This window comes from Balaenoptera ricei, chromosome 2 (genome assembly GCF_028023285.1).
Source record: "Balaenoptera ricei isolate mBalRic1 chromosome 2, mBalRic1.hap2, whole genome shotgun sequence".
In the NCBI taxonomy this organism is placed as follows: Eukaryota; Metazoa; Chordata; class Mammalia; order Artiodactyla; family Balaenopteridae; genus Balaenoptera; species Balaenoptera ricei.
The window spans coordinates 184,951,499-185,092,483 of record NC_082640.1 but is presented as its reverse complement, the minus strand read 5'-3'; the positions used below and the strand labels follow the sequence as shown (position 1 = coordinate 185,092,483).

Sequence of the window (140,985 nt, the reverse complement as noted above, 5' to 3'; positions counted from 1 at the left end):
TGAAATGTACTTGTGCATGGGCATTTGGGATTGCTCTCTTACACTCTGGTATTCTGCCATGAAAAGAGCTTCCCTGTTATAATTTCAGCCCAGATCCCAGAATGAGACACGTGAAACAGAGCTGCCCTAGCTAACTCTCACATGTGTAGGCAAGAAATAAATGCTTGTTGTTTATACTGCCGAGCTTCTGTGGTTGTTTGTTACACAGCATTATTGTGTCAATATCTGACTAATACATACTCCAAGTTAACCTTTCATGTGATCTTCCTAATACATGGCACACAGCTGAAAACTGAGACTGTATTTTGTCTCAAATAGTGTTACAGGTTGGGTTCTCCAAGAAGCAGATGCTAAGATGGAGTTAGGAGTACAGATTTACTGAAGAATAACACCTGTGAGGGTTTCTTCCCTGGTGGTGCAGTGGTTAAGACTCAGCTCCCAATGCAGGGCACTGGGGTTCAATCCCTGGTCAGGGACTAGATCCCACATGCATGCCGCAACTCAGAGTTCACATGCCACAACTAAGGAGCCCGCTGGCCTCAACTAAGACCTGGCACAACCAAATAAATAAATACATAAATAAAATATTTTTTAAAAAGAAAAAAAAGAATAACACATGTGGGGGGGAGCCATCAGACAACAGGGCAGAAGTGCAGACCTGGCAAAATATCTGCTGGCCCAGCAGGGAGCTCCAGAGCAAAGACTGCTTCATAAAGAAGTCCTGCGCCAGGGGAAATGGCTAGGCCCTCGTGCTGCCCCCTGGCCCAGTCATTGACTAGGGACTGCCCAGGAAAGAGAGTGTCCTGGTCAGTCATTGGCTGGGAGATGCCCTGAAGAGAGCATGACCTCAGCTGGAAAGCTGAGATGGACCCTGAAGGAGAAAAAGCTGGAGCTGGTCAGCTAAGCACACTCCTTGCATCTGGGCAGCTAGTCCTTTCTTGAAGGGGGATCTGAGCTGCACATGGCCTTCCAGAAGTAGCTTTAAGACAGGAGGAGCATTGGACTTGCCTGGTGGTCCAGTGGTTAAGACTCCGTGCTTCCACTGCAGTGGGTACTTGTTCGATCCCTGGTCAGGGAACTAAAGATCCCGTGTGGCGTGACCCAAAAGGAAAAAGAAAAAAAAAAAAAAAAGACAGGAGGAGCATAAAAGATCATGAAAGCCACAGAAAGCTAGTGCGCTAGTTGACAACCTAGTAGTGGATGAATGACCTATAATTCAATAGTGCTACCTATTCCTTTTCCAGATGTCGAACAATACAGAACTCTTGATTTTACCCCTAAATTTACTCTTCCCCAGTCTTTTGTATCTCCATAAACAGCAGCACAACCACCCACAAAATGGCTCAGGTCAAAAACCTAGGTGGAACGAAAAGACAACCCTCAGAATGGGAGAAAATATTTGCAAACAAATCAGCAGAAAAAGGATTAATCTCCAAAATATATAAACAGCTCATGCAGCTCAGTATTTAAAAAAGCCCAATCAAAAAATGGGCAGAAGACCTAAGTAGACATTACTCCAAAGAATGGTACAGATGAACCCGTCTGCAGGGCAGATAGAGACACAGATGTAGAGAACAAACGTATGGACACCAAGGGGGGAGAGCAGGGCAGGGGTGGTGGTGGGATGAATTGGGAGATTGGGATTGACATATATACACTAATATGTATAAAATAACTAGTAAGAACCTGCTGTATAAAAAATAATAAAATAAAATTTAAAAAAACACTAGGTGTAAAAAAAGAGCTTTTGAAAATTAAGAAGTATAATTGCCAAATTAAAAAGTATGGTTGCTCATTGTAATAGACCATAATGAAAGATTATGTTACTTATTGAAGTCAACAAATTCATCTAAAGAAAGCTGCTGCTGATCTTCAATCGAACGTACAAACGTTTTCTTTATTAGTCCATCTTCCTTCTGCTTTTTTATTTCCTATCTGGGAATGTCCTGATTCTCATAATCTTCCTCATCTCTACTGCTTTAAGGTTCATTATCTAATTTTCTTGGCTGTCATGATTCTTCTCCTTATCTTCATGATTTTGACCATAAGAATTTTTAGTTGTTGTGATATAATGACACTTTTTAATGTTTCAAACTTTCTGTTCATCTTCTTTCATTTTGTGTTTCACGTCCACTAGGTTACCTCTTTCTCGTCATATCTGAATTTTGGTGTGATCAATAATTCAGAAAGAATATACAAAATTCATCTGACATTAACACATACGAATAACAGTTCAAATGGGCTTCCATTTCTGTGTTGTATGGCCCCCCATTGTCATAATCAAAGGTTCTTATATTTCATACGTTGACTTATTGATGAAAATGTGTGGGAGACTTGTCACAGGGACACTTGTTTCTGTGCTGTGTTGCTGCTTCTGGTACAGTTTCGCATGCCAAACTTCACTGGGATAAGATGCATCAGATACGCCAGTTTGCATTCCAATTGACTGGGATGTAGAAAACACATGACGTCACACATGGGTGTAGTTGGCTATTTGAGGTATTGCTACTGGTTCTTGGAGAGGACACAGGATTTTGGATCAAGTCTATTTCGTGTATTTCTTATCACAACAGAAAAAAAAATGTGTGATGTGTTTATCTGCACATCATGTGTTTATCGTGTCCACTGCATTCCAGAGTATATCCCTAATCAGTGCCTGGTCTCTTCTGACCAGGCACTGATGAGAACTGAATCCTCCTTTTACATCTCACACCTCTGGTAACTGGAAGAATTTTCACCAGTTAACTCCTGGCTTCATGTATTTCAAACCTTGCTTCTCTCCCACTTTGCATGCACTTCCGTTGCCAGGCACCATAGGATACCTTCCCATCTCCTTGAAACCGCTGGTCCTGCACCCTTGACTCGCTGGGCAAGCTAGTGACAGCTGACTGCACAGAGAAGAGACCCAGTCACATCCGCCCCGCCCAGGAACCCAAACCAAGTGTAGCTCTCCGGCAGGGGGAGGAGGGTGTCAGTGGAAATGGAGCAGGAAGAGTGGTCTGAACCATTTGCGGGGAAGTAGCTTAATTTTTCAAGACTTACAAAAATGTGAGCACATTGCTAGGCCCGTCCAAGGGGGCCCGTGCAAGCGAGGGACCCTTCGTGGTAGGTCCACCTCCCCTGTTAATGGTAACTGTTCCCCAAAACACGCCAAACCCCCCATTCGACTCCCAATCAAGAACGCACTCCCACATCTAGACCAGGGGACTTCTCTTTTTTTTTTTTTTCTAATTTATTTTATTTTATTTATTTTTGGTTTTGGCTGCGTTGGGACTTCGTTGCTGCGCGCGGGCTCTCTCTAGTTGCAGCAAGCAGGGGCTACTCCTGGCTGTGGTACGTGGGGCTTTTCATTATGGTGGCCTCTCCTGTTGTGGAGCACAGGCTCAGTAGTTGTGGTGTGTGGGCTCAGTAGTTGTGGCTCACGGGTTCTAGAGCGCAGGCTCAGTAGTTGTGGCACATGGGCTTAGTTGCTCCGCGGCATGTGGGATCTTCCCGGACCAGGGCTCGAACCCGTGTCCCCTGCATTGGCAGGCGGATTCTTAACCACTGAGCCACCAGGGAAGCCCGGGACTTCTCTTTCGACTGCCTCCCCTTCTTTCCTCTCTGTTCCTTCTTCTTTCCCACGGGTACCGCTAGGTCCTTCCCCAGGCAGCCCTTGCTTCCCCAGGATGGAGCCTCTGCGTCGCCCTGATCGGGCCTCCAGGATCCAAGCTGGGCATGCAGCAGCAGCAGCGAAGGCTCTGAATATTTATCCTTTCATAATTTTTGTCACCATCACATTATTTTGCTTCTCTTTAACTTCTGCTCATCGTCCTGTCTTCCAGCTTCAGATGAGAGCCCTTCAAATAGTTCCCACCTGTCCCATCGGGCAATCTGGGTTCAGCCATCCCGGCTTTGCCAGTGGTTGGTTACATCGGTGCTGGTCAAGGTGCTGGTCTACGAGAAGAGCTTGCACCAGAATGCAAACCATCTTCATTCCTGCGCACACGGCTGAGTTCAGCTGACTTCCTTTTGTAGCCAGCTTTATCAAGGGAGCAGCGTGCTGAGTCCGTCCTGGGGCGAGCAGTCAGGGAAGAGCTTGTGGTCTGGTGGCCAGTCCACAGACCACACTTGGAGCAGCCCTGTCTTTTAGGGGGTGAGTTACAGTCTCAGGAGCTTTGTGAAGAACCTCTCACTTCCCTGCCTGAGTTCAGAACTACTTGAGAGACACAAGAGTTGGACAGGTGGCGATTAAGCTATTAGCTTTATTACTGAAAAGCTGATTAGAAAGAAGGGTTATACATCTGTGGCCAAAGACACTTCCCTTTGAGTTCAAATTGCTTTTGAATTCATTTTACCCACCCTGCCCCAGTCTGGTGGGACCGTGGCAGACCCCTCCCTGGGGCATAGAGCCGGCCAGGATACGTGCAATCTGCAGATAGGTGATCAGAAGAGGATTGATTTGAGAGTGTTCAGTTCTCCTCCAAAACATCACCAGTCATGTCCTCTAAGAGAGGAGGAAAATGTGCGGGGTGGGATGAGAGACCAGAAGTGTTAGGTGAGCAGTCAGGGGTCCTAAACCTGCAGGCCATGGCTTCTGAGGATCTGTGAAGTCCCTGAAATGGAACAGGGTGTGTGTGTGTGTGTGTGTGTGATATTTTTCTAGAGAGTCTATAGTAGTTGTTGTGGGTACTTTGACCAGATCCCTTTAACCCACGACCCGGGGCTGCTATAAGTATTGGCTGTTAGTCACAGCTTCCCCCTTCTTTGACGAATGTTCCTTGACCAAAAGGGAGCCCCAAGCCAGAGGGGCTATACCTGCCCCCACCAGGGGAAACTGACTGACTTGGGGGGTCAAAGGCCACCCCCTGGCCTCAAGGTGGGAACACCTGTGTAGTGCAGCTCATGCTCCAGGGTGTCTCCTGAGGTCAGGCTGAGCTCATCTGCCGCTGAGACCACCTTCTGGCTTAGCCCTTCTCCCCTGCCCTAGCCTGCGTCCCTCACTCTATTTCTCCTTGGAGCACTCCCTCCAAAAATCACTTGTACAAGAACCCCTGACTCAGGCTCTGCTTCCAGGAACCTGACCCAGTTCAGGGCTCATTAGCTCTCATCAGATTCTGACAGTGGCTTATGATCCTGAAGTGGGTTGTATAGTGACCCCCAAAAGATATATGTCCACAGCCTAATCCCTGAAACCTGTGAATGTCACCTCATTTGGAAAAAAGGTCTCTGTAGATTAAGTTAAGGATTTTAAGATGAGATCATCTGGGATTATCCTAAATCCAATGACAAGTGTCCTTAAGGAGACACACAGAGGAGAGCCACTCAGACGCAGAGGAGAAGCCACTTGCAGTTGGAGGCAGAGATTGGAGTGATGCGGTCACAAGCCAAGGACACCTGGAGCCACCAAAAGCTGGAAGAGGCAGGGGGATCCTCCCCTAGAGCTTTTTTTAAAATTTATTATTATTTTCTTTTTTGGCTGCGTTTGGTATTTGTTGCTGCGCACGGGCTTTCTGTAGTTGCGGTGAGCGGGGGCTACTCTTTGTTGCGGTGCGCGGGCTTCTCATTGCGGTGGCTCCTCTTGTTGCGGAGCACGGGCTCTAGGCGCGAGGGCTTCAGTAGCTGTGGCATGCGGGCTCAGCAGTTGTGGCTCGCGGGCTCTAGAGCTCAGGTTCAGTAGTTGTGGCGCACGGGCTTTGTTGCTCCGTGGCATGTGGGATCTTCCCGGACCAGAGCTCGAACCCGTGTCCCCTGCATTGGCAGGAGGATTCTTTTTTTTTTTTTTTTTTTTCCACACACACTGTATTTTATTTTTACAAGAGATAAATAGACTGACACCAAGCATTGTACATGGATGACCACAACAAAAGCAACAATGATTGCAATTACCAAACATGAAACACACTCATACTATGTCATAATATTGACATTCAGTCCAGTAATCCTGGCAGGAGCATTCTTAACCACTGCGCCACCAGGGAAGCCCCTCCCCTAGAGCTTCAGGAGGGAGTGAGGTCCTGCCAACACCTTGGTATCGGACTCCGGGCCTCCATAAATTTCTGTTCATGCCACCCAGTTGTGATCATTTGTGACAGCAGCCACAAACACCTCCCAAAGGTTAGGAATTCCTTATAGTTCTTGAAGCTGAAGTCCTTCCCCATGGAACTATGAGAGCTCCTGGACTACTGTCCCCACCCCCACCTGCAGCACTAGAGCTGCCAGAGTCCTCACCCCCAGGCCCTCTTAAAGGGCTGAGCTCATCAGGGGAAATGGCCTATGCTTTGCCGAAATCACTGCATAAGGCAGCAGCTTTTCTGTCCCTGAAGCTGTTTCTGCCTTCTCTCAGCATCACTCTACTTGGTATCGTCCCCTCATCAGTGGATCTATCCCTTCTTTGTTCTTCTTGCTCTAAGAATAACCTTAAAGACCTTTTTGTTTTCCTCAGGGTTTCTGGCAAACCGCAGCACTTCCTGACACTGTTTCTGGGGATTGTGTCATTTCCCAGGATCCATCTCTGGTGATGCTCTCCTTCATTTGTATTTTGTCCGTCCTCTCAAAACATGAGCTCAGCAGGGAGCTGGGGCTGGCGCGCTGATCTCCACTACTGCTTCCCTCTCCTCGCCTTGATCATGATTATTCATGATTTATAATCAGGATGTCTTTTTAAAGAAGCTCCCTACTTGATAGTAGGTGACAGAATAAAAGGTTCTTGATTAAATGGTGGCTCTTTTCTGCTCCCTGAAGGTCAAAAGCTAATGAAATACTTTGATCGAAATGAATTTTGCTATTCTTTGCTATAAAAATAGCAAAAATCTTCCAGGAGGGGTTGAACAGTTGTTCGGGTGGAGGCTTTTAGAGGTCAGGAATCATTGATCCGAGGGCTGCTTCTGAGCAGGGAACTGGAGAAGGCAGACTCGGCGCGGCCTGTGCACGGATGTGATGTAATGACTCGCATGCCAGGCGCCTAGTTCACGGAACTCTCCCTTCTCTGCTTGGACCCTTGTTAAAGCTTTCTAATTGTCTCCGTGCGCCCAGGCTTGGGACCCTTGAATCCTAATCCCACCAAGCCACCAAGAACACAAATCTCCAAATGGCCTGCTGTTTCCTGCAGGCTGGAGATCACTTCCCTCCGTTCAGCCCCGGGCCTTCCAGATCTGGGCCTGCCTCTTCCACGGGCCCTCCTCCCCACGTGGCTCCCTGCCTCCCAGCTGCTCTTGCCACACTGCTTCTCCCCTCACGCCTTTGCACACGTGGTCCCCTCCACCTGGCGTGCCCTTCCTCCGCCCTAATCCCTCTCTTCCTTGTGACTCAGCTCAGGTGTCATTAGCCATCGGGAAGCCTCCTCTGGCCCTCACTGTGCTCCCATCACACCCTGAGCCTAGTTTTATCATTACACTTATGTCGGGGCGTACAATTACCTCTTCTCATGTCTGTCTCCCCAACAGTGAGTTCCCAAGACCAGGAAATGAGTCTTGTGCACCCTGGACTCTCCAGATCTAGATCAGTGTGTGTTGAATGAAGGTTGAATGAAATCTCTTGTCTCTTGGAAGGAACATCAGGCATTTAGCAATGCCTATTCTCTATTCATCTACCTTATAAATAAATTATTTTAAAATGTTTGAAATACTTTCTTATCCAGAAAGAAAAAAAAACTAGAAAATTTTATAATAGAAAATCCATTTAGCTTTTTCATTATTTTTATACTTCTGCCAACTGCCAAAAATTATTTGAGGCAACTTATAATGAAAGGGAAAATATCAAGCCATTAAACCACAGCCCTCCACCACCACCCTCACCAGTAACAGACTTCTGCTTACATCTTATTGGCTGGGACCGGGTCACATGACCCCTCTAACTGCTTAGGGGCAGGGAAAGCAAGTACAGCTTTCCAGCCTTCATAGTGAGAGCTGTCAAGGGAGAGGCGGTTGGAAATAACTGATGAGACAACCAAGAGTGTCTGCCAGTGAATGTAAGTAGCATTTAACAGTCATTAATTTAGGTTCTTATGTGACCCAGGAGTCCTGCTCATGAGCAAATATGTTTCCATCTCTTCAATTTGGGAGACACTCTGGGCTCTACCTAAGAAAGGAAATGCACTCTTCTTCTGAGGTCTTCCTTCCTGAGAATGCTGGAAGATGCTTACATGATGTACCAGTCAAACTCTTTGGGTGCAACTAACAGGATCCCGACTCTCAGTGGCCTAAATGAAAAAGCCGAACCATGGGAGGTGCAGGGGGTGGGGAGCTTGATTCCACGCCTGGATCTTGAAATCTTCTCACCATCCTGGTGACATTCACTCCCCATGATGCCAGACTTATGGCCTCAACATCCCAGACTCACATCCATCCGTATAACCTTGAATCTGAATGGAAAATAAGCTTCTTCCCAGCAATTCTAGTTAGAAAGGTCTGATTGGTCCGATTTTAATTGGATCCTGTCCTGAACCAATCAGTGTGTCCAGAGTCACAGGTTAGGATGGGATAGGAGCATGCCCCAAAGGAACAACGGTACTGACACCAGAGGAAGAGGATGGAAAAAACACCCAGGGGACAGAAACAGCATCCACCACGCTGGTGGGTGACCATCTTCCAGGCTGCTGTGCCGCTGGTCTCTAGTTCTAGCGCTGCTGCTGAGACATGATGACAAGTCAAAATCATCTCCCACTTCCTGAGCACTTACTATGTACCAGGCGTTTCCCATGGTTAATAATCTGCCTGCCAATGCAGGGGACAGGAGTTCGAGCCTTGTCTGGGAAGATCCCATATGCCACTGAGCAACTAAGTCCGTGCGCCACAACTACTGAGCCTGCGCTCTAGAGCCAGCGAGCCACAACTCCTGAGCCCACACGCCACAACTCCTGAGCCCACGTGCCAAGAGCCCGTGCTCTGCAACAAGAGAAGCCACCGCAATGAGAAGCCCATGCACTGCAACGAAGAGTAGCCCCCGCTCGCCGCAACTAGAGAAAGCCCGCGCACAGCAACAAAGACCCAACACAGCCAAAAATAAATAAATAAATTTTAAAAAATTATACAAAATAATCACAGGAAGTAGGTATTATCATTCCCATTTGGCTGATGAGGAGAAACCATCACAAGGCAAGTATGTGATAGAGCCTGAATGTGAACCCAGGTTTTTGGTTCCAGGGCCTGTCAATACAGAGGACAGAAGTTTGTGATTTACAGAAGTCATGTCATTCATGCGTTTAGCTTACACACACACACACAGCCATGTAACCAGTGCAGGAATCGTGCCCACCGCTGTGTCCATATGCCCTGGTCACCATTGCCTGTGCCCTCACATGGTTCCAGTGAGCAAACAGCCTTGTTTTTAATACAACTTGGCCCCTAAAATCAAATTAACCACCCCATCTGGTGCTCAAGGAGGAACCATCACCAGTTCCAGGCTGGAGGAAAACCCACTGCACACATCTACAAACAGACACCCTCCCAGGGGGGTTTCCAGGGGGACTGCCCCCCGAGCCACCAACTGTGCAACCCAACCAGAGCTTCAGATGCTCCAGTTCAGCTCGCCTGCATCGTCAGAACAGTGCTGCTCGGTGGAGCCTGGAAAAATAAGCACCAAGTTCCGGTTTTGCTGCAGGCCCTCTAGCCTGTCCAGCACCAACGGCAGACATGCCGCCTTCCTCGGGAACGGGAGTTGGGGATGAGGTGAACGTCCTCGAGGTCACCCAGCTCCCTTTCCTCTCTGACTCTGTCCACCTTTCTGGTCCCCAAGTTGGCTTTCGAAGCAGGACGAGAACATGCCACATATGTCAATCCCCTTGACAGTGACAGGACAAGTCTAAGGAAGCCGGGCGTGTCCTACTGGGGCAGGTCCAAGTTCATCCTGTGCCCCCCTCAGGTCCTGGCAGGTAGCAGGTGCTCGGCACGTGTGTGTTCGAGGTATCTGTCCTCATTCGGGGGTTCCCTCTCGCAGAACCTCTCTCACCGGCTTCGTTGCCCCCCAACCCGTGTCGTGGTGACTTGCTGGCCAATCCCCAGGCCTGCTTCCAGATGTTAATGTTGCGGCTGCTGCTGTTGTGTTGGCTTGAACGCTTCTCCTGACACCTGGCAAAACCCTGGCTCCGCCCCCGCTGGGCTCTGCCTTTACCAGGAGCTGGCTGCTCGTCTCTGCCGTGTTTGGTTTGGAAGTCCGGAAGACGGTGTTTGTGCCGCCCGTGGGGTGCTTGTTCACTCGGACCCAAAAGAGGCCGAAGTGCCCCCTGGGCGTCGGGCGTGTGTCTGGATCCGCCGCCCAGTCTGTCTGTCTCTGGGAGCACACCCCCGTCCCACTCTGGGTCACCAGGCTCCCGCGGGAGAGAGCCCCACCTCAAGGGAGCCAGCCACGTGTACTGTTTGTATTGTTCAGGGAAAGGGGACTAAGGTTTAAAATTCCTGCCCTCAAGACTTCCAGGTAGCTCACCAGCCATCCACGCCACCCTTGGTGAGGGGTGAGGGCCACAGAATGGCAAACGTTGTCGCTATCGTCGCTATTCATTCGCTTGTCTGCCCATTCTCCCTTCGCTGCACTAGCGTCACCTCAGGGCCTGCTAGGGTCCAAGCGGTGCCCAAGAGGGTGCCAGGTCCCTGCCTGAGTGCACCTGACACGCAGTACAGGGCTAGAGTGCACGCGAGAAAAGTACTGGGAAGGAGCAGAAAGGCATCCAATTCCCTGGGCTCCCAGAAGAGGTGGCTCTGGAGCACCTGCCCACGGAGGGAAAGCGCTGGGGCGTGGGGGGTGCGGGGAGAGGAGGTGGTTGGAGTGACGGATCCTGAGACGAGAGTGCTGCTGGCCGGAGGTGGGTGGCGGAATGAAGGCAGGGCCTGGCAGGCTGTGCCGAGGAGTTTGGACTTGACCCCGAGGTCAAAATGAGCCATGGAGCAGGGATTCAAATCCGTGGCTAGTAAAGACATGAAAAGATATGATTACTAATCTAGGAAATGCAAATTAAGATCACAGTGAGAGGCCACTGCACACCCACCAGGTTGGAAAACAATCTTTACTATGTCACAGCAAGTGTTACTGAGGATGCAGAGCAACGGGGACTCTGCTGGGAGTGTCGATTGACATTGTTTTGAAAACAATTTGGCTATATTGACTAAAACTGAAGAGTTCAATACCCAATGAAACATGGAAATGTTACTGGAATATCCACAGCAGCACTGCTTGTAATAGCAAAAATCTGGAAATAGCCCAAATGTTTACCAACAGAACAGATTTACAAACTGTAGTACAGTCGTGCGGTGGAATATTATACAACGGGAAAAACAAATAACTACAGTTATTCGAGTCAATGTGAACAAGCAGTGTTGAGCAAAAAAAAAAGTCACAGAATACATGTGATAACCATTTATTTATGTTCAAACACATCCATCTTTTAAGGACACACACACACGCACACACACATGGTAAAACAGAGCACTTCAACATGATTGGTGGGGAATTCCCTGGTGGTCCAGTGGTTAGGACTTGGCACTCTCACTGCCGAGGGTGTGTGTTCAATCCCCAGTCAGGGAACTAAGATCCCACAAGCTGTGTGGCACAGCCAAAAAAAAATTAAAAAATAAAGCTCATTAAAAAAAATTAAAAACATGATCGGTGATGTCGAATAACATTCAGCAGGGTGGCCCTACATGGCTGCTAATACTATACTCTCTCTAGCTAATATATATATATACACGATAGATCAGCATCCTGAGAGAATTCACTGAGTTTAATGCCCCTCACTGCTGCCATCCTCCCTAAAAAAGGAAAAACGTTGGGAGGCTTGCCAACCCTTCTGGTTTTAAAGGGGGGATTTTTAAATAATAATTTTATTTATAGATTTTTTTAAAAAAAGAGATTAGATGAGATAGCATTAATGACAGGAACACCAAGGCCTCTGAGAACACAGGGGCAGGTTGCTAATCCACGGCGGGGTGGTGGGCACAGCGGTGATCACGACCGGCCGGCTTCCCGCCCCTAAGAACACCCTGGGGTTTCTAGAGCACGAAATTCTTCACCAGCCCCTTCATACACTTGTCAGCTTTAATTCCCTAGTTATTTTAATTTGGATAATGAGATTGAACGTTGACTGAAATGTCGTGTTGGGTGGATTTACTTATCCTGTATTTTTAAATGAAATGCCAAGTTGTTGGAAGGGTTCGGAATTTACAGGCAGCATGTTGTCGGCGTGCTGCTCAGAATACTGCATTGGGACGTAGCTTAGAAATTAAAAGGTTCTTAGTATACATCCAGTAGCAACTTGAACTGTGAACTCAGCACAGTATTTGTCATAACATATTCATTGGGACACAGTTGTTCAGTAACACATTTACACACGCTTGTCTGCCCTAACTTCAGAGAAGGTAGAGGGTGTTTGCAAAGTGTGGAATTTTCCAGTAGCTCATTCACTGCTCGGTTCTATGTAGTAACACACTTGTGCCCCAGTTGATCTGCTTTGAGTGAAAGAATTTAGAACCATATGAGGACAGATGGAACCTGTTCTAACTGTCCCATCCCTGCCCCCCTTTTCCAGATGAGGAAACTGAGACTTAAAGAGACTTGCCCCAAAGTCAGCACAGGAGGAAAAAAGGAGGGACAGAGAGGCAGACACCACCTCTCACTGGGCAGGGAAGAGGTAACGATGAGGAGTGGGCGTTTTCCAGGCAGGACTAGGAGAGAGAGGCAGGAGCAATGGCACAGGTGCAGAGGTGCAGAGGTGCGAACCGGCAGGAGTCTGGGGCGGGGAGGGGAACCCTTCATTGCAGGGTTTTGAGGTGAGTGGGGAGCAGAGGGGAGAAGCAACAGGATCACCTCGTTGTGGAGGGCCTGGTAGGGACCCCCTCATGGGGAGTCAGTGCCAAAAACGACGATCCCATTCATGGCCAGACCAAGCTGCCCACCACCTGGGCCACATGGGCAGAGTCCTAACTGACAGCCAGGTGACCCCGGGCTCAGTGCAGCTGGAAAGGAACTGTCAGCTCTTAGGCCAGCCAGGAACATCACACCTGCTCGTTCCCCCACCCCGTCTCAGCTTCTGACCCACCTCACCTCACCCCGGGGCGTCTGAAGATCATCAGCCCCTCTGGGCACCTGTCAGGGCAGCTGGGTCTGCTCTTCCACCGGCTGAACAAGAGGCTGCCCTTGGGTGGGTCTCAGCCTAAAGGCCTCTGCCCTTGTGTTGGCCGAGACGGAGAAGGGAACGGGGAGGGCAGAGCTGCCCCTGCCGGCCCCGCTTTAGGGCCACCACCCGGGGATCCCAGGAGATGTCAGGGAGGCTGAGAGGCCCAGGGAGGGCTGGACACACCCCTAACTCCATCTTAAGACTCAGAAGATTCGATTTGAAGTTGGCATTTTTCTATCCTCCGGTCTTTCTTCATGTATGGGGTTTTAGTGGTGAAATACATATATACACAAATTATATATAATTTAATACAATATGCGTGTATATATATATATATATAATTTTTTTTAGTTTAAAAAAGTTGCCTCCTCTTTTCTCACAGTTAGTTTCATTCCTACTCAGTGGAAGACTGGAAGCTTTGCCACGAACTCTCCAGGGTGAGACATTAATGATGGTGATCTAGGGAATTCCCTGGTTGTCCAGTGGTTAGGACTCGGCACTTTCACTGCCGAGGGTCCAGGTTCAATCCCTGGTCGGGGAACTAAGATCCCGCAAGACGCGCGGCATGGCCAAAAAAAAAAGAAATGATGGTGATCTAGACTGCAACTCACATAATTCTCTCTTTCCTAACTCTCCAGTTCATGAGAAATAAAGAAAAATGAAATTCCTAAACATCAAATCCATCTCCAGTTGGAGGTCCCAAACACAACCAATCACCTGGCCGGTAGATGGCACCAAAGGCTAATCTGCCTATGGACGGAGGGTTCCTACCCGGTTCCTTGCAACACTCAGTTACCCCTTCTGCACAAAGATGGTAGATGGCCACCTGCTCTGTGCCCGGTTGTGAGCTGGGTTTGGGGGATAAAGAGATGAGAAAGACAGAGTCTAATTTCAGTTCGTCCCCGTGGGCTAGAGCTGTGGAAGAGGCACCCAGACAGAAGGAGGGCTGGAGGAGGTGATTGCCGAGCTGCGCTGAGCTCCTACAAGTGTTGCCTGGAAGAGAGAAGGGTGTCCCGGAGGAGGAACTGCCCTGAGGTTCCAGGTGTGTCTGGGAAACAGCTGACAGTGGACAGCAGGGTCGGGGACAGTAGATCAGCGCCAGACCTTGAAGTCTGTGATAACCTCTGTCCAGCGAATGAACGAAAGGGTGACGGGCCCTGCCATCACCATCACCCACACCAGGGTGTGTTGGATCCCCTGCTCTGGGGTCATTCTGCTGCCCGGGAGGCTGGGAGGGGCCAGAGGAGGGAGGAGGGAGGCTGGAACAAAGCCAGAAACCACCACCACGCTTTCACGTTCTGTCCTGCCTCCCTCTGTATCTGACTCTCTTCCATATTCTTCTTAAATTCCAGCTCACCTGATCAGGGTTGGCGGTGGTGGTGCCCCAGCCTCCGACAGTCGGCGGGGTCTGGGTGACGGGTGCATGTCTGCAGCCAGCGTTGCAGGTCTCAGAGCTGAGAGCACCGAGATCAGGATGTGGGCTGACGTGACAGAGTGAGTGGCTGGAGGAGTGAGGGGCCCAGGAGTAGGATGAGCTGGGCAGCTGCGCCTGGGGTTTGAACACCTAGACAGGACTCTGGCTCAGTGTCTAGGGAGCCCAGGGACATTTCTGCACCGGGAGGTGGGCGGGTGAAACAGGAATGCAGACCAGATAAACCCAGGGAGAGGCAGCTGAAGGTGGCCAGGTGACGAGGAGGTGGGGAAGAGCTCCCACAGACTTGGCAGCTGTCAGAATGTGGGGCTGAGGGATGAGCCAACGATGACTCAGAAGGTTGGAAGGTGAATTCAAGGGAAGGTGGCAGTGCTTCCGGGAAGCAGTCTGCGTTCCTGCCCAGGACCGCTGGTTCCTTTAGGACCCGAGGACAGGCCTGAACTCGTACGGGTGCCTATGGTCCATCTCCCCGCCCCCCACTAGAATGTAAGCTCCTAAGATGCGGCCCGGGATTCTCCAGCTCCATGTGCCTTGCCCGGAGGCGCAGCACACACCTGTCCTCTGCCTGACTCGGGGCGGGGCAGGCTCGGGAGGGAGACCATGAGGGCTGGGCGTGGGACAGGGAGGGAGAGGCCCCCACCCCTCTCCCTCGGCCACACCCCTCTCCCTCGGCCACACCCCTCTCCCTCGGCCACACCCCACACCGTAGGCATGCGCACGCGCACACACACCCACACGCCCCCGCAGGTGCAGCCCCTGACCCCAGACCCCTCTCTCACCCCCTCCCAGCTCCACGGCTGCACTGAGACTGTGGTCTTCAGGAAGTCCTGCTGCTGTCCACACACGTCCACTTCCGTTCCTGCCTGGCCGGCCCTTCCACCGTGTTCTTGCTCACATTCCCAGCGTCCCGTTTACTGGACGCCCATCCTCTTGGATGCCTCATAAATGTTTGCGCCCAACACGGTGACACTGAGCCGGTCACCTACTGCCCCATGCTGACTGCAGCGCCCCCCCACACACACACACAGGACGCCGCGGGGCTCCTTCACGTCACCCCGGCTGTCACCTCGCGCTCCTGGTCTCTCCCACGCCTGCCCCTTCTCCACCCACCAGGTCTGCAGGTGCAGGCCCTCCTTGGGGCTCACTGGTCCAGACCTTCACCTGCACCGTGGTCGGAGTGGACACAGGTCTGACCGGGCCCCTGGGAAGGCCTCTGATACCTGCCATGGTCCTCGGGCCACATTTCGAGTCCCCTGGCTCAGTGCACTGCACGATATGCCATCCCCTGCCTCACGCTGCTGTGTCCCCCTCCCCCCATCACACGGAAGGGCTCTTCCCACCTCCACTTGCTTTTCCGCCTTGCCCTCTCCCTCTTCCCCACTGACTCCTAGTAATCCTTCTAGATTTCGCTTTTGCAAGCACTGTTCCTTCTCCTTCTCCTGGGTGCCCCCCTAGCCCAGGGGCTAACGCCCGCCCTCCTCAGCTTTCAGGGAAGCCTCCGGTGGGGCCCGCGCCCTGCCAGCCCGTGGCAGCTTATAAATCCACGGGTCAACGTGGTGCTGGATGCACGCGTGCCTCCACCACGAGGGCAGCGACCCGACTCCCGCCCCGTGTGTCCCAGGGCCTGCACACGGGCTGTCAGTAAACAGGCATTAAATGAATGGTGCTCATTAAACAAGACACCATTTCCTCTATCGAAATTGGCAGTTTTTTCCGGCCACACTCAGTGCTGACAACGGTGGGACAGCAGGGGGAGGGAGTGTTCGCTGTCCCCTCTTCTGGTGACAGCATGTGGCGAGCTGATCAGGAAGCAACCTGCCCCCTCCCAGACTTCCAGGAGAGGCTGCCCAACGTGGGCTTTGAAGGATGGGTTAAAATTTGCCAGAAGAAATAAAATTTTGGTACCAAAGTATCCCCAATTTTATAGTCAACAGGAAAACCGGTTTGCTCTGTGGAAATCTACCTTAGAGCTGACTCTAAAACACATATGGCCAGAAACAGAGGGCTGGCCCCCTTCCCTTGCTCGCAGCATTCATCACCGCCTTTGGGGCTCTACTCTCAGCCCTCCCTTCCCTCTCAAGCTTGAGCCCAAGCCCAGCAGATGGTCACGAGCGCAGGACACCATCCTGGTGCTTCTGTGGCTGCCAGTACGGTCACCCTGTCTCCCTGCTCTCCGTCAAGGGAACAACAGTGCCCCCATCCTCTGAGCACTCACTGCGTGCCAGGCGCTAAGGTTTTCTGGGGATTAGCTCGGGGCATCCTCCCACATCCCTGTTGTAGAGATGAGACAACCTAAGCACAGAGAGGTTGCATAGCTTGCTCAAAGTCACACAGCCAACTGCAGACTGTGCTATAACAGACATCCTGCTCCCAGTCAACTGTACCTCCTTCCAAAGTATGGATTTTCCAATATAGTTATAATTTGATTGTAAACACTTCTCCAAGGTCATTGCTACACATCAATTTTTTAAAAAACAGCTTTATGAGATATAATTGACATGGAATAAAATGCACATGTTTAAAGTACAATTTGATATGTTTTGAGATAGGCAAACACCTGCGAAATCACTCCTGCAATCGAGATAATGATCAGATTCATCACCTAAAGTTTCCTCATACCAAGGGACTTCCCCGGTGGTCCAGTTGCTAAGACTCCGCGCTCCAGATGCAGGGCACCTGGGTTCGATCCCTGGTCAGGGAACTAGATCCCACATGCCGCAACTAAAAGTTTCCTCGTGCCAAATCCCTCCCTCCTGCTCCTGTCGGCCCCACTCGCCCAGGCAACCACTGATCCGCTGTCACTACAGTTTGCATTTCCTAAAATTTTATGTAAACGACTGGCATCTTTCCCTCAGCATAATTATTTTGCGTAGAGAACATTTACCAAGATAGACCATAATCTGGGCCATAAGCCAATAAATTAAAAGGATTCAAATCATGCAAACTATGTTCTCTGACCACAGTGGAATTAAATATTAGAAATCAATAACAAGGGCTTCCCTGGTGGCGCAGTGGTTAAGAATCCGCCTGCCAATGCAGGGGACACGGGTTCGAGCCCTGGTCTGGGAAGATCCCACATGCCGTGGAGCAACTAAACCCGTGCACCACGACTACTGAGCCTGCGCTCTAGAGCCCACGAGCCACAACTACTGAGCCCGCGTGCCTAGAGCCCGTGTGCCTAGAGCCCATGCTCCACAACAAGGGAAGCCACCACAATGAGCAGCCCTCGCAGCACAACGAAAAGTAGCCCCCGCTTGCCGCAATTAGAGAAAGCCCGTGTGCAGAAACAAAGACCCAACACAGCCAAAAAAAAAAAATCAATAACAGAAAAGATATCTGGAAAACCTCCAAATATTTGGAAACTAACACATTTATAAATTACCCATGGGTCAAAGAAGAAATCAAAAGGAAAATCAGAAAATTTTACTTTAGTAAACATGCATACAGCAGTTACTGTGTGCCAGGCCCTGTCTTGGGCCATTTCCAAAAACAGAATGTGCTAATTTAGGCCTCATAACAACCCTATGAGGAAGACACTTTCATACCCATTTTTCGGACGCTGAACCTAAGGCACAGAGGGAGTAGGTGACTTGCCTGTGTCATGCAGATAGGCAGTGGCAGAGCTGGGATTTGAATCTGGGACACCTGCATCCAGGGTCCGTGCCTTGTGTCCCACTTTATCAATGGAGAGACACTGAAAGGTTTCAAATGGTAGAGAAAAATGGTCAGATTCCTGACAGCAAGATCACTTTGGGATGAGTTCAACAAATATTTAGGAGCTACATCTGCAGGACTTGGAGATGCATTAGAAGAGCGTTGAGGAAGCAGGAGATGGCTGGGTGCAAAAGGAAGAAGTGAGAGTGGAGGGCAGGGTTGGAGGGCTCAGCAGTGCCCACGCCTGGAGGGAAGGGGCCCCACATCCTGAGGACCTATTTACATCAGGGGATGGGCGGGGCCTGGTAGAAAGGTGAGATGGCGGTGCGCAGGGGTCCCTAAGGAAATTCTTGCGGAAGGTCCACTAGAACACTGAGAGGCAACGGTGTTTCAGGTGGAAGGAAGGGTGTATGCACGGCCCTGTGGGGGCAGCTTGTGGAGTGAGGTTTAAAAGGAGAGCGATGGGGAGCACAGTGGGAACTGAGCACCGGTGGGCCGGCAGGGGCACCCTGCAAGGCCCGGCAGGCCTGGGTGAGGAGCTCTCTCTCTGGAGTGACGGGGTGTCAGCCAGTGTCTGGGGAGTGTGTGCAGGAGGGGACTGACGGGGCCGGACCTGGGCTCTCACAGCTCGCCCCAGCTACAGAGTGGAGACACACCAGAGCGGAGGCAGGAAGCAGTCTGGTGGCTACAGAGGGCTTCCAGGTGAGCGGTGGAGACACACCAGAGCGGAGGCAGGAAGCAGTCTGGTGGCTACAGAGGGCTTCCAGGTGAGCGGCTTCCAGGCACTGGGGGAGGGGTGGGGGACGAGGATGGAGGAAAGTGGACGGACTCAAGAGCTATCTAGGAGATAGAAGTGGCAGGGACCACGCCAGGTCCCCTGCGGGGATGCCTGGGGTTCTAGAAGGTGGTGGGATAGTCATCTGGCTAGTGAGCCCTGGAAGAAAGCCAGGTAGGTCGAGGAAGTGAGGTCAGCACCCGGGTCTGGAGCTGGAAGAGGGCCAGCGAAAAGGCCAGGGGCAGGGGACGAGTCTGAAGAGGGGACAGAGGAGCAGCGGGGGAGAGGGAAACCCCAGCGGGCTGCTGGTGTAACCAAGCAGAGGGGTCGGGAGGGCACCGGCGGTTGGTGTGGAACCGGTCCCAGGCGTCAGGAGGGACAAGACCAAAACGAGAGGTCGGCAGGCAGGCAGGCAGGGGAGAGCCGGAGCGCAAGAGGATTTGGAGGAAGGGTGTTAAGGCCGGAGCTTGCTGGGAAACCCTGGCTCCCCAAGCGGCCTCTGGAGGAGGGGAGAAAGCTCCAGAAACCGAGAATTTCACAGCCGGGGCTTTGAACGGCTCATCTACAAGAACGCTTACACCTCCCGGGCAGTGGCCCGAGTGGAGTGGAAAGAAGCCGGCCGGGCCTCCGAGTCAGGAGAACAGGACGGCGGCTGCCGGGCTTCAGGAGGGGAGCCCTTGCGCGGCTGCCAGTGGCAGTGGCGACAACGAAACTTCAGCGCTACCACCCCATCTCCCCTCCCCCGCTCCCTCTCCTCTTCCTCCCCCCCGCCCGCCCCCAGCCCAGGCCGCAGGGAAAACCCGGGCCGCCGGGAGCTTCCACACACAGCTGGGGCCAGAAACACGTTTTACAACGCACCCCAGCGAATGCTAACAACCCCCATCTACCCTCACCACGTGGCTGGTAGTTTCCAGTCTATTTTGCCTGTTTTAACGCTAGTCAGGACGCCCTGCGTCGATTTCAGTGCCTCCTGAAGGGTCTCCAGCCCCAGTGGAGAACCCTGTAGCTGGAAAAGCTGGGTTTCTCTGGAGACTAGGAAGTGGAGGGAGTTGTCAGTCAAGTTTGCTTACAACCTAAGGAGCTTCCAGATTGTTCCGGGGGGGGGGGAGGCAATGGTGGGAGGAGCTAGAGACAAAGGAGTCGGGAGGAGGGGGATGGTTTACCGGGAGAGGCCTGGGCGGGGCAGGGGTGCGCCGCCGGGCGAGCCTCGGTTTCCTCAATGGTGAACAACCCCCCGCCCCCGCTTATTGACCTGGGTGAAGCCCAAAGACGCCACCCCGCCTCCAAAATTCTTCCAGCTGTGATCTGACACTATTCTAAACACGTTTGGAATTCCCATTTAGAAATTGGCTTTTAAAGCAAGTTGATCACCCAAACCATGAATTACATACTTCGTATGGAAACCTCAAACTACACAAAAGAGTAAGTAAAAGAGATGAGCTCCTCTGTCCCCTCTTCAAGATGCCTGTAGCTGGGTCAGCTTGCATGGTCACCACGTCCCGGAATTCTAGACTAGGGCCCGCAACGCGCTGAAGGATACGGTTTTAAAACAAACCCAAAGTAGGTACAAATCCCCAAGGGACTGAGCAAGAGCTGGGAGAATTCCATGTTTTGTGTCCGTTTCAACATTTCCTCCTGGGCACAGCAGGGCCTAAGGACAGGACCAGTCCCCAAATCCGAGCGGTGGCCTGCCTTGAGATGGGGTCTATAGCGATGAGTGGGGAAGCCCTCGTTCCCCATCCCACCTCAGCTTCAGAAACAGCCGCACGGGAGCCCCACGAGGCCCAGGGGTCCCCTTTGCTCCCCATGCACATACACGGGTCACCCCTCGCTCACACAGCTCTGCACCCCACACCCAGGCCGGAGCCCCGGGCCTCTGCATAACGAGGCTCTGGCAAGCACCTGTTGCCAGAATTCCTGTACCCTGAACCCATAATCGCTGCCCCCGGCAAAAAAGTGCGCCCCGTACCTCCCGACCCGGCCCTGGACGCCCAATCGCTGCCCCGGGCCCCCAAACCCCTAACCGTGGCTTTGAGCCTCTGATCAGTACGCCGGGCGTATACATGTGACACGGCACCGGACCCCTCACCCCTGCTTCGATTTCCTACATGCGGCCTCAAGGCCCCAAACCTGGCCCCGGGCCCCCAGTCTCGGGCCCTGACGGTGGAGGACCCGAAGCTTCCACAACCTGGGGACACGTTTTAACCACCTAGAGTTTACTTTTCTGCACTTCACACAGCCGCGAGCACGCGCACTCAATCCCCGGTCGCACTCCCCGCGGCCTGGACAGGGGTGGCGGTTCACCAGGGCGGCCGTTGGGCCGACGCGCGCCGAGCAGGGGTCGTGGGGCCGGCCGACGGCGCGCAGAACGCAGCGGGCGCGGGGGCGGGGCTGGGGGGGGTGACGGCCCCGGAAGGCGCGAGACCTTCCCGACAGTTTCAGGCCGCACAGGCGCGCAGGCGCCCTGCGGTCCGCGCGGGTGCGCGCGGCGCGGCCGTGGGGGGCGGGGCGCGAGGGCGCGGGGTCGCGCGGGCCCGGGGTAGGGGCGGTCGGCGTCCAGGGCGCAGGCGCAGGCGCGCGGCCGCGGCGGCGGTTGGGGAGGGTTCTTCCGGAAGGTTCGGGAGGCTTCTGGAAAAGGCGCCGCGCGCTGGGCGGGCACGCCTCTATATAAGGGAGGCGCGGGGACGGCGCGCCAGTTGCTTCTGCGTCCTGGTGCTGCGTCGCTGTGGAACGTTTGTGGTCCTTTATCCGAGGTGAGGGGGCGGCGGGGCTCCGCCGGGATCCGGGGCCGGGCGGGGGAAGGCGGCGGGTGCACCCCCCTCCCCTCGGGGCCCGTCGGCCGGCGGCGCCGGGGCGGCCGTGGCGTCTCGCAGGCCTCGGGCCTGCAGCGGCCTCTTCTCCCCTCCCCCCCCCCCCGCGGGAGCGGGCGGGCCTGGGGGCTCCGGGGAAGCGGGGGCCGCGGGGGCCGCGGGGGCCTGGGTTCTGCGCCTCGGGAGGAGTCCCCGGGCCCGGTTCCCGGCCGGGGGGGTGGGGGGCTTCATGGCAGAGGCGCGCGGGAGCGGCGCCTGTGCGGCCGGCGTGGGCTGCGGAGGCTCTGGGGCCCCGGAATGAGGTCATCCTTTTGTCAGCCGGCGCCTCGTGCGCGCACCGGCCTCCGAAGCGGGCGCGGGACGTGGCGGGACCCCGTCCGGCGGTCTCACTGGCTCCGTGTTCTCTCCAGATGCCCGAGGAAACCCAGACCCAAGACCAGCCGATGGAGGAGGAGGAGGTGGAGACGTTCGCCTTCCAGGCGGAAATTGCCCAGTTGATGTCGCTGATCATCAACACGTTCTACTCGAATAAAGAGATCTTTTTGAGGGAGCTTATTTCAAATTCGTCCGATGTAAGTCTTTCAATGCAGAATTTGGATTTAGTTTCGGTATAAAATTCACCATTTAGGAGCCTTGTGCGTAATCTTCTGTGTTTTTATAATAGGCTCTGGACAAGATAAGGTATGAGAGCTTGACAGATCCCAGTAAACTAGATTCTGGGAAAGAGCTGCATATTAACCTCATTCCGAACAAGCATGATCGAACGCTCACTATTGTGGACACCGGGATTGGAATGACCAAGGCCGATTTGATCAACAATCTTGGTACCATCGCCAAGTCTGGGACCAAGGCGTTCATGGAGGCTTTACAGGCTGGTGCAGATATTTCTATGATTGGCCAGTTTGGTGTTGGGTTTTATTCGGCCTATTTGGTGGCCGAGAAGGTGACCGTTATCACCAAGCACAACGACGATGAGCAGTACGCCTGGGAGTCTTCTGCAGGAGGATCCTTCACAGTCAGGACTGACACGGGTAGGCATCTGACGGAACACCTTGTGGCGGGTGGGGTGCTGTAGGCAGTGGACCCCTGAAGGTGCTGTGAAGTTTGTGTTTAAAAATAAACAAACTTGTGTTTCCCTGAAGTGTGATAGCCTGCCCTTGTGGTGGTTTATCTTGGCCGTTAACTGCTTTGGGAGTCTTTTCATTTGCAGTAAAGGTAAACCCCTGCTTCATAGGCTGTTAAAATAACTACTAGGAGAGCTAAATTGATAGTATATTTGTTAATCTTGATTAGGCCATTGAGATTGAAATTGAGCTCGTTTCTCCATTTCCTTTTCAGGGGAGCCTATGGGTCGTGGAACAAAAGTTATTCTGCATCTTAAAGAAGACCAAACTGAGTACTTAGAGGAACGGAGAATAAAAGAGATTGTGAAGAAGCACTCTCAGTTTATTGGCTATCCCATCACTCTTTTTGTGAGTTTCTGTATATTTTTCATGTAGGTAACCAAAGCGACTGAATTGAAATCTTTAGTTCTTAGAGTCCTTGATAAAAGAAGAGTTCTGAATTTACAGTATTTATTGGGCTGGTGGGTGGAGCTCTGTCTTACTCTGTCCAGGCACCCAGGGCTATTGAGATATATCAGAAACTGATGAGTAGCTTTCTGGCTACTTAATGTTTTCAATTGGTTTTGGGTGTAAGTGCCTCAGTGCTGTTTAGCTTATTTTTTTATTTCTGGGATGGAGAGGTGACGTGATTTACGTCTTTTGAAGGTGGAGAAGGAACGTGATAAAGAAGTCAGTGACGATGAGGCAGAAGAAAAGGAAGACAAAGAAGAAGAAAAGGAAAAAGAAGAAAAGGAGTCTGAGGACAAACCTGAGATAGAAGACGTTGGCTCTGATGAAGAGGAAGAAGAAAAGAAGGATGGTGACAAGAAGAAAAAGAAAAAGATCAAGGAGAAATACATTGATCAAGAAGAACTGAACAAAACAAAGCCTATTTGGACCAGAAATCCTGATGACATTAGCAACGAAGAGTACGGAGAGTTCTACAAGAGCTTGACCAATGACTGGGAAGATCACTTGGCAGTGAAGGTGAGTGCTGAGAGCTTCAAATCTAGTGTCTCTCCAGGTGGTCTGCCTCAAACCGTTAAATTTGAGGGTGGTTTCTGGCAGCTTTCTCTTGCCCACTGCCCCATCTTTCTCCCAAAGTCTTCAACTTATGTAACTGCAAGTGTTTGGCTGTGGGGTTTAAGAGGTACCTGTTGGTGAAAGTTGATTGCACTATCTTGATCTTGGCTGTGTTTTATTACAGCATTTTTCAGTTGAAGGACAGTTGGAATTCAGAGCTCTTCTTTTTGTCCCAAGACGTGCTCCCTTTGACCTGTTCGAAAACAGAAAGAAAAAGAACAACATTAAGTTGTACGTTCGCAGAGTTTTCATCATGGATAACTGTGAGGAGCTCATCCCTGAGTATCTGAGTAAGTAGAGTTGGGTGTAAAGAACGGTCACTGTCACTGGTCAAAGAAATTCATCCTATCAATTCCCGATCTTTAAAGGGGAAAAAATCGTTCATCTGTGGTATTTCGGGTTTACGTTTCTGTCGGTTTTTGTCTTCGGAGTGACCGTGAGTGCATTTGGTCTGTTTTTTTCAGATTTCATTAGAGGTGTGGTGGACTCTGAGGATCTCCCTCTCAACATTTCCCGTGAGATGTTGCAACAAAGCAAAATTTTGAAAGTTATTAGGAAGAATTTGGTCAAAAAATGCTTAGAACTCTTCACTGAACTGGCGGAAGACAAAGAGAACTACAAGAAGTTTTATGAGCAGTTCTCTAAAAACATCAAGGTTAGTTATAAACACATTGGACCAATAGGACTGGGAATCAAACTGGCTTCTCATTTTAAATGATTTCTTAATGCAGAGAAAGTCGTCCTAAAGCTAACCTGTTTTTCAGCTTGGGATACATGAAGATTCTCAAAATCGGAAGAAACTTTCGGAGCTGTTGCGGTACTACACTTCTGCTTCTGGTGATGAGATGGTCTCTCTCAAGGACTATTGCACAAGGATGAAGGAAAACCAGAAACACATCTATTACATCACAGGTAATGGGCGGTAAATGTTAGTCGTATCTTTGTGCTTGTCATTCCATAGGAACCGTTGGGTGTGCTTTCTACCCATGTGGTGTTACATATAAATTAGTAGGGGTTGATCTAGGCAACATAGTGTGAGCCAGCTTTTGTTTGTGGTTAGATCAAACTACATAGGAAAAAAGAAAAGGAAATGAAACTACTTCCTGTTAAGGATCTAAAACTTTTTCATGTATCAGGTGAGACTAAGGACCAGGTAGCTAACTCTGCCTTTGTGGAACGTCTGCGGAAGCATGGCTTGGAAGTGATCTACATGATTGAGCCTATTGATGAGTATTGTGTGCAACAGCTGAAGGAGTTTGAGGGGAAGACCTTAGTGTCAGTCACCAAAGAGGGCCTGGAACTTCCAGAGGACGAAGAAGAGAAAAAGAAGCAGGAAGAAAAAAAGACGAAGTTTGAGAACCTCTGCAAAATCATGAAGGACATCTTGGAGAAGAAAGTTGAAAAGGTGTGTGAATACAGTCTTCTCACCTACATTTAAAAGGAGTGTCAGGTGTTTTTCAAACTGAAGTTTTCTTAACTTACTAATAGAAAACTTTAGCATTTCCGTTTAGTGATGGATATAGATCTCAAGATCCTTAAAGACTTCAAGTGTAAGAGAACTCACAGGAAGAAAGCGTTAGGTATCTGAGCTTGCAAATAGTATTTCTGATTCGTCAGTGCTGAAGTTCCTTAAATGTTCATAATAAAGCTGACGACAAGTACTTACAAGTTAGAATATGAAATCTTCTTGGGCCTAGTTATCGCTGTGTTTTGATTACAGGTGGTCGTGTCTAACCGATTGGTGACGTCCCCGTGCTGCATCGTCACAAGCACATACGGCTGGACCGCAAACATGGAAAGGATCATGAAGGCGCAGGCGCTGAGGGACAACTCCACAATGGGCTACATGGCCGCCAAGAAGCACCTGGAGATAAACCCTGACCATTCCATCATTGAGACCTTGAGGCAGAAGGCAGAGGCTGACAAGAATGACAAGTCTGTGAAGGACCTGGTCATCCTGCTGTACGAGACGGCTCTCCTGTCTTCTGGCTTCAGTCTGGAGGATCCCCAGACACATGCTAACAGGATCTATAGGATGATCAAACTTGGTCTTGGTAAGCCTTGTGCAAATACCACCTGTCAGTACTATTGGGGGAAAAGCTTAAACACATGACTGTTGAAAAGGGTAACGTAACTTTCAGCAATTTGAACAGAGTTGGGCTGTCCCATTCAGTTTGGGAAACCCTAAGTCACATGAGTTCAAGGGGTGTGAAACAGGCCTTTTGATTGTACAGGATGAAAAATGAAACAGGGTCATATACCCTGTAATTGCTCAGCCTTGGGGAGTGGGTATGAACCGGCAGTGTTGGGATAGTTAGGTGGCTTTAGGAAATCTCATCCACGGTGTTCATTTCCAAAAAGGTATTGATGAAGATGACCCCACTGCTGACGACAGCAGTGCCGCTGTAACCGAGGAGATGCCGCCCCTCGAAGGAGACGACGACACGTCCCGCATGGAAGAAGTAGACTGAGCTCTGCCTGAGGATTACGTGGCCGCGTGTTCAGCACTCTTGTCCTTCATTTCTTCTGATAATATGTTTTCAAGTATTTCTTTATTTTTGTTAACATTTAAAAACCTGTATGGCATGACAACTACTTAAGGGGAAGATAAGATTTCTTTCTACTAAGTGTGATACTGTGATACTTTAGGCACTAAAAGCAGAGCTAGTTTTTTTCTAGTTTGTTTCATGTTGGCTCATTTTAACAGACGGAAGTAGCGTTTGTTGTAAGGTGTATGTAACCTACGGTAACTTCATGGTCTGAAGTGTTTAGCTATCAAGCGGATTCTTTAGTAGACCAAATCTTCTGTCACTGAAGTGTTTTGAAGTATATACCTTGATGTTTAAAAGAAAATATTTCTTAAAGCAACTTTCATCTTCTGGGATTTACTTTTCAAACCTTCCGCCGCCTGTACTGACTGCATGTGCCAGGCCCCTAGCAATTAGTATATGTTCAACTGAACCAACTTGACGGGTGTCACTGTCCGTACAGAGGGCTTGTTTTCCAAAGAAAAGTGTTGTTGAGAGTAGCAAAATTACAAGCCTATCTAGGCATGTTGTAAAGCTGTTTGAGAAGTGACTCTGAGCAAGTTTTGTGAATGGAGACGTAGTGCTCAAGTCACATTCTGCTTTAAAAGTTGTAACAAATACAGATAAATTAAAAAGAAACTTATTTGAAAATGTCTTATTTTGGGGGGGTGGTATAAATGACGGGATGGTCCCAGAATGTAAAATGTTAGGTGTGTACGTCTTGCCTACGAGGAGTCAAGGAAGTAGATGATTGGTGTTGGCTGTCAGAGTCTTACTACTGTGACCTGCCCAGCGTGCCCTCAGGTGGCAGGTGGGGGATGAGCATATGTTCTCGTGATGTGTCTTTTGGGGATTTTTGGTTTTGGTTTTTTTTTGGCTGTGCAGCATGCAGGATCTTAGGTGGTATCTTAGTTCCCTGACCAGGGATTGAACCCACGCCCCCTGCAGTGGAAGCATGGAGTCTTAAATACTGGACGACCAGGGAATTCCCAGAGCATATAGCCTTAAAAGACACAGATGAGAACAGGTGAATCTGACACTGTGTGTTAAATTTCCTAATAACAGCTATTCTCCCGTAGGATTTTCATGTCCAAGCTGCGCTTTGATGGTATTTGTGAAACGTATCTGATGCTCCCTGAACTACCTTGGCCTTATGCATGTTGGAAAGTTCTTTACCACACCTACGTAATGAGTGCTACCTGACACCACCTCTGCTCCTGGGTCTCTGGTTCTTTACTGAGCGTCAGGCAAGGTGGGTGTAGAGAAGGTTGCTGGTAGCTGTGAGCAGCAAGTTCGAGAGGCGGTAAGCTTTGGGAAAGTTGGTGGTAGCAGGTCTATACAGGATTTGGATGCTAAGCCTAAGTCCACATAAAGAGTGACAGTGATTAATAGGGGTCAGGGAGAGGACTTGAGTCTTTATACTGTGGAAGGTCTGTCACCTAGTGGTTATTGGGTACCAAGTGCCTGGTAAAGTAATCGCCTTTAATCCTTATAATCTTCAGCAGAAGTTCTTACCTCCCATTTGTCTAAGGAGAGAATTGAGGTGTCCACACTGTTCTGGAATTAGGAATTGGAAGGCCAGGGCAAAGGGGAAGTTTTCTTCCATGTTTCCCATGTCTAGTAGGAATATAGAGGATTCCACTTAAAAGGAGCATTTCAGGGAAACAAACTGAGAGCCTCTATAAATAGTCTCCCACTTAAAAAATCTCCCACTGAGCATGTTTTCCGAGTTACTGGAAAGCATTTATGGCAGATACGTGTACTTTGGAACTGTACTACCCCCGGAACTCGTACGCCAGTGACTGGACCATGGAGACCGTGGTCTCCCAGCCCCGGGAGGTGGGGTGGTGGTGAGGAGTGGAGCTGAGGGACACACGAACACGACCTGGAGGTGACGCTCCTCAGGCTGGCGGGGTCTCGAGCCAGCTGCTGCCAAGTCCAGGGTTAGGTCCCACCCTGCCTAGGAGAGTAGCAAGTGCTGAAAAGCAGAGATAAAGGTGTGGTGCGAGGTGGAAAAGCATTCCTTATTCACAGATGATGTGGCTGTGAGGACAGTCAGAAAGGGATCTACAAAATTGGTACAAGAATAAATACAGCGAAATCCTAAGAGATGAGATCAAATTGAAATTTTGTTAGCAACAAAAAACAGTCATTAATATTTTAAAATTCATAATACCATATAGGAATAAATTCTTTACAAGAAGTTTTGCCAAGACCTGTATGCTGAGAACTGAGAAAACAAGAGATCTAGGTAAACAAAGTGCAAGAAGCCAGACAGAAAGAGCTACCTACTGTGATTGCATTTTCATAAAATTCTAGAAGAGGCACAACTGTGACAACAAAAAGCAGCTCAGTGGGTTGCCTGGCGCCAGGAGTCCTAGTAGGAACATAACTGCAGAGGGACAAGAGTCCGTGCCCCAAAACTTGAGGCGATGGCTGCCCAGGTGTATATGTTTGTTAAAATTCACACAAAATGGGTGAATTGTAACGGTGTGTCGTACATGAGTGTGCATGACTAGCAAATGAAAAAAGCAACGCAAAGGTACAGAAAGCACTCTACTGGGGTTCAAAAGTGACTGAGCCGGCCATGTCCCTGCACCTCATTACTTGTAAATTGGAGCCAATAATACCTTAAAAGCCTGTCCTGGCACTTACTAGGTAGTGGGCTTAGCAGGTGCCTGGTCAGGTAGGGCCTTTCCTCCTGTTCTGTGAGTCCTGCGAGGTTGCCTTACTTACTTGGGCTCAGGTCCGCAAGTGCCAGCCCCCTCTAGCTTACTGTGCCCTCGCTGTCTCTCGGGCCTCAGAACTTTCAGTAGTTCCTACCAAGCACGGATTTGTCATGTTTTGATTGAATGCCACCGAAGGACCAGCCCTGCACACAGATGAGAGGTGCATCACTGGGGAAGGTGGCCACGGGTGAAGGCCATGGAGCCCCAACTGAGGTGGAAGCCCAGAGCTAGGAGGGGTCAGCTGGTGGGGCAGGGCTGGGGAGGGGGGGTGCTCCAGGAAGGGGGTGGCAGCTGATACAAAGCTGACCCCACTTCAACAAAGAAGTGGGGGGCTTCCCAGCATAATAAGCAAGGCTTGAGAGGCTGGATGTGTGAGATCTGGGGAACACATGGGCGTCCGAGGAGAGAAAGCTGGAGGGTGAAACTGATTAACTGTGTGTGCCTTGAGCGTGAACCATTAGCCTCGGGCCTGGATTGGAGACTGTCCAGCAACTTAGCCAATGGGAAGGCAGTTGCTATGGTCTGCCATGGGGCTGCTTTTTTAGGACAGGGGGCCCCATGCCCACCCCTTGAGAAACATCCTCAATACCAGGAATACTGAGGGGATTTGGTAAGTCAGCTCCACCAACTCTGAAGTTGTTTCATCTTCATGAGGTGCCCCTTATTCCATTTTATCCTACAGGTGGGAAGAATCCCACTCATGGTACCAGGGCGCAAGCACGCCAGCTCCCACTGGGTTCTCTATCCCGCAGCCCCCGAGCTAGGGTCTGACGACCTTGCCTCTAAAGATTGAGGTTTAGGAAGAGCCAACAAGACCAGTCCTGACTTCTAAGAATAGAGATGTTTGTTTTGTTCTCTTATGTATCCCAAATACTTAGTGTTTGGCACATGGCAGGCACTCAAATATTTGTTAACAAATTAGTGTAAGCACTTCACAGTTTACAAACACTTTAACTTACAGTTTCTAATTGTTTTCTTAACTTTTATTTTGGAGATTTCCAAAACACATGCAAAAAGCAGAGAGGGACAAATAAGTGTTGACAAGGACATGGAGAAATTGGAACCCTCAACACACTGCTGATGGGAATGGAAAATGGTGCCCTTTTGGAAAACAGCCTGGCAATTCCTGGAAAAGTGAAACAGAATTACCATATGATCTAGCAATTACACTCTTAGGTATCTACCCAGGAGAAATGGAAAACGTGTCCACAAAAACACATACAGTCCTCCCTGGGTATCTGTCCCTCAGGGGCTTGGTTCCGGGACCCCCGAGGATATCAAAATCTGAGGATGCTGAAGTCCCTTATATAAATGACGTAGTCAGCCCTCCGTATCCTCAGGATATGTGTACACACATTTTCATAGCAGCGTTATTCATAAAAGCCAAACGGTGGAAACAAACCAAATGTCCATCGATGGATGGATGAATGGATAAATAAATGTGGTATAACGGTGCATTGGAATATTGTTGCCGTAGAAAGAATGAGCCTTGAAAACCATGCCAAGTGAAAGAAGCCAGTCACAAAAGGCCACGTATTTACTGTATGATCTTATTCATACGAAATGTCCAGAATAGGCAGATCCATAGAGACAGAACGTAGTAGCTGGATGGTTGGCCAGGGACTTTGGGGAAGAGCCATGGAGAGTGACCACTTAATGAGTATAGAGTTTCTTTTTGGGGTGATCATAGTGTTGAAAAATTGATTGTGATGGCTATGCAATACTGTGAATATAGTAAAAGTCACGGAACTGTGCACTTTAAAGTGGATGAATTATATAGTATGTGAATATCTCAAACTGTTATTGAAAAAATGTAAAAGGAGTTTGGTGGTCCCTCAAAAAATGAACAATCACCATATGATCCAGCAATTCACTTCTGGGTGTATACTCAGAAAGCAGTGACTCAGAAAGGTACTTGTACACCCGTGTTCATAGCAGCGTCGTTCATATTAGCCAAAAGGCAGAAACAATCCAGACACACGCATCAGTGAATCGATGGAGAAACAACATGTGGTACAGACACACAATGAAATATTATTCAGCCTTAAAGAGGAAAGAGATTCTGGCACATGCTGTGACATGGATAAATCTTGAGGACAGTAAGCTACATGAAATAAGCCAGACACGGAAGGACAAATACTGTATTTATGATTCCACTTACTTCTTTAATTTTTTTTTTTTTTTTTTTTTTTTTTGGCTCTGGGGCATGCAGGATCTTAGTTCCCTGACCAGAGATCAAACCTGTGCCCCCTGCAGTGGAAGCTTGGAGTCTTAACCATCGGACTGCCAGGGAAGTCCCCTGTATGATTCCACTTAATATGAGGTCCCTGGAGCAGTCAAATTCATAGAGACACAGTGGAATAGTGGTCGCCAGGGGCTGGGGGAGGGGGAGTTGGTATTTAATGGGGACAGAGTTCCAGTTGGAGATGATGAAAAAGTTCTGGAGATTGATGGTTGCACAACAATGTAATTGTATTTGATTCCACTGACCTATACACTTAAAAAAGGTTAAAATGGTAAATTTTATGTTATGTATGTTTACACACACACACACACAAAGTAGAGAGAACTGTTTTATGAGCCACTACATACCCATCAGCCAGCTTCAACAATTATCATTCTGGGTTCTCACTTGAGTTTGGAATCTTCTAAGTATCATTAGTGATTCCTTTTGATAGATGAGGAAACTGCAGCTCCAAGTGGTCACAGGTAAGAGGTGAGGCCATGAATGGACCGTGTTTTCCACCACTCACTTCCGCAGTGGGTTGTCCACAGACCTCGGCTTTTTCCCACACCAGCTTTTCCATTCAAAGACCCATTCAAAGCGTGTGATTGGTGGAGCCTGTCCTGGGCTGTGTCCTAGATGCCTGGTCTCTCAAGGCCTTCACACACCACATCACAGCTCCTCCACCTGGGACGGTAAAATATACATAACCTAACATTTACCGTTGTAAGTGTACAGTTCAATGGCATTAACTATATTCAAAATGTTGTGCAACCATCAACACTATTTCCCAAACTTTTTCATACCCCAAACAGAAGCTCTGTACCCATGAAGCAATATCTTACCTGGGATGGTCTGCGTGCCCGTCTGTCCCAGGCTAACTCCCCCCACTGCCTGGCCTCAGTTTACCTGTGGCTACACTGCCTGCATCCTCTCCCTTTCTTGGTGGCATTTCTCACAATTGTCCTGCAATTAGTCTACAGTCCGTCTTGCTGCCTGTCAACCACGAAGGTAAGCACGTATATAGTTTGTTAACTGCCAGCCCGGTGCACCTGATATATATTTGTGGATTGAATGAATACCGGGTACACACAACTGATATGTCCCCTCTTCCTGTGGGGATGGCAAATTGTTTAAACAATTTTGTATAATTTGGGAAGATGTCCTTACTTTTTCTAAGACTTCAAGATCTGCTCAAACCTTTGAAAGTGTGATAAGAGATTACGCTTCTATAGGAAGGAACGTCACTTTTCCTCCTAGGAGGAACATTCCAGGAAGCAGGGCTCTTCGTGAGTCATGGTGTATTAATAGCACCATCAAAATCTGAACAAAGATCCTGTGTTGCTGTTGCCTCTCCGAGGAGCTGAGCATATTATCTGCCAAGTGTATCTCTCTGCTCAGAACATACATCATCTTTTTTCTTTTTCATAATGTTTATTTATTTATTTTTGGTGCGTCAGGTCTTAGTTGCGGTGCGCGGGCTCAGTAGCCCTGCGGCATGTGGGATCTTAGTTCCCCGACCAGGGATCAAACCTGCACCCCCTGCATTGGAAGGCAGATTCTTAACCACTGGACCACCAGGGAAGTCCCGAACATACATCATCTTCTCATGAAAGTACTGTGAAGTCCTCAACACTAGACCAATGAAAGTTCTAGAGCTTTAAATGTGGTCCAAAAAGCACTGTGTTTTTTTTTTTTAAATTCCAAGTTAAAAAAAAAAAATCAGAGTGAAAAAAATTGATAAATCAGCTACCCACTTTTCAAAAAGTTTAATGGATGAAGCCAATAAAATATTTAACATTTGAACTCTGTTCATTGTATGTGGAACCTCATGTGCTGTTGTTCCGATTCAGCCAGCTGGTCATGGCCAGTCAGGCCGATCCACACCCCACGCAACCTCCCTCCGTCCCCTCAGCTTTCTGAAGCAATTTCTGAATTTCACCGTATCAATTCATCTGCAAGTACTTCATCTTTTCCTTAACATATCTTTGTAACTCAAACAGACTGAAGGTACTTGGCACTACAATTAAATGCACAATTAAAAACAAGACAGGAGGGCTTCCCTGGTGGCGCAGTGGTTGAGAATCTGCCTGCCAATGCAGGGGACACGGGTTCGAGCCCTGGTCTGGGAAGATCCCACATGCTGTGGAGCAACTAGGCCCGTGAGCCACAATTACTGAGCCTGCGCGTCTGGAGCCTGTGCTCCACAACAAGAGAGGCCGCGATAGTGAGAGACCCGCGCACCACGATGAAGAGTGGCCCCCACTCGCCGCAACTGGAGAAAGCCCTCGCACAGAAACGAAGACCCAACATACCCAAAAATAAATAAATAAGTAAATTAAAAAATTAAAACAAACAAACAAAAAAACAAGACAGAATGTTCGTTTTCACCACTTGAATTCAACACCATACTGGAGGTTCCAGCTAGGGCAGTTAGTCCCGATAAATAAAAGGCACCCTGATCGGACAGGAAGGAGTAAAAATTATCTCTACTTGTAGGTGACATGATCTTGTATACAGAAAACTGTTAGGAAGGGACTTCCCTGGCGGTCCAGTGGTTAAGACTCTGAGCTGTCAATGCAGGGGGCACAGGTTCGATCCCTGGTTGGGGAACTAAGTTCCTGCATGCCACATGGCGTGGCCAAAACAAAAACAAAAACAAAAAACAAACTGTAAGGAATACACACACACACACTTATTAGAACAACAAGTTCATCAAGGTTTCAGGATACAAGATCAATATACAAAAATCAGTGGTATTTTTATACACTAACAATGAACAATTAAAAATAAAATTAAGAAAACAGTTTTATTTACAATAGTAACAAAAAGAATAAAATACTTAAAAATTTTAACAACAAAAAAAATACAAGACTTGCATACTGAAAAAAACTACAAAACATTGTTGAAAAAAGTTAGAGGAGACCTAAGAAATGAAAAGACATCCCATGCTCACATATTGGAAGATGTAGTACTGTTAAGATGGCAGTATTATCCAAACTGATCTACAGACTCAACACAATCCCTCTCAAAATCCCAGCTGGCATTTTTGCAGAAATTGACAAGCCTATCCTAAAATTCATATGGAAATACAAGGGACTCAGAAGAGTCAATTTTTTTTAAATTAATTTTTATTATTTTTGGCTGTGTTGGGTCTTCGTTTCTGTGCGAGGGCTTTCTCTAGTTGCGGCGAGCAGGGGTCACTCTTCATCGTGGTGCGTGGACCTCTCACTGTCGCGGCCTCTCTTGCTGCGGAGCACAAGCTCCAGACGCACAGGCTCAGTAGTTGTGGCTCACGGGCCTAGTTGCTCCGCGGCATGTGGGATCTTCCCAGACCAGGGCTCGAACCCGTGTCCCCTGCACTGGCAGGCAGATTCTCAACCACTGCGCCACCAGGGAAGCCCCGAGCCAAACAATTTTGAAAAGGAAGGACAAAGTTGGGGGTCCACACTTCCTGACTTCAAAAATTACTAAGAAAATTAGTGCAAATCAAAACCACAATGAGGTATCACCTCACACCTGTCAAAATGACTATCATCAAAAAGTCTACAAATAACAAATGCTGGAGAGAATGGTGTAGAGAAAAGGGAACCCTCCTACACTGTTGGTGGGAATGTAAATCAGTGCAGCCACCATGGAAAACAGTATGGAGTTTCCTTAAAAAAATAAAAATAGGGTTACCATATGATCCAGCAATCCCACTCCTGTGCATGTTATCTGGAAAAAACAAAAACACTAATTTGAAAAGATACATGCACCTCAATGCTCACAGCAGTGCTATTGACAATAGCCAAGATATGGAAGCAACCTAAGAGCCCATCAACAGACAACTGGGTTAAGAAGATGTGGTGTATACACACACACACCTACACACACAAACACATACACACACACAATGGAATATTACTCAACCATAAAAAAGAGTGAAATAGTGCCATTTGCAACAATGTGGAATATTATGCTTAATGAAGTGTCAGACAGACAAAGACAAATACTATATGATATCACGTGTGGAATCTAAAAAATAATACAAATGAACGTATATACAAAACAGAAACAGACTCACAGGCATAGAAAACAGACTAGCAGTTACCAAAGGGGAGAGGGAAGGGGGGAAAGACAAATTAGGGGTATAGGATTAACAAACAACTATGTATAAAATTAAGCAACAAGGATTTCCTGTATAGCACAGGTAACTATACCCATTATCTTGTAATAACTTACAATGGAATATAACCTGCAAAAATACTGAATCACTATACACCTGAAACTAACACAATATTGTAAATCACTATAATTCAATTTTAAAAAATTAGTGACTGTGCAGCTAATATGATTTGTGACATATTCATTTGGTAATTCCTTTCACCATTCATTGAAAAAAAATATTTTTGAGCAGTTATTGTGCTGTGCACATGAGGGAGTTTAGGATTGAAAGTTCCTTGGCTCACAGGGTGACAGTCTAGTGAGCCACATAGAAATCAACAGGCAGGGGCTTCCCTGGTGGTTCCAGTGGTTAAGACTCTGCGCTCCCAATGTAGGGGGCCCGGGTGGGTTCGATCCCTGGTTGGGGAACTAGATCCCACATGCCTCAACTAAGAGTTTTCGCATGCCACAACTAAAGATCCTGCATGCCGCAACTAAGACCTGGTGCAGCCAAATAAATAAATAAATAAATAAATTTTAAAAAGAAATCAATAGGCAGCTTCTACACAGGCTGGTCTGGCCTGCTGTGGGAGTGCAGAGGAGCGGCTCTTAACCAAGACTTCGAGGTCAAGGAAGGCTTCCTGGAGGAGGTGCCAAACTAAGCCGCGGAGATTAAGAAAGTCGGGGTGGGGGCGGGGTGAGGGAAGCCTTTCCAGCAGAAGTCAGAGCTGTGGATGGTTGGGAGGGAGGGGGCTTGGTACCTTCTGGAATCGGGAAGGAGACGTGGGAGGGGCTGCAGCCCTGGGGCAGGCGCAGTGCTCCGGTCAGGATGCCGCCGGGGAGGAGCGCGGGGTTAAAGAGTTTGAAGGTCATCCCAGGGCACAGGGGAGTCACTCAAAGTTTTGTGGCAAAATTGTGTCCTTAAAAAGGCCTCTCTGGGGCTTCCCTGGTGGCGCAGTGGTTGAGGGTCTGCCTGCCGGTGCAGGGGACACGGGTTCGAGCCCTGGTCTGGGAGGATCCCACATGCTGCGGAGCAACTGGGCCCGTGAGCCATAATTGCTGAGCCTGCGCGTCTGGAGCCTGTGCTCTGCAACAAGAGAGGCCACTATATATAGTGAGAGGCCCGCGCACCGCGATGAAGAGTGGCCCCCACTTGCCACAGCTGGAGAGAGCCCTCGCACAGAAACGAAGACCCAACACAGCCATAAGTAAATAAATAAATTAAAAAAAAAAAAAAAAAAAAAAGGCCTCTCTGGCCGCGAGTGGAGCACGGACGGGGGGCCTAGCGCGGCGGAAAGGATCAGAGGAGTTTCGCGAAGGGGCAGCAGGGGTCCACCGCCTGAACGTTGGGGCGCGGCGGGCAGGGAGCCCCAAGATTCGTTGCCATGGAGATGCCTGTGACGTCACACAGGTCCGGACCGCAAGACCCTCCTTCTCGACTCGGAGATGGTGACTGTGGGAACAAAATGGACATGCCATTCAGAAGGTAAGTCTGCAGTGACCGTCCTGTGCCCTGCGCACCCGACGTTCGCATTCCCACCCCAGCTGCTCTGCGTTATCATCAACCCCGGCGCCAACTTCACCTGCCCAGGGGTCCCGCCGGCCCCGACTTGAGTAACAGCACGGCCCCCCGGAGTCGCCCTCAGGGGCCAGTTCCTTGCTACGTCTGGAGGCTGCAGGGGGCGCTGCGGGTCTCGGGCAGGTGGGCGCAGGTGCGCCCACCCCGCACGAGGTGCTGCCCCCCGGGGCGCCTTTCCCCGCAGCTGCTGCCGGGCGCGGCGGCGGTTAAAGCCGCGCGGGCGGACCAGGACGCGGGCGGGCCTCCTCCGGCGAGGGGTGGCCCCAGCGTCCGGGAGGGGCCCGAGGCGGCCGAGCCCACACCCTGAGGGGGTCCCCGCCCCGTGGGAGGAGGGCCGCGCAGCCCCGTGGTGGCCTTGCAGGAGTGAAGACCGCGTTCCCCTCGTGGTGCGGGTCGCTGCCCCGCGGGACTGAGGACGTGGCCCCCAGCCCCGGGGCGGGGGGTCACTCGTGGGAGGGAAGAGCCTCCACCGTGCGGGTGGGCCCTGCGGGAGCGAAGCACCCTGGGGCCCCTCTGACGTGAGGAGTGAGGATGGGGCCCCACTCCCTGGGGCTGGGGCTCTTTCCCCCTTAAGGAGGAACACCTGTTGTCCCCTCCCCCCCGCTCCGGGAGGCGGGCCTGCAGGGTGGAGCGTCCCCGGCGCGAGGTGAGGGCTGGCGGGGGAGGGAGGGATTGAGAGGCGGCCCCGCAGCTCCCCTCCGCGGGGCGCCCCGGGCCGGTTCTGACCGGGCTGAGGGCGGGGGGGGCGGCCCTCCGGCTGACCCCGCCCCCTCCTGGGCCGGCCCGCCGCCTGTTCCTGGGAAGTCCGGAAGCTCCCCGCCCCCAGGCCCACGGGAGAGTTCTAGGACGCCCCGGAATTTACCTGGGGTCGATTAACGTCTGCACGCAAAGCTACACAGTATTTTTCCAAACTAAAACATTATTTTAACCTGTGGTTTCCTCTAGACAAACTGACGTAAAATAAGAAATAAAATCCCGGACGGTCTTGTTCTCTAGGTTTTCTGTGGGTTCCTTCAGCCTGAACGGGAATTCTTCTGTTTTGGTTGCAGAACTTTGTGATCTGATGGATTCCGAGGGGAGCCCAGGAGCTTTGGAGAGGCTGACCTACCACACAAGGTAAAATGAGACGTGGCCACCTCTGAAACGGCTTTTCCCTTTAAAGCTTGGTCAACATTGTCTTAAACTGTAGTTGTAAGGTTTTTTAAAAAATTACTTATTTATTTTGGCTGCGCCGGGTGTAAGCTGCAGCATGCGGGATCTTTAGTTGTGTCATGTGGACTTCTTAGTTGTAGCATGCATGCGGGATCTAGTTCCCCGACCAGGGATTGAACCCAGGCCCCCTGCATTGGGAGCTCGGAGTCTTACCCAATGGACCACCAGGGAAGTCCCCAGGAGTTTTAACTTTTGACCTGATTTTCACATGGCATTAAGGGACAGGAGATTGCAAAATGGGAAAAAAATATCCGCTGTCATTCCTTTTTTTTTTTTTTTTAATTTATTTATTTTCCTTATTTTTTTGGCTGCGTCGGGTCTTAGTTGTGGCACGTGGGGTCTTCGTTGAGGCATGCAGGATCTTTAGTTATGGCGTGCAGGCTCTTCATTGCGGTGCGCGGGCTTCTCTCTAGTTGTGGCGTGCAGGCTCCAGGGCGCATGGCCTCTGTAGTTTGCGGCACGTGGGCTCTCTTGTTGAGGCACATGGGCTCAGTAGTTGTGGTGCGCGGGCTAAGTTGCCCTGCGGCATGTGGGATCTTAGTTCCCTGACCAGGGATCAAACCCACATCTCCTGCATTGGAAGGCAGATTCTCTACCACTGGACCACCAGGGAAGTCCCTGTCATTCCTTTTTAATTTATATCTCAGAATAATTGTACCCAAAAGTGTCTGGTCAAAATAATAGCAAGTATGTATGAAGGTGTCCGTCTTAAAAATTAACGCTGGAGAAAAAAAAAGAAGAAAGAAATACCCCCTGTGATTTGTGCACGAAAATACAGACCTAATGTCCCCCGCCCTTCCCAAAAACCTGACCACATACCCGGCAGAACGTATTTATTTGGAGCGTCCATTCTTTTTTTTTTTTTTGGCCAGGGATCGAACCCCGTGCCCCCCGCAGTGAAAGCGCGGAGTCCTAACCACTGGACCACCAGGGATGTCCTGGAGCGTTCCTTCTTGTTCTGTGCGCAGTTAGGAAAGGGGGATAATGTTCAGTCTCCTGACTTCCCTTTAGACTATTACACTTGAATAATATTTGCTGAGAACCTACCCTGGCGAGTTGAGCCGATGAAGGTGTCCTTGGAAGATGTTCACATCCAGGATTGTTTCCTGTTAGAGTGTGTGTTAGTGTGTGTGTGTGTGTGTGTGTGTGTGTGCACACAGGGGTTTATCTTTAGAAATTCGACCTTCAAAGACTTCTTACTCTTCAGGTTCCTGGTCCAGGAAAGGTGCTCAGATATTTGAAGCTTGGCCCAGATCTTAGTTTCACGTGGGTAGAAAAATAAAGACCTAGCATCCTGTGAAACGACAGACTGTTTCCAGGCTGCCTATCTGCACTTGAATAAAGCTAATCGTCTTAGAAACCACTTTTGGGGAAGAGGAGTTTGAGAAATCTTTCAGGACAAATTTTATTGCAAGGAAAGGATGCCCATTTTGCACTGTTGGTTAGTTTTTGAATATTGTTAAGTGAGAACTTTTTGAGTGTGTTTTTCCTTTGAAGTGGAAATGCAAAATTGAGTTAAGCACTGGGGCCAACTTCGAGGTGCCCCATTCGGCATCCTGAATCCCTTCGTCCCCAGCGTGCCTCTTCCATGTGGTCATATGGAGGGTGGGGGCCGGGAGGCTCACGATATTTTTTCTCCTTCTTTGCAGATCTTGAGAGTAGATTTGCTAAGTTCCTCTTTGTCAAAAGACAATTTTGCATCTGCTCTGTTCTTTTCTCCAGACCAGCGTCTCTCTCCTCCAACTCCTCTGCTCTCAGAAGCTGGCTCTCCGGACTTCACCTCCACCTTCTGTTTGCGGCCCCTGTTCCTGGTTGCTTCTGGACTCCAGGTAGGAACCTTCAGAAGTGGCTCCAGTTTGGGAGCTGGTGTGTCCCTCAGGGGTGTTCCTCCCGGGCGTGGCTCCAGCGGTGGGGTGACCTGGGCTGCAGAGCCTCTGGGGTTTTGGACTGTTTTGGGAAGGCCCATTATCTTTTCCCTCTTTCTGCCTTGTTAGCAGGCTTTTTTTTTTTTTGAAATTGGAGTATAGTTGATTTACAAACAATGTTGTGATAGTTTCAGGTGTACGGCAAAGTGATTCAGTTTTACGTATATATACATATATATTCTTTTTCAGATTCTTTTCCATTATAGGTTATTATAAGGTATTGAATATAGTTCCCTGTGCTGTACAGTAAGCCCTTGTTTATTTTATATTTAGTAGTTATATCTGTTAATCCCAAATTCCTAATTTATTCCTCCCCCGTCCTTTCCCCTTTGCTAACCATAAGTTTGTTTTCTATGTTTGTGAGTCTATTTCTGTTTTTTTTTTAATTAATTTATTTAATTAATTAATTTTTGGCTGCATTGGGTTTTTGTTGCTGCGTGTGGGCTTTCTCTAATTGCAGCGAGCAGGGGCTACTCTCCGTGGTGGTGTGCAAGCTTCTCATTGTGGTGGCTTCTCCTGTTGCGGAGCATAGGCTCTAGGCGTGCAGGCTTCAGTAGTTGTGGCTCGCGGCCTTCAGTAGTTGTGGCTCGTGGGCTCTAGAGCGCAGGCTCAGTAGTTGTGGCGCATGGGCTTAGTTGCTCCACGGCATGTGGCAGCTTCCCAGACCAGGGATCAAACCCGTGTCCCCTGAATAGGCAGGCAAATTCTTAACCACTGCGCCACCAAGGAAGCCCTGTTTCTGTTTTGTAAATGAGTTCATTTGTATCATTTTTTAGATTCCATGTATAAGTGATATGTGATATTTGTCTTTTTCTTACTTCACTTAGTATGATAATCTCTAGGTCCATCCATGTTGCTGCAAATGGCATTATTTCATTCTTTTTTTTTTTTTTAATTTTATTTATTTATTTATTAATTAATTTAATTTATTTATGGCTGTGTTGGGTCTTCGTTTCTGTGCGAGGGCTTTCTCTAGTTGCGGCAAGCGGGGGCCACTCTTCATCGCGGTGCGCGGGCCTCTCACTGTCGCGGCCTCTCTTGTTGCGGAGCACAGGCTCCAGACACGCAGGCTCAGTAGTTGTGGCTCACGGGCCTAGTTGCTCCGTGGCATGTGGGATCTTCCCAGACCAGGGCTCGAACCCGTGTCCCCTGCATTGGCAGGCAGATTCTCAACCACTGTGCCACCAGGGAAGCCCTATTTCATTCTTTTTTATGGATGAGGAGTATTCCATTGTATATGTTAGCAGGCATTTAATTTTTTTTTTTTTGGCCATGTCTTGCAGCTTGAGGGATCTTAGTTCCCTGAGCAGGGATTGAACCCGTGCCCTCTGCAGTGAAAACGCAGAGTCCTAACCACTGGACCGCTAGGGAACTCCCAGCAGGCATTTAATTTTTATTATTAATTTTTTTTGCTATTATCCAGTATTTTACTAATGCATTAAAGCAGTCTATTTACAAAGTGAATTTTTTAAAGCTTCAGTAGGAAAATTTGCCAAGTGTTCAACCTTCAACAAATGTCTAATTACCACATTGACCCTTTGCCAGTTAGTACACGAAACCAGCAAAAGATGCCAGAAGAGGCTGAGAGACAAACGCACCCTCTTATTTTCCATTTCTGTCTTCCTGTTGGGCTTTTACTCCTCTGGTTTAATAACCACAATTGTGCAAAGTTGAGGGCCCGATGGGCAAGGGGATGGGGCTAGGACAGGTCAGGGGCAGACCAAGGACTGGCCAGCAGTTGGTTTGCTGGTCCCTAATTTTTCCATTTTAAAACCCCAGGTTAGGGACTTCCCTGGCGGTCCAGTGTTTAAGACTCCGTGCTTCCACTGCAGGGGGTGCAGGTTCGATTCCTGGTCAGGGAACTAAGATCCTGCATGCTGTGTGGTCTGGCCAAAAAAGGAAAAAACAAAAACCCAGGTTACCAGGTTATGACTTCTTGATGCCTGTGAAGTCAGTCTGTGAAAAAGACCTTTTCCCAGGTGGGCCCTGGGATTGTTTCTGGGTTTTTTTTTTTTTTTTTTTTTTTTTGTGGCCATGCTGCATGGCTTGCGGGATTGGGACTTGAACCCACATGCCGGGTATTTCTCCCCACGTATTGGGAATATCACTTTAAATGATTGAAATTCTGGCAACCAAAGTTGAATTCAGGATGATTTCATGTCTAACGTGGTCTTTTGCCATCCTTGGTGCTTTCATGTTTGACTACAGATGCCTCCAGCCCAGGTTGGGGGCTGTCCCATCCCTCACAAACTAAACAGCGCCATGATCTGCTCTTGTTCTTTTGAAGTTCAAGTGAAAAGAACAGAATTCTTTAAGATCATATGATTTTTCTCTGAGTACAACACTTGTACTAACAGGGCTTGTTAGTTTCCTGTGGCTGCCATAACAAATCACCACCAACCAGGTAGCCTGACAAAACAAGAGATTTATTCTCTCGCAGGCCTGGAGGCCAGAAATCTGAGATCCAGGTGATGGTTGGTTCCCCTGGAGACTCTGAGGGATACCCTGTTCTAGGCCTCTCTCCAGCTTCTGGAGAAGCTGGGAGGGGGTACCATTCATTCCACTCATTTCCACTCTCTCGGGGCCTCCTGAGAGAATTTTGGACAGCACCCTCCCATCAAAGAAGAAACACCATATGGCATGCAGACTTCCACCACCCGGTGGATGGGTGACACTCTGATTTAAAATGTACTTTGGGATTTCCTTTGTGGTCCAGTGGTTAAGGTGCGACTAGGGTTCAATCCCTAGTCGGGGAGCTAAGATCCCACATGCCTTGTGGCCAAAAAACCAAAACAGAAGCTGTGTTGTAACAAATTCAAGAAAGACTTTAAAAAATAAATAAATAAAATAAAATGTACTTTTCCAGCGGCTGGGTGCCCTTTGAGCCTGATTCCCTTGGGTGGTGCTTTGCATGGAGTTGGCTGTTTCAGTGACATGTTCATCTCGGAGCAGCCAGTGAAATAATAAACCAGCACAGAGAGCAGCGTGCTAACCCCTCTCACATCCACGATGGGCTCCTCAACGGCTCACCCATTTTACTGATAGGGAGACTGAGGCTGGAGAAGCTACTTTATTTTTTCAATTATTTATTTATTTATTTATATTGAAGTATAGTTGATTTTGAAGTATAGTTGATTTACAATGTTCTGTTAGTTTCAGGTGTACAGCAAAGTGATTCAGTTATACATACATATATATCTTGTAGGTTATTACAAAATATTGAGTATAGTTCCCTGTGTTATACAGGAGGTCCTTGTTTATCTATTTTATATATAGTAGTGTGTATCTGTTATATTCTAAACTCCTAATTTATCCCTCCCTGCTTCCCCTTTGGTAACCATAAGTTTGTTTTCTATGTCTGTGGGTCTGTTTCTGTTTTGTATGTAAGTCAGGAGAAGCTACTTTATTTATTTATTGGCCTCACTGTGCGGCTTGTGAGATCTTAGTTCCCAGACCAGGGATTGAACCCGGGCCCCGGCAGTGAGAGCGCTGAGTCCTAACCACTGGACAGCCAGGGGATTTCCTGGAAAAGCTACTTTAGACGTCTGAAGTCGTGCAGCTGGGTTAGTAGCAGGCATGGGTTTTGGACCCAGGAGGTCTGGTCCCAGGGCCATCAGCTATTCAGCCTCCAGGAGAATCTTTGTGGTTTCTGGCTTGGAGGTCTTACAGGATGGTGGAGCCACTCTAGCCACAGTGAAAGGAGGGGTGTGTCATGGGGGGAGAGCATTTGGTTTGGCACATGCAGAGTGAGAGGTCTCTGTGGAGCACACGTGCGTGATTCATCCAGGAAGCATTCACTGAGCACCGCTGCGTGCTCCGAACCGGGCCAGGCCTGGGGGCACAGCTGTGGATACAGCAGCAAAAAGCCCAGGCGACGGAGTGTGAGCTGGCTGAAGGGGCTTCGGATCCCGGGGACAGAGGAGGAGGATACAGAGAACGTTAGAGAGAGACGAGAACCAGGGAGAAAGCACAGCCTGTGTGTGTGAGAGAGAGGAATGGCAGCTGAGCGTGGGGTAGGTTAGCCCACGGGAGACACGGGGCCTCCAGGACGGCCTCACGCACACTCTGGTGTGTGTACCGGGCAGACGCTGGGCGGGCAGGGCACTCAGGGGTAGAGCTTAACGGACACGACTGGCAGGGAGCAATTTGGTGGCTCTCGGGACAGAGTGGTGACTTCTAAACGCTTTCATAGGAGATGTGCAAACAAACAACAGATCTTCTAACATCTCCAGCTTCCCAGCAGGAGCCTTTGTAGACACAAGTGCAGCCCACCTGGAATTGTCACCTGGGTTAGGCTGTGGCCTCGGCAGAGGGCTTCGAACTGCGGAGGGTGATGGACGGGGAGAGAGTAGCGCAGCCCCGTGGGGTAAAGGAGCGGGGACGGGGCGCTGCAAAGAGGCCAGAGGAGAGAAGGTACAAGGTCAACCGGCTGAGACGGGGCCGGGGGATCCTGGGGCCGAGAGCCACCTTCTGGGGGTGGAGGGGAGGGCGTGGGGTAGGGGTGAGGAAGGGGCTGGGGGCCTCCCCAAGGCCCACTTTGACCTTGGCTAGGAAGAAGGGTCCAGAAGGAGAGGCCAGGAAGAATTACTGGGTTTGTGTAACCTGATGGCTTCAGCATGGTTTCAAAGAATTCTCCAGTAAATCTGCATGATAATGGCTTTTAAAAGTAACCTGTGAGGGTGGAGAGTGTGGGTTGTCTGTTATGCGCTCTGCCTGAGAAGCTGCTGGGCCGGGTGGGCGGGGCTTTAAGGGGGGGTCCTGAGACCTGGCACCTTGGGGCCCAGGACATCCCAGGGTGGCGTTGTGTGTGTCTGTGTGTGTCTCTGTGTGTGTCTGTGTGTCTCTGTGTGTGTGTGTCTTTGTGTGTCTCTGTATGTGTCCGTGTGTGTGTCTGTGTGTCTCTGTGTGTGCGTGTGTGTGTCTCTGTGTATGTGTGTGTGTCTCTGTGTGTGTGTGTGCGTGTCTGTGTGTGTCTTTGTGTCTGTGTGTTTGTCTCTGCCTGTGTGTGTGTCTCTGTGTGTATTTGTGTGTGTGTCTGCGTGTCTCCATGTGTGTGTCTGTGTGTGTGTCTCTGTGTGTGTGTGTGTGTGTGTGTGTGTAGGGGAACAGAATGCAGTCACATGGCAGGAACTAGGACCGGCTTCTGGCCTTAGCTCTGTACCTCAGGGCGAATCAGATGTTCTTGGCCTCAGTTTCCCCAGCTGTAAACTGGTGGACACCCTCAGACCATCTGCAAGCTTCCATCTATTAACTGAATTCCTCCTGGCATCAAAGAAATGATACAAGACCTACGCAGAGGGACTTCACTTACTTAACTTCATTTACTTATTGTATATCGTGTAATGGTTTTTTTGTTTTTTTGGCCTCACTGCGGGGTATGAGGGATCTTAGTTCCCCCACCAGGGATCAAACCCGCGCCCCCTGCGATGGAAGTGCGGAGTCTTAACCACAGTGCTACCTTTGCAATTTTTATTTATTAATTTTTGGCTGTGTTGGGTCTTCGTTTCTGTGCGAGGGCTTTCTCTAGTTGCGGCAAGCGGGGGCCACTCTTCATCGCGGTGCGCGGGCCTCTCACTCTCACGGCCTCTTGTTGCGGAGCACAGGCTCCAGACGCGCAGGCTCAGTAGTTGTGGCTCACGGGCCTAGTTGCTCCGCGGCATGTGGGATCTTCCCAGACCAGGGCTCGAACCCGTGTCCCCTGCATTGGCAGGCAGATTCTCAACCACTGCGCCACCAGGGAAGCCCCCTAATAGCTTTTTTTAACCATGTGTATGAAATGCCTTTTCATGAAAAGGTCTCTAAGAAATCCTTTACCCTGGTGCCCATCAGCCAGTCCCTGGCCTGCACGCCAGGCAGAGGGGCGGGGAATGGGGAGAAAGGGGGGTCAGCTTCCTCTACTTGTTATAATTTCACTTTTTGGCACTTTTATCTAACCTAGGCCTAGAGAGAGTACTAAGTAACTCCCAGGGTGTGTTCCTTTGGAAATCAAAATTAATTCGGTTTGGGCCTGTCAGAAGGACACGGGAGCCAACTGAACAAGTTCCAGCCAAAGTCGGAACGACATAAATGATGTAGTATTTATTATAACCCAGGTATAAAGTAAATGAGTCCGTACTGATATGAATGAATGACTGAGTAAGTCAATAAATGGGAGGAAAATCACCCAGGCCGAGGAATTTATGGAACTTCTCCCTCCCGGGGCATCATCCTAACTCCCCACGCCTGAGTGGAGGCCGCGCGGAGAGGCTTCTTCCCAGAGAGGACGGGGTGGAGGGGGAGGCGAGGGAAGGTCACCGCACGGTGGAGGAGGCTGCGGGGCGTGGCCGCAGCCCGGCGACGGACACGTCGGGGTGACAGCACCTGCTGTGATGCCCTCGTGATGAGAAGGTGCCTCACCTCTGTCATCGTCCCCGCACCCGTCACCCAGTGCGTTCACGAGGAGAGCATCAGTAAGTCCCAACCGAGGGACAGCCTCGCAAAGCTGTCAAGGCCGTCAGAAGCAGGGAAGGTCTGAGACACAGCCAAGAGGAGCGTAAGGAGACGTGAACTAAATGCGTCCTGGATGGGATCCTGGGACAGAAAAACGATTTCGGGGGAAAATTAGTGATATCTGAATATATGGATTTCAGTTGATACTAAAAAAAAAAAGTAGATTTTTGGGTTTTGCTTTAGGGTCTGGTTTGTAGCATTTCCCGTTTCTGCCTCAGAACTGGTGTTCCAAGGAGCCCGGTTTGGGGAAGCCTGAGTCGACCATGTGTGGCGCACACAGTGGCGGGTGGTGCGTGTTTGTAACAGACGTGTTTCCCACAGAGCCTAGGGCACCAACCCCTGGGATTCCGGAGGAAAGCAAGTGACATGAAACAGCAAGGAGGTGTGTAGTCTCTTTTTTCATGAATTCGCGTTGTGATCTGTCATGTTTTGTTTTCAGTGGATGTTCTCTCTCTGCTCTTCTTGGGGTGCGTGGTTTTTAAAAAAAAATTGTCAAATGTTTTTAACGACCTTGTGCTTCTCAGGGAAAGTTCTCTGAGTTTGTCAACTTGGGCAAATCCGTCCCCAGTCTGGGCTTACATTTCTCATCTGCTGAAAAACAAACCAAAGCGGGCAGGACAGGTGAGCTGGATGAGTGGCCCCCAACTCTGCTCCAACGTTCTAGAACTTTCTGTGTCAGTGAATGTGTGACTTTCCCCGTGAGCTTCTGTAAGACCGGGCATCCGGGTGCGAAGGGGCTTTCCCCAAATCGAGGCACTGGTTGTGTGCTGCCTCCCCATGCCGCCAGCTGCTGGTGGGTTTCCTTTTAGTGAAAAACATTTTTTTTTTTTTTTTTTTTTAACCGCTGTACAGCAAAGTGACTCAGTTGTACGTATGAAAAACATTTTTTAAGAAAACGCCCTAGATTTGTCTTACTGAGCTATAACTCACAGAGCGAATAGCTCTGACTTTTGACAACCGTACCAGGGCACTGGAGACAGAACAGCTCCACGGCTCCAGGAAGCTCCCGCTGCCCTACTGTGGTCAGCCCTCCCCCACCCCTGGCAACCACTGACCTGTGCTTTGTCCCCGTGAGCTTGACGTTTTGCAGTTAAGTGAAAGGTCCCTCACCGGCCCCCGAGCCATGGCTGGTCTGTGGAGCGGCCAACCCAGCTGCATCCAGGCAGCGTTCCGCGAGGCCAGCGCCAGGGCCGGATTCCAGAAGAGGCAGAGAAACATGCTCCGTCGCCTCAGGGTACTCCCTCCCCCCTTGGCGGGGGCGGGGGGAACACAGTGGGGAGGGCTGGAGGCCCAGAGCAGATCCCGTGTCCCCGAGAGCAGGAACCCTTGCCCAGGACCCCACCCCTCCTTGGAATTAGTCTTCTCAAAGGTTCTTCTCAGCGGTGTCACCTTTTCAGGCCTTTTCATTCTTCCCCAACTAGAGATGTTCAATTTCCTGTCCTTTGAGAGTCTGTCTTTTGATTAAGAACAAGAGTTGCTTTTCCTGGCAGCCTGGTGTTAGAGGGGAAGGTTCTAGAATATCGGATACGAGCCCTGGGTTCTTCCCAGGAACCCTGAGCAAGGCCTGGCCCCTGTGTGGGCCTCAGCTGCTGCATCTGTAAAGGAAGGGTTTGGGGTGGATGATCTAGAATCTTCCACCATCTTCTGGCTTTGGGTCCAGAACACGTGCCAGGTGCTGTGTAGAATGGGTGGGTCCTTCCTGGTGCGGTGGTGGGTGGTTGAATCCAGCTGCCGAGTCTGTCTCCTCTCCGCATTCCTGGTTCCAGTTTCCCCGCTTCCAGTGGCCCAGGTTTGCATTTTAGTCCCGCAAGCCGCACCTGCGAAGGGGTCCCCCGCCTGTGTGCAAGCGCCCGGGAGATGCCTCTCCTTGTCACCACCCACCCCGCAGGGCCACCGTCCACAAGTGTCCACATGGCAGGAACTGCTGGCCTGGGCGGTGGGCCCCTCGTTCCTTGCCTTTGAACATGAATCTGCTGTCTGCCCCCCTTCATAGAAAGGATTGTTCAAACCTTTTATTTTTCCAGGCCAATCACAAGAGGAATCACCTGGACTTTGCTGAAGTGTCTGGAGAGAGGTATGTCGCCGAAGGAGCCGGCAGCTGCTCCTGTCTTTAGGGAAAGTTGGGAACCCCCTGAAGTCCAAGTTCCCAGAGGCCAGCCAAGGGCAACCTTGCAGGCAGACCTTTCTAAGGACAGTGGTCTCGGGCCTGTGCTGTGAACTCCTCTCTGGCCAGGGGTGTTGCTATATTTTAGAAAAAACTTCACTTGGATATTTAAGTTGATTGTTTTTTTCCCCTTTCCAATTTTTTTTTAAGAATAAAAAGACTCAAAGTAGTTTGCCTGAAGATTGACAAGAACAATAGGTTTGCAATTAGTCAACCTCAAAATGAATCTCAGTCAAATTAAATTCACTCCTGCTAATCTTACAGGTGCAGTTAACCCTGGCCTCGTGGTGGTTTAAGACACCAGGTGTCGCTGAAGAACAGGGCTGGCGTGCTACTATGTCGTTCTACCGCAAAGCAGTGAGTAGAGGACCTGGCCAGGTGTTTCTCGGTTTGCGAGAACTGATGCTGTCGGTTTATTGCAGTGTGAGACACCCCCCCGCCCCCCCACCCTCCAGCAGCCAACATACACCCAATCTGGGCCCTGGGGCCTTGGGGCCTGGCGGGGACACTCACTGCTCTGCCGGGGGGTGGGTGTCACTAGAACGGGTGTCCACTTCATGAATTCCAACAATTCTGACCAGTGTCTTTTCTTTCTTTTTTTTTTTTTTTAATTAATTAATTTATTTATTGGCTGTGTTGGTTCTTCCTGCTGCGCGTGGGCTTTTCTCTAGTTGCAGAGAGTGGGGGCTACTCTTTGTTGCGGTGCGTGGGCTTCTCACCGCGGTGGCTTCTCTTGTTGCAGAGCATGGACTCGAGGCACACAGGCTTCAATAGTTGCGGCACGTGGGCTCAGTAGTTGTGGCGCACGGGCTTAATTGCTCCACAGCATGTGGGATCTTCCCGGACCAGGGCTCGAACCCATGTCCCCTGCGTTGGCAGGTGGATTCTTAACCACTGCGCCACCAAGGAAGCCCCTCTTTTTTTTTTAAAATAATTTTTATTGGAGTATGGTTGCTTTACAATGTTGTGTTCTGACCAGTTTCTGACTCTGGAATGATTTTGTCTGCCTCTAGATTAAGGTGTTTGTATTCATTTTTGCCTTCTGGAATGAGTGACAGTGTCGGCTCTCCAAAGGGGAAATGAGCCCTCTCGGGAGTTTTCACTACCCAAGGGAAAGGACTCCACGGGGTCCCTGCTGACTCGGGCCTCGGGTCCCTCTGTGGGTGACTGAGGCCGCGGGTCAGCGGGGAGGGAGGTGCGCACACGTCTGGCCGTGTGGATGGACCTGATTGTTTGCCGGTCCTCACGGCCGGGCCGTCTGGAAGGAGGCCTCAGCACCGCACGGGGTCGCCCACGGTGATGAGCCGCGGGCACTTGGGCCTGCTCTCTGCAGCCCTTTCCAGCCAGAGCCCCTCAGGCGAGCACTGGCACGGGAGGAAAAGAAAGAAGAGCAACAGGTAGGAAAGTCTGGTGCGAGGTGGCGGGTGAGGAGGGTCGGAAAGCTCCGAAGCCCCCTTGGCCGGCGGTGGTAGAGGTGGGGACATTTGGCTGCCCTGGGGGGTCTCCTGCCCCTGCTGTTCAGACCCGCTGTGCACGCGGCCGGCCTTTGAGAACCACCTCGGACACCTTGCAAACAGTGAGTGTTTGGACTTAGAGACTCATTTCCGCCTCCTTCGGCCGCCTGGGACGGCTCTGTGTGCCGGGGACCGAGGCTCCACGGCCCGGCCGCGGCCTGTTTGTGCAGGCCGGTCAGGGAGCTGAGGCGGCCTGAGTGTGGCCCCCACCAGGGTCATGGCGCCTGCTCTTTGGAGGAGCCGCTGGGAGGAAATGAGCTCAGACCCCTGGTGGTGGGCAGAGTGGAGCCAACGCTGGGATGAGGGCTTTAAATGATGGGGCTCAGGCTGAGCCCCCGGCAGTGGTGAACCCTTGGGCTTTCTGGGGGCTGTGGGGATACTTATCGAATGCATTAAAAAAATATATTTATTTATTTGGCTGCACCGGGTCTTAGTTGCGGCACGTGGGATGTTTAGTTGCGGCATGCGTGGGGGATCTAGTTCCCTGACCAGGGGTCGAACCCGGGCCCCCTGCACTGGGAGTGCAGAGTTTTAACTGCTGGACCACCAGGGAAGTCCCTATCGAATGCATTTTTAACGATTTATTTGCAGGGCAGATCATGCAAAATTTGCCAAGGTCAGTGATGGAAGAAATAATTTAGGCATGTAAGGGGTGTGCTCTACTTGAGTCCACTGCTAGAAATTGCTAACTGGCTCAGAAATCCTTTTGTCATCGGTTTTTAGATCTTTATGATGCCGATTCAGAAGACCTCCCCGGTCACTCCTGTAGTTTCAACGACTGCTCTCTGGGCAGTGTGAACTGTGACGTGCCTTTGCACACGCTCAAGTCCACGAGTCCAGGGGAGGTGAGCTTAGAAGACCCCCTCTCGGCGAACATTCCAGTCCTGGTCCTGACGGCCGCCAGCTGGGCCCCTGCATCCCCGGAGGCCAGCGGCCTGGAGGTGCAGGGGCGGACGGCCAGGCTCCCAGGACCCCCGGAGGACTTGGGGATGGCGGAGGAGGACTGGGGACCCCACGACGTCGGCAGACACCAGGGCAGAGCCAGAGCATCACGGCCGCCACCTAGACTCGGGACCGAGAGGGACAGGGGGCCCAAGCTCTCACTCTCCAAGAGGAAACTGGAACTTTTACTTGCAGAGCCTGAGAAAAATAAGAGAAAGAAGCAGTATGTGGCCTAGACCAAGGTGAGCGAGGTGGGCGGGGTCACCTGGGAGCGGGTGTGATGCGTGACAGGCCAGGGCCTCAGCGGTCAGAGCAACGCTGACTAACATAAAGAAAGAGGTTCCATGAAACCTGTGGCCCCTTTATGTCTTTTTTTAAGGTTTAAACAATAGAAATGTATTGTCACAGTTTCGGGATCTAATAGTCCGAGAGGAAGGTGTTTGTTAGTAGTTTACATCCTAAATAATGTCTCTGGGCCCCACTACTTCGCCTACAAATGGGTTTCCAGTTCAGGAAAGGCCCCGCCTCCCCTGAATCCCAGAGAATTTCCTTACTTTAGCTGAACATTTATGTATTTTTTAAGCCTTGACTCGGGGCGGTAGGGGCCCACTGCTCTCTGGCTGACCTGTCTCCCGTTGGGCCCTTACGCCCCCAGAGCTCTTCACACGCAGCCGTCCCCGGGGGCCTCGGGCTTTCGGGATTGATGAGAGTTTCGTCAAGGTAGTGAAAACAGATGGGCCGCTGCCCCTGGCCTGAGAAGACTCTCTCTGCCCTGTCCCGTCCTTTCTCTGTCCCGTCTCCTCTCCTGAGCAGGGAGTCCTGATGGGGTAACATCTGAAAGAACGGGTGGCGGAGGCTCGTTCCTTTTTTTGTCTCACTGAGCCTTTTTTTTTTGGTTTGTTTGTTTTTATTATTATTTTGGCTGCATCGGGTCTTCGTTGCTGCGCGCGGGCTTTCTCTAGTTGCGGCGAGTGGGGGCTACTCTTCGTTGCGGTGCGCGGGTTTCTCATTGCAGTGGCTTCTCTTGTTGCAGAGCATGGGCTCTAGGTGCGTGGGCTTCAGTAGTTGTGGCTTGTGGGCTCAGTAGTTGTGGCTCGTAGGCTCAGTAGCTGTGGCTCACGGGCTCTAGAGCGCAGGCTCAGTAGTTGTGGTGCATGGGCTTAGTTGCTCTGCAGCATGTGGGATCTTCCCGGACCAGGGATGGACCCCGTGTCCCCTGCGTTGGCAGGCGGATTCTTAACCACTGCGCCACCAGGGAAGCCCCTGGTCCCCCTTTCTGCCGGCTCTGCCCACTGTCTAGCCTGAACCCCCGATGGCAGGTGAGGGGTGCTCTGATGTGGGGTCCCTCCTCGGGCCCCACGGACGGAACTTCCGCGGTGGTGAGGCTGGGGGGCAGGAAGTAGGGGCCCTGGGGAACCCCGATGGGGAGCCTCAGTCCTGGGCCTGCAGTGCCCTGCCCCCACCCCCCAGACACACGGGGACGAGGGTCTGGCAGTTGGAGGGGCTCCTGCCCTGCCCTGCCCTGCGTTCCCCCCCTGCCAGGCCTTCAGGGTTTCTAGGATGGCATTCCTTCCCCTGTGCACTGGAATCCCTGCCCGGCACCACCCAGCACCTGTGCTCAAGACCCTTCCCCGTAAATGGGGTGGGGGGTGCGTGGAAGGGTCAGGCGGGGCCAGGCACCCACGGTGGCCCTCCCGGGGCTCTCCCGGGCATTAGCGGCGCTCGGGCGAGAGCCTGCGGCACCGTTAAATACTCCCAGTGACTGAAGCAAAGCTAAAAAGCCTCATTTATTGGTTCAGAGAAAAACATGTAAAATGGGCCCCAATCTTCAGTCTGCTATTGCTCTGGACTCCCTCAGGCCACCCAGGGACCCCAGAGGGCCTGTCCGGAGCCGGGTGGGAGGCGGCTCCGGCTCTGAGGCTCCAGGCCGCTCCGCGGAGGCCGCTGGGGCTGGGAGGGTGTGGGCAGGGCCGGGGCGTCCAGTCGGGCCGAGCTTGGCTCACAGGTAGCCCGCGGCAGGACGGCCGGGGTCACGGCAGGGCCTGCGCCGGCGCCCCAGCGCCCCAGGAGCTCTCGCGAGGCCCTCGCCCGTCCCTTCCAGCCGCCACCCCAGGGTCGTGGGAACGAAGGCGCCAGGGAGGAGGCGGGACGAGGGCGTCCACCTGGGCCACGGGGTCCCGGTGACGAGACACGGCGCCAGCCCCACGCCCCGGGAGCGCCCGCGCTCTCCTAGGAACAGGGCTGCCTCTGTGTTGTGAAGGGTCCAGGGTGTCCACAGGAGCCGGCTCATGCTTAGTGTTTTATTTCATAAAACAAGCCACGCTTTGGCCCTCAAAACCACGTCCCTGTGTCCCTCCCGTTTCCGCCTCCCAGCCGTCTGGCTTCTTTCGGCTTCTTCCAGCCTCACACCAACAACTTTCCTTTGACAAGTCCGTACCTTGCACACATCCTAATAATGAATAAACGTTAAATATTAATTTTACTGTTACAGAAAGGGGCGCTAGAAAAGGCGAGTCTCACTCGGTGCAGAGAACAGCGACGCCGCGCTCGTAGAAGCTGCGCGGGTCCTCCTTGGTCGCGATCTCGAAGTCCACGGTGAAGATGAGGTCTGCTCGGGTGAAATTCAGGTAGACGGGAAGGGTCACCTGCGAGGAAAGGAGGCTCTGGGTCAGGGACTCCACGTGAGAGGGAAGGGACGGTTCCTCCTGCGAGGCAGGGACTCGCGGCCGGAAGAGGGCGGGGACGTCGCCCTGGCGCCCGGTGGGCGTCCTCAGAGTCTCCCTGACCACAGAGGACGGGAAGGAGCCACTCACCACGTTAGCCTTTTTCTCTGCGTTTGTCTGCTTGAGCCAGCGCAGCTGCGTCAAGGGGAGGACGGTGGAGATGGCGTTGGAGAGCGAGAGCTTGTTGTTGCTGCACATGGCCCCCTGGAGCTTCAACCCTGGGGTGGGAGGGGCGGGCGGTCAGGACCCCCCCGAGGGGAGCACGAGCTGCGCGGCCATGGGCCTGGGCTCTAACTTAACACGTTCGGGTGCGAACCACCAGCGAGCGGCCCGCGAGGGGGCGATGGCCGAGCGGCAGGCCTGGGGACGGGGGAGGGGAAGCTGAGCGAGAAGAGAAGCCCGGCCGGCCGGAGCGGCCCCCACTCACCCGTGACCCCAAAGCTGCAGGCGTCCAGCGTGGTGCTCTGCGAGGTGGTGACGTTCACCTCCAGGCAGAGCTCCTCCAGGGACCAGCTGTTGGCCTGGGCCACGTACTGCCTGGTGGCAGTGATGTACGCCTCGGGTACAAACAGGCCGCCCAGGCACACGTGGATGTTCTGTGGGAAGAAGCAGCCCCAGCTGAGAGCCGGCCCCGCTGGGCCCCTGAGTGCCAGCACCCGGGCCAGCTCCCGACCCTCCCTGGGGACCCTCCCTGGGACCCTCCCCCGGCTCCTCAGGAGCGGCCGCCACCTTTAGCTCCTTGGCGCCACCAGAGGCCGCCGCCAGCGAGATGCCTTGCAGCTGTTTGATCCTCTCACTGAAGTCGGAGACCCACTGGATGACGCTCATGCCGGCGGGCACCGTGTAGTGGGACCAGCTCCGGGGCAGAATTCCTGCAAGCGAGGGGCCCCGGCCTGGCGTCAGCGCCGGCAGTTCCCGCGGCGCGGGTGGGCGCACAGCTGAGCGCTGGCAGGTCTGCCCCCGCGTGCAGGCTCTGCTGCGTCCCCTCCCTGGTGCACCTCACGCCCTGCTCGGGCCACCGTCCCCGCCACGCCTGCCCCGCGCCCAGTCCGGGTGGCCCACGGGACGCGTCTAGAGGAGCTCGACCGCCCCGAGGAACCACAGCTGCAAACCCCGCCGCGGGCGGCTCGGCGGTACTGCCAGTCGAGGCTCTCGGGGCCCATGGAAACCCTGGGGGGTCCCTGTGCCTTTGGACCCCAGCACCCCGCCCTGCTTTCCCCCTGTCCTAGTCCTCCCTAAAGACTGCAGAAGTGAGTAAAGATTTTGTTCAGTGTTCAGTGAACCAGCATAAAAGGAAAACAAATTCTCGGGTGTTTCTAAGTCTGCTCCCAGGTGCGGGCATCGAGCTGCCCTGAGGGAAGTCTGGGCGAGGCCCGGCCGGGAGCACCTGCACCCAGCGGCACCGCAGGCGCACCTTTCACCAGCTCGTTGATGAGTGTGCGCAGGTAGTTGGTCTGCTTCTTCTTGCCCTCGCACACCTGCACGACGTCAGCAAGATCCTGGCGGACGTCCTGGAGTAGCTTAGCGCCCATCTTCACCTCTCTCTCAAAGAATCTGAACAGAGGATCCTAAGGGTGTTGGAAAAGAAGGCCAGAGTGAAGAAGGGGAGGGAGTCTGGGAAGAGGTCTTTTCTCCTGCAGAAAACAGAACCAGAAGTAACTCAGCCTCAGGGAGACCCGGTTTCATAGCCCTCCCCGTGTTACTCACAGCGTCACCCCAGCTCGACCCTGCACTAGACCTCGCGTGAAGCTGTGGGCCTGCCTGACGGATGGCAGCTCTGGACAATCCCGTGAAGAAGGAGAACGGCTGCCGCCGCTTCCTCGGGAGCCATTTACCTCCTCGTAGAAGACGGACCACCGTCACCCTAGGGTGCTCCCTCCGGCCCGGCCCAGGCGCGCGTGCGCTCCGAGGCGACACTGAGCTCGGCCCGACCCGCCCAGCCCCGCTTGCTGGGACCACCCCAAGCCCAGGGACGCGGCGGGGGTAAGGCCCGGCCACCTTGATGTTCTCCACCGTGCGCTTGAGGTGGCTCAGCGTCTGGGGGATGAGGTGCAGCCAGTTGGACGCGGTGGTGTGCAGCGTCCGCATCCAGGCGGGGCGCCCGTCGGACGTGGCGTCTGGCCTCGTCTTCTTCTCCGTCTCCGCGTAGGCCAGGTCGTCCTCGTCCTCCAGCATCTGCATCTTCAGCATTTTGCTGATCATGTCCACGCCTGGGCCGCGGGGAGAGGGTGCACAGCAGGAGAGCAGAGGGAAAGGGACTTGAAGGTAAAGGCCGCACACTGCGTTTGTTTACACAGGTCTAACTGTGCGCCCTGCAAGGTACCACGCGGGCACCTGTCCTAAAGCGTGGAGGACGGCCTGGCCAGAAAGGTAAGGCGGCAACGACAGAAGAAACAGCACCACCAGGTCAAGTCCCGACTGCTGGGGCTGCTCCAGTGGCCGAGTGCAAACACCAGAGGCCTCTCCCAGGCTCACGCATCCACTGTTGTCAGGGGGTGGGCTCGGGGGTGCGCCGGCACCAGGCGGGGAGGCCACCTGGGCTGCTGACGCGCGACCACTTCCGGCTGGGACTGCGCTGAGCCATGTGGCGGCCTCCCGCGGGCTCTGGACTCCGCCTCTGCCTGCGGGTCCCTGACCCGAGTGGGGCGCTCCAGGTCCAGTTCCTGGGCGGCGCTATCACCTGGAGGCTGGGCTGGAGGACAGGGCTCAGCTTCCCCAGGCCAGGCCCGTGGCTCACACCTCACGGCCTCCACGTGGGCCACACCACCTGGGGCACCGTCAGTTCTAGCGTGACACGGGGCTCAGATAACAGTCACTACAGTGTTGAGGGCGACCCAGCGCCGGTCCCAGCAGGCAGCACCGGTGTTAACTCGCTAAGTGATCTCAGTACACGCTGCCGTACGAGACAAGGCCCAGCCCCCACCCCCGCCCGAGACCTGCCCAGCACCCAGGCCTCAAGCCCTCCTCTGCTTCCCTGCTGGCCAGCCCGGCCTCCCTCTTGGTCACCTGTGGGGCCTGCTGTCCCCCGCCTCCCCCAGCGAGAGGCACACGTTCGGGGTCGTCATCAGTCAGAAAGCAGGCCCCATGGCTAGGGGTTCTCATTACAGAGCTGAATCGGGGGCCTGAGGTGAACTGTTGGGGTCTGTCCTATCAACCAGGGTGTGAGTTTGGGCAAATCATCCGTCTTCTGGGCCTGTTTCCCATAAAGAGAAGCCTGGCTCAGATGAGCAGTTCTCAAACCTGAGTGTCTCAGCAACCGGGGAGCTTATCAAAACAGACGCTGTGCCCCAGCAAGCCCAGTTCTGATTCCCCGGCGTGGGGCCCGAGGACCTGCATGTCTAAGTTTGCAGGGGAGGCTGAAGTTGTTGGTCTGGGGACCACACTTTGAGAACCACTGGGTTAGATGATTTCTTGAATAGTCTTGAAGTTCTAAAAAAGTGTATTCTAAAAAGAGACTAAAAGATTTAAAATGTCACTTAATGCCAAGAGTTTAAAAAAACTGAACAGGAGAAAAAATGAAATTACTTCTGAATCTAAGACAAAAACCTAAAAGCAATTTCCCGACTCCATGTATGCAGCTATCGAGCCTTTTCCCTGGAACGGAGCCCGTACTGCAGGAAAGACACCGGCGGGAGCAGATGATTTTCCCTGACTCCCCGGGAGTGGAGGAAGGGAGGTGTGGTCTGGGGGAGGAGGAGAGCTGGGTACCCACCCTGGGTGGTAAGGAGGACCTTCTCAGCGTTGTTGGGCAGGCCCAGCCAGGAGGGGGTCTGGGTGTCGGGGAGCAGCTCCACCCACTGCACAAACTCCTCTCGCCTGGAAAAGCAGCGCGCCGTTAGCACCGTTACACGCAGGCCGGACACACCCGGTACCTCCACTGTGGGTCCCGGGGGCGGGCGCCCACCTGATGCCGTCTGGCATCTGGATGTCTTTGTGCCCGTCAACCCTGCAGGCCAGCTTAAATTCACTGTCGAAGCTCCTGGTGGTGAACAGACGCTCCAGGAAAGTGTTGAGCAGCCGCTGGTCGAATTCGTTGTCCACCCGCCCGCCGTAGATGGACTGCGCCATCAGGGTCTTGAGCGCCGACCAGGGGATCTTGTCTGGAGAGATGTTCTGCCTTCCCTGGGGGGGTGGGAGGGGCTGGTCACGGGGGTGGAGGCTCCTCCTCCCTCATGCTCACGGCAGGCAGCCGCCTGTACACAAGTCCCCCCTCTCACCGCACAGCCCACGCTTGCCTTGGCCGTGTCGTCCAGCCACGTGTCCACCGTGTCGCAGGCCGACCGCAGGTCAGACTCCCCGAATTCATACTTCTTCGACCACCCCAGGGGTGCGTATCGTAAGCGTTCTTGGATGATGGCGTGGAACCAGGCCAGCAGGAAGTACAAGCGAGCACGCTCGTTGGGAGACTAGGCGGGGAAGTTAGCAAGGAGAGAATCACCAGAACGCAGCCCCCTCTCTATCTAAGAAAATAGTGCCGATCCTGTCGGAATCAAAGTCTTAAAAAGAGCTTTCCATGTACTAACGTTGGAACCACTGTGATCTTAGTAATTAACACGAATATTGTTGTTAGGAGAAAACTACACCAATTTTTCTATTAATAAAGATGTACTCCCAACTACGCTGTTAAGATAAGCTATTTAGCCAACAGAAAATTACACAGGAGAGAACAAGTTTCTAAAAATGGTAGAAAAGGTGGATTAAGGCACAAAAGGAAACAGCACTTAAGAAACACAGACCCGACGCACCACTCCTGCCACAGTGCTCTCCTGCCCGCGAGCCGAGCCCCGGTCTCCCTCGGTGCCCGGACGTCTGAGCGGCCACTACACCCCAGCTTGCCTCCGAGCCCCTGCGCTCACCTTGCATATCCGAGACACGGGGATGCTGCTGAACGTCCTCAGCATGTTGGCCTTCACGCCCGGGGGCGGCTCAAACACGAAGATGCGGCCCGCTCGGAGCAGGTTCACGGGCACCTGTGCAAGACACGGCACCCGTGACCGCGGCTTCCACGTGCGTTTCAGCTCACACACACGTGCACACGGACACAGAGGTGCCAAACCAGCGCCTCGCACACCGCCTCGCACCCTCCGTGCCGCCCACCTTGGGGTTGATCTCCATGGTGAGGAAGAGCCTGAAGCAGGCGTGCGGCTGCAGCGAGTGCAGCTTCTTCTCCAGCTGCATCAGCCAGCCCGGGGCCAGGTGCACGTTCTTCAGCATCACCCACCTGCAGGGCAGGGAGAAGGCCGCAGCCACACCTCACCTTTCCGGCCTGAATTCTTGGGCACTTGGGCCTTGTAAAGCAAAACCAAACAAGCCTACCTGCCCGACTTCACGGCTGTATTTATCGCCTTATCTGCTTGGTTAAAGCCTTCTGCCGAGCCTGGTACCAGAAAGCTTAGTGTCAGCACGCGGACTTGGACTTCAACGCCCACCCACCTTGAAGTCTGGGGTGCCCCCCGTGGAACTGACCAAGCACCCTTACCAATGGCAATGGACGTGATCTGTGTGTTCTGCTCAGCTGCGAGGTCCTCCACGTGCCCGCTGGCATCGTAACCGGGCACAGAGCACATTAGGACAGGGGTGTTTGGCTTTACCTGCAGATCAGGAAGTTGGAATTGGGTGAGAGAGCATTCCACCCGACAGCGCACCTGTCGAGGGAGGAGAGCCCTGTGGAGGGGCTCGTGAAAACAGGCCAGTTCAGAGTCCGTGGGGCCAGAGCGTACCTCCGTGTCCACGATGTGGGTCAGGTCGAGCGGCTGCTCCATGATGGACATGAAGGAATCCCCGAGGTTTGTGGAGACAAACATGTGAGCCATGGCCAGCAGGCGGTCGGGGCGGAAGGCCTGAATCAAGAGCAGCCGGTGGATGGCTTGCCCGATGGGAGCTGAAACGAGGCCGTGAGAAGGGCTGGGGGCTGGTGGCAGCACAGGTTGGCGATGTTCTCCCGCCTGGATGCTCCTGCCCCCAGCTCTCGCTCTGCAAACACTCAGTGTCCGAGACTCAGCTCAGACACCCCAGACGCCACGACGCCCGCGCTGTCCTCCCTGCCTGAGAACTGCCACCACCGCCACGCTGTCACCGAGCCCTCTGGGACCTGCGCCCGGGTCTGTGGGTGATGAACGGTTACTGATTCTAAATGACTAACTACATCGCACCCATCTGTGGAGAACCCTGAATATTCTCAGGAACGTCTAAGATCACAGACACCCCACAGCCTACGACTGAGCTGCAGCCGCGCTGGACGCCACCCTTTTCTTCCTCCCCATCGTGGGGCCTGTCTGGTCCAGAGCCTCGCATAACATGCTCGAAACCAGCCGGTTTCCCCCCGATGCTGGGCAAGGACCTTCTGATCTATTTCTCTTTTGGTCTTTAAGCATGAGTTGCAGCAGGAATTGGGAGTTTTTTGCTTTCTCACGCCTCAGCCATCTCCTAAGTTTTAACACTGAAATACTTATCTCAGGAATCAATGGCTTTTTATCTTTGGGGAGCGTCCCTGCATTCGAGCAGCAAAGCCCAGTTTTATACTCCGGTCCGGAATGAAAACAACGGGGGAGGCCTCGTGGGGCTTACTTGCGGGGCTCTCCTCACTCCAGAGGTATGGCACCGTCTGCTCTGGGGAGCTGCTGTCCAGCCAGATGCCAAATTGCTGTGGGGAAAACAGTGGAAGTGTCGCCATGGAGCAGAGCCCACCTCTGGGCAGAGAGGTTGGGACCAACGTGTCAGATGTTTGACGTGAGTAAACACCACACAACGTTCTGGGTTTTACACGACACGCGCGACTCCCTGGGAGTAAGGCCAGCTTCCCCCTAGTAACGTTCACAAGACACTTACCTCGTCTGCCTGAACCTTCGCAATCAGATCCTTAAACGCGGGCAGGCAGCTCAGCCTCACCACTGCCTCGGCCTGCTCCACCGTCAGACCCTGGATCTTGGGCGTCGAGCCAGCGTTCAGGACGATCTCCTTCCCCCTCAGGAAGTGCTGGAATTCGGCATCGTAGGTGGGCTCCCTGGGAAGGGGGCAACAGTCAGCTGGGGTCTCTCAGATTCACTTATATACTGTCACTAAAAGAGCAATAATGGCTTAAAGAAGAAAAAAAAAACTCATCCCATCAGAAAATGCTAGTAGGCAGGCTGCAAAATGACGACGTTCTCTGGTGGAAAGTGAGGCGGGGCAGCCGACTTACCCGATGGTGCCCTTCAGTTTGATTCTCGCCAGCAGCATGGCGAAGGTGATGTGGTCCTGGTGCAGCATGCCTCGAGCTACCCGGTTAAACGCCACCTGGAACCGAATGCAGGAAGCACTGCCAATCCTGGAGAACTACTCCCGAGCCCCCCACTACACACACGCACACGCACGCATGCATGCACGCACCCCAGGACCGCCGGGCGCGCGCCGTACCTGGAAGAGGTCCTTGGTGATGATGGAGAGGCGCTGCGTGTGGTCGGTGACGCCCTTCAGGTTCGGGTTCTCGTACAGGACGTTGTGGTAGATGTCCAGGAAGAACTGCAGGGAGTACTGGTACAGGAAGTGTATCTGGAAGTGGCGGAGGCGGCTGTTAGCGCCTGTGCACGCGGGGCGGGAGCCCCCGGCCGGGCGCGGCGCCGCTCACCTGCTTCAGCGACTCCATGGTGAAGTAGATGCTGCTGCAGGCGGTGGACAGCGGCAGGTACTGCTGCGACACGGTCTCCACCTCCTGCATCACAATGTCCGTCTCCTCGACTTTCCTCGTCACCTCGGCGGCCTCTTTCTTGAGGTTCTCCAGGGTCGTTATGATCGTGTCGTCATCCAAAATGCGCCCTTTCACCTCATTCAGAGCTTGTAGCAGAGACTTTTCTAGTTGACGTAAGCGCAGCTGAAATTCCCCTTAAATGACGAGAACATCCAGAGTTCACTACAGGACTTGCGTTCTTTCCGAGGAGCACTCTGCGATGCGTCCGACACAAGCCTGGCGCGCCCTCGTCCTCTGAAAGTTCAGGCCCCCGACCTGCACCGAGAACTATGGATCCAGAAACATACCTTGGAGTTTAAGAAGATCGGAACGTTTCTCATCCACGTCAGGTCTTTCTGCCTTGAGAACTTCATTGAGACACTGGCTCTGCAAACTGCTACGGGTGACGGTGAAGTTGACGAAGGTAACCCGGGAACAGAGATCAGGTGGGAACTCGACCTGCCAAAAGGGGCGACAGAGCAGGCAGCTGTGCTACACACCCGTGGCCTCGCCTAAGGCCGCCCGTCTGCACGGAGGAGGCCCCGCCCCTTACCGTGGGGTCCCGGGTAGACAGGAAGATGACGAAGGACGGCGACAGGTCTATGTCCTGGTCGCCGAGGGTGATCAGCACCCGGCCCCCCGTTCGCCGGACTTCACGGTTCAAAACTGGATTCAGGACTGGGTCGTAGCTCTCCACGTCCTACGTGTGTGTATGTGAGGTGTTATGGACACGGAGAGTTTTACAGTGTTTATTTTCACCCATATAACTGACTTCCTACTCCAGATAAATACATCTCCCCAGAAGCCACCCAGCTATTTAGACCCGCGCTGCCCAATACACGGCCACTAGGCACGTGTGGCTACTTAAACAAAATTAAAAGTTCAGTTCCTCGTCACGCTGGCCCGTGAAGCGCTCAACAGTGGGGCCGCCATGCAGTTCAGCACAGGCTAAAGAACGTTTCCGTCACTGTCCCAGTGGATGTTGATGATCTAGACCAACTAGAATTTTAAGTGCAAACACTGCTTCTGCTGGATTTTTTACAGATCTATCTCAGAGCTTTAGCTTTGCTTTTTTTTTTTTTTTGCCTACGCTGCTCGGCTTGTGAGATCTTAGTTCCCTGACCAGATGTTGAACCCGGACCCTCGGCAGTGAAAGTGCCGAGTCCTAACCACTGGACCACCGGGTAATCCCCTAACCTTGCTTTCATATCAAATGACGTCTTGCAAAGTTCAAAAAGTAGCACATATTATGTGATTCACATCGACTGCATTTGCAAAAACCTAAATGCAGCCCTAAGGGCCTTCCCTCTGGGAAGCCGGGTCTGCAGAGCTGAGATGCACACGAACCTGGACCAGAAGGGGGTTGCCGAACCTCAGCGCGCTCTCCAGGTTCTTCCTGAAGGCGTCGTCCAGGAAGCTGGTCCGTGTGATCTTCCGGTCCTTATACTCATTCATGATGAACTCTGTGGCCTGTCCTGAGGGGTCGATGATCAGCGGATACCTGAGGATGGGCCCCAGAGAAGTAGGTTAGGGGTCCAGAGGAAGCACGAGGACGTGGTAGGCAGAGCCTGACAAGGTGGCGGGAAGGCTGTCCCCCACTCAGCTGTGGGTTCCAGGGTTGTCAGCAGAGACCGACGTGACCTAAGGCTTAATACTAAAATCATCTTTTTGAAGAACTTCTATGATGGGGAGGTAACTAAACCACAGACTCTGCTAAGAAGGGCCGTAGTTAAAGCTTCTTTTCTTTCTGGGACAGATGCTTCTCTAAGAAGTTCGAGCGTACTGCACTAGGATGACTGTTTTCTGTAGAATTCACTGCTGCCCCTCTCAGGGCCAGCTCCTGGAGGGCAGGGATCAACACCACCGCTGCTGCAGCCCCACGAGCTGACGGCTGTGAAGAGTTTACGCTGCCCAGGACCCTCTTCACTCAATGCTCACGATAACCCTACAAGGTAGGTGTTATCCTCACATCCATTTCACAAAGGAGGAAAAAGGGGCACAGAGAGGCGAACATCATTTGTCCAGGGTCACACAGCCGCTTAACAAAAAAATTTTAAAAACATAATATACACACGTGATTGTACAAAATTCAGAAGCTACGAAAAGGCAAGTGGTGAGAACCGCCCCTCCCCCCTCCTCCCTGGTCACCGGTTTCTGGTCCATGTACACAAAGGAGGTTTATGTGTTTACAGACACACGTGTGTCCCCGGGAGAGCACACCACCCCACACTTGTCGCCTGCCGGAAGCACCCTCACACGCGGGCTCTGGACGAAGGGCCGGATCTGCAAGGGCCCCCGGCCTCCCACCGGGGGGACGCACGGTGTCCTGTTCACTGGCCCCAACGAGGGGCGTCAGAGGCATTTCCGGGCCTCTGGTAGGACACACTCTGTCCTGTGAATGTTCTGAGATGCGTCATTCTTCACGAGTGCCGGGCTTTGGGACACCCGGAAGCATGCATTTCCATGTAAGACAAATGCAGCCCCCGCACAGACACTTCATAGACGCCACAACGGATGGACATTCCCGCCAGCGCCCCCTGGCGAGACCCCGCACCACTTGTGAGACCTGAGGGTTGGTTCCTCTTTGTGTCCTGGGGACAGTGGCGTACAGCAAGGGCTCAAAGGTTCCAAGATGTGCAGATACGGTTAAACAGGACTCTGGGAATCAGTTTTTTGAAAGAGAAAGAAAACCCAGGGTGGCTGGGTTTGGGAGCTGCCACAGAGGAGGGTCAGTCCTTGAACTGCACTGTTAGCCCCCCTCGGCTGCAGGCCCGTTCCTCCTCCTACTCTGGCCCCCTCCTTAAACCAAAATCAGGGAGCAGCTTCCCTTAACTCTCTCTCTAGCTAAACACTTCCAATTCTTGTAATATTTTAAGAGACAGACAGTCTGTTTTTTGTTTTTGTTTTTTGGCCGCACTGCATGGCTTGGGGGATCTTAGTTCCCCAACCCAACCAAGGATTGAACCCGCACCCCTGGCAGTGAAAGTGCCGAGTCCCAACCACTGGACTGCCGGGGAAGTCCCGAGAGGGTCTGTTTTGATTTTCGCCCAATACACAGCCATGCCCATTAATTTCAAAAGGTTACATGAAGCTTCCCTAGTGGTTAAGAATCCGCCTGCCAATGCAGGGGAGACACAGGTTTGAGCCCTGGTCCGGGAAGATCCCACATGCCGCGGAGCAACTAAGCCCGTGCGCCACAACTACTGAGCCTGCGCTCTAGAGCCCGCGAGCCACAACTACTGAGGCCCGTATGCCTAGAGCCTGTGCTCCGCAACAAGAGAAGCCACCTCAATGAGAAGCCCTCACGCCACAACAAAGAGTAGCCCCCGCTCACCACAACTAGAGAAAGCCCGCGGGCAGCAACGAACACCCCACGCAGCCAAAAATAAATAAATAAATAAATTATATATTAAAAAAAAAAGTTTACACGAGAACCACTCATTGTAGGACAGTTTGGACAGTCACAACATAAGAAAAAGGGAACCGTGCACAGCCCACCATCAGAGGTGAGCATGCGGACCCTCCCAATGTCCTCTTCACCTCTCCTAAAGGTGTGTTTTGAAAAGAAATGAGAAGGGGAGCACTGCACACGAAGACTTGTCGCCCGCGCCCTCGCTGCGCACAAGAGCGTACCTATTGAAGCGCTTCAGCATGATGGCGTTCTCCGTGCACAGGTCGTCTGCAGGTAGGGAGCTGGCCTGCCAGCGGAGACGCTCGTCAGCGTTGGACAGATACTCCGTCCTCGCGATATCTGTGCGGAACTGAGAGGGACAGCAGTTACGGACCCTTTTCTTCAGGACGCAGACAGGCACGGCTTCCCAGTGGAGATGGTGACAGCTTACTGACCCTCAGTTTGGCTCTCACCTTTTTGAAATTCCCTGCGGACAGTTACCTGGATGTTGGCTTGCTGTAAGTGATGGGACCAGGTGGTAAACAAGTTCTGGCGCATCTGCTGGTCAAAGTAACCCGCATAAGCAATAAACGCAGCCGACAGGAGACAGTCCCCGGCGATGGTGGACATCTGGTTCTTGAAAGTCTCACTTGTTTTTTCCCATCGTTCCCGTTCAGCTGACAAGCTCTTGAGAAGAGCGGTGCTCCGGTTCACCTAAAAAGAAAACCAAACAGGCTTTATGCTGAAAAGTGCAACTCTGTTCCTGCCCACTGTGGGCAGGGTCTGGGAGGGCAGGAGAGACAAGCACACTCATGGTTCAGATCCCGAAGGAGGTTGGGACCCAGATCACCCACAACTGAGGACGACACAAGCCTCAGAATCTGAGGGCATACGATGAGTGTAGAGAATTAAGTGTCAGCCTTGAGACTTGTGTGTGAGCAGATATGCGGGCAGGAAGCAGGTGGAAGGGACCTCCAGGGGAAGGTTGACCTGGAGGGAAGAGGCGCCAGAGGCAGGAGGCTAAAGCGCCTAATTTGAGGACCCAGGAGGAGTGTGGGTGAGAGCGACGGGGACCACAGCAGAAGGGACAAGCAGAGGGACGGGAGACCCTGACAAGGAGGCCCTCGTTGATGCCACTTATGAAGCCCAAGGCGGGAGAACAAACGGGTTCGGAGCTGGCCGCGGGGGAGAGGGATCCCCTGGCTTCAGACTGCCCGGCTGGTATCCACCTAACGCCACTCAGTAAACGCACAGGAAACAGTCACCAGGACCCCCGTGGACGTGAAAGAGCTAATTCCCCGGGATGACTGCGGTACGTGCGGCCCGTGCTGTCGTCTGTTACTCTCAGCGCTTCCCCCGGCGAGGCCGGCGAGCACGGCACAGTGAAGGACACCGAACGGCAGCGTTTCAGGGGGGCGGCAGAAAGCGTGCGCTCGTGACGACCACCTTACCTTGGCTTCGACGGCCGCCAGGTCGGCTTTGATGGCCTGGGCCTCAGAGATGAGGACGGCGTACTCCTCCTTGTAGCGGGCGATGCTGGCCTCCAGGTCGCGGATCATCTGCTCCACCTCGTTGGCTTTCTGCTGGTTGTCCTTGGCGTCGTCCTCCAGCTTCTGCAGCTCGTTGCGCAGCGGCTCCACTCGCTTTAACATGTCGGCATAGTTAAGCTGCGGAGGGCAGATCGATTGTCTTTAAAAGGGAGCGGACACAAGGCCCCCTCACACAGGGTTCCCAGCCAGGCTGACTACCTGTGCGATGGCCCACTTAACCATAGGCCCGCAGGCCAGGGAGGCCCGATTGACGATTTCGTAATTGTAACTAGGATTGGACATGTAGTTCTTCTTCATCTTCTCCCTTATGGCATCACTGCAAAAGAGGAATTGTATTCCTAAGCATGTGCAGGGCAAAAAGTAAAGAAGAGTTTTTAGGAAATGGAAATGTAGAGACTAGAGCCGGCTCCCATCTGTCGCTCGTGACCACGGAGGAGGAGCCAGCCCGACCCTAGTTCTCAGGTGACGAGGACACTGCTGCCGAGAAGGACTCTCACCTTCCCGCCGCTTGCCTGTTCCCCGACAGGAGACAGGCTCAGGGCCAGCTCCGCGCTCGCGGCCACTCATGGGGATGGAACAGTATTCGGCTCACAGAGCTGAAGGGGTCAGGGAACAACTGTCAGTAACGGGGGGAGAAAATCTGACTGGTCTGAGTGGACACGGCCTGGAAGGGTGTTTGTGTAACTGAGGAGCTGACATTACCTTCCGTGTGCGCTAAGCCAGGACACGAGGCCACAAGCAAACACGAGAACCTCACGCCACCAGAACGGTCTCCCCCAGCGGGCGCCACCCACCTGATCTCCTCGGCGGAGAAGTTCACGATGGTGGGGATGAAGTTCTCCCTCATGATGATGGAGCGAATCTGCTTCCAGTCCGTCGTGCTCTCCCCCAGCAACAGGCAGATGGACTCGAGCGCCAGCTTCACGGCGGCAGGGGGGTTGGCCATGGACCGCACCTCCACCAGGTGCTGCTTCTTTATGGACTTCACGGCTGGGCATGGCGGGAGCATAAGAGGGTGGGGTGGAAAGGACGCGGTGAGGAGGGGACCAGAGCACAGCCAGACACTTTGACTCTCACCAGGAAAGGGACAAGTGCGCAGAAGATCCAAGTGAATGTGGGATGTTCTGTCTTAAAAGCCCTGGAATAGCTGAAGTGGCCAAAGTAATGACAGAGACCTTACTGTACTAAGCCTAAATCGCAACATTCTGTAAAAAGGACAGCATCTTTAAAAATGTCTCACAAATCCTCATTAATTCCTTTACCTCTATAAAGATTTAAGTATTAAAAAAAAAAGCAAAATGGTTCATTTATTTTACACCAATTGAACAAAGACCTTTTCAGTCTGCCACAATTCAGAAGTTGTCTTCACCGGCTGGGGTGAAGATGTGGAATTAACAGTTCTAAAAAAAATGACCAACGCTTTCCATAAACTGAAATGCACATTTTCCTAACCTGAACTTTTATTAAAACACTTTTTTAAAGTAATTCTTCGGCAGGTGAGAGCTAAATTAAATTCTCATCTAAGTACAACTCTCAATGAAAATCTATGGTGCATTTTAATTCCTCTCGTGGTGTAATGTGAAAACTACAAGCAATTGGGTTATTTGAAGTAAGTTAAAGGCTGATGGGCAGGAAGGGGCCCAGGGTTAAGGCCACGCCTAGGTAACCGGGCAGACTGCAGACTAAGATGGGACGCCGGGTCACTGCGCTCCTCCTGCAGCGTTTCCCAGGTACATGGGGTGGAAAAGGACGGACGGGGGACTGCTACCAATAATTAGTCATTGCTGGCCACGACCAGGACGCTCTAATAATTATACATAAGACAGCAACACTGCCTACTTTACGCTATTTCTGGATGAGATTCAAGCCAGAGACTTGCAAATAGCATATTTATGAAATTATCGCCAGATTTTAAAAAATGTACTGACAAAAAGCTTATTTTGTCAATTTTCTCTTATGAAAAGGGTTTCCCTATGGTGAAAGCAGACTAGCTTTACGGAAACTCTGCTTTAAGAGATGAAGACAGTCTTAAGTATTTAGAAAAGGCTTCAGAGACTTATCAATGACGCTTTTGGAAACGTACATCGCCGGGACCTCTGGGGGAAGGCCACGCTGCCCCCTAACCTGTCCACCCTTCCCAGAGAGCCAGTCCTCTGACAGGGTGCACACACCATTCTGGGCCTCGATGACGGCCGGCTCCACCTTGTCGAGGTCTTCCTTGACGCTCATCTGCTTGTCTGCGATCACCTCCTGCTGCTTATGCAGCTGTTCCTGAATTTCCTGGCTCATGACCTGGAGAGGAAGGACGGTTCAGCTCCGGGGTAAGCACCGGTTCATCTGCTGAGTCCTAAAATGGCACTCCTCATGCCGCCCGGGACAGACAGACAGACAGACACACACACACACACACACACACACACACACACACCCTGCCCCCACCACAGACCCGTTCAACCCTAAAACCCGTCTCAGACTAAACTCCCTACTCCCTCATGAGAGACGGAGAACGCCCGGCCCACATAGGCCACGGTTCCCAAAACACAAAGAAGCACCTTTTTCTTCTCAGCCTCTTGCTGGTCCTTCACCATCTTTTTCAGCTTGTCGTTGGCCGCTGCATTCTTCACCTCCAGCTCTTGGCTCTTTATCCTGAGGTCCCGACGCAGCTCTTCCACCTGAGGAACAAAAACCACGTCAGGGAAGTGGAAACCACACGGCGATTACCTTCAAACTAAGAGGCCCTCCCTAGCCCAGCCCCAGAAAATGCCGCTCAGGCCGCGAGGTACCTGGTCGACCGTCTCTTTGATTTTCCTGAGCCCGACGTTCAGGTGCATCTGCTGCTCCTCCAGCTCACTCCGCTTCTCGTGGAACAGGTCGGCGTAGTGGTTGATGAAGTCTAGGTAGTGGCGAGGCGTGATGGCCATGGTTCTGCCTCCTCGCTTCGCTAGCCGAGCATTAGCCTTTTGGAAAAAAGTCAAATCTCTTCGCTCTCCGGGACGTTCGTCCTCTGCGATTTAACCTCAGAGAATAACTGTCGTGCTGGTGCGGCACGACGGCACGGCCCCAGCCCCGGGAGTCCCATCACTCGAGATGGAGTCTAGCTCAGGCTCCCACGGGACTGCAAGGGGCCCTCACACCTCTGAGCTCCTCCGACCTCTAGGGCTAGGGCAGGGCCAACAGGACACCCACAGGCTCACAGCGGTCTTCACAGAGCCTTCCAGAGGGGAGCAGACTGGACTCGTCTAACAAAAAGAGTCTAAAGGAGGGGCAGCGAACCACAGCCAGCAGGTCAAACCCTGCAGCACAGCCTCTGCACGCGGCGTGTCAGCCCCACGGCCACGCTCGCTCGTGGCAACGCTGCTCTCGCGCCACGGCGGCAGAGCTGGGCAGCCGTGCGGGGGCCCCGCTGGCACCTGGCCCTTTGCAGAGAGAGTGCGTGACCCCTGCTCTGGGGGAAGAACACAGGCCTGGCCAGAGAGGCAGCGAGAGAAGCAAATGGACTCAGTGTGGGCAGGGAAAGGGCCAGACGGCTCCGGAACACACGGCTGGGTGACAGGCGGGGTGAGACGTCATTGACAGAGGTAGGAAAACAGGTAAGAAACAGGCATCGCTTTTGTGGGTGATGGTGTCAAACTGATATTTGCAGTGTCAAATCCGAAGCACCTGGGGGTCTACTTTTACACTGATTTAGCTTTACGTTAGTACGGCAGTTAGTTTTGTTTTTCTCATGATCTTGAAACTGAACCCACACTCAGCCGTAAAAAGAAACGAAACTGAGTTATTTGTAGTGAGGTGGATGGACCTAGAGTCTGTCATACAGAGTGAGGTAAGTCAGAAAGAGAAAAAGAAATACCGTATCCTAACACATATATATGGAATCTAAAAAAAAATGGTTCTGATGAACCTAGGGGCAGGATAGGAATAAAGATGCAGACGTAGAAAATGGACTTGAGGACACGGGGAGAGGGAGGGAGAAGGGTAAGCTGGGACGAAGTGAGAGAGTGGCATGGACATATATACACTAGCAAATGTAAAATAGATAGCTAGTGGGAAGCAGCCGCATAGCACAGCACAGGGAGATCAGCTCGGTGCTTTGTGACCACCTAGAGGGGTGGGACAGGGAGGGTGGGAGGGAGATGCAAGAGGGAGGGGATATGGGGATATATGTATACGTATAGCTGATTCACTTTGTTGTACAGCAGAAACTAACACACCATTATAAAGCAATTATACTCAAGATGTTAAAAAAACAAAAACCAAACCCCCCCAAAAAACTGAACCCACCTGGTGAAGAGTCTGATGAACGAACACACAGCTGTTTACGATGGCTTCCCGGTGCGACGGTGGCTGCGGCAGTTTGTCATACACGACTGGCATGTAATCAGGCACGATGTAATTCGGCTTCTCCAGGTCCATCTTACTCGTGAATTCTTTGCCGACCTGATACAGAGCTTCAGTGGACCAGTCCCCAAACCAGTTCAACACACACCTGAAAAAGATGCCCACATCTCGAAACAGCTCCTGAGAGCAGGGCCTGCCCCTCGGAAAGCAGAGCCGAGAGGGACCGGCGTACCTGTTGAACAGGGCGGGGGAGGTGGCCGCGCGGTCCTTGAGGCCCTCTGAGGACGGGTTCATGGTGAAGACGACGTGGAGGTTGCGGATGACCTGGCTGGTGAACCACTTGTAGAGCTCCTCGTGCGAGTCCAGCATCAGGCCCTCCTTCTGGGCCCCCTCCTTACACTGGGTCATCAGGGTGGCGTACTCATCTCCTTCGAAGAGGCCGGGAACCTAGGAAGTAAACGGCACTGTGGCTGGCCGGTCCTCGGAACCCGGCGCCATGTAACACAACGTGGCGTGTCACCGATTACCTCTCCGTTGGCCAGAAGGGTGTTCATCCGCTCCAGGAATCCAGAATCTAACACGTTGGATTCGTCCATTATAAAAGCTATCTTTTCGTTTTTACAGCCAGAACGTCTCAACACCGTGCGGAGATCTTCATCGAAGTCCTCCCCCGTGTACTTCCTGTGGACCTACAGAAGCGGGGCAGGTCAGCTCTGCTCTTGCTCAAGGAGCTGCGTCCATGAGCAGGGTGTGCTGTGGGCCGAGAGGCTGTGGCCAGACCCACCTTAATCTGGTACACGCTCAAACCGTTCATCCAGGCCACAAAACGGGACAGAGTGGTCTTGCCCGCTCCGCTGACCCCGATCAGAAGCAGGTGGCCTTGAGGCTGGCGGAATATTCTGAAACATTATCAGACAGAAGAAAGAGTTAGGCTTTTATGCTCCATTCCCCTTCTGACACTCAAGTCCTAAACCTTCTCAGGATTAGTCTACAACATTTGGAACGCGTTTTAACTTGAATTTGTACACTAAACATTCGTACAGCAATTGTTATTTGCCAGGTCCGGTGAGGCGGCAAAGGTCAAAGAGACATGGCGCTGCCCCCGGACACCCTGATGACTCGAGGGAGACACGCCGATTCTAGCAGGAGGGTGAAGGGCTGTAGTCGCGGCCGGTGGGAAGCTCGGCTCAGCAGAGCTGGACTAAGAAGCGGGAGTTACTTGGCAGAGGAAGGCAGGGGTGTGGGAGGCCCATCAGGAGGACAGCACGAGGCCTGGCCTGACCCCCGCCCCCCATCAAATCGAGAGCAGCTCGGGTGAGTGGTGAGGCTGCAGCAACAAAAAGCCCACCGGTCAATCCTGAGCACGTGGTCCAACACCTCATTAAATAGGACCAGAGGAACATCGAGCTCTTCTTCATAGAAGACTTTCAGCCTGGCTTTGACATAATCTCTTAACTCTTCTTGGTCTACTGGGATGTAATCCTGTAGGAAAAAAGGTAAGATCCAATTACGAAGAAGAAATCATTTTAGTTCTTACAGCAAAGTGGATTATATTTCCATATACCAAGAAACTGTCAAAAAATGAGACGAAAGCAGGTATTTATAACATAGGAACAAAAATATAAGTAAACTAGGATGAGATTAAAGACATGGAAAATCTTTACAGAGAAAATTGAACTTCACTGAAAGACATCACAGAACATCTAAATAAATGAAGAGATACACCATGATCATGGAGAGAAAAACACACAACTAAAAATGTCAGTTCCACCCAAATGACACACAGATTCAATGTAATCCCAGTCAAAATCTCAGTGGTGGATGGTGGACGTTGTTTTGGTGCAACTTTACAAGCCAATTCTAAATCTCATTTGGAAGGGGAAAAGCCCGAGAATGGCAGGATGACCCACCCCTTTAAGAACCAGGTGTTCTGGACAGGGACTGTCCTGTCAGGTGGGCTTGTAACTGGTCGGGACCACGTGGTTTCAGCACAGGAAGCAGCAAGCGGGCCAGTGGACAGGACAGAGCTCTGTACCAGACTCTCGCGCACGGGGAAGCCCACGTGACAGTGTGACACTGCAGAGTCCCAGTGGACATGCAAAACGGAAAATGAACCCACAGCTCACCCCATACACTAACTCAATTCAGATGGATTAAGGGTTTAAATGATATTCCATTACGAATGTTTGTTCTTCAAAAGACGCTATAAAGGCTTCCCTGGTGGCGCAGTGGTTGAGAATCTGCCTGCCAATGCAGGGGACACGGGTTCGAGCCCTGGTCTGGGAAGATCCCGCATGCTGCGGAGCAACTAGGCCCGTGAGCCACAATTACTGAGCCTGCACATCTGGAGCCTGTGCTCCGCAACAAGAGAGGCCGCGATAATGAGAGGCCCGTGCACCGCGATGAAGAGTGGCCCCCACTTGCCACAACTAGAGAAAGCCCTCGCACAGAAACGAAGACCCAACACAGCCATAAATAAATAAATAAAATAAACCCAAAGTTTAAAAAAAAAGAAAAAAGTAAGCTGAAATATTAAAAAAAAAAAAAAAAAAAAAAAAAGACGCTATAAAGAGAGTGAAAAGACAAGCCACTGGGAGAAGATGTTGCCCATAAGTGAAACAGGATTAGTAGCTAGAGTCTAGAAATAAATAGGAAATTCTAGAAACGCTGAGCAAACCTCTCTTGTTCTTCTTGCTTCTGTGCCTTTGCTTCTATCAGGCCCTGTGCCTGCCATGCCCTTGCTGACACTCAGATGAAGACCTATGAACACTTGCCTAAGCCCCTATGTCAGGGTCAGCTCTCCCAAGATGGAGCCATCCACCCTATGAGACTGAGCTCCTAAAGGAAGGCTGTCCTCATTCCTAAATCAGCATCGCCTACCGAAGGAAATGCACATCAAGACTGTCACTTCCTACGATGTCGGCTCTCCTTTTCAGAGAAAATGGCAGCTCACAGCTGTTCTGGAAATGTCACTCTGTTCAGCATTCTAGTATACGAAACATCTTCACACAAGTTATCCCTAACTGCCCTGATTTCACTGAAGCCCCGTCTCCTGCTGGCTGGATCCACAGCTCTTGGAGTGGCCACGGTCCTGGGATTCTCTGCCCTAAATTATCAGCGGCTGCAGATACGTGGCCCATCATGCCTATAGCCGTAGCTTCCTTCATAGTGCGCTTCAAGGCAAAGACGTTTCTGATGAGAAGGTAATTCTAACTAGAAGGACAGGAGCAAAGAAAGTGTTCCTAACGTGATGTAGACGCGTTACCTTTGACAACCAGTTGCTGTACAGGATGGGCCGGCTCATTGCCTTCTCCTTGTCTATGTTGGGGAAATGCTTCAGAGCAACCATATCAATATTTTCGTCGGTCCAACGCCTCTCCTCGTCTTCTACAAGTCTGTCGGGAGAGAAGACAGAGGCCGTGGTGAGAAAGCACCTGGTTTTGTGGGTGCTGTGGGCTCCTCCAAGGGCTGGCGTTAGTCTTCTACCAGAAATGTTCATTTTCTACAAATGGAAGAACCTAAGACTCTGAACTCGAGACGACTTAAGTAATCCGAAACCTAGATATTAAATATGAAAATCTTAAAAAAAAAACTCCTCTAAAAATGTTTAATTACATTGATTTACAAAATGAAAACTTCATTTTAGTTTCTAAGCTTGCTTAATATAAATGTTTTAAGTATTTTTTTTTTCTTTTTTTTTTTTTTCACACACACACACTGTATTTTATTTTTACAAGAGATAAATCGACTGACACCAAGCATTGTACATGGATGACCACAACAAAAGCAACAATGATTGCAATTACCAAACATGAAACACACTCATACTATGTCATAGTATTGACATTCAGTCCAGTAATCCTCCACTGTAAAATGTTTTAAGTATTAAGGGGCATTATGGGAACAGAAATTGGGAACTATGAGGTGTACAGTTTTGGAATCACAAGGCTTACAGAGAAAACCAGAGCAAGCAGGTGAGACTATAACTGTCCCTATAGGTGTGGGAGGTACATTTTGAGCAGCTGAATACATGATAACTTAGGCTACCAGGTGAAGGTCCAGTGAGCATGTCACGTACTTACTGTAGCCAACCAGAATTTGGAAGCACAACTGCTACTGCGAAATTTCAATCTAAACAAAATTATATCTCTGGTATGTTAAGAAATGTAAAAATGATTCTGTAGCCCAATTATTTTTTTAATTAAAGAAGGGAGAATGAAGGTAGCTCACATAACATAAAAAGGACCGCCTTTTAAAGTGGTAGAGCCCCAACACGACAGAGAAAAGCTGGGCTGCGAGGGCTCGTGTGCCCAGCTCTGCCTTGGTCAGCTCATCTCTCTCCCTGGCTCTCTGCAGGGCAGCCCTGTGGGCAATGAGAACTCCATGGAGGCTGGCGTGGAACCGAGTCATCTACAACGCAATATTCCAAGACTCCTCGAAAGCATGGGTGAGAAAAGCTGCCTGAAGGCAAGAATAACTGGTCCAGACATGTAACTGCCAAAGGCTTAAGTATTTCTTAGTCTGGAGGGAACCATCTGCCTTGGGTTCTGCCAGGGGAGTAACTATTAACCAACTCCTATGACTACCCACAGCTGAGGCCACGAGTGGTCAGAGGAGCTTGTCCTGCTGGGACCGTGTCCTCTACAGGTGGGCCACCTAGGGCAACCTCACACTTACTCCGGGACCGAGGGGACCTGCCCTGCCATCAAGTTCCTGCCCTCCTGCTCCTACTCTGCAGCCCCTCTTGCTCTGTTCCGAGTAACCTGTTCACAGGCAGAACGTTTCCCCAAATAGTTTGCAACAGGAAATCGTGGTGCTGCACTAAATAGTAAATCAGTTAAGATTTGTTGTTTGTTAGAAGTTTAGAGTTAAAGCAACAAAAGTCTAACTTTTTCTCACTAATCAAAAATGAGCCTAAAAGGCTACGAAGGACTGCAGTGCTAAAATACATAAAATTAACAATATAAGAAAAATCAATAAAAATGACAGAGCAGGAACTAGGAAAACTAAGAATTTACTATAAAACAAAGATTACACAGAACTATAAACAAAGAATACAAGAAAAAGATTCTGATTTAAAAAGGTCAATAGGGACGTCCCTGGTGTCGCAGTGGTTAAGAATCCACCTGCCAATGCAGGGGACACGGGTTTGAGCCCTGGTCCAGGAAGATCCCACATGCCGCAGAGCAACAAAGCCCGTGCGCCACAACTACTGAGCCTGTGCTCTAGAGCCCGTGAGCCACAACTACTGAGGCCTCGTGCCACAACTGCTGAGCCCTCGTGCCTAGAGCCCGTGCTCCACAACCAGAGAAGCCACCACAATGAGAAGCCCACGCACCGCAACGAAGAGCAGCCCCCGCTTGCCCAGACTAGAGAAAGCCCGCGAGGAGCAATGAAGACCCAACGCAGCAAAAAATAAATGGGAAAAAAAAAAAAAAAAGGTCAATAATTTTCAAGATGCCTTGAGACAGAAAACGACTCAACTTTTTACTGAGACTTACGACGGTTCAAACCACAAAACCTTCCACGATCCAAGCTGACCACTACAGCCACTAACAAGTCTCTCCCTTCAGTACTGGTCACTTAACTAGAAAATGTCAAAACTTGCAAGACTTGAAATAAGTGGCCAACAGGTAAAAAGAGAAAACTAAAGTCCCAGAGATACAGCTGCAAATCCTCTGATGAGAGCAAAGACTGAGGGTGAGGAAGGGGTGGTGGTTACGGAACTGCACCCCAGGCTGCTGTTAGAAGGCACTGAAATTCACCTGTGACCTCTGTGCCCTGACCTTGTGTGGGGCCCACCCAACAGTGAAAGAGGTGAGTTAAAGTGCCTTGCCCGAGGTTACACGGTAACCAGCAGGGCCGTCGGGGTCTCGTACGTGGGGGCGGCTGTGATCAACTCCAGATGCAAGGCTGACCTCGCCACCTCACTCCTGTCCATCACCAGCTCAGCCTGCCTCAGGGCAGGCCAGCCTCATGCAGACCCTAACTCGGGGGGTCGGAAGGGTCAACGCAGGGGAGCATGGAGCTACCCGGAGCCTTGGCTTTACCTGTCCTGGAAGAGACGGAGGGCTTCATGTGCCCAAATCCGAATGAGGCCTTCCACCGGCAGAGTCTCCAGGGGTCTCAATGCCTCGAAGATACCTCGCACCCACCGGGTCATTTCACGGGGTGAGTAGATATAGTGGGGCTGTGTGTCCTGAGTGAATCTCTCCTGCAGGAATCGAAAAGATGCAAGTTACATGTAAATGTCCTAAGACATGAAAAGTAGTTAAAAAGTCAAATGTAGTATAACATTTTTATATTAAGAATAAAGACTCTAGACCCTGGAATATTTGAGAATGAATTGGTAAATAATGTTGGGACTACTGTTCAGAACAAAGCAAGATCCAACTTGCTCACTTTATGTTGCAATTAATTATATTTAAAGATTTATATGTAAAAAAAAAATAAAACTACAAAAAAATTCTTCTAAAAATACTTAAAAAAATGTAATTCCTAAGTTGAGGGAAAGCTTTTCTAAGCATTATTTCAAAAGCAGAAACAATTATAGAAAAAAGTCTACATTTAATAACATTTAAAATGCTGTAGGAAAAAAACTGCAATCCTACAAAATTTAAAACATTTGTGATACGTGACAAGCAAACGCTCAGAAAGGACTCTAAGTGAGACGGCTGTCTCAGTGGAAAGTCGGCAGTTCTCTCGCACGAGCCCTTGTCAGAGGCTAACAAAGAAACGCAAACCAAAACCGTGAGAGCCACTTGTGCTCATCCAGCGGGCAGAGATCTTTTTTTTTTTTGGCACTGCCCCGCAGCATGTGGGATCTTAGCTCCCCAACCAGGGATCGAACCCGCACCCCCTGCATTGGAGGGGCGGAGTCTTAACCACCGGACTGCCAGGGGAAGTCCCAGTGGGCAAAGACCTTTTCAATAAATATTTTTTCAAGGCTGAAAGAGGCATTGTGGTGGAACTGTAACCGGTCCAGCCCCCTGACAGGTTTGGCCACGTGCAGTCACCACAAACGCTGCAGAAGAACAAGTACAGACAGGCACATGTTGGTGCTGTTAAAACAGAAGCGTCCACATCCTTTTAGAAATGGCACAGCACGGTCTCAGTTTCATAAGGGGAATGAACACATGTACATGTGCCAGACGAGGACGGCAAGAACAAGCTAGAGGATATTTGCGGTTGCAGCACTGGCTGGAAGCACGATCTGTTGAGACCCTGGAGCAAGTCTCCCGGCTCAGCCAGAGCTCCAAGTGAAGCCCCGTCTCTCGACAGAGCCCTTCGGTCACGACGGGGCAAAGACGCCGCGCACCTGGGACATGGTGTAGAATTCCACCATCGCCGCGGTGAGGGGCTCCGCGTACGTGCGCAGGGACGGGATGAGGCGCAGCATGGCCCGGTTGAAGGTGCCGTAGATCTGCGTCAGGGAGGCGGGTCCCGGGTAGTCCACGTACACCACAGGCACGTGACGCAGGAACCTGCACAAAGACAGCCGGCTCAGCCTCGTATGGGGTGAGGAGAAGCGCGCCTGAGAGAGAGGGCTGCTTCCCTGTCCCAGGCCGACCGGGGGCTTCCTGACCCGCCTGCATGGCTTCACGCCACAGCTGACTGAGGTCCCACACAAACTACTCGGGCCTGGGTCTGACAAATAACTGTAGATGCAAAAAACCGGAAAAGAACCGAGCAAAGGTGGGAAAATGACTCAGGCTTATTTCAGCCTCATCCTGGCCCTACAGGCAGGTCTGGGGCAGCTCACTACTGCCCAGCAAGTCGTCACTTTCATTTTGAGTGTGTTCCCAGCACAGTGACATAACCCCGGAGGAACCCCATGACGAGCAGTATTTTGTTACCTTTTCATAATTAAAACCACAGTTTCGTCATGCTACATTTAAAGCAAACCCGGAACTGGTGAGTGTGAGATCAGGGAAGTGTGCGGGGCTGTGTGCTACCTGTGCGAGAGGGGCTTTCTCCCAGGATCAGTGGGCGGGTTACAAGCCCCGACAAACTGGATCCTCTCCAGCTTCACCCAGGTTTGATCTGAGCTTCGGTAAAAGCCTCCGTGCTCCACCATCTGAGGGAAGGGGGGAGTGAGACACGTTAGGGGCAAATGTGAACACGACATGGTGTGGAGGAGAGGGCACCTCGTGGACATAAACACACCTGCCTGATGAAGGATATGACCCTCTGCGTCCCGTATTTATCCATGTCTGGCAGGTTGATTTCATCACAGAACAACACCAGCCACTTTCCAAGCTGAACAGGGGCCAGAACGACCCCGTTAGGTGTGCGTCTGTACTCGCAGTAGTGGTCAAAAGTCTTCAGCAGGAGCTCTGGAGTAGTAGCACTGGAGAAGTTAAGACCCACGACCTGGAGAAGGGGAGAAACGAGTGAGGTGCTGGAAGGCCGACCCTGTGCTTGAGCCCCGGGCCCGTTGCCCACTCCAGCCTCTTTACCTCCATGTCGGGCAGGGCCCGGAGGGCGCTGAAGAGCGTCATGGTCTTGCCAGACCCAGGAGGGCCGCACAAGACCAGCGGCTTGTGCTCGGCCAGCCAGGTGTACAAGAGGGCCTCGTGGCGGACGGTGTCCAGCGTTGGCACGACGACGTCAGGGGCGGCCACCTTGTGCGTCTCCACTTCAATCTGAGGCACCTTGGCCTGCCACGGCGACCATTCTCCGCTGATGGACACCTGCACACACGGGCGGGCGCTGGTCACCCCGGGACCCCTGTACCTGCTCACCTACAAGACTTGCTCACTTGCCTGCAAGTCAGAACCTCCAAGTCAACCTGCATCCCTTGTGCCACAGAAAACTAAACGGACAAAACCTTCCTACGAAAGAAAAGACGCCGTCCAGTCGAGGCGCGCACTCACTTCGTAGTCGATGATGGGGATGTTGGGAGCAGAGGGCAGTGGCACCGTCGTGATCCTTCTGATGTATTCGCCCAGCTCTGCTCTCATTTTCAGCCGACTATCTCCAGATAAGGACCAAAGGATGGCGTAAACCAGATAGCGCTATTGGAATAGGAAGTGGGTCCCGTTTTAAATGGAATTTCAACAATAAAGGAAAGACATTTACAACGATGTTACCCGGAAGCAGTGGTGCCCAGAGATGCTGCCGGCACCGCCCCCAGCCCCTGGCCGCAGCTGGAGCCCCCCCGACCTGGATGTAGCGCTCCAGCTGCTCGATCTGCATGGGGAAGTCGGGGTGGTTGGCGTTGTACTGGGCCACGTTGCGGCAGGCCTGGTGCAGCATGGAGAAGAGCGAGCCCAGGCAGCGCAGGCGCGTCAGGTCCATGATGTGCTCCAGCTTGAAGGCGTGCTCCAGGGCCTTGGTGACCAGGCCGTTGGACGTGAAGTACGGCTGCATGATCGTCGCTGCGTCCCTCTGGATCTACAGGAGGGAGTGAACGATGCTTAGCTACCATTTCAAAAAGCGGGGAGGTTTTCATCTGCTCTAACCTAGGCCCAGGAGAGGGTCACGCGACTGCGAAACATAGTTTTATGGGTTGAAAAAACGAGGAATGAAGCTTCAACGACCAACCCTTATTCCTTCATCTTGGTGGTTCTCAAAAAAAAAATCATGCTTCCTAGGAACATTGGTCTTCACCATCGAAATGCACAAGGTCCACCTTTCACCAATTTGCAGAGAAAACCGAAAGAATTCTTTAAATTTTCCGTGCACGGCTACGCTTTTGCAGCTGCGACTGCACTGATTATGCAAACCTCCAGCGAGTGGCCGGCCTCAGCGGAGGCGCAGTGACCATCGTGAAAAGCACCCCGACGTCCAGATGCTCGGGGCGGGACGCCCGGCCTCGCTCTGCGCCGTGGCCCAGCACCCTCAGCGGCCCGCTGGCCGCACTCGGCGGAGCGGCGCCGGCCCGCGTACCTGCAGCATCGGGGAGGCGGCCTCCTCGCCCTCGTCCTCCTTGCCCTTGCGCCGGCGCTGGGCCTCGTCCTCGCCCTCGTCCAGGGGGATGCTGCGCAGCCTGGCCAGGAAGTTGTTGAAGATCATGTCCGTGCCGAGCACGTCCTCGCTGAACCAGACCATGCCGCAGCGCGACACCGTGGCCAGCGTGGCGTACTTCAGGTCCTGCACTTCAAACATGATGCGCACCTGGAAGGGAGAGAACACTGAGCACGCTTAATGAATGGCACGGGTTTGGTAGAGACCCGGATGCTAAGATTATTTTACCTATATGCCCACTGAAGGAGCAACTTAAACCAATCCTGCTGCACTTGGTTTAGAAGTAAAGATGTCTACCGTTTGCATCATCACAACATCCACCAAGCTCTCCCCCTGAGAACCTGGGCAGGAAAAAACCTGTGCGTGGCGGGGAGGAGAGGAGAGGAGCTCTGGTGGGACGGAGCCAACGGCTCCCTGGGCGGCAGGGTCAGCAGTGAGGCGCTGTGGCCAGGTTCCTGGCCTTGAACCCGCCGGCAGGCCGGCCAGCAGGGCCTCCTTTCGCACGTGGGGTTGGCAGCCTCGCCAGGTCCCACTGCTAGTCGCCAGTGGGGCTGAGATTCAAACCGGACGGTCTGATCCCAGAGCCTTAACCTCCCTGCTAACACGCCTCACAAGGAGATCAATCTTTCTGACAACAGTTAGAATCTACTGGGTAATGAGCTGTAAGAAAAGAACCCGACAAGTCAAATCAAGATACGAGTCTGCATAAGCGCACGTTCCCAGACCCGCGGCTTGGTTTCCGAAGCGGTGATAACCACCGATGCTGACCCGTCGTCACGATAAAGGCTCCTGCTCACCAGCGGCTCCGGAGTGCTACTGGACTCCTTTCCCTCCCGCCCACCTCCAGCCCGTCAGCCGATCCCACTGGCGCAAGCTTGAACTCGCACCCACAGCTCAGCTACTTCTCAGCACCTCCACGGCTGTGCCTGGGGTGCCGTGGCCTCCCAGCTCACCTAGCGGGCAAGCTCCAGTCCTCAGTGACCCCGGGCCTGACCTCATCTCGCCCGTTTCCCCTTGGGGCCTGCCCCAACTTCTCTCCGCATCAGCCAACCGCCCCACTCTCCTCGCACACACCGGGCACGGCCAGACGCTCCTGCCGCCACCCGCCCCTCCACCTGGAGCGCCCGGAAGCCACAGGAGCTGCTCCCTTGTGCCCTCAGCTTCCCCGGGGAGCCTCAGCGCCGCCCCTTCTGACAGTGCAAGCTCCACCCCTCGGCACCGGCGGCTGCTCCCCTCCAGTTTACTTTCTCTGTAGCCCCATCACCACTTATCCTGTCTGTCTCCCACCTCAGACTGTGAGCCCCAGGAGAGCAGGGGTTTTGTCTATGTTGTTTACAGCTACATTTTCAGCATCTAGAACAAGGCCCGGCACACGACGGAACTCCAGAAAAGTGTGGTCAAAGTATGAACGCGCACCCAGGCCAGGCCTGCCCATGTTTACCGCTCTATCAGGTGGTGTGGTCAGGACCTGGATCAAGTGCTCATTTCCAAGGGATGACCCTGAAAGCGTCCATATCTAAATCCCTCGTTCTGCCATTTCCCAGAAATCCTCACTATAACCCCACCTTACGGAGTTGTAGGAAAGGCTACCTGGGAATCGCGGAGTATGCTTCGTTTTCAGCAAGCAGTGGAAAGTTATGCATGAACCCTTTGAAAACATTTCTCACTAGGCACAGGAATGGAAAGAACCTGGCGCAGAGAGGCTCCGGCACCGACTGCCGCCACAGAGGCTGAGCCGCTCTCCGGGCTGCGCGCCCGGCAGTCAGGGCAGAATACTTAGGCTCGTACGTTGGGCGGAAGGCTGAGGCGCTCTCCGTTGGGCAGAGTCAGCAGCTTGTTGTCATCCAGCACCGAGTTCAAGTTCTCCACCCACTCGGGATCCACATCGCCATCGAAGACGATCCACTGGCGCTTCTGCAGCTCACCCCTCACGTTGTCTATGATCCTGGTGTGGGAGGATTTTACAGCAGCGGGTGACTGAGGTTGAAAATGCTCAGCCTGTAACGGTTTCTAAAGTGACTTTAATTTGTCCAGAGCGTGGTAAGAAGAATAACGTACGCTGTTACCACGAGGACAGAGTGCCTAGGTTCCAATTCTCCGGAGGGCAGACACCCACCCAAGTGCACTTACTTTCTCAGAACGTGTGTGAACAGCCCATCTGTCCACTCCCTGGTGTTGGGGTCCAGGGTTCCGTACAGGTGGTCTTTGCTGATGGCTTTAGGGTCGATGATATGGGCCACGCCCTCCACACCCTCGAGCCTCTCCAGAGCCTTCAGAAGAACGCGCCAGGCCATGCTCTTCCCGCTGCCCGAGGGCCCCACCATCATCAGGCCGTGGTTGATCTGGGTGATCTGATAGAGCTGGAGAACCTGAGGGCCAAACCGACCAGCACCGTGACCACTCCAGAGAAAGAACGTGGGAGGTTCCTCACCACTTCTCCCACCCCCAAGCAAGAAACGCGTGCTGTGACTCTTTCAAGGCAAGTACTGGGACTTTCTAACCAGAGAGACCTTCAACCGGCCACAAGCATAGCAAATACAGAGGGTTTTTACTGAACTGTGGAGATGTTGGACTGAGTCAGGAGACGCTCACCGAGCTGCCTCAGAAGAGACCCCTGAGACGCCCTGCCGGGAGGACAGAGACCAGATAAACAAGCCGCCTGTCTAACCCAGGACCGCAGCTCAGGGTCAGCACACACAGCTTGTGCACGTGACACGCTTTTTCTTAAGTGAGTCTCACAGAGGAGAGAAAGGATAGAAGTCGATACAGAATGTAAACTCTATTGATTAGCACATTTATGTTGTTAATCGTGGTACTGGAAAGTCTTGTAAGCAGATCTTTTACTGCCATAGACGTTTTTCATCATGATCCCCTTTTAGCCAGCATTTTCAGAGAACAAACTATACCACATAATTGAAAATTTCAGGTAAGTTTCCCTGTCACTACTCTCAAGTTAAGAAAAAATCCTAACAGGACTTGGGGCAAATCTTCACAAACCAGACGACGCGCCTCGTGGACAAAGCCTGATAAGACGTGGCTTCTCCCCCAAGTCCACGGCCGTCGTTACCGCTCACGGCCGCCTGCGGGGTCTGTGAGGCGCCAGCCAACACCACGATCCCAGCTACCTTTTCAACCCACATCCCGCCGACTTCTTCTCCGTCTCCGTATGTCAGGTACATCTCCTGGCACACTTTCTTGAGCTCCTCCCTCAGCGCCGTCATCTCACCCCGGTGATACTGGACCCCAGGGAACACGTCTGACAAGAGGCTGAAAAGCAGCGGGATGTCTTCTGCCACCAGCTTTGGCACCATCGTCTCACAGACGCTCTGGATCAGGATCTGTGTGGGGAGAAGGGGATGAGCTCTTGGGGGGGGTGGGTGCCAGCTCCACGTTTACTGCCCTGTCCCTGGAGGACCCACGGCATAGCTGTCCTGTGAACAAGCAGTGAGGTCCAGCGCCCCACCCCCACCCCCAGGCTTCCTGTCAAATGCGGGTCCCCTCCGTTCACCCCGGGGCACGTGAGTCGCAATGAGAGCCCTCAAGGCACGACTTCAGGGTGGCAAAGGGAAACACAACCAGATTCTGGGTCTGAGTGCTTAAAGGATGCCCCGCACACCTCTTGCTCAGGGAGATTTTCCGCAATTTCTCCTTCGTCGACCACCTCGCCGCGCTCCTCCTTCTCCCTCTTGATCTTCTGAATCCGCTCCCGCTTCACGTTTCCTGCACTCACCAGCACGCTCTTCAAGGCTCGGAGACCGAAGTCATAGTGGCTTTGAGAAGAGAGCTGCTCGTCACATAGTCTAAAAGAGAAAGGATTTTCTTAAAAAACAGTACACTTTGAGCACCAGGAGCAGCAAACGTCAAGAAATAAGAGATGGTCACGCGGAAGGTAGTGTCGTAATTACACAGGCAAACTTTAAACGGCACACCTAACACATGCTAGAAACACGATTCGGAATAACTCTAAGTGACTCACTTGAAGAACGGGACGATCTTGTTGGCAAGGACCTCGGCGGTGCGGAAGCCCTGTGAGTACAGCATGACCTGGGCGATGAGCTGCCGGTCGGGCTTGGTCATGGCCAAGCTCCGGAACAGCTTCTTCAAGTTGTCTGGAAGGTTCGATCGGCCCGCGTAGCCGGGGTTCATGGTGATGAAGATGGCCATGTCTGGGCTCACTTTGACTTGTTTGTTCAGCAGCTCACAAGTAATGGGGGCAGAGGCTGAAAATCGGATGATGGTGTTAAGACTCGTGATAGTCAAAAAACCACTCCAAAATCTCTCTAAAACTGCAGAGCAAGCACCCATCTCCCTGCCGGCCCAGGACTCCAGGGGAGCTGCCGTCTGGCCTTTCCGCAGGCTCTCACCAGACACAACGCCCACCGGCCCAGGCAGGCCCATCTTCACCCACCTCACCGACACAAAAGCCGTCCGAATGTGTAACGGATCAAGTCACCAGAGGCAGGAAGCCCACTATTTGTGCATTACTGAGCGTCACAAGGTCAATGCAAGAATAGAAACGCACCCCAACAATAGTTGCAGAAATAAAAACCAATCCATGTTGTGACAAAACTGACCAGCTGAGGTCACAAGAATGACCCTCTCCTAGGGTCATCAAAGGAAAACACAAAATAAACAGCCCCCCCCGCTCCCCATCCCTGGACTACTTAGGCATCAGACTTCCTCCATAGGAGAACATGGAACGTGGACTACACAGGTACTGATTTCTTTGACACTCCTTTTGTTTTATTTAGGAAGTCTGGTAAGATGAGTTACCGTTATTATGGAAAAAAAGGGAACTTTAAAAGGTAAACTCGCCAAGGTGGATGTATTTATTTACGTCCTCCAGCTCACGCGCCCAGGCTGTGTGCGCAACAAGCCCCGGGGCCCTCTGAGCAGGCACTCCCACCGTGCCGAGGGCTGGTTCCCAACACTCTGGCCAGGAGGCCTGGCTCTGTGGGATGCAGGGAGGAGGAGGGGGACGCGGGGGGCCCAGAGCGGCTCAAACCTGTGCTGTGCGCAGGCGCCAGGGGAGGGAGCACGGGGACTGGTACAGGGGAAGGACTGACGGCTCCGCGGGGCTGCTCGGGGACGAGGGGTGCGGCGGTACCCTGGGCCCTCCCGCCTGTCTTCAGTCAGGACGCACTGCCCCGCCTGCAGCAGCGCGTCCTGGAGCTACATTAAATTCTCGCTTATTTCTCATCAAAGAGGGGGCCCCCTCTGTGCCCTCCAGGTAACTGTAAGGAGAAGCCGGTCTCACTCTTATCGTAGCTGGGGCTGGAGTGCTCGCGCAGCGCCTCCTGGATGCACTGCACCTGCTGGGACACGGCCGACAGCATCCGCTCCTCCAGGCGGTTGAACTCGTCAAAGCAGCCCCACGCGCCCACCTGGCAAAGCCCCACAAAGATCCGTCCCATCGCCTGAAACGAGAAGAAGGGAAGGGAGCTAAGACCGCGGCCGCGGTGCTGGCTGTACGGGGCTCCGCTTCTGGCTTGGATGACTGGTCCCACCCTGGGCAGATCACGTCTTGAACCCTTGTCTGCTCATCTTTGAAATGTGAACAATATCGCCTTCCTCCCAGGGTGGGGGGTGGGTGGGAGGGGCTGTGAAGGTGGAATCAGCTTCACACGTGAGGCAAGGAGCCCAGCCCCACACATCAAGTGCCTCATAAACAGTGGAACAGATGTAACGTGTCATTTTTCCTCCTGTGCCAATAAAATCCCAATGACAAAGTTAACACGTTGTTTAAAAAACCTTTCCCATAATATTTGTTTATTCCCAGACATAGACACCAGAAAGATATGTTACACTGAGGAGTTTGAAGAATCTGAAGACGTGAAGCTCAAGTCGGTGTCAAGCACGTGCTGGGAACCTCAAACAGCTCAAGTAACCCCATCCCCAAAGGACCATGCTGTGCTGTGAGGCTAACAGCTTTGAGGGGTGCCACCTGCTATTCCCCACCCAGTCCTCTCAGGCCCTTAACTCTAGGTGGTTCCCACAGAGCTTCTCACCTGGAAATCAAAGGTTTCATCACAGTTGAAAACTAAAACAAAGCGTCCAAGCTGATGGCCGAGAGCTTTGACAGACTCGGTCTTCCCAGTCCCAGCAGGCCCTATTATTTGAAGAAAAGGAATTGAGAACTCAAATAAGAACACACCTTTAGTTTTAAGAACTATAAAAAGCAATTCATTTTAAAAAACCAAAGTACAATCATCCCTCGGTCTCCATGCGGACTGGTCCAGGACCCGTGTGTCTACCCAAATCCATGGACCCTCGAGTCCAATAGTTGGCCCTCCATATCCACAGGCTCTGCATCCATGGATTCAACCAACCTCGGATGGAAACTTCAATCCATGGTTGGTTCAATCTGAGAATGTGAAACCGGTGAACATGAAGGGCCGACTGCCTATCTATTAAGAAAACTCTGTGTCTAAGAGGACTCACACAGTTCAAACCAGTGTTGTTCGAGGGTCGACTATAAATGCGATCACTGCCAGCGGATTTCAAGTTTTAGAAGGTACCAGCCACGCAGTTAAGAAATACATGTAGATCGTTTGCTTAATCTTCGAAAAGTACGTTTCCTATCTGACTCCACCTGCCCAGGTGTCGGGGGGGGCGGACTCACCGAAGGGGGACCCGCCCAACCTGGCCTCCAAGGCCTGGGTCATCGTCAAGTAGCAGCGGTCGGTGAGGGGGGTCTGGACCAGCTTGTCCTGGACACCCAGGTACTCAAAGCCATAGTTAAACTTGGCATTTGCCATTTGAATCGACAATTGCTGCAACACGTCAGTTTGCTTAGGGTCAAAGTAAAATCGCATTTGGCTGAGCCACTCAAAAGATTTGGCGTTGTCGATCTTGCTCTTGATCAAGGACCTGGTGACATCTCTCTGGTGAACCAACTCTGTAATCTGAAGAAAGAGTCACTTTAAAGCATTTATCAGAAAGTACATTTCATGAACTAAAGTATGTAAACTAAAGTACATAAGCGTATCCTCGGGGTGCGGGGGTTATTTAGTAGACTTTTAAATTGAGATTCTAGGTCCAGTTACAGTGTAAACATTCACTTTTAGAAACAACAGAACTGTTGTTCACTTTTAAAAACCATAAAACTGTTATTCACACAATGGAATTACACAGAATCAAGAACTGCAACAAAAACAAAGAAACAACAAACAACAAACAAGAACTCTGCTAGCTGCAACTAGCATGAAACGTGATGGGAGCACAGCTGTCTCTGCCCTAACAGTGCATGTGCTGCACACGGGGGCGCAAAGCCCAGCAGCAGCAAGCAGCTCGGGCTCAGAGACGCGCTGGGCTGGTCCGCCACGGGACACGTTCTTTGGGAAGGAGAGGACGAGAGTGTGAAAGACCCAGAGGGACGAGTGTCACCCCTTTGTGTCAGGAGGTCGTGTGTGTTAACTCCTGTCCCCCAAGACTGCCTTTCAATGGGACCAGCGAGCCAAGGACACACCCCAGCGTTTGTCAACAGGGCATCCACTTGTTTTTCTCCCTGACACCAGTTAGGATCTTTCTCAAGCGTGAGTTCTTTCGGCTGTCCGAGGCAAAGGCCCAGGAACCTGAGTGGGAGGAATGGGACTAACCAAGTGCTCCAGCTTGCGTCTCCGGAGTGGGGGCTGCTCCATGAGGACCGAGTCGGCCAGCACGTTGAGGGTGACCTCCACGTTGCTGAGCACGGAGTGCAGGGGGGCTGTGTCGCCGCCCCCGCCGATGCCGCTCAGCGCCGTCTCCACGTTCTCAGACCAGGCGATCTGGGCTGACAGGACCACGAGCTGGGCCTGCGAGGCACGGCACACAAGACCCAAAAGGATGGTTTTAAAGATCAGCCAGTGCCCTCACCTTCAGACTGTCCCCCTTCTACTGGACAGTACCTGGTATTTGTCAATCCAGGTGATGTAGGTATTTGGGTCAATTGAAGTTGCTTTACCAAAAATCTCAACTTCTGTAACAGACTCGGCAAGGAGTTTGGCCAGCGTGACTCTCATCTCCTTCTCTACTAGGGTGAGCCACTCGTTGATTTTGGGATGTTCAGTAATTGACACGGGAGTTTTAAACATAACCTGAAATAAAGAAAATCTAAGAATTAAAGTGCACAAAGATGGGAGTGAAGTTTTCTAAGTTACAATCAATAAATGTAACTACCTCCTCTCCTTCACGGGACGAAATGCCCAGGACGACAGAGTTATCTTCATTCAGGATGATGCTGGAAACACCAGCAAACATTTTCTTGAAATGTTTCTGTAACTTGGCTACATTCTTACTGTTTCCAATGATTTCAAGCAAATCTTCATCACCCACAAAATAAAACCTAAAATTAAAATAGCATTTAAGTTGCTAAAACATTACATATACACAAATAAGGGGAATCGAGGCAAAACTTCAAATTGTATAGGAAAGGAAAGTGGATATGGATGGTGGTGGACTATCTCCAGCCTGAATTCAGATCACATCCAAATTTCTTCCAGCCCTCAGCAAAAGATATACACTCACCTAACAAGATCCTGAAGAGAAATTCAATGGATTTCATATAATTCACCTCACCTTATGAATTTTTTAAAAACCTGCTCTATTTATACTAAGTAAACTATTCAGAAAGAAAAGAATGCCACTTAGAAAATAAAATACAACTTCCCTGGTGGTCCAGTGGTTAAGACTCCCTGCTTCCACCACAGGGGGCACGGGTTCGATCCCTGGTCAGGGAAGTTCCGCACGCCACACGGTGCGGCCAAAAAAAAAAAAGAATCACAGCTAAATTTTTAAGAGATGCTAGCTGCCTGGGAGGGTGAAAAATAGTTTAAATGAAGCTTAGTAAATGAACCCACGGTAGAAAATTAAGGATTATTTGTTATAATTAGCAATCAATGGATGAAGGAGAAACGGTATTCACTAAATCGGTTATTGGTAACAAAACCCTTGACGTCAGAGTGACCAACACACAGGCCAGGAGGGAGGGGCGGGAAGGAGGCGCCGGAGCTGACCTTCCCTTCAGTCCCCGTAAAAACCACCCTCTCACCTGGGGAAAGATGAGCGCTCTCTTTCCAGGTACTCTCCCAGGGCTTTCTGGATCTTTCCTAGCAGGTCTGCTAATCTCTCCAGAGACCTCTGTACCCCCTGGATGTTCAGAACGTCCATGACCAGGGGAGACTTGGATACTTTTTTCATGAGAGCCAAGAATTCCGTGCTGATACTACAAATCAAATTAAAAGCGAGGTTAACGTCAGCCTTCGTGCAAAGGGTGGTCACCAGCCAAGCCTACCCTTCAGCCCCCCGTCCCGGCTCAAGGCTGTACCTCTGGAACCGCTGGGTTTCCACCGGCAGCAGGTGTTTGATGTCCGCGCTGCCCGTGAAGATGCCCTCCAGGTAGACCCAGCGCCTCTGCACGTCGATCCACACGTCGAAGAGAGCCATGATCCGGTTCAGTTTGTCTTCCCAGCTCAGGGCATCCTCTTCAAACACCTAGCGGGTGGATGGGAGGCAGAGCTCAACTGCTTAACTCTCCACTCTCAGATACACCAGAACTTACCCCAATATGCAGGTAAAGATCCTGTCCAGTTATGTGACTCACATTTTCTACCAGGCACCTGGTAACTGTGAGTCTGGCCATTTTAATTTTTTAATTATTCTTAAAAAATCTATTTATTTTGGCCGCACAGCATGCTGGATCTTAGTTCCCCTACAGGGATCGAACCCGTGCCCCCTGCAGTGGAAGCGCGGAGTCTTAATCACTGGACTGCCAGGGAAGGCCCTGACTCTAAGTCTGAAGGTAAAACAGTGGATGTGCGGGAGGGACATCTCCCCGCAGCGGTACCTTATAATACGGAGAGAGCTTCATGGCGGACACACTGTTGATGTGCTCTTTGACCTTGTTGAAGAGGTCGTCCCAGCCTCGGATCAGGCGACACTTGTTCTGATAGTTAACCAAGTCTAATTCGTAAGTATTCCACACTTCTCGTATCTGAATTGAAACCGAAAGAGGCACATCATCAATACGTGGGCGTTCGCCAGTCACACGAGTGACCGAGTGTAATGGAGACAAAAGGGACCACGTATGAGGCTCAAATCTACGTCAGTCTATGTCACAGCCTGAAACATGATATGGAATGCCCATCAGCCTATTACTTACCTGCTTCAAAAATTCCTCCAAAGCCATCTCCCCCTGTGCTACAAGCAGCACATCCTTGACAACCGCTTCATTTTTCTGCAAGTCAACGTCCCAGATCTGGCCGAGGGTCAGCTCAGAAACAACCCAGTTTACGTGAAGCCGTTTCATCAGCTGTTTCCAGTGTCGATCTTTAAGTGCTTCAGATTTCAGTTCAATCACCAGCATGTTTATCTGTGGAGAGAGTGAGCCACGTTACCCGTGCAGCGTGTTTCTAGCGGACATCTGTGACCGCAGCTCTGAGTCACCGACCTTGAGGTAACCTTTCAGAAGCCTCTGGACAAACTCATAGGACGCGTACTGCCGTAATCGTGCAGGGAAGTTTTTCAGCTGGTTCAAGAGGCCATCTAAATTTTGCCGAAGCTGTCAAGAGAAACACAAGATGGTATTTAGGTTGCCAACATTCCTTTAAACGATGAAATATTTTAAAAATGGTTTTAGAAGAAATTTTACATTAATCTGGATGAATAATGTAAACGACCATTAAGTGACATTTTGTGAACTCACAATACAGCTCCTTGCTTGCCAGGTTTCTGAGTAAAGTCTACACCTGTCAATACATGCAGGTGCACATAACATCTATTTTTAACGACACCTACCTGTCAGTATGTGCAGGTGCACACAGCACCTGTCTTTAACGACATCTACCTGTCAGTGCGTGCAGGTGCACACAGCACCTGTCTTTAGCGACACTTACCTTTCAGTATGTGAAGGTGCACACAGCACCTGTCTTTAACGACACCTACCTGTCAGTGCGTGCAGGTGCACACAGCATCTGTCTTTAACGACATCTACCTGTCAGTACGTGCAGGTGCACACAGCACCTGTCTTTAACGACATCTACCTTTCAGTACGTGAAGGTGCATACAGCACCTGTCTTTAACGACACCTACCTGTCAGTACGTGCAGGTGCACACAGCATCTACCTTTCACGACATCTACCTGTCAGTACGTGCAGGTGCACACAGCACCTGTCTTTAACGACACCTACCTGTCAGTGCGTGCAGGTGCACACAGCATCTGTCTTTCACGACATCTACCTGTCAGTACGTGCAGGTGCACACAGCACCTGTCTTTAACGACATCTACCTTTCAGTACGTGAAGGTGCACACAGCACCTGTCTTTAGCGACACCTACCTTTCGAGGCTGCACGGAAACCCACGGCTGCTCCTTCATCTGATCAATCTGCTCCCAGACCTTAGAAAGCTCCGACCAAACGCCTTTGAGGTCCTGCAACTCCTCTAAGGCCACCTGCGATGAAGCACAGTAAAGCAGTTGAACTTGGAAGCAGAACCACCCCAGGGCTCCTGAGACACTCCGGGCCAGAGGCAGCGTGAGCACGAGCAGCCCGGCCCCACCCCCCGCCCGCTGGAGCCGCCGTACCTGGACGCGCTCTTCGCTGCCACTGAGGAGTCCCGTATCTGTCAATTCCAGCGCCTCCTTGGCCTTCGCACACTTCTCCCTGTCGTCCTTCAGCCTGCCGAACTTGCCTTCGTATATGGTGAGAGCCTGAAGCGCCTCCTCCGGGCGAAGATTGCCCTGAAGCAGTCAAGGCCAGAGAATCAGAGCCGGGGCTCAGGACAGACGAGCTCTGGCTCTGAGATGGTGGAGGGGGCCTGCTGGGCTTCTAGGATTTGTGATTCCTTGAACACGTCTACGCACGTAAACATTCAAAAGCTGTTCCCTGGTGATGCGCGTCCATTACTGGATGAACTTTTGCTTCCAGACTTGACACAGGAAAGGTGGAGCACCTCTCAACTCAGCCATCCCCTCACTAAGTGCCGTGGGAGACGGAAGAGAAGAGCCAGGACAGACCTGGGCCTGGAGCAGGACACTCCTGACCGAGGGGACAGGGCGCTTGGGGCTGCCAGCCACGCCCTCCCTGAGGAGGTGCACAGTCGTCATATCAGTTACCGAGAGAAGAAGGAAAAGGAAAGCACTGTTCTCACTGGAGGAGACTCTGCTTCAGCCTTAACACTGTTTACACACTTCCTCTCCATTCTGATAACCTTTGAGAATGACTACACAAAATATCAAAGTTTTCACTGTAACACATTCATTACTAGCAAGGTGAGGCAACAAAAGATATTCAAATTCAGGTGATCACACTCTTGTCTAGTGATCAGTACTCACTCCCCTGCACAGCCTGGAAGCACTGGCATTAGCAAAAGCACAAGCCTGCTTAACACCGGGGCCCCTCAGCCAAAATGAAACACTAGGCAGGACCTTGGGGCCAGCAGCACAGACAGGGCTGCGGGCAGGACAGAGGCCAACCCAGTAGACGTGGGGCGGCCAAATCAGCCCCCAGGACTGGTGCGGAGAACCTACATCCTCACTACAAAACCAGACTGACGTTCAGAGCATTTCAAAACCCTTCCCCTTCTATGCGTACGTGTATGTCTAAGTTTGAATTCCACCCAGTGAGCCAGGCAGGCCGTGACCTACGTGCCTGAGCCCCACACTGGCCGTCCCCCTGCCTGGACGCCCCCTCGGCCACGGCACGCTTGCCAGCCCCTCCCTCAGCCTCCACATGTCAACCCCCTGCAGAGCAGGAAAGCACCAACACCCCTTTCCCGCGGCACGTATCACCATCTGACTTAAAACACATGTTCTTCTCGTTCACTCTTTACCCTCCGTGCCCCACTGGAGCGTAACTCCATGCAGGTAGGGCTCCTTTCAGGTCACCGCTGTATCTCTGCTGCCCAGAATGTCGTCGGTGCTCAATAAATACTTGAATGAACCCAGAGACCAGGGTGTGGCAGGTCCCGGTACAGAAAGCATTAACGACCGCGACAATGACGTCACAGCTCAGGGCTGCCCCCCACTGCACAGACCTAGCAGTGGCGGCAGCGGGATGCTTGGCCTGTGTCCACGAGAAAGGAAATTCTAACTTCTGACTATGCCTAAGTAAGAGGATAACTTACAAACAGAAAAACGTTAGTCTTTAAAACAATTCCCTGACTTAAGTGACTGTCATGAGGAGTTCCGGGTAAAAAGAGGTCTAAGTCGGCTTTCGTGTTTTCAAAGCCACTACCTGCAAGTACTGCTCCTTTTAATTACAAGGGAAAGTCTTCATTCTGGAAAGCTAAGCCATGGCAGGGCCTTTTAAGTCTGAAAGCGGAGACACCAGGTCACCTGCTGCCGGCTCGGGAGAAGCTGCGGCGCCGGGGGCGAGACTCACCGTGACAGGCTTGGTCTTCTCCCAGTCGGTCAGCAGGTCGGTGGTGCGGCTCTCCACGGCCCGGTCCTCCTGGACGATCTTCATCTGCAGGTTCGCCACCTGCTGCTGGATGGCAGAGTCCTTCCGCCGCATGATGTCGTTGAAGGCCCCCCACTCGCCCTCGATGTTGTCAATGTAAAGCCAGGAAGGCGGGAACTGGAACCTTTGCTTTTCCAGCAAGCGCTGGCCGTTGCGGTAGAGCTTTGAGGGTTACAGAATACACTGAGCACTTTCCTTCACAAGGGCAGCAGAGACTGCTGTCAGATTCCCACGAACGGGAAGGCACCCCACGGCTACGGAACACACGTGCTCCCCTCCCGACGGCGCCGTGGCCAGGCCCGTGACTGCTCCTGGCGGCACCGAGTGGCCCTGAGCAGGGTCTAAGCGCGCTGGAGCTGCGCGTCACACCCTCCTTCCAAATTATGAGAAGGTAATTCAAGTTTGAGGACTTGAAGGTCCACAACTACAGCAAAAGACTTTAAAAGACAGGAGCCTGTGGTTCTCAAACCCTGAAGCGCCTAAGAATCACCTGTCCACCCTTACGAGCACGGCAGGGGCGCGACAGAGACGCCCCGTGGACCCCACCTGAGACACAGCGAGGGACAGGGCTCACCTCGACTTGCTTTTCAAACTGCTTGATCTTCCGCTTCAGAGACTGCACGTAGGTGATGAAGGTCACGGCGTCCGAGGTGCTGGCCGTGTCCACTGAGTGTTGTTCCAGCTCCTGGCGGGACTGTCCGGAGAGAGCGCAGCGTTTAGCAGAGGGCCGAGGGGCGCCGGGGGGTCCGCCACACCGGCAGGGTCCTGCCGCCTCACCTTGGAGATCTGGGAGTGGAACTCTGTCATGTTGGAGCCGAGCATCTGCCCGAATTTGCTGAGGACCTCCTTATGCCAAGAGTCGTACTTCAGGTTCACCTTAGATTGGACCTGCAGGGGAAGGAGCGCGCGACAACGGATCAGCGAGTCTTTCACGCTGGAGCGTTTATGCTTCAGCTTCATTTCAGTCGGACGTTGCCGTCCCAGCTCCCCGGACGCCTTTCAATGAGACAGCAGAGCTCACCTTGCCGTAGTCTATGACTACTGGTCCAAACTCTTTCTTGGTCTCTGCATTGTCAAAGGTTCCTCGGGCCTTCCTTATCTGCACCAAGAGCGCCTGCCACTTGTTGAGATCTTCCCCGAGTCTGTTATAGATGTTCTCAGCTTGCATGTCCCACAAACACTGATACTGAAGCCAAACCTGCAAGTGAAGAAGAACACAGTTAAATACTACAGTTTGACTCTTCATTTTGTAAAATATTAACATATATTTTCATATTCTGTTAAAAGGCTCATGTTCTTTCATCGCCGTTAGGAAAACTCTCACTTCAAATTCTCAGAATTTTCCTATCAAAAGAGAATAGTTTCCTGTTCTCCAAAATGATTAATATCCCACAAGGTTTGCCCTATTGTTCACTCCTTGTTTTAAGACAGCAAATATTACCTCATCATTCACATTACATATAGTCAAGACCTTTTAGCTCCATATTCATTAAATCTCATACTCCTAAGTGTATAAGACAACATATTTGAATGAAATTAGCTTCTCACCTTGACATACTGCTCGACTTCATTTACGATGCCCATGACTGCAGAATAGGATTCCTCCAGGGCAACGGGGCCATCTGGCATCCGTGTTAGAGCATTCCGGTAGAATTTCTCTTCTTCGGTCAGTTCGTAGTGGACACCCACCTAACCAAACAAAGCCGGAAATGAACGCAGGTAGTGTGCACAAAAACGTGAATCTCAGAGTCACTTTCACTTAAAATAAACCGAAAGAAACTGTATTTAAGGGATAACATTCACTTATCCCAGTCACAGGTAACCAGAAGCCTACTTACAATATAACTCCTCAAACCAACGAAAGGAACATCAACCACAAGCCAGAAGATGTGGCGTCATGATTGGCACAAGGCAAAAACAGTTAGAGAGCAGGCGAGCCCTAGGAACAGAGAGCCCGGCGCCCCAGAGTGGGGCCCTGCAAGACCGGAGCCTCTCATCCAAGAAGGCAGGACTGAAGGTGGCGCCTAAGAGGGCGTGAGATGACCACGACCAAGTGTTAACACCAACGTGGATGCTGGAACCTGCGACACAGTCATTCGTTTGTTTCAACCATTTGTGGGCTGTCATGTGCCAGGCACTGTTGTAGGTACAACAAACAGACAAAAACCTCCGCTCACATAGATTTACATTCTGTGGGAGGAGAGAGACAACTAAGGGAAAAGCAAAGTACACAGCATGTCCCAGGGGGAGCAGTGCCATGAGGACAGCAGGGAGGAGGGGGCGACGGGATGCGGGTGCAGGGAGGAGGGGCGAGGGGATGCGGGTGCAGGGAGGAGGGGGCGAGGGGATGCGGGTGCAGGGAGGAGGGGGCGAGGGGATGCGGGTGCAGGGAGGAGGGGGCGAGGGGATGCGGGTGCAGGGAGGAGGGGGTGAGGGGATGCGGGTGCAGGGAGGAGGGGGCGAGGGGATGCGGGTGCAGGGAGGAGGGGCGAGGGGATGCGGGTGCAGGGAGGATGTCTTCTGAGCAGGGGAGTCAGGGAAGGCCTCACCGAGGAGGTAACGCGTGGGCAGAGGCCAGCAGGTGGAGGGAGGGAGCCTTGTGAGTATTTGCTCCCGGGGCTTCCGAGCAAGGGGATCAGCAAGCGCAAAGGCTCAGGGACAGGAGTCCGCCCGGCGCACGCGAGGATGAGCAAGAGCCCAGCGCGGCTGCAGCAGAGCCGCGAGGGGAGAAGCAGGTCAGGGAGGCGGTGTGCCACGTGGGGCCCAGCAAGGCACCGTGGTGGGTGAGACAGGAAGCCGTTAACGGGCTCCGAAAAGAGAAGCGTCAGGGCTAACACACAGTTTTAAGATGCACTCTGGCTGCTGTGTTGACAACAGATTGTAGGGGGCAAAAGCAGACACGGAGAGACCAGTCAGGAGGGGGCTTAAATAATCCGACTGAGGGATTATAGTACCTTGGACGGTGGTAGCGCTGGATGTGGTAAGAAACAGATTAGGGTTAATTTTTTAAAAATTTTTAAATTAATTAATTATTTATTTTTGGCTGCGTCGGGTCTTCGTTGCTGCGCGCGGGCTTTTCTCTAGTTGCGAGTGGGGGCTACTCTTTGTTGCGGTGCGTGGGCTTCTCATTGTGGTGGCTTCTCTTGTTGCAGAGCACGGGCTCTAGGCGCATGGGCTTCAGTAGTTGTGGCATGCAGGCTCAGTACTTGTGGCTCACGGGCTCTAGAGCGCAGGCTCAGTAGCTGTGGCGCACGGGCTTAGTTGCTCCGTGGCATGTAGGATCTTCCCCGACCAGGGATCGAACCCGTGTCCCCTGCATTGGCAGGCGGATTCTTAACCACTGTGCCACCAGGGAAGTCCCGATTAGGGTTAATTTTGAAGATAGCGACAGTGGGCGTCCAGGAGCAGGTTGGAGGATGGGAAAGGCAAGACTGGGGGAGGAGCAAATCTGAGGGAGGGGACTGAGAGACAAGTCCACTTTGACATCTCCATCAGGTGGTCACATGGAGACACCAAGGAAGCAAAGGGACAGGCCGTCTGGAGTTCAGGAAAAGGCCTGGCTGGAGACAGGAACACGGAGTTGTGCGCACCTGGCTGGTATTTAAAGCCAACAGGCTGGATGAGACACAGAGAGAGTGGGGTGGAGACGGTGCTGAACACGTAGAGCCAGTGAAGCAGGTGGGCCAGGGAGGTCGAGGAAAGCCAGGAGAGCCCGGTAAAAAGAGTGTGGCAAGGAGGGGGCAGGAAAAAGAGAACTGAGCTTACGTTCACAGTTAAGAAAAGAGACATGCTTCTGGATAGGATCACTGTTTTCTAGAAAAGTCGGTTACAGCAGAGGTTGTGGAATATGTTTATTTGAAAACCACTGGTCCTATTTAGAAGTAATATTGCCTAGAGACTAGGGACTAAATGCAACGGTCTCTTGAGTTTTCCTTTTGCTCTAGGAGTGTCCTAATAAGAGCGTACTATATCTGGGATTTGCTTTAAAATAATCTGCTGCTGGGGGGTGGGGAAGGGAATATAATGAAACAAAATTGGCCACATGTTGATAAATAAAGCGGAGTGGTGTGAGCTCATATGATTCCCTCTGCTTTTGTGTATGTTTGCGAATTCCCATAATAAAATGCAAGTGGGAGGGTGGGCGGGGAAAAGCAGGAATTAAAATTCCCAAAGAAGTTCACGGAGGGAATTTCTAAGAGACCACTGACACCGGAGCTCCAAACCCGACTGTGTGGAAAAGTAACTACCGGGAAACACGTCAGGCCACACAGAGCTTCCTCCAGCTTTCCGCCAGAGCGCCGAGCTGAGGTCTGGAGTTTGAAAGGACGCGTCAAGAGCTCTGTAAGGCGGTGCGCGGAGGCGGCGCCCCAGAGCGAGGGGGCGCGGGGCTCACCTGGTACCTCTGACTCTGGATTCTGGGAAGGGACAGCACCACCATCTTCCAGGCGAACATCTCCTGGTACAGCTTGTACCTGCACTCCTCGATTGGCGGGTTCAGATAGATGACCTGGTTGGTTATTCTCAGCTCATGCACGACATTCTATGAAGCAAAGATTTCATTTTCACTCAGCAGTCTATTTCAGGAAAATGGCTTTGATATAGAGCATTTTCTCTCTCTAATTATTCAACTACTTCCGTCTGAACCACAAAGTCTGTTACTTTATTAACAGACCCGGTCTTCCCTGACTTCATGTTTGTGGCCTGTGCCCTCCCCAAAGGAAGAGGAGGTCAGAGGGCAGGCCCCGCTTGGGTCCTTCCTGGGTCCCCCAGTGCCTGGGTGTCATACACACAACAGGTGCTCAGTGAAGCACCATCGGATCTGACGTGCGTGATGATATCTGGACACGAGGACCTCGCGACCTGAGAAACCAGTGACACGAGGCCGATTTTACTTCTGTATGTTTACAAGTCGGGGTCAGTCTGTGCCACCTGCCAGTGCTTTAAGCTAATGGAGAATTCCAGCTCAGTCTCCACTAGATACTGTATCCACTCAGACACACTCACTGGCTTTTCTGCATCTCAGTTATTTAAAAAAGCACACTCTGGGGATGAATATCTGTAATATTCCAAAGTGAAAACATTTTTCAAGCATAAAAGCGGAAAAAAAAAAAAGAAAAGGTATAAAGTCTGCGTAGAAAAAAAAAAAGCCAATTGTTTCTCCCAGATCAAAGTTTTTACTTGCCCAGTTCTTCCAGGCTTCTGTTTTGTGAGACCTTTTTATTGGTAAATATAACACACATACTGTAAACTACATAAAACTAACACATGGCTTAATGAATTAGTGTAAGGTGGACAGCTTTATAACTACCACCCACGACAGGAGACAGGGACCTACTTGCAGAGTCTGAACAGAACTTTCTGGAAAGCTTGCTAGGCCCCAGTTGACCACTCCTTCACACGAATGGGAAACAGCTGGCTTGGAGACAAAGACTGCTGTCCAGCGTGCTGATCAGTGTGCTACTGCATTCTCCCACAAGAATTCGATTCAGATTTTTGTGAAAACAGTGACATTTCAGGGTCATAGTCTGAACAACTGCTTGTAGCAGATTATCATATTCAGTTCTGGAAATGATTTCTTACATATCATATATGCTTGGAAAGCAGAGATTTTTTTCCCATTGTAAATTTATTTCTAAATATTATTTTCTATTAAAAAAAACTTCTGTTTTTGAAACTATTTTAGACTTACAGGAGAGTTCTAAGGCAAGTATGAAGAGTTTCCATACACCCTCACCCGCTTCCTCTAATGTAGTGTAATTTCCAAAACGAAGACGCTAGCACTGATACAATACTAGGAACTGAAACACTGACTTCAGCCCGATTCCCCAGGATCTAATGAGGACACACATCACAGTTACTTGTCGCAGCTCCTCACTCCCTTCCAGTCTGTGACATTTTCTCAGTTTTTCCTGTCTCTCTCTCATGACCTTGGCATTCTGGTGTCCTGCAGGACGGCCCTCCACCTGGGTTTGCCTGATGTTTTCCTCATGGTTACTGGGGGGAAGACCATAGGGGTGAAGAGCCCTTCTCATCACACCACAGGTGACACCACACATCTCCCCTGGGATGCTGACTTGGGTCAGCTGGGCGTGGTGGCACCTGTCAGGTTTCTCCACTGTAAAGTGACCTCTTCCCTGGTAGTTTTTAAGGGGAGAACCTTGTTTAATTTACTATCGAATCGGCTGCCCTGGGAAATACTGACCTTGATCTTCGGCTCTCCTCCAGGTTTGTGACTAACTTGAGGTGCGTCCGTATCCATGTCAACCTCTGCTTTGTCCTCAGCTTGTCCAAGGAGCACCTGGGTCCAAGCTCTCAGGCCAGCTTGCAGGCGGACGCCCAGTATTCTTTCAATCTACAGAGAAAACATGTCCAAGAACAGTGTTTCTTTCAAAAGTTAGCTCACAGAGCACGTTAACAGAAAGCCGATGTTTTAGGTCCAGGACGAACTGTTTCTCACTACAAGCCTTCACCCCTGCTTCTCAGCCTCATTTCCTCACCTTCCAGCCTCAGATCACCGTCTACTAGGCTGACTGTGCTTTCCACTTGCAGGATCCCCACTTATAAGTGATAAAGATACTAACACAAACGCAGCAGATGAGCGAAGGTCTTAGATATTTGTTCGGTGTGATAGACAATTTACAAAACAAAAGCATTTTCCTGGTAGCCTCAGAGATAAAACTAGAAAACTATAATTTGGAGATTAAACAATTTTTTTTCTTTTCAAAATTGAGGCATAATTGACATGTAACATTATTATTACTTTTAGATATACAACATAATGATTCAATATTGGTATATATTGCAAAATGATCACCACAATAAGTCTAGTTAACATCCGTCACCAAACAGTGACCATTTTCTTTCAACAAGTAAAGAAGCCAGAATTCTCTTCTGATCTGTAACGAGACAAATAGATTTCCTATGACTAGGACGTCTGTATGTCTTGTTTAGCGTCTGGCCACACAACCATCCTGGGAATGCTGCGAGGGCGGCTTGAGATAAACTGGGACTTGCAGTCGATTCAAAAGAGGGGGGCCTGTGAACTTTCACTCTGTTTGGGTCCCACTGGTAGATACACTGCGACTTCTGTATCCATTTTAAAGGAGAAAATCTGTGACCCACACACAACAACTTCAGAACTGACCAACTACCATCTGTCCCCTGAGTGACCTCTGCCATAAAACATCCTCCTTCTAGACACTTCACAGCTGCACTCTGACATCCACCGATGAGAAAGCCACAGGGGGTGGTAAGTATGCTTCACACACACACACACACACACACACACACACACACACCCCTCCCGCCCCCCCCACACCACTACACGGGTGAGCCAAGATCCTCTCTACCAGGAATAAGAGGTTCTTGGATGCTGGGTGGGATGGTGGAGGGGGACAAGGTGGTCAGAGAAGGGCGCCAGGAGAAGAGGGCCAGGAAGAACCACCTAAATTATCAGCAGAGCAGGGAAGGGCAAGTAGGAGGTTGTCAAATATCCAGAAAATAGAACTCTTTCTCCTCCCCCATAGCTCCCTGCTTCCAACTCACGAAGAAGGTGACTACGGCCAACACCACCGTTCAGCTCTGTCATTAGCTACACGGGGTTTCTGGAGAGAGCTGGACCGTCACTGGTAACGTCTAGGGAAACACGTGCTTCTCGGCGACAAACTCATCCGCTATGGAACAGGGCCCAGCCCACGCAGGCAGCAGACAAGTGGGCAGCACTGTGTGTGACAGCCCCGTACCCACCTCCATGTCCAGCTTGTTGACCCAGATGGGCAGGTTGGAGTAGGAGTGCAGGTTGAGGTCGTCCACGGCCTTCTGCACTCTGTTCAGGATCTCGGAGAAAGTCTTATGATCATACATGCAAGTCTCCAGGGACCGGACTTCCAGGTCTATTTTTTCCTCAATAATCAGCAGATCATCCACCTAAGGAAGGTATATTTAGTATTTAAAACATCCACTTACTCTATTCCTTTATCTTACGTATATGCTTCTCAATTAATAAATGTCCGAGGCAGAGAAGTTCTCCCACAACTAGCTAATCCTACGTGTTGGCGTGAGAACACACCTGTGTCTCTGTGGAGGAAGGGAAACGTATGGAAACGAGCAGCCTCCCCCCTTGCCCGCTCCTGCTCCCGGGAGGGGTGACCTCTGACCGTCAGTTTGGGAGCAGGACACCGACGCGCTCCGCTCAGCGCTCTCCCTCGCTGGGAGCCGGCCACGCACCAGACCAGTGGACTCTGTCCTGCCCGCAGTGGCAGGCGCAGGGCCAGGAGGTGGCAGCGGGGCAGCTGGGCGAGGGTCTGGGGAGGAAGTCCAGGTCTGGGGCAGACTGACCGCAAGCACCACGACTACAGATTGAGAGCCCATTCTCCACGCAGCTCTACCAGTAATAAAGCTTTCGTGCCCTTCACCTCTCTACTGGTTTCTACCTGAACTCGGGCTGTCACCTGACGGCTTCCCTAAAGCCGCAACAGCATCCAGCAGCCCGGCGAGTGAAAGGCTGCTTTCTCCCTCTCAGCGGACTCAGCCCTAAGCTGTAGGGATCACGCGTGCCCCCTGCGGGGGAGCTAATGTATTAACTGATCAGCCACCACTGGGTTCAGCTCGTTCCCCGGACGTGGAGGATGAAAGCAGCACACACCTTTTCTTGGAAGTTGAAGACAGTCTCCGCTAAGCGCTGCACGTAGGGGTCGAGCTTGTAGGACTCCCACACCAAGGCGATGCCCTCCGCGATCAGAGCCTGCACCTCCTTTTTCAAGCCCGCGACCAGCAGGGAGATGGTGTTGCGCTCCTCCACCTTCTCGCACGTGCGTTCGTAGGTCCGAACGCTCTCGATCAGCGAGATGGCAAACGGGTAGAGCTGGTTTGCTTGGTGAGCCTTGTTCACAATCGCCAGTGGGACTCGGAAACCGAGCCACTTGAGGTTTCGAACTTCTTTGGAGAGCGTGATAATCTCGGGGAGGAAGTTAACCTTCAGCTTGAGGACGTTTCCGGACCGGCCCCGGACGCGCGTGCTCTCGATGGTGAAGATGCGGCCCGAGACGCCCAGGTTGCGCTGCTGCACCTTGCGGGCCCAGTCGTCGAAGATCTCCTGCGTGTTGAGCTTCATGCGGAAGCTGTCTCCGTCCTGCTTCAGCTTCTGCCCCTCCACGTGGTTCTCCCAGCCCTTGCCCAGCACGTCCTCCACGCGCTTCATGTAGGCCGTCAGCTGTCGGTCGATCTGCTTCGCCCAGATGATGGAGCCCGACACCGGCGGCAGGTCGCGCACGTGGCTCATCTTACACGCCTGGCTCTGCGGGTACTGGACCTTGAACTTGTCGTGCAGAGACTCGATGTCGTCCTTCACACGCTGGATCAGCTGGGTCTGGTACTCGCGGATGGCCCCACGGATGTGAGGCCTGACAAACAGCGCGTTGAACCTGGAGAAAATCCTGAACATCTCATTGGCGTTCTTGGCCGTGCCGAGCTGATCCCGAAGGCGAGCGGTGATCCGGGTCTCCACCCTGTCGATCCTCTCGTCGTATCTCTTCATCGCAGCCTCCCAGGCCTCCGTGCCCTCTTTGGAGACATCGAGCCCGTCCACTTCCTTGACGTTCTCGTAAGCGAGGTTGACCTCCTCTATGGCATTTGCGTCAGCAGCATCAAAGAGAACCTCGGCTACTTTCATGTCTTGGGGTTCGGGCACCTCTCCTTGGTTCTGTTGTGCAACTGCTGTGACCTGGAAGGAGAGGATTCGTAACAAAAAAGGTCTGCCAAATGAAGACTCATCCTGTCGCGCACAAGCAGCACACACCACACAAGATGACCCGTCCACCACGTAGGTTCAACGTTTAGTCAAACATTTTACAACTACAACTCAACAAGACCATGTAAGACACTATATGGTATGTTTTAACTCTGTGCTGGAAAGATCTTCTGACAATGTAGTTTCGTTGCTTAAGCTAAAAGAACATGTCTTAAAACCTGAGTTTGGGGTTCTTCCCTCTTCAGTGTTTAGACTATGATTAAAACTGCATTGGAAAGCTCAGGAATTCACAGGAGTGCTACGTACAAACTCAGTATCCAACATGCTTTTCCTTTTTTTTTTTAAACTTTAAATTATAATCCATCGGTCCATGCCACAGCAGAGGGCCAGATAAAGTGCTACAGTAACTGAGAAGAGTCCGTTCAGTTCCCTTCATGCTATTGGAGAGACAGCAGAGTACACACAGGATCTTTGCCTCAGGAAATGTTAAGACTTCCAGGCCTATCTCAGGCCCACACTCTCACAGAATTGTAACGCTAGGCAAGGGTCTTGATCTGGCGTCCACAGATGCCTCGGATGAAACTCAGACAGTCTGTGAATTTGTCTGGGGAAAATCATTATTTTCACTAACTCCCTAATTAAATTTAGCATTTCCTTCAATTATGAATGTGGGCTACAGCCACAGCTGTTCACAGTTCCGACTCTGTCATCAATAAATCCTGCCTCATCACATTACAGTTGTACACATCCTAAGATCTTGTTTATGTTCACTACTTCAAAATTATGGTATTAGGCCTGTCACTAGGTCTTGTTCTTTTACGTGTTCATGGAGAAGCACACAGATTACTAGATCACAACTTCAGAACTGTTGACAACTGTTTATTTGTAAACCTGTGCGTTTTAGTTTATGTATTTAAAACCATTCTGAGGACTCCGGGTGATGACAGTGTAGGAGCAAAAACTGGGCACAGTGATTAAGCAGCCATTTCAGGACAATGGAAAACAAGGCACGGCAGCCAGCACCTTGAGCTGTGTTTGTATCAGGTAAGAGCAGTGAGCTGACGGCCGTCCTGCCTGGAGGGGCTCCCATCCGCCAGCTCAGGCGGGAAAACTCGCAGCTTCGCAGGTGGGAGCACAACAGCAATACGCATAAAGGGGAGATTCTGGAAAAGACAGCCTGACAAGGGCCGAGGTACTAAATTACACGGACACACAGGAGACCCTGGGGAGTCCTGCAAGAATGAAAAGTCTGGGCAGATTTACAACTTGCTGTCAACCAAGAATTCTATAACTGGTGAAACTATCCTTCAAATATGAGAGTGAAATGTTTTTCCCAATAAACAAGAAATGAGGGAAGCTGTTGCCAGCAAACCTATGGAACAAGAAATACTAAAGGAAGTCCTTTAGGCTAAAGAGATAAGACAGCAGAGAGTAACTTAGGCCATAGGAAGGAATGAAGAGAACTGGAAAATATAAATCGGGGACAAACGTAAAAGACTGTATTATTATTTTTCTTTTCTTCTCCTGATTTTTCTAAGATATATATGACTGTTTAAAACAAAACTTGTAACACTGTATTGCTGGGTTTACAATATATGTAATAGGTATGTAATATATATGTATGGGAAGAACAGTGTTATTTCCACTGTTATAAATATGACAAGCAGGAGGAGACAGAGCTATACTGGTTATGAGGTTCAGTCAGTATTGAGTATATCATGATAAATTAAAGATCTATAGTAATCCCTAGAGAAATCACTAAAAAAGAAAATTCAAAGAAATACAGCTACAAGTCTATAGAGGAATTAAAATGATATACTAGGGGCTACCCTGGTCGCGCAGTGGTTGGGAATCTGCCTGCCAATGCAGTGGACACGGGTTCGAGCCCTGGTCTGGGAAGATCCCATATGCCGCGGAGCAACTAGGCCCGTGAGCCACAATTACTGAGCCTGCACGTCTGGAGCCTGTGCTCCACAACAAGAGAGGCCGCGATGGTGAGAGGCCCACGCACCGCGATGAAGAGTGGCCCCCGCTTGCCGCAGCTAGAGGGGGCCCTCGCACAGAAATGAAGACCCAACACAGCCAAAAAATAAAATAAATAATATATTGATGTAGTGTTATAGCTTAAAAAAAAAAAAATGATATACTAAAAATAACACAAAAGAAGGCAGTACAGGAACAGAGAAACAACAAAAATGAGACGAATGGAAAACAAATAGCAAATGGCAGGTCTAAATCCAACCATATCAATAATTATCTTAAATGTGAACAGACTAAGTCGTCCAAGACCGTTCTGAGAATGTATGCCTGTACACTTGAGTTTATTATACATTTTACAAATATAAAGGACGTACATATACCATACGGTTTACAAACAAAAAGAAAGCAGACAATGATCTTTTAAAACAATGATTATCTGAGAAGAGGGATGTGGCAAAAAAGGGTCGAGACACCCTAGGCCAGAACGAATCAGCCCCAGTCTCAAGTCTCTCATGGACACAATAAAGGGTTAACATTTAGACCAACACACGCACATGTGTACACATAAATTAGTACCGCACTGAGTAAAAAGATGCCAAGGATGCATTATTAAGAATCTGCTCCACCCTGAATAGAAGGCACTCCTAATCGGAGAATGAACCTTTCTAGATGGCGTAATTTCTCGACTGGATCCCCCCCATCCCAACTAACAGCTTATTACAAAATTTTCAAACTACAAGAGGGTAGAAAGAATTCTAGACTGAATACCCATATACCGCCACCTAGAGCCTATAATTAACATCAACCAATTAACATTGGCTCTATATTGGCTTTATCCTATATCTATCCATTTACCAACTCCTCTACCTATAAGTATTTCTGGACTGGGTTTTTTAAAGGGAGAAAAGCATTGGTGAAGAAGAGTGGTGAACTGAGAAGAGATAAAAAAGCACGAACAAAGAAAAGGAGTCATTTAATTCTTTTAATAAATCTGAGGCAAATGCAATTATTATCCACATTTTAGAGATAAGGGGTCTGGGGAAAAGGTTAAATAATGTGCCCCAGCCACATGGCTAGTTCAATGGTGGGATTAGGATTTAATCCCCACGAAGTCTGGCTCTGGGGTCCATGCAATTTGGGGATGAGGATGAATCAATGGAGAATGTTAAAGATCTGAACTGAAACACTATGATTCAGAATCACTAGATCTTAAAGATTACAGTGACGAGTGAAAACGGAGCTAAAGAAGTACTTCACAGTATAAAACAGAAACAAGTAGTTAAATCTAAAAAAAAAAAGAGAGAGAGGGTCATTCAAACAATGCACATACGAATTTTTAGAATGTGAATCACACCTGTGGCCTCAGGACCCTGACAATGACAGCTCTCAGCTGCTCGTGCTGGCGTCTAAACTTCCTCATCTGGTCAAGGCGAGCCTGAAGCTTCCTGTGAGCAGGGTTGATTCGCCACACCATCTTCAGGTTTTCTTCCCTTTTCCTTTTGACAATGTCTCTCAACAACACCTGGAGTTTCTCATATTCATCATCCCAAGTCTGAAAGACTTCAAAGCACGCGACCATAACCTGGTAAGTAATTTAAGAAAGGAAGTTTATTATTAAAGCATATTTTCATCTCAGTGCCCTCAGGTTGCTTTTCTGATATATTACAACTCACTTTTTCAAATTCTTCATAAGCAACATGCATCAGTTTTCTAGTGCCCAGCACTTTGAGTAATTGAGAACTCAAGTCTCTTGAAATCGCCTCCACCAAACGCAGTGCCCTCTGAATGGGGTATTTTGTGTTTCGGATCTTTCTCAGATGGGTGAAAATTGCAACAAGTGCCTGCCTTATCTTGTCCAGCTCAGTGGCAGACAGCAAGTCATTCAGAGGAAAATCTTTCATCAGAGGATTGTAGTCATTCACAGTTTCCAAAGCCTGTTTCAGACCTAGATTAACAGAGAAACAGTTAATGGTTTTCACATGAAGTGATACAACTATAATGTTGTTATATGTCAGTGATAGCACAATGAAAAAAAAAAGCAGAAAGATATTTCTTTTAGGTTTAAATACTGGTTAAGTAAACTAAAGTGTATCCCCACAACAGAACATTTTGATGTTGCAAAAGATTTAGTGGGGGCTTCCCTGGTGGCGCACTGGTTGAGAATCCGCCTGCCAATGCAGAGGACACGGGTTCGAGCCCTGGTCTGGGAAGATCCCACATGCCGCAGAGCGGCTGGGCCCGTGAGCCACAATTACTGAGCCTGTGCGTCTGGAGCCTGTGCTCCACAACAAGAGAGGCCGCAATGGTGAGAGGCCTGCGCACCGCGATGAAGAGTGGCCCCCGCTTGCCACAACTGGAGAAAGCCCTCGCACAGAAACGAAGACCCAACACAGCCATAAATAAATAAAAAAAAATTAAAAAAAAAAAAAAAAAAAAAAAAAAAAGATTTAGTGACACAGAAATTGTGCTATTTGAAAGAAAAGAATGTTATTAACAAGATAATCCCAGTGTGGTCTCATTTTTGCTTTTTTAAGAATATCAGTCAACTCATATGCACTCCAAAGGCTATGAGTGGTAGCCCCAAAGATTTCATCTTTTTTTGCTTTCTATATTATCTAAACATTTTAGTAATACCACTTTATTTTTTTAACATCTTTATTGGAGTATAGTTGCTTTACAATGGTGTGTTGGTTTCTGCTGTATAACTAAGTGAATCAGCTATACACATATATATATCCCCATATCCCCTCCCTCTTGCATCTCCCACCACTTTAGTTTTAAAAAAACTAGAATTTTATCATCCTTAAGAACAGTAAAATTTAAATTTTATACCCATGGCTCAAGTTAGGGGAATGTATTATGGACACGGAATCACAGAAAAACCTGGCTCCTGGTCTTTTTTTTTTAACTTCCTCTGGCATAAGATTTACAAAAGAAATGTATTAGGAAAGCAATAAAGGTTTCAGAGGTATTAAAAAATTCAAGGCATACATTTCAGTACTAGTGAGTGCCCATATCCTAGTGAATGTATGCAGTATGATGAAAGTACCTGAAGGTTTCCACCCGGAATTCCCTCTAACATTTAAAATGTGGGCACCACAACCTTTTTTGGAGGGGAAGGAAAAGAACATGACAACTACTGCAGTCCTGATGACTTGTTCTAACACGTCTCTGGTGGGCACAGAGTGGTAGAGCAACGTCCACCCATGGCCGGTCATTCCACATTTGTGTGCCTGGTACATGCTCATTCAACATCACTCCCCCTGTTGCCCGTTCAGAAAATAACTTTATCTTGACCACTTTTCAGAACAGGGAGGAGGGCACAGAACAGAGGAAAGGGGCAGGTAAATAGCGGAAGAGAAAGTACTGACCAGCTCTCCTTCCATAGACCTGTGGGCAGAGAACTTCTGCTTAACGTAAACCATGTTTCTGGTTGGATTGTCAAAAGCACACTTGACTTTACACTATAAAAGTACAGCCTACTCAAGGAACCAAGTAACTGAGAAACAGGAGGGAAGCTCCCAGGGTCCCCTGTACTCATGCCTAGAAACTGGTTTATGTTCTTAAAACCCCGGAAGGGAAAGGGAGGTATGTGGGAAAATCATTTTCATTACCTAGAGCTGGGGAAAAGATGAGATAAGATGCAAAGGAGTAAATAGTCAGGAAAGATGGTACATCTGTTAATTTTCATCACAAAACCCAGGTCAACAGCTTATTGATCAGACTATCAGCTCTAGTTTTTACCTGTGTCAGTGTCGAAGCTGACGGTGGCATGGAAACGCTTGCCGTGTTTCAAGATATCCAGAGTCAGGAGAACTTCTGGGCTCTCTCGTTTCTCCTGGATGCGGTATAACGCACGTTCCAAGTTTAGCCAAAAACTAATTTCCTGTAAGGCAGTTCCTGAGGCAGGATCTCGATCAAGTTTGGTCACCTTAAATATAAAATAACATTCAAGAGCATTCAGCATTTAAACAAAGGTAGAAAACGTACCGTTAACTAAAAACATGCATTATTATTTAGTTTTTATATTTCAAGTAGATTTCCTTCCTTGTATTATAAGCGGTTTAGTTTGAAATCAAAGGTCTGGACTTCCCTGGAGGTCCAGTGGTTAAGACTCCACGTTCCCACTGCAGGGGGTGTGGGTTCGATCCCTGGTTGGGGAACTAAGATGCTACATGCCACAAAGTGCAACCAAAACAAAAAAAAAAGTCTGAGACAGCTGAGATTAGCGTTCTCTCAGGGATGGTATTTAAACCATGTCACACGGTACCCTGACCACTCCACTCCACCTGGGCCGACATTAATCCTCCACTGAGCATTCCCAGGACCAGTGGGCGGTACTGCTAACGGTCATCACAGAATTCACCTCATTGACAAGAACTCGGACCAGTTTTCTGACAGATATTGAAGAGTAAAGCATTTTACATGATATTTTCAATACTGTGCTCTTACTTTTTGAATTTCTCGGATCCAGCGGTTAACTCCAGATTGTAACTGATTGAGAAAAGTTGGGTCTTCAACCTTATCTCCAAAGTCTGTAACTTTTGGCTTTTCTCCATGCTCATAACACTGTTTTGCAACATTTGTAATAATTGGATGAATGGGCAGGCTGATCTCTGGAATTTCAATATTCTGCTGCAGGTGAAGGAGTCCCATTTCAAGTTCTGCAATCTTTTTTTCAACTGAAGGAGCCATTTTATCACCATCCCTAAAAAGACGGGAAATACCTCAAACTTTAGTGCACTATTGGTCTCCAAAGAGATTCTATTATTTCAGGTCTGTCAAATATTAATAATATACATTTTATTAATGCAACAGATTTACATCCTCTTGGTTTACTAGCTTTTCCCTCCCGATTTCTGAATTTTACATCATCTTCCACAGTGTGTTGTGAACATTAAGTAAAATACGGCATTCAAACTAACGAAGGAGAAATGGTTTTTACCTGTCTGCCTTGCCAGACTCTCTGATATAGGACTTAAAAAAAGGAGCCACCGCATTGCTAATGAAAGAGTGCAAGGTTTCATACGGCGAGTCTTCACTGAGCGTGAGGACTCGGAGCTGGGAAGACACTGGCTTGTCTGCATCAATCACTGGAGCTCGTTTAATGAATGCCAAGCTGAAAGAACGGAAAAGAAAAAATTAGAACAAAGAGTCTCATTCTTCATCAGTTTTAAAACTGCAGCCTTCTTTGTGTGGCATGCAAACTAAGAATTCATTTGAATGTTTTAATTTAAAAATCATATTAGGAATAGACCAAATTGTTGCTTTTCTAATAGTGAAATACATTGCTTCTCTTTCGTTACTCACCTATGTGAGAACTAGCAAATCAAGGTTAAGGTCATAACATGTGACCATGAAAGCAGGCCAAGTTAGTTTATCTCATATGGGGGTTGAGTTCATAACCTTGCCCTCAGGAAAACTAACCTCCTTAGCAATTGAAAGTTACGAGCCCCGATTAACTTAAATCCGATCTCATAATAATTTGTCCCATTCATTTATGGCATTGAATCACATGTCAACTTGACTAAACAAGAGTCACCTGCAGGTTGAAGTGACGAGAGAACATTCCGGGCCGCTACAGCCTGGCCTAAACTAACCCTTCCAGTTTCATCTCCTGCTACGCACCCCCTACCCAACCTGAGACACCCTTTAAACTACATGGTCCATTCTCTAAACTTCATGTGCTTTTGTGTAGTTGCTTAAGAAACCTATATTCATCTGCTGAAATTCCAAGTAACCCCCAAAACCCAACTCCAGCATCACTTCTCCCATGGGGCCATCCCTAAGCAGAAGCAATCTCCCCAGTCTTCATGTTTCATGGTATTCTACACCTCTAAGATTTTGCCAAGTATTACAGCTAGTTGTGTATGTGCCATCCTTTCTCCCAAAAGACCATAAACTTCTTGGGAAAAGGAACTATGTTTTATTCCTTTGCACACCTACTGCTGTATCTTACACATAACAGGTGCTCAAAGGTGGTTGAATTAACAGCTTCAACAGAAGCAATATTTGAATTTTCCAGTTCTCATATTATGTATATGTACTTTACACATAATACTTCACATTATTCTAAAAAGTCAGTGAAGCTTCCTGATGTGACACGCTGAGAAGGAACACAGCACAGTAGTATTCCTGCTGAAAATGTGCACCTTGACTGTGACCATGGAGAAACATCAGACAGATCCAATGGAGGGGCGGTCCATCAAACTACTGGTCTGCACTTATCAACAATGTCAATGTCATCAGAGACACAGAAAGAAAGACACAGAATTGGATTCTGGATCATGGGAGAAATACTGTAGGGGACATTATTGAGAAAATATGAATATGTACTATACCTAGAGTAATACTGTACCAAAATTTCTGGAATTTGAAAATTGTACTGAGGCTATGAACACGAATGTTCTTGTTCTTAGGAAATGCTGCGAAGTATTTAGGGATAAAGAGGCAGGTTGTCTATAACTCTCAAATGGTTCAGGAAAAAAAATGATTATGCAAACGTGGCAAATGTTAACTGACATCTGGGAGTTCTACACGCTATCCATGCAACTCTTGTAAGCTTGAAATTATTCAAAATAAAAAGTTTTAAAAAGCCAATGCAAAATAAACATTTACGCATTTGAATTTGAATATGTCTACTGGAGTATAAACTGGCACAACCTTTTTAAAAGGTGGGAAATCTGGTAACACACATTAAAGACTTCAATGATGCATCGCATCTGAACCAGTAATGCTATCTTTAGGGATTTATCCTAAAAAGAATCAGACTGGTACCTATGAATGTTTACTGCTTACTTATAATAATGAAAACTCAGGTATACTCTGAGAGCATTATTAGATATGCTAAGTACATTATGGCTCAAACCTAGAATGGATGATGCCATGATATGGCAATTAAAATAAAAATATTTTAGATTTTATACTGACTTGGAGATCCTCTTAATTTGAATAAATAAAATCAAAGATAAGAAACTGAATTAAAGAGCAGAAATCTTCTGAGTGTTTTCTTAGTATCTTTGTCTGACTCGATTAGGATTTACATTTAATCCTCACAAGTTTATAGTCCAAAATAATGGTATATTCATACTACTCACCTATTGGACTTAACTCCATAATGAATGTCTATGTTGATGTTATAGGAAATAAACTCTTTTTCTTCTTCTCCTTCATCACCAACATCCTCTACAAATCATAATAAACATTCTATCAAATTCATGTCAGTATTCCATTTTTTAATTCATCAACTGTTCAGAGCACGATTAGCCTCACCCCAACCCCAGCCTCACGTTTAAACCCCTACGTGACTTGGCTCTACTTAATTCTCCCTTCCACCCATTTTTTCTGACTGCTGACCCAGGCACTTATTTGCTGTGTGATCTTGGGCAAGGTTCTTAACTTCTTGGCACCTCCGCTTCCTTGTCTGTAAACCGGGTACGCACTGGCATGCCTGGGTCGTTGAATGGCTGACTGAGCCGCTGCCTAGAGCGGGCCCTGGCCCCAGGGCGGCGGTGCTAGGTGGTGTCCGATAAGCCCAAGTTCTCCCCCACCGCATCCCAGCAGTCTCATCCCCTGTGCTCCAGTCAGAGGTCGCTTCCCACCCCCAGCCCCAGTGTATTCTGCTCAGGTGTCTACTCAGCACTTTCTACGCGACAGGCATTACTTCAGGCGCATCACACATCTACCCCTCACGGCAACACTATGGGGCTTGGCATGACTATTATTCTTATTTTCCAAGCAAGGAATGTAAGTAAATTGCCCTCAGACATGTGCCTGGAAAGGGACAGAGTGAAAATTCAGAAGTCTGATTCCAAACCCCGGGTCCTCACCAGTACACAGCCTGCCCTCTTCCCTCTTTAAGGCCCCTACAGGGAAACCCCCATCAAGAAAACTGCTATCAAGAACCATCCCCAGGTCACCAAGGGGGCATTCACCTGGCTGTCCTCTCTGCTCTTATAGCGCTTTCAGAGCCTGCTCTGGGGTCAATTTATGAATACAGCAGTAATTTGAAAAAGCTTACTGGAATTTAATACTAAGATAACTCAAGATGCATGTGAATACAATTTCTAGATAGTTAAAAATGAAAATTGAAAAATTAATATAAAAATCATAAAAATGGGAAGTAATACAAACCTCTAGATCTAGTACTAATCAGCTAGATGCGTACACCCTCTAGCTGAATTATCTTTGGTACGACATACTGTATGGAATAACTGCATTAGCAAAAATTAATATCGAAGGATTATTCTAACTTGATATGTACGATTCGCCTTCACTTCTAAGTCATGGTGTAATAACAAAGGCAGTAAACTTAACTAAGTGATCTCAGGAAAGTCATTTTTCTTCCTCTCAGCTTCAAATTCGTAAAACGTAAAAGGAGCAACAGAGGAGGGGGTGGGACATTAAATTAGGTGGCTTATAAGGTTTCTATAAATGCTAAAAACTATGAGCAAAAGCTATTTGCTTCTTTCATTTTAAGATGAGACAAATACAAAATTCACACTAAAAGAATATTAAATATTAGTATATTTATTTATATATATATAAATATATACTTATCAAGACAATAACTCTTCCAAAATGTTGTTTTTAGTGTAACTTTAGGAAGGAGAGGAGGAGTGAGTGGCAGAACATTTTTGCATGCCAGTGACTTCCTAGCTGTTTTTTAAAATTACTAACTACCTCAAAAAAAAACCCCAAACCAACCAACCGAGTTTTCTAACTACTGAAATGTGGACATACCACAAGATAAGATAAATCATACTACGTGAAACCAACCAAACATATAATTGCAATCTGTAAAACACAAAGACAAAGAGTATAAGGAAATATCCCCAAACTAAAATAGTTGTCAGGGTGGTGGGATTATGAAATATTTTTTCCCTTGATTTTTGGAACTTTCAGTAATGCTGTTCTATGATTTATATAAAATATATGTCATTAATATAACACCCAAACAATAAATAGACAATAAAAGTAACATTCTATAATCACCAAAGGAAATTACTAAGTAAAAATATGTTGTAACTTTGAATCATCTCTTCCTCCCGGACAGAGCAGAGCGGCATCCTCTATACAAATAAAATCATATAGAAAACATGCCGACTGGACACAACACCTAACCACATCCCCAGCACATCCTAATGCAAACAGGGTTAAAGGAACCGGGCGGCAGGCCAGGCGATGAGTCACGGCTGTCTCCGGACCACTGTGAACGCCCAGCCCAGCCCGCACTAGGAATAACACTGCAATGCAGCAGGAGATGGCTGGGGCTCGGGAATGCACACACGATGACATAATCCTCAGACATGGGTATGCAAAATAGGTGTCCTCTACTGCTCTGTAAAATTCTAACTTCCTTTGATGACAGTAATTTATGCAAGTCATTATTAGTATCAGCCATAGACTACATTTTGGATTAATTTTTTAACGCTATTCCCCATAAATACGAAGATCATATGAAGTCTGAGGATGTCTGATTCCCATTATAAAGAACACATGACATTGTTTCATAAACTGCCAAACAATTTAAACTTTCCTGCCTCTTTATAAATTATTATATTTTCCAAATAACAATAATTCTATTTCTGCAGAAACTTTTTAAAAAAATTGTTTAAAGGAGAGAAAGACACTTAAGAGTTGATTCCTAACAAAGAGGGTACCTGCTATATTAGAGGCTTATATACGAACACAATCTGCACGTTTATCAGGAAATACCACTTTGGGTAAAGTTTGAACCAGTTTCCTAATGATGCTAAAGTTACTGGTTAATACACAACAGACTGATACTGTGCTGCCTATTAACACATTCAGGGAACTAAAATACCAGCACAGAAAGTGCTGCGCCCGACTCTTGAGTTCCTGTGCTGCAAGCCATACTGATACACATTACAGCGCCCTGTGGACATTTCTTTGGTGAACTTCTGGGAGTTTATCAAATTTCTAGAGATGTTCAAAATGTCATTTAGCACTATTCTGCGTATGCTTCTATTGAAAGATGAATGTATTTCAAAGAACGAGTGATTTGTATCATTGCATTGTGAATTAGGTGAGCAATATGCCTCATTTAATGAAATACAAACAGATGCACATTCAATTACCTTAAGGCTCATACCACCTCTCCTAGGTAGATGGGTATGTGTCCACAGACTGGTGAACAGGCAACTGCAAAAGGGCGAGGGGAGGCTGTCGGCTCCCCTGCCCTTGGTCATCCCCTCCTTCACTCTCCCCTCCCAACGTTCTCCAGCCACAGGGCAAGCCTCTTCTCTAGCAAATGAAGCCAGTCATTTTCTTTGGCCAGATTATGTGTTACATGTTCCTGGCTCTCTTTATCTTTCCTCTTCTTTTCCCTTTAAAATCCAAACAGACTTCTAATACCACATTATTTTGGCCGATCACTGTCATACACACCCTCCCCTTTTTTCTCCAGTGGTCGCTCTAGCTTTCCCCTTTCCCATCCCTGGTACTTTCTCCGGCCACCTCAACGCCCACCCACCCTTCTGTCCTCCCGCTGAGGCTGTGACTTCTTCGCAACCACTCCCTGCCCTGCACGAGGCTAAGGGCGTGGTGAGAGCCTTGAGTCTTCTCTTCCATCCATAACATTGCTGGGAATTTGAAAGGAGGGTTGAACCCCATGTAATCCTTGTACACAAGGTAAAACTGGGGCTCCTTTTGACATTTCCAGAAAAAAAGAGAAGGAAGTGAAAACAACTAAGTCAGTAATGCCTAAAGGATTTAAGACTTCATGCTTTTTAAGGCTAACACTAATTCAAAAGAAATAATTGCTATGAAGTAAATGAAAACAAACACTCCTGTTTAATGGATACCAAGGAATTCAACAGAGAAATTAGTTCTTAGGTTTCAGAATCCTTCTTAAAACATCCTTTTCCTAACTGGGTCTTAAAATCCTGCGGTTTTGGTTTCCTCACTCATGACAGAGGCGCTGGACTAAATCTCTTCCGCCGTTCCCAGCCTGATACCCCACGATGCTGAGAGACGAAATTTCCATCTGTCTTTACTTTTTAAAAAGAAGTAATGACTGCTTTCCCTTTCCTGTGCATGAATTTCACTCACTACGAAACACCTCACTTTGAAACGCATCTCGCTGCAGACTGCTTTGTCCTCCAGAGGGTGGAGGGCCCACCTACAGCGCGACAGCGCAGGACAGCAAGAACCCAGGCTGATGGACTCCTGGCCCAGTGCTCCAAGACAGTGCCGGGTCACAGTAAATGTTTCCTATTAATTTACTAATCATTTTATTAACCATTTTGGGGTCTAAGCCAGAAATGGATACTTTTTAATCATCAATCTACTACATTTCTTCTCTTTTTAGGGAAATTAAGTCCTCAGAAAAATAATGTTTAAAACTCCACAAAAACATTCCCCACACATCTCCCTATGCCACCACGTCTCTAGGAAGCCGAGTCCTGTAAGGAGCACCGGCTTTCTTCCTTCCAGTCAGGAGTCTTCCAACTCCAGTCATCTCCGCACTAATGAAGAGAGGGTAAAACCCCCTGAGCTATGTACGTCAGGAACAACTAAAAGCCCAAGCTTCGGGGAAGCAGCGACTAAAGGCAGCCACTACTTCCAGTCTTAAAGACAAAGCTCCAAGGGTAACACATCTGAGTGGAACAAAACCGAACCAAAACCCCACAGCACCCATTCCCAGCCTGGTCCCAGACAAGCCCTGGAACCACCACTCCAGCAGCTGCACACCGCAACATCCTTACCGGTCCCTACCTTCACCACCCAACCTTTCACAGGAAGGAACACACCCCAAAATGCACTTCAGGTAAAAAGCGCTACAGAAGTGCCATTAACATCGTAATATGCCTATCACGTAGGGATCACCTACCTGGTCATACTTTTAGAAGTACGCTATGAGGAAAACAATTTTCTATAGGCCAGGAATTACAGGAAGGAGATTTCTCTTTTTAAAACGGGGAGCTACAATTTAACGTTCCCTTTCACCAACTCTTCACTATCAAAATTAACTGTTAGGGGGACTTCCCTGGTGGTCCAGTGGTTAAGACTCCGCGCTTCCACTGCAGGGGGCATAGGTTAGATTCGATCACTGGATGGGGGACTAAGATCTCGCATGCCTCGCGGTGTGGCCAAAAAAAAAAAAAGAAAATCATAAACTGTTACAGTCACAACCTTTATTCTACACTTTAAAGAAGGCTCTACTTTAACAAAAGAAGTGTAAAGCTAGCTGGAGTACTTAAAAAAACATATAGAGATAGACCTTCATATAAAAAAAAGCTTCTATATTCAATTACATGTGTTTGGAAAATTCTTTCCATAAAAAAGGGGGGAAGTGGGGGGAAGATAAAGTAAAAGTAACTTCTCCTGTTCATTAAATAAATTATATGACTTCATTGGTGGTGGCGGTCTTTATTCAGTTTAAACCATTCAGATTTATTCTCCGTATCATAACGCAAGCCTGCCTTTTCACTGTAAATAACTACTGGATGTTCGAATTGGATTAAACGTGCAAATGGCAATGCTAACTCATGAAAACCAGCCCTCCTTCTAAGTGAGCTGGGTTAACACTTATACCTAAATTATGTAGTGTAGCCAGGATGCTAGGAAGACGGACGGGGCCACATAGTTTTTCCTCAGATTTCTGTAAGTGAAAAATAAGTTAAGACAGGTTGAATTACTAGCAATACTTCCCAGGACTTTTATAAATCCAGGAATGAGATAGGATTTCAACTGTAGACAGTCTCATTACCTAGTCAACATTCAAAAGTGCAAGTCATTATGGAGCCAAGATTTGGATGCGTGGATACTCGCTTTGCTGAAGGGCGAAAATGTACCCATCAAGAAAACAGAGGTGATCTGCGCCAGAAAGCATTCAACAGAAATCGGGTCCCCCTCCAATTATTTTAGCCAAGTTCAATTCTAAGGTGTTTGAGAAAAGTGAATCACTGAGGAGCGCTCTAGAAGCAAAGAACAAAACCTACAATTTTTTTCTGTAAAAAAGAAACTGAGACCTAAGGTAGGAATCACTGATTTCAAAACAAAAACTGTGCAATGAAAATATGATCAAGAATTAGCCAAGGTAAAGCTACTCAAAATACAATAACAATGCAGATTAAAGTGTATTTTAATAAAATAATGTATATTCATTAAAAAACGACCAGAAAGACAGATACCAAAATGCTGACAGTGGTCATATCTAGGTCGAAGGATTCCAGGTGACTTTAATTTTATCTGTACACTTTAATTTTCTATCGTGACTATATACTTTTTTTGAAAGAAAATAGATGAGTTAAAAAAAATTTTTTTTAAACAGTAGTGGTTTCCATGCGGGAAAACAACCCCAAACATAAAAGAAAACCCTAAACAACTTTAATACTCTAAATATGCCTGGATGGCTTATTTGCTTTGAACATTCCTTGCGGATCTAAGAAAAATACTCTTTCACACTCGCTGACCCTCCTGCAGAGGCCAATGCTACAATGAAGCATCTCCTGAGTAGGAAAAACCTTTGAAAGAAACAAACTATCTGCAAGAAAGGAAGTGTGTGTAGCGGTGAGAGGGGGTGGTGAGGCAGATAGTTGAGCTTCTCTTACTGACAGAACCATACAGCTTTTGAGATTATAAGAAGCTTGTCTCCGAACACTTTCAGACAATGCCCAATCCTTGGTGCTAAGCTAACATTTACCTGGACATCATCCTTGGCTTCCCGGATGGACGGTGCCACACCCATACATGTGCTGTCAAATAAGCTCGACACTGGCTACAAAATGGTCTTAAAGCATCACGGGGAAACCCTCCCTGAAGGCAAGCTCCACTCTCGAAGAGGAACCTAGGCTTGCTTTTGGGAGGTCACTATTTGAGGAGATTGCTGGAATATGCAAACCTTTGGTCCCGTCCCTCCACTAGGTGCCTAACCTAAGTCTCTCTCCTTTTAAGATCTGTAAAATAGATTCAAAGACCATGGGGTCATCATTAGGATCATCTAAGCATCACACAAATACAAGGCATGATGAAGGAAAACAAGCAATGGACTGCAAACTGAGATGTTGAGTCTAGCCTAGGGAGTAGGATTAGCCGGTGTGACCTTGGGGCAGTCACTTCGACTGAGCCTGAGTTTTCTCGCGTCTGAAGTGGGCAGATGCACCCACTCAGCAGGGACAGCATGAAGTCCAAGAGGGAGACCTGCGTGCGCTATCCACCCAGAACAGTGATGCCCCGCTCGCAGCCAGGGCTGTCACTGTCACTCCTCGGGCCTCGGCATCTGGGTCCGCACAAGGCAGAGGCTGGGATGCCCGCCGGCCAGGGCTCCGCCAGCTCCGGCTCGCCAGGATCTCCCCCTACACCCGGACGACCGAAGGACCACGATCCAGGCTGCCCCCGGCGCCGCCCCTGACACATCCCTCCCGAGGCCGGCCTGGCCTGGACACAAATCGAAACCGAAAAGCCCATGTGACATTGGAGGCCGGGATGCGGCCTCCGCCCGCTCTCAGCCGGGAGACGCTGTCTCCACCCAACTCGGCCATCTTGAGGCCGAGCAGACAAAGCGATCCCATTGTTGCGGGTGACGGCGAGGCTGGGCGCCCTCCTCCGTCCCCGCGACCCGGAAGGGGGCACCCTGGGGCCCCGGCGGCAAGGGGTGTGGCGGGAGCGAGGCGGGGCGCCGGGGGACCCACCGCAGCCCCGGCCCCGCACCTTTGAGCGTGGAGCGCTCCACCAGGACCGTGTGCACCTGCGGGTCCGAGAGGAACTTGCGCATCTGCTCCAGGGCGCTCTTCTCCTCCAGCGCCGCCTCGAGCGCGGCCGGGGCCTCGCCGCCATCCTCCAGCAGCAGCGGCACCAGCTTCCGCAGGTGCTTCTGCAGCACCGACACGTCAGCCACGTTCTGCACTGCCGACACCTCCAGGCCGGCCGAGCCGTCCTCGCCGCCGCCCCCGGGCTCCGACATGGCGCCGCGCTCGGGACCCGCAGGCAGCGCTGAGAAGGCGGCCGCGACTCGGCGCGAGAGCGAGCGGGCGGGCGCACGAGAGAAACGGGCAGCACAAGCCGACCGCCCGCTAGCCCGCTGCTGACTGAAGAGAGTGAGCGACGGCTCCTCCCTAAAGGCCGCCGCCCGCCGGCCCCGCCCCGCCGCCGCCGCCGCCGCCGCCGCCGCCGCCGCCGCCGCCCGCCTCCCGCCTCCCGCCGCCCGCGGCCGGCGCCCGCCGCAGCCACTGGGCCCCCTCACGGTACCGACGTCACGACGTCGCGCTCAGGCGGCCCGGGTGACTCCGCCGCGCAGCCTTCTGGGACTCGTAGTTCCAGTGCTGGGCGGGGCTCCGCAATACCCACACCTCAAGCCCTAAAGGTGGGAACCTGCGGGGGGCGGTGAGGGGTGGTCAGGGACTACGTCTGTCCTGTTCACTGCTGTGGACTCAGCGAACAGCACAGAGCCTGAGACACTGCACTAATACTGAATGAATGAATGGTGTTAACGAGCTAACGTGTTTTGAGCACTTAGCCTGTGCCTGACATTGTTCTAAGCACTTAACCCGTGTAGTTTCTTTGAACGAATGAATGACTACGATGTGTTGAGCTAGAATATAGTCATCTGTGTTACTAAATATACATAGGGAGACTGAGGATCTTTTTCAGAGGGGGAGGAGATGAGGGAAGTGTCACATTGCTAGGAAAGAGGGAGGCTGGGAGGGGACATTCCCAGAGCAGGAAGCAGCTTCTGCAAAAGCAGAGAGGCCTGACTGCAGGAGCGATGTACGGGAAGGCCAGGAGGTGACACCTGAACGGTGGGGTGAAGCCTGGCTGTTGTGGGTCCTGGTTGCTAATGGCAAATAATTCCCCCCAGAATGCCGTGAGGACCACGGGGGAGACCTACAAGCATCCACCCAGAATAGCAGCCGGGGCTGACGCTGTCATTCCGATGGCCTCAGCATCTGGGTCCACACAAGGCAGGGACTGCCGTGCCTGCCCAATAAGTTTCCCCCCAGCTCCCATTTGCCTGGACCTCCTCCAGTACACCGACATGACATAAGGGCCAGAATTCAGGCTGCCCACATTCTTGGTTTAGAAATGACAGTTATTATAAGGAGCATTAATTGGCTTTTGAAAGTTCAAACTCATCACTCGCTTCTTAAGTTGGGCTGAGGAAGGGAAGCCAAAGGTGCTATTTTTATATCAAAGTGCACAGTCAGAGAGCTGAATCCTGATTGGTAGAATGATGATGGGATGATCTGATTTCCCCAAATCATCTTTGGAAAACTGTAAAACATGCAGTATGCCTATTCTTGCTCAGTTACCCAGTGCCAAGCCCCAGAAACTGCTGGAACATGAAGACTAATCAGATGATTCTTGTCTTTAAGAAGCTCATGGCAGAGGGGACAGATTAATATCCCATCCTCCTCCTGCCTTCCATCAGTCCACTCTTTTTTTTGTGTGGAATTTTAAAAATTGAAGTATAGTTAACGTACAATGTTGTGTTAGTTTCAAGTGTACAGCAAAGTGATATATATATATCCGTTTCAGACTCTTTTCCGTTATAGGTTATTATAAGATTTTTAAAAATTAATTAATTTATTTATTTTTAGTTGCATTGGGTCTTCGTTGCGGTGCGCAGGCTTCTCATTGCGGTGGCTTCTCTTGTTGCGGAGCAGGAGCCCTAGGTGCGCAGGCTTCAGTAGTTGTGGCACATGGGCTCAGTAGTTGTGGCTTGCAGGCTCTAGAGTGCAGGCTCAGCAGTTGTGGCGCATGGGCTTAGTTGCTCTGCGGCATGTGGGATCTTCCCCGACCAGGGCTCAAACCTGTGTCCCCTGCATTGGCAGGCGGATTCTTAACCACTGCACCACCAGGGAAATCCCTATTATAAGATATTGAGTGTAGTTCCCTGTGCTATACAATAGGTCCTTGTTGTTTACCATTAATTTGTTTTCTGTCTGTGAGTCTATTTCTGTTTTGTAAATAAGTTCATTTGTATCATTTTTGAAGATTCCACATGTAAATGATATCATATGATATTTGTCTTTCTCTGTCTGACTTATTTCACACTAGTCCAGTCTTATATCATATGCCCGAGCAGATCTAAATAAACTTCCTGGAAAAATATAAAGCACTGCAATGAGTTTGTGCTATGATCATAATGGTAATGAATAATAGTAACGCCACCAACAACTAACACTGAGAGCTCACTCAATACCAGGCACTCTGCTAAGGGCTGCCCCCTGCCCCATGTCCTTTGGGGTAGGAACAGGGATGGAAGAAAATCTGTTAGGTGCAGGTTAGTGAACTCTGAATTGACCACACACCATTGGAGCCCCAGAAACCCAGCAGCAAACTGGCAGATGGAGAGAGGCTGCTTGCAGCCTGCACCGTGAGTCAGCACCACCCAGGAGACGCAGCCATTTGGGCGTCCAAGGGACTCAAACATCTGCAATCTGGCTCCGAGCCAGGGCAGCAGAGCAGCGGGCTCCGGATGTGCAGCCCTACATGTGTGATAGGCTCAGAATTAAAAGTGTCTGTTGTTTCTAAGGGAATGGAAATCAGAGGAACCTGAACAATCTGTCTACAAGGCTCCATACATTGATCAAATGTGCTTGCATTTCTGTTCTCTAAAGATGTTTGCTGTGTTGAATAGATACATCGTAGGAAGAATGGTCAATGTTGATTGACTGCTTACAGAGAGTGCCCAGCACTCTAAATTCCTTACCCTGGGGGCTGGCTAGACTGTCCCCGGCTGACAGGGAAGGGGATATTTTTGTGAGATGCTCCCTTGGCCTCCTGGGGCAGGACTCTGCCCCAAGCTGACTCTGTGTGTGTTGGGACGGGGGGCCCTCCACCCAAACCTGGCCTCTCCCACCGCAAACTCCGTTTGGCATCTCCGCTTTCTCATGTCCAAAGGAGAGTCTGCTTTCCGTTGGCAGTAGGCAGGGGGTGCTGGCGAGAGAGAGTTCTTTCTAAGTTGATGGGGGATGGTAGTGGCTGCTGGGCCACATGTATTTTATCAGAAGTTGGTGCTGAACTGTCCCCACCCTTCTCCTTCAAGTACTGCACCGGACGGCTCCTCAAATCCAAGTTGGGGGCTCCTTCTCATCCCCATCTTCCCTCTCCCTCTCCCTCTCCCAACCCTGGGCCACACTGAGCCCTCAGCGGAAGTCCGGCTGGCCCAGCACCTTCAGGCCCCGCGTCTGGCATCCCCCTCTTCCCTCTCGAAATTCCACATTGGGCTCGCCCATTCATTCATTCATTCATTCCATGGGCTCATTCCCAGCACCAGCAGGGCCTGGCGCAACGTGGGTGCTTGGTTAATGGCTGTGAAAGCAACGCCTCACTCCCCGGGAACGCGGTGCCGGGTGGCAGCGGCGGCCGGTCCACAGGGCATAGTTTGGATTTTGACCTTCCCAGCTGCTCGAAACCAGGCAGCGTCATTCCGTCGCCAGCGCGGGACTCCACCCACCTATCGCTCACCGGGCTACAGGACACTTCCTGATGAAGCTCGTCCTGGCATCCCCCCCTTTTCTGTCTCGGTTCCTTGTCTAATGAGCCTCTGGGTGAGTCTGGAACCACCCCGGGTTTCTGGCGACTTTGAGCCGGGCTGGACGCGGCTGGGGGGCGGGGCCGGGGGGGGGGGGGTGGGAAGCGCCCCTAAGGAACAGAGCGGTCGCTTGGCGCCCTCTAGTGGCGCAGCGGAGGACGCGCACCCCGGAATCTTTTCCTGTCGCTCCTACGCCTCCTCCCAGCCTGCTGCCCCATCCGTCCCGGGGACGCCTCCAGGCTCACCTTCCCAAGGTCACCCGGATGACTCGTCCAGGGTCGCAAAGCGAGCAATGGCGGCGACCAGAGGGGAATGCCAGCCCGTGGTCCAGCCTGCATCCCACCGCCCATTGATAAAGTTAGAGGAGATTGCCTCTAACGCAGACAGTTCAGTCTCTCTCCTGCGCGCAAGCCCTCCGGGACGCCTGCCGCTGCCCTGGCCGCTCCTCTGGAGGTACCCAGCCTCTTCTCTTACCTGAGAACGGTCTGTGTCCCCAGCCAAGGCCACCGCTCCCTGGGGACGCTGGACCCCACCGCCTCTCATGGACTTCGTCTCTGAAATCCTCCCCTCGCCCTCAGACGTTCCCTTTCTCCCTCCTGGGTTCTTCCCGGCCGCGTCCAAGCTGCTCCAAATGCATCCCTTCTTTCGAGAACCCCCTGCCACAGCTTCCTGCCAGCACTTCTCATGCTTTGCTGACTTTTTCAGGAAAACTCCTTGAAAATGAGCAGAGGTGGGGACTGCCTCTCACCCAGCCCAACCCCACACTCCCCCGCCCCCCCCCCCCCCCCGGCAAGTGCTGTTGTCAAGGTCACCAATGGCCTCCACGTGGCCAAATCCAGTGACCAGTTCTGGGCCCTTCTCTTGCTCGACCTTTGGACGCCATTGACACCGCGCGGCTTGTGTGTGCTGTCAACACTCCGTCCCAGCCCTGTGACACTCAGTACGTCTGCACACCGATGAGTCCCAACCTTAGAAGTCACATCTGCTGTTGTTGGGTGGAGTGTTCTAGAAAATGCCAATCAGGCCAACTTGGCTGAAAGTGTTAAGACCTATATCCGTGCTACTTGTTCTACCTATTGAAAGAGGTGTTGAACTTTTGGCTTATAGCTGTGCAATTGTCTCTTTCCACGCAGTTCAGTCTGTTTTTGCTTCCTGTATTTTGAAGCTCTATTATTAGATACATAAAGCATTGTTGTGTCCTTTTCATGAATCGACCCCTTGATCACCGTGAAACACCCCACTTTATTCCTAGTAGTGTTATTTGCTCTGAAATTTACTTCATCTGATATGAGCATGGTCTCTCTGGCTGGTTTTCTCTGGATCAGTGTTAGTGTGATGTCTTTTCCATCCTTCGCTTTTACCCCATCTGTGCCTTTATACTGGGTTGCCCAAAATGTTCGTTCGGTTTTTTCCGTAAGATGGCTCTAGTAGCACTTAGCTGTCTTTAACTTCATTCGAAACAATTTTGTTAGATTGTACGTGACAGCTGTCACATCAGCGTGCATTTAAAAAAAACTTATCAAAATTGGTGAATTTTTGTGCAGCCATTTTAATATGGAAGATGGAAGAAAAAAAGCAACATTTTCAGCATATTATGCTTCATTATTTCAGGAAAGGTAAAAACGCAACTGAAATGCAAAAAAAGATTTGCGCAGTGTATGGAGAAGTTGCTGTGACTGATCCAATGTGTCAAAAGTGGTTTTTGAAGGTTCGTGCTGGAGATTTCTCACTGGACGATGCTCCACGGTCAGGTAGACTAGTTGAAGTTGATAGCGATCAAATGAAGACATTAATTGAGAACAATCAATGTTATACCATGTGGGAGATAGCCACCATACTCAAAATATCCGAATCAAGCTATGAAAATCATTTGCACCAGCTTGGTTATATTCATCGCTTTGACGTTTGGGTTCCACGTAAGTTAAGCGAAAAAAACCTTCTTGACCGTATTTCCCCATGCGATTCTCTACTGAAACGTAAGGAAAATGTTCCGTTTTTAAAACAAATTGTGACGGGCAATGAAAAGTGGATACTGTAAAACAATGTGGAATGGAAGAGATCGTGGGGCAAGCGAAATGAACCACCACCAACCACACCAAAGGCCAGTCTTCATCCAAAGAAGGTGATGCTCTGTATATGGTGGGATTGGAAGGGAGTCCTCTACTATGAGCTTCTTCCAGAAAACCAAACGATTAATTCCAACAAGTACTGCTCCCAGTTAGACCAACTGAAAGTGGCACTTGACGAGAAACGTCCAGAATTAGTCAACAGAGAATGCATAATCTTCCATCAGGATACCGCAAGACCGTATGTTTTTGATGACCAGGCAAAAACTGTTACAGCTTGGCTGGGAAGTTCTGATTCATCTGCCATATTCACCAGACACTGCACCTTTGGATTTCCATTTATTTCGGTCTTTACAAAATTCTCTTAATGGAAAAAAATTTCAATTCCCTGGAAGACTGTAAAAGGTACTCAGAACAGTACCTTTTATCAAAAAGATAAAAAGTTTGGGGAAGATGGAATTATGAAGTTGCCTGAAAAATGGCAGAAGGTAGTGGAACAAAAGTGTGACTACTTTGTTCAATAAAGTTCTTGGTGAAAATGAAAAATGTGTCTTTTATTTTTCCTTAAAAACCGAAGGCACTTTTTGGCCAACCCAGTATTTAAAGTGGGTTTCTTATAGTTGGCTCTTGCTTTTAGAAAATCCTATCTGACAATCTCTGCCCTTTATTTGCGGGGTGGTGTGGGGTTAGAGATATGGCTGGGTGAAGTCACCATCTTGCTATTTGTTTTCGATTTGTCCCACCTGTTCTCTGTCCAGAAGTGAGCCCGTGATTCCGCTCCCCGACACCCCCAGAGCTCCCCGTCTCAGTAAACACTGCCTGCCTCAGCCAGGTGCTCGGGTGTTCCTTGGTGTCTCTGAAAACACTCCCAGCCCCTCACATCTCCATCTGATCCAGCAGCAAAGCCTGCCACTCTCCCCGGACGCCTCCCAAATCGGACGTCTCTTCCCCACCTGCACTGCCAGCCCCAGCCTGAGGGTCTTCCCCTCTTTCTAAAATGCTCTTCCTAACAGAAAGACTCACAGACATAGAAAACAAACTTATGGTTACCAGGAGGGAAAGGGGGGTGGGGGGAGGGATAAGATAGGAGTTTGGGATTAACCGATACACACTACTTTATATAAGATAGATAAACAACAAGGTCCTACTGTATAACATGAGAAACTATATTCAATATCTTGTAATAACCTATAATGGAAAAGAATCTGAAAAAAAAATATATATGAATCACTTTGCTGTACACCTGAAACTAACACAACACTGTAAATCAGCTATATTTCAATAAAAAATTTTAAAAAATAAAAAATAAAAAGGATGCTCTTCCTCCAGGGTCCTAAAGAACTCACTCCTTCTCTTCACCAGACCTCTGCTCAAGCGTGACCCCCTTTAGCGGGGCCTTCAAAACAACACCACCACTGCTCACCCCTTTATCTATTGCTTCATTTTCCTCCAGAGCATGTTTCCGTGCACGACACATACTTGTGCTTCTTGCTTAGGGTTTGAGCCCCCAACCAGAATGTGATTCCATGAGGTCCAGGGCTTGCTCTGGTTAACACTGAATCTTAGAGTGGGCCAGTGGCTGGAACTGCGTCTTGCTCACTGTGGGTGATGAGGGAATCTTTGAGGCCTGAGGAAATAGAGTAATTCTGTTCCCTCCAGGTGAATTACAGGGTGATTCTAAAAGAACAGAAGTTAAAAAAAAAAAGCGGGACTTCTCTGGCAGTCCAGTGGTTAAGACTCCGCGCTTCCAATGCAGGGGGCACGGGTTCGATCCCTGGTCAGGGAACTAAGATCCTGCATGCCACGCGGTGCAGCCAAAAAAAAAAAACCAGTATTACTCAGCAAGTGTTAGCTACAAACACTTTTCCCATAGAGGGATTCTTTTCCCATATAGGTTATTACAGAATACTGAGTAGAGTTCCCTGTGCCTTACAGTAGGTCCCTATTGATTATCTATTTTATATATAGTAGTGTGTATGTGTTAATCTCAAACTCCTAATTTATCCCTCCCGCTACCCCCCTTTCCCCTCTGGTAACCGTGTTTGTTTCCTATGTCTGTGAGTCTGTTTCCATTTTGTAAATAAGTTCATTTGTATCAATTTTTAAATTCCACATATAAGTGATATCATATGATATTTATCTTCCCCTGTCTGATTTACTTCACTTAATATGATATTCTCTAGGTCCATCCATGTTGCTGCAAAAGGCATTATATCATTCTTTTTTATGGCTGAGTACTATTCCATTGTATATATGTACCACATCTTCTTTATCCATTCACCTGTCGATGGACATTTAGGTTGCTTCCATGTCTTGGCTATTGTGAATAGGGCTGCTATGAACATAGGGGGTGCATGTATCTTTTCAAAGTATGGTTTTCTCTGGATATACGCCCAGGAGTGGGATTGCTGGATCATACGGTAGTTCCATTTTTAGTTTTTTTTTAGAGAACCCGGGGGAAGGTTTTTGAAGTGATCTCTGCACTTGTAGTCACAGAACCCAGTAGAGCAAACTCCAACACACAACCTCAGGGAAAGTAAGGGTAACTGTATCAATCATGAGAGGCTGGGTTATACTGCAGGCACAAATGACAGTCAAATCTCAGCGGCTAGAACATTTCTTGCCCCAGCTACATGTCCATCCGGGGTTGGCTGTGACTTTGCCGCACCTGCTCTTATTCTGAGACCCGGGCTGATGGAACAGCTTCTATCTGGAGCACTGTCTGTTGCTTGGTCAGTTCTGGCTGCTATAACAATACCATCGACTGGGGGTACTTAAACAACAAACATTTATTCCTCACAGTTCTGGACGCTGGGAGCCTGGGTTTGGGGGGGCAGCATGGTCCAGTTCTGGCAAAGACTCTCTTCCTGGTTTACAGATGGCTCCCTTCTTGCTGTGTCCTCGCATGGCAGAGAGAGAAATCACCTCTCTAGTGTTTCTTTTCATAAGGGCACGAATCCCATTCATGAGGAATTTACCCTCATGAACTAATTCCCTCCCAAAGGCCTCATCTCCAGATACCATCATATTGGGGACTGGGGCTTTAGCATGTGAATTTTGGGGGCAGGGGACACATTCAGGCCATAGCACCTGTTCTGTGGCAGAAGGAAATGAGCTATGGAGAGAACTACATGCTGGCTCTTCGGTTTCTGCTCAGAAATGACACATGTCACATCCTCTCATATTCCATTGGTTGAAGCAAGTCACATGGCCAAGCGTGATGTCAATGGACCAGGATGTATAAACTCACAGGGAGGGGAAATGAAATGCTACAGTAAGTCAGTGAAATATGAGGGCAAAAGGAGTTGTTGTTTCTTTTCTTTTTTTTTTTCTTTGGCTACACCACATGGTATGTGGGATCTTAGTTCCCCAACCAGGCATCAAACCTGCGCCCCCTGCATTGGAAGGCAGAGTCTTAACCAATGGACCACCGGGGAATCCCCAGAGCTGTTGTTTCTACGAAAACTAAGTTGAATTCTTATCTGGGAAGACTGGATAAAGGCAAGTCCCTAAAAATACTGTTGAATTACATTCGAGTCAGACAGGTGAAGACATTGGGGGAAATCATAAACATCTAGAAGGATTCTGTGTGTCAGCCGCTAACGTAGTGCCTTTCAGTCCTCACTCCACTTTAAAGAAACAAAGACTGGAAATTATACACAATCTATCACTGGTGTATGGATTGTGCATGAAAGATGGTGTGGCATTTGAATCGGTGGACTCTTCCCCAAACAAAAGGCTTTGGGCTTTACATGAAAGCCATTGTTGATTCATTCAGCGTTCAGGGCGGGAAACAAACCACTCCAGGTATTTCAAGTAGAAAGGGATTTCATAGATGGAGTTAAGTGCTTACAAAAAGGCACAGACATCAAGGGCTGCCCTAGACCTGTGCTTTATGTCTCTGTTGCCACAGCTGTCACCCAGAATTCAGGGGCTTGCTCCTGTCTGGTCACCCACACCATGAAGCAGGTGACCAGGCAGTGGGACGTGGGTCCAGCTACTGCCAACACACATGCCTGCCATAGCCTGCTTGCCACCCATTGTGCTAATCTCTTTGGAAAGATTACCTCCCAAGGCTTGCATGGGTGTGTTTAATTGGTAAAACCATATCTCCAACAGAATCCTAGCTGCAAGAGAGTCTGGAAAATATAGATTTTTTTTTTTTAAGTTTTCCTGCCTCTGCAATAGATAATGGGTTAAATATTGTTTGAAAGAAGCTGTGTATCCAGTAAAATTGGCAAATACAGGAATGTTCTTTTATTTATAAAGATATTTTGGGGGGACTTCCCTGGTGGCGCAGTGGATAAGACTCCACGATCCCAAGGCAGGGGGCCCGGGTTCGATCCCTGGTCAGGGAACTAGATCCCACATGCATGCCACAACCAAGGAGCCTCAACAAAGTAGCCTGCCTGCTGAAACTAAGATCCGGTGCAACCAAATAAATAAATAAATATTAAAAATATATATATATATATTTTCTTTTAGACAGTTTAAGTTAAAATAAGTTGTTTAGGGACTTCCCTGGGGGCACAGTGGTTAAGAATCCGCCTTCCAATGCAGGGGACATGGGTTTGAGCCCTGGTCTGGGAAGATCCCACATGCCGTGGAGCAACTAAGCCCGTGAGCCACAACTACTGAGCCTGTGCTCTAGAGCCCAAGAGCCACAACTACTGAGCCCACGTGCCACAACTACTGAGCCTGTGCTCTAGAGCCTGCGAGCCACAAGTACTGAAGCCTGCGCACCTAGAGCCCGTGTTCTGCAACAAGAGAAGCCACCGCAACGAGAAGCCCGCACACCGCAACGAAGAGTAGCCCCCACTCACCGCAATTAGAGAAAGCCCGCGCGCAGCAACGAAGACCCAATGCAGCCAAAAATAAATAAATTTATTAAAAAAAAATTGGAAGGATACAGAGAAGGTGAGCACGATCCTGCACAAGGGGGACACAAACTCATGAAGTGTTCTGAATTTTTCCAACAGTGTGAGTGTACTTAATACCACAGAACCGTACACTTGGAAGTGGACGGGGTGGTAGATTTTACAGTATGTGTATTTAACCACAATTTTAAGAAAAAAACTTATCAGGAGTAGTTTGAACAGTGCTCGCCTTCTTCTCATTGTATAACTTAGGATATGGAATGAGCATCTTTTCTCTGCCGTGGTGAACCATCATCATCTTTTCTAGGTCTGGGCCAGCCTCCAACGTGACCTTTGCACGCTCAGTGATTTGAAGCGTCTCTGAGTTCCTTTACCGCAAAGGTTTTTGCCGGCACCACTTCCTCGGCGTCTTCCTCCTTCTCGCCCCTCCCCAGGTCCCTCAGCCACACACCTCCAGCCCTGGCGCAGCGGCAGAGCCGCACCTCCACCCTCCCCTGTCCTCCTTTCCTTCTAGGACCGTCACCCTTCACTCCAATTGCACTGCCAGCTCTATTAGTGTTTTTGGTACCTGTCCTGCACCTCCATCTTTTGGCCAATTCCCTGTGTCAGTGATGCATTTTTGTAACACATTAAGTGGGTTTATCACAGAAGGCAACACAACTCACACTTTGCTGGCTGTGTAGGAACTGAGTAGCAGGTGTGTGGTGACCAACGACTTTTTAAAAATTATTTATTTATTTATTTTTAAAATTTTTGGCCGTGTTGGGTCTCGTTGTTGTGTGCAGGCTTTCTGTAGTTGCCGCAAGCGGGGGCCTACTCTTCATTGCAGTGCATGGGCTTCTCATTGCAGTGGTTTCTCTTGTTGCAGAGCACAGGCTCTAGGCTCGCGGGCTTCAGTAGTTGTGGCACGCAGGCTCAGTAGTTGTGGCTCGCGGGCTCTAGAGTGCAGGCTCAGTAGTTGTGGCGCACGGGCTTAGTTGCTCTGCGGCATGTGGGATCTTCCTGGACCAGGGCTCGAACCCGTGTCCCCTGCATTGGCAGGCGGATTCTTAACCACTGCACCACCAGGGAAGCCCTGACCGATGACTTTGAAAGCAGCGCCATGATGGGTTGTGGGTCTGAGGCACACCTGCGGGTGATTTGCAGACTGAATAGCTTGCAGCACAGTTTGTACTTGACGCAGTAACTCACGTAACACATCGAGGTAACTGATATTTGAACCGTGTTGGGGACTGGTGTTATTTAACTAGACCACAGTAATTAAAATCTGTGCACATCGGAACTGTGCGAAGCAGGGACCACCTACATTGCCACTTTCCCTCCGCCTTCCTGCTCCTTCTCCCCCTGCAAGCAGGAGCCAGCCTGGGTCCCTTGTCCTAAGATTGAAAGCAGGTGTCTGTGGGTCTTTCAGATTTTGGTTTTTGCCAGAGTCCTAGCCCTTAGGAAAACAAGGATGTAAGGAAAAGGAAGGAAGAACTGGAGTCTCCCTTGTGGGCAAACTGTCCTGGAGAAGCAGGGGGCAATGAGGTATCCTGGGCCATGGGAAGATTCCCTGGGCTGCGGTGGGAAGGCAGGTGACAAGGTCCCAGGCCTGCTGCCCGCCAGCCCCCAGAGAGCAATGCAGGTTGTGCACCCAGGTGGTAGGACTCCAGGCAGGCTGGCCAAAGTGGCCCTCGAGGCTGGGGACAGCACTGTGGCATGGGACCCGGAGCCTGCAGTACCTGTGTGGATAAACGATGAGTGGCCAGCAGGTCCCCACTCTCCCCTCCCCGGGCCCTGTCCCTGTGGGAGTCCTGACTTAGGAAGGGGCAGAACTCTGGAACTGACTCCTGTGATGTGCCAGCCCGTGGAATCGTGGAATGGGAACTGGGGTCAGAAATTAGGCTGTTATAGAAAACAGAGCCAGTGGAACTTCCCGCACACACGTTTGTGGCTGGAGAGTCATGCTTGTGATAATCACGGCTGTGCTACCGCCATGAGCTGGCCCGATCTAACGGCTTTATCCGACATCCACAATGTTAACGAGGTAGCTTATTATCGCCGCAGTTTGAAGATGGGGTAATAGAGCCGAAGGCAGAAGTAACCTGCTTAAGGTCTCACAGGTAGCAAGAGGCAGAGGAGGAGTTCAGACTCAGAGACTGCCTGTGTCTAGAGGCTTCTAACCACCAGGAGGGTGTGGACTGTCTTTTTCCCAGTCTCCACCGTGGCACCAAGCACAGGGGGGCTGCCGGTGCACCCTCTCTCTCCCGAACGTCCCCTGGCGCCCACCTCCACTTTCCGTCTGTAAAGCAGTGATCACTGGCCCAGAGCAACTGCACAGCCACCCAAAACTCCGCTCACAGGGTTAAGCATCCGAGTGTTCACTTTGAAGAAAGAATCTCCTTTACTCCAAAGGATGGAAACGTTTGACAGGGGCGCTCCCACATTTCCAGTGGAATTCCCTGTCCGGTGAGGTGTAAAGCACGGGGCACAGTGTCCTCCTAGGCTGGGACTTTGCTGAACCTCAGTGCAATGATCCCTTTTCACCGTGGGGGCAGAGGGGGGACACTTCCACGATTTCACTGACAAGACAAAACCCCCATTTTGCCCTGAAAGTGGTAGGATCTAAAGGGTTTCATCAGAAAACATGTACTATTTCCTTGATCCCAGCATTTGCTGGAATCCCCCTGCACTGCCAGCCAGCCTTCTTTTAAGTTTGACAACTGCTGTTTCTGTAACCTAAACAATTTCATATTGACTTTCTAAGTTGAGCCAGGAGGGGCCGTGGTTAAGCCACTTAACCTCTTTGCACGTCTGTGCCTCATCCACGAAGTAAAGACGGGAGACCCCTTGTTTACAAGCAGCACGTTTCCCAGTATCGCCCGGGCAGCTGTGCACGGCAACCTGGAGGCTGGGGGCTGGTCGTGCATTGAAAATGGGCCTCTGGGGTCAAATAAGGTTGGGAATCACTACGTTAGACAAAGCTTAACGAGTTCCTTCTGGACAGGACTTTTCAGAGCCTCTAGAAGGCCTTGTGAATCTCTGCGGGGCAGGGGAGGTGTAGTTTCTTAAATTCCTTGGCTATGGAACTCTTTTGGTGCAACATCAAAATCCAGCCAGTGTGGGGCTGGAGATTTACAGGTGATACCTGGAGAACACTGCTGTAGAACAGACCCGTGTGTTTAATAACCACGGGCCACTATTGCAGCTTTCTGAAAAAGCAGGCAACCAGTGCTTCCCACCAATAGTTAGTCCTCACTTTGACCAGAAAGAGGATTCCGCAGTCACCCACCAGCCTCACTTGCAGGCCTGTTGAGGGACACCTTTCTCCTGTTACTAAGCTGGCTTTGGAGGGGTTTGGAATGCTTGGCTGGCACGGCAGTGGGTGGTGAGAAAGTCCTGGTTCTGGTAGGAACCTGGCGCTGCCACTACCAGCTGTGTGACCTTGGGTGAGTCTCTTAACCTCTCTGTGCCAAGTTCCCCTTCTTTAAATGAGGCTAATGAGTGTAACTGCCCCTGGAGCTATGAGAGGAATACATGAGACAAAGTGGCCTGCACAGCTGGCCACTCACGGGCAGCTCTTTTTAATGTTACCGTTATTAGTAATAGTGATGGCGGTGCTGCAGCCCGGTCTGCACTGAGCCCTCATCCCAGGTCTGTGGAGGAACCTTATTCTAGGAATGTAGGGCCTCCAAAGAACAGTTCTGTTTAGTTTTGAAATATATACATATAGGTTTTCTTTACTGAAAAGCTAAGAATGGATGTCTTGTTTAAATTGCATATTTATTTCTTCAGCTTTAAAAAAACTGTGGTAAAATATACATGAAACTTAAGCATTTTAAAGTGTACAATCAGTGGTATTAAGTAAATTTGTGTAACCATCACCACTATCCATGTCCAGAATGTTTTCATCACGCCAAACTGAAATTTTCTATCCTCCAAACATAACTTGCCATCACCCCAACCCGAGGGGCCGCTCTGAGAAGGGTCGCTCTGGAGGGAAGCCCCTCCTCAGGGCCCCGCCCTTCCCCAGGACCCAGTGCCCCACTCGGCTGGCACCCGCCAGACACAACACCAAAACGCAGCCCCCAGCAGCAGCCTCTTCCCTAGCATTTTCTCAGACTTAAAGCCAAGAACAAGTTAAGCAATTACGTGCTTCTTTAACCTCCTCTCTCAGTACTGCACCTTCAGAATGAGAAAGTGAGGTGGACAATTACATGTGACGCAGTATCCTTGATGGGATCCTGACACAGAAGAAACACACTGGGGAAAAACTAAGAAACTCTGAACAAACTATGGACTCTAGTTAATAATAAGTATCAATATCATCTCATCAAATGTAGCAAATGTACAACTAATGCAAGATGTTAACAATAAAGGAAATGGTGTGTGTGCCCGTATATGTGTGTATGTGGGGGGCTGTAATAAGGGCACTCCCAACTCTTAACTTTTCAGTAAATCTAAAACTGATTGATTGATTGCCACGAGGCGGGGCATGCGGGATCTTCGTTCCCCGACCAGGGATCGAACCCGTGCCCCTCCAGTGGAAGCTCGGAGTCTTAATCACTGGACGGCCAGGGAAGTCCCTTTTTTTTTTCTTAATATAGTCTAATAACAAAGAAAGTGAGGCAGGGTCCGTTGTGATGATCTCATGTGTCAGAGAGCCCCTCCTCTCGAGGGCCAGACATCCTAACGGGCGGTGGGTGCCTTTGGTTCTGGGGAAAAGGATCCCGACGTGGCCATGCCTAGACGGCTCAGGGGCAGGCCCCATCCTGTACGGTGAAACTCGCGACTCTGGGCCGTGGTTCCAGCATCCTAATTATGCTCCTAGACCACCACGGGCCTGTAAAGGTTTTCCAGACACTGGGGCTGATGATGGAAACAGAGGGGACACGAGTGACAGGTGGGTCTCATGGACGAGGGCCGAGTCCCCTCTGGAGGCGCTGCACAGGCCCCCCTCGGGGTACAGGAGCCATCTGCTAGAAGGCCTGCGGGTTGAGCAGGTTGATGCCTGGGTCCAACCCTGGCTCCTTCGCTCCAGGCTGTGCGGCCTCAGCAAAGTCTCCCCGTCTACGACAATGATCCCGCACCGCTGTTGGAAAGATCTAGTTAAGACAACAAAAGTCAAGTGGTTCGCACCTAGAGGGTGCAGGCCCGCCACATACCCACTGTCTACGACTGGTCCCTGAAGTCATTCGAGGACAGGGGGCGCTGCTCGGCTGAACACGGGATCCACGGCCAGCTTTCTGGGCAGATGAACAGGGTGCCCGTTTCCCCGGGCCGCTGCGTCCCGCCAGGCCTTCGCCCCGCTTCTTACTTGGCAGGCATTCCACGCACCCCGCCTCACCTAGACCTGAGGCAACCCTGTTCTCCCGGCAACACTGTACCCATGTCACAGGCGAGGTAACTGAGGGCCGGATCACCTTTTAGGCGGGCTCTTTATTCAGCAAGTGTTCGAACTCGACTTGCCCACGGCCGTGTGCGGAGGCCGAGACCGGCCGGCAGCCCGCGAGCTTCTGAGTCTAGGTCTCTCCGGCCCTTCGCTGCTGTGCAAAGACACCATCGCCGCCTCGGTCAAGTGCCCGGGAGTCGGCTCGGTCCACGGCCCCATGGCCCGCTTAACCATGTGAGCCCTAGGACCAATCCCCAGGGCCAGGACCGGGAGGCCTTGGGATTGGCCCAGCCCGGCCGGGGGGCGGGACTCTTGCTCGGAGGGTAGAAGCCTTGCCTTCCCCTCCCCACCCAATCGCTGTCATCCGCGTGAATCTCGCTCGCTCGCTCGCGAGACCGGTATCCGGTCGGTGCCTTTAAACCCCCCACAATGCACCGGCGGGGGCGGGGCCGTCGTATTTTGGCACGGCCTCGCGCGCTGCTTGCGTCATCTTTCCGAGCCTGCCTGGAGATTAGGGTATTTCTGGGCGCGGAAAGTTTGCCCGGCTCCCCGTTTGTGGAGACTAGGGTAAGTTTCTTAAAACGGGTCCAAGGGCCTCCCTTCGCCGTTCCTTCCCTGGCCCTAAGGCCTTGTCCCCGCAACCGTCTCCGAAGCGCTGGGTTCCGCCCTCACTGCTGTCTTGGCGTGGCTAGCGCTCCAAGCACTCATTTGATTTTTCTCGTTCCACCTAGAGGAGGGATACTTAAGCTGTGGTCCTTGACTGGACTTCTGTGGGCTGTGATCCGCTTCAAGGTTTATGCAGAATAGGCTGTGTAGGAGCACCTGGGGATTGGTGGGGCGGAGGGGCTTTCATCAGACTTAGGTGCTGAGAACCCTCACAGGACTAACAGGGCCCCACTTGGTCCGTCTGTGGGCTCTTTGTCAGCACGGGGCCTGGCACAGACGTGCTCAGATGCTTATTAGAGGGAAGAGAATATTCTAACTTTATTTCTCCCAATTACCCTCTGCACACTCCTCAGGCTACTTCACAGGAAGACTTGGTATTACCGCACACAGCTTTTGATTGCACACCTCCCTGGTGCGATCAGGCTCTTCCCTCTGCCGGATCGTTCATTCATTCATCCTTCCATCAAACCGTGATGGAGCCTATGAACTAGCGAGTGGAGGAGTGGAGCACAGCGCCAGACACTGGAGACACAGTGGTGAACAAGACAGGCCCAGGCGCTGTTCCCTCTGAGCTCATGGTCTCCAGGAGACACAGGGAGGTTGGAGCTGAGGGAAAAGCCGTGAGCGCCTCTGGATTGGTCACCAGGGAGTTCTGAGACTGAAGGAAAAATAGCTAATAACCGAGTCAGGGTGAGGGGGGAACGGCATGGGTAAGATTCCGGCCTGTCACAGGAGGAGAGGAGAGAAGAGAAGGTGCAAGGCCAGCGTTTTGACCCTTGGAGCGTTGCTAGGAAGGTGTGGACTGATGAGATGAGTTTTTTGGAAGATGCAAAACCAGGGGTGCTCTCACATGAAGAGCTGGCTGGCTGTTTACGTGAGGGATGCAAGAGCAAGAGGGAGTTGGGCAGACAGAGGCGGGAAAGGGAACGGCTGAGCAAGGGCTGGTTGTAGAAATCCGACATGTGCAGGAGCCTTCCTGGGCCTTAGTTTGCCCATCTGTAAAGTGTGAGGGCTGGACTCCACCTTTAAGGTCCTCCCACCTGTGATTCGAATTTAGCAACACTCCAGGGAGGTGAGGGTTTATAAGTGATTACAGCAGGGAGAGAGAAGGAAGGGAGGCGGGAGAGAGTGACACAAACACAAAAGGGACACTGGGAAGAGCAGGACCCAGGGGCCTGCCCAGGTCAGAACCATCCTTAGATTCAGACCCTCAGTTGTCCTGCTGTGGGACCTTGGGCAGTTCACTCCAGCTCCCAAGGGCTCAGGTTTTGTCTTTGTGATATGGGGATAGTTAGTAATAATAATGCTAGGTGACACTGTCTCTGGGTTTTTGGGGATACCGTAGCCAGGGAACTGCAACTCAGAAAAAAACAACTACAATGTTGATTTGCATACATATAAAATAATCTCTGGAAAAATAAGCAAGTTTGCCTCCAGGGAGTGGAACTGGGTGAGTGGATGGTAGAGGGCAGAGAGGGCAGAGAGGAGAGGAAGGAAAGTTGTTTTCTTTCTTTTTTTTACTGTTTTTCTTTTTGAATTTTGAACCACATGGCAAGTCAGAGAGCAATGCCAGGCCTTCGTGTTTCTGCACTGGTCACAGCCAGGGGCATACCAGACTTGAAGGCAGAGGGCACATTAGCAAGGGCACGTTCTGGGTATCTGGACACCTGAGTTCTGATTGAGGTCTCCCACCAACACACCCTGGATTTATTTTCTTCACTCATAAATGTGGAGACAAGTGGGGGCTTTATAGAGGGTAAAGCAAAATCTTAGGACCCTGCTGGCTTGCAGGGATTCGGATTCTACCAGTGACTAGCTGGTGAGCTTGGGTAAATCACTTAATCCCTCAGAATCTCAGTGTTCTCATCTGAAAAATGGGGATTAACGCCACCAACCTAATTGTTGTGAGAATTTGATAAGATGCTGTGTGCGGGGGGACAGTCCAGCACGTGGTAGGTGCTCAGAAAGAATTACTTCCGGGTGGGGGAGGGACGGACTGGGAGTTTGGGATTCGCAAATGCAAACTATTACATACAGAATGGAGAAACAACAAGGTCCTACTGTATAGCACAGGGAACTGTATTCAATATCCTGAGATAAACCATAATGGAAAAGAATATAAAAAAGAAGGTATGTATATGTATAACCGAATCCCTTTGCTGTAGAGCAGAAACGAACACAACATTGTAAATCAACTACACTTCAATCAAAAAAAAAAAATTACTTTCATTCTTTCTCCTATTCTAGCTTTGAAGAACCCATGACTGTTAGGCTGGAGAAACATAACCGAGTTAATGTTTGTTTTTAACATTTAAAGGCTTTCAGAATGTGTGATGCAGGGAGAACGCGTCAAGAAGCACAGCGTGTCCAGTTTACAGTACAATCTGACCAGCGATTATGTAAAAATACCTGAGCAAGAGGAGGCTCAAGGCAGGCATCCCATGTGCTGGGAGGCGGTGGCGCGACCCGGCGGGTGCTCCTGGCGGCCCTCTGGTGGTGAGGAGGGAGACTGCGTGTCAGCGGAACGGCCTGAGCGTCTCGCATCAGGACCTGGCTGATTCCAAGTGTTGCAACCTGGAACAGGAATGTACACTTGTAAAATGTAAAACGTACACTTGTAAAATTAGTGCACGTATTCCAGAAATATATAAGCTCTTGAAATATTTATTTTTGGCACATACTGACGTTATATATAGTATATGATATATATATTCTGTTTGGGGATATTATATATGTGTATGCATATAATATGATTCTGTTAAGCAAACTGTTTTGGAACTTGCTTGTTTCATCTAAACATATATTTTGAATAACGTTCCATGTAAGAACATATAGTTTTAACACAGTCTCCATTTTTAAAAACTTTTATGGAACAGTTGAAAGCATAAAATATACTAATCTTAAGTCTGCGGCTCAATACATTTTTATATATGTATACACCCATAATGCATTCTTTTTTCCAACAGATGAAAAATGTTAATCTCCATAATCATAATAGTTAATACATTTAATGTGTTCCAGACACTACTCTTAAGTGCTTCTCCACATAGAACCTTCTTTCTTTTTTTTAAAAAAATATTTATTTATTTATTTGGCTGCCCCGGGTCTTAGTTGCAGCACTTGGGATCTTCACTGATGCGTGCAGGATCTTTAGTTGCGGCATGCGGGATCTAGTTCCCGGGCCCCCTGCATTGGGAGCGCAGAGTCTTAACCACTGGACCACTAGGGAAGTCCCCACGTAGAACCTTCTTTAAAGTTTACATACTATTCCA

The 140,985-nt window shown here is 50.4% G+C and overlaps 3 protein-coding genes and 1 pseudogene across 24 annotated transcripts; 3 read left to right on the top strand and 1 right to left on the bottom strand.

Moving 5' to 3' along the window:
• The first annotated feature begins 21,543 nt into the window (after positions 1–21,543).
• Positions 21,544–27,108, top strand: HSP90AA1 (heat shock protein 90 alpha family class A member 1). Its single transcript, XM_059915017.1, has 11 exons — positions 21,544–21,698; positions 22,166–22,327; positions 22,420–22,786; positions 23,094–23,227; positions 23,525–23,845; positions 24,066–24,231; positions 24,406–24,596; positions 24,706–24,853; positions 25,078–25,346; positions 25,662–25,995; positions 26,303–27,108. The coding sequence occupies exons 2-11, from the start codon at positions 22,166–22,168 to the stop codon at positions 26,410–26,412; spliced, it is 2,202 nt and encodes a 733-aa protein (XP_059771000.1). The 5' UTR covers positions 21,544–21,698; the 3' UTR covers positions 26,413–27,108.
• A 9,675-nt stretch (positions 27,109–36,783) lies between these two features.
• Positions 36,784–86,636, top strand: LOC132359995 (uncharacterized). Of its 22 annotated transcripts, none has more exons than XR_009501011.1 (13): positions 36,784–37,054; positions 38,197–38,263; positions 40,082–40,188; positions 47,095–47,155; positions 47,298–48,007; positions 48,798–48,847; positions 49,202–51,296; positions 51,589–51,635; positions 53,885–56,099; positions 56,414–56,486; positions 63,578–63,773; positions 68,727–70,352; positions 75,457–77,503. XR_009501011.1 is itself a non-coding variant. In XM_059915015.1 (9 exons), the coding sequence occupies exons 4-8, from the start codon at positions 47,897–47,899 to the stop codon at positions 51,627–51,629; spliced, it is 624 nt and encodes a 207-aa protein (XP_059770998.1). In that variant the 5' UTR covers positions 37,959–38,263; positions 40,082–40,188; positions 47,095–47,155; positions 47,298–47,896; the 3' UTR covers positions 51,630–51,635; positions 53,885–55,420. The 22 variants fall into 22 exon arrangements, 1 of the variants encoding a protein (XP_059770998.1); XR_009501015.1 differs by lacking the exon at positions 36,784–37,054 and adding an exon at positions 37,740–37,793; XR_009501004.1 differs by lacking the exon at positions 36,784–37,054 and adding an exon at positions 86,300–86,636 and having other exon boundaries at positions 37,959–38,263; positions 75,457–75,547.
• Positions 53,680–121,329, bottom strand: DYNC1H1 (dynein cytoplasmic 1 heavy chain 1). The gene is made up of 78 exons (XM_059915014.1): positions 120,908–121,329; positions 113,329–113,416; positions 111,177–111,350; positions 110,684–110,939; positions 109,976–110,162; positions 107,905–108,176; positions 107,586–107,813; positions 103,148–104,224; positions 102,250–102,429; positions 100,706–100,855; positions 98,897–99,043; positions 96,052–96,192; positions 95,525–95,701; positions 95,281–95,391; positions 95,078–95,197; positions 94,426–94,665; positions 92,628–92,783; positions 92,382–92,495; positions 91,496–91,606; positions 91,208–91,417; positions 90,893–91,039; positions 90,374–90,540; positions 90,098–90,271; positions 89,227–89,392; positions 88,956–89,144; positions 88,668–88,862; positions 87,692–87,974; positions 87,078–87,178; positions 86,327–86,486; positions 85,046–85,289; positions 84,686–84,869; positions 84,195–84,407; positions 83,200–83,438; positions 82,858–83,014; positions 80,992–81,219; positions 80,266–80,496; positions 79,977–80,117; positions 79,560–79,793; positions 79,267–79,473; positions 79,056–79,177; positions 78,419–78,584; positions 77,151–77,314; positions 74,366–74,495; positions 72,449–72,582; positions 71,885–71,999; positions 71,628–71,789; positions 71,333–71,547; positions 71,044–71,248; positions 69,546–69,719; positions 69,315–69,434; positions 68,934–69,054; positions 67,557–67,752; positions 66,961–67,078; positions 66,664–66,879; positions 65,714–65,926; positions 65,455–65,582; positions 63,169–63,322; positions 62,375–62,521; positions 62,130–62,280; positions 61,723–61,976; positions 61,512–61,646; positions 61,297–61,391; positions 60,945–61,119; positions 60,684–60,759; positions 59,837–59,997; positions 59,596–59,707; positions 59,433–59,493; positions 59,214–59,337; positions 58,973–59,086; positions 58,352–58,522; positions 58,021–58,238; positions 57,829–57,932; positions 56,115–56,326; positions 55,531–55,684; positions 54,846–54,988; positions 54,544–54,712; positions 54,207–54,334; positions 53,680–54,038 (listed from the first exon to the last, which is right to left on the bottom strand). The coding sequence occupies exons 1-78, from the start codon at positions 121,158–121,160 to the stop codon at positions 53,910–53,912; spliced, it is 13,938 nt and encodes a 4,645-aa protein (XP_059770997.1). The 5' UTR covers positions 121,161–121,329; the 3' UTR covers positions 53,680–53,909.
• A 10,345-nt stretch (positions 121,330–131,674) lies between these two features.
• Positions 131,675–131,771, top strand: LOC132361381 (U6 spliceosomal RNA; annotated as a pseudogene).
• The last annotated feature ends 9,214 nt before the right edge of the window (positions 131,772–140,985 follow it).

Coding starts and splice junctions, on each gene's coding strand:
- HSP90AA1 (XM_059915017.1), top strand. CDS start 22,166: ATGCCCGAGGAAACCCAGACCCAAGACCAGCCGATGGAGGAGGAGGAG. Junction 24,232..24,405: donor GCTCATCCCTGAGTATCTGA/GTAAGTAGAGTT, acceptor TGTTTTTTTCAG/ATTTCATTAGAGGTGTGGTG. Junction 25,996..26,302: donor GATGATCAAACTTGGTCTTG/GTAAGCCTTGTG, acceptor ATTTCCAAAAAG/GTATTGATGAAGATGACCCC.
- LOC132359995 (XM_059915015.1), top strand. CDS start 47,897: ATGGCTGGTCTGTGGAGCGGCCAACCCAGCTGCATCCAGGCAGCGTTC. Junction 48,008..48,797: donor ACATGCTCCGTCGCCTCAGG/GTACTCCCTCCC, acceptor TTATTTTTCCAG/GCCAATCACAAGAGGAATCA.
- DYNC1H1 (XM_059915014.1), bottom strand. CDS start 121,160: ATGTCGGAGCCCGGGGGCGGCGGCGAGGACGGCTCGGCCGGCCTGGAG. Junction 69,055..69,314: donor AAGAGGCTGAGAAGAAAAAG/GTGCTTCTTTGT, acceptor CTTCCTCTCCAG/GTCATGAGCCAGGAAATTCA. Junction 67,079..67,556: donor TTCTCCGCCGAGGAGATCAG/GTGGGTGGCGCC, acceptor CCTCTTTTGCAG/TGATGCCATAAGGGAGAAGA.